Below are 144179 nucleotides of genomic sequence, written 5' to 3' on the forward strand. Positions count from 1 at the left end.
GGAAGGGTAATTAGCATATTGTACTTAGTCAATGAATATCAGATAAACTGCTTAGGAGTCACAAACTTGTTCTTAAATTGTTCAATCTGATGGCAGGTTTGTTTAAAATGAGTGTACTGGATCGTGTTATGTCTGGTTGGCAAAAGCTGAACATTGTTCCAAAACTATTTTCCCTGGACACCTCTGGGTAAGAGTTAGCCAAAAGTGCTTGATATTTGGCAGAAGTGAAACAGAAACCAATACTCTCTAAAGGTTGTCACAATCAGCCAAAGTGACAGAAAGAGGTGCCCAGCTTTTCCTCACTTTCCTCTGTTCCATATTCAGCTCATCTTCTTGCCTGCTGGCCAGGCTAACCAACAGAGGATTCAAGTCTGCCATTAAGGGCTTGGCTGGCGCCCTGCAGCAGTGCTGCCTATATACAAGGACCAGCTTCCCGAGGTGACAATTTCAGTAGGTTTTTGTGGGAGGCCTTGCAATTGTCCCCTTATGTGCATACATATAATCGAGCAAATGTTTCCAATAAATTTTGTGAATTCCTCCATTCCAAATTTACAAGTCACAAGATCTGGGAAGCATTCTCTGACCCTCAGGTCTGGATTAGAGACAGCTTTTATTTTCTCTGAGATTTCATGGGCCATAGACACTGGAAAGGTATAAGTCAGCCCTGGTTTGACTCACTTTCAGGAAAAGACAAGCTTCCCCAGAGGTGACAATTTCAATAGGTTTTTGTGGGAGGCCCTCTTCGCAGTATCTCTTGTGTCCAAAGATACTTGGCTTTTTAAATTTCTTTGCAAGCTCCAACTTGTTTTAGACATACTGGTTATTGGCTGTTTCTCCAATTCTTTTTCTCCCAATATTCAGCTCTTCCCTCTCCAAGTGTTTTTATATTTGTTGTCTAATTCTTGTAATAAATCCCTTATTTACATAAACTGTAAAATGGATCTGTTTATACACCCTGAACTCTGATAAGGCAGTAGAGTATTTAATTCCAAGGATGTACCACAAGATGTTAAACTACCCCCATACTGCAATATATTTAGTTGATTCTCACCTTTTTAATCTTAGCACTGTAATGAAGAATCTTGCTTATAAATATTCATTGACATTTCTGCATATTTTTTTAGTGGTGATCTTGATTTATTATATTTTTTTAGGTTATAAAATCCTTACTTTTTGTGTGCCTTATTCTTTTGTTGAGTATTTTTGAAAAAAGAAATTGGAAAAATTATGTTCTGTTTTTACATGTGTGCAATAAGATGTCATTGTGAACATTTTTCACCAGCTTTGGCTGAGGCTCAGTGGCTAGAGAACTAAACACTAGGTGGCAAGTATTCCTACAGTCCAATTGAGGTGCTAGACCACTGTTGTTTCACCTACTAAGAATGGAATAAAAATGATTTTGTCACATGTAGCACAATTGTAGTCTTAAAGATATAAAATATGTTTTTATACATTAATGAGGTGAGGAGGCCCAGCCTCAATAATTTTTTTTTTCTTGCTACAATTTTCCTCTGAGCCTCCTTGCTACCCGGAAGAACCATAGAAGTTTACAAGGTAGTAAAAGGATTCTTTCAATTCACCTCCAATCTAGTGAAAGAATCTTTCAGAAGGCTACATGGAACATTTTGTATTTATTACCTGGACTCTTTTAGGGGGAAAGGTGATGGGATCAAAAGCTAAAAATAATGGTTATTAGCCCACATCGAAAAGACTAAGATTACAAATTGGGGTCGAATTGGCCTCTAAAAGTAGAAAGAGTAAAGGTGGCTACGTGAGAAAGAAGCTATGCATGGCACAGGTAAGACCCATGACCCCATATGGGTCACTTTCTGGAAAGTCAGCCAGGAATTGTCTTTAAAAGAACTTTACCCAGGAGAGCCACTTAGAGGTGTGGCAAGGTTTCCAGTAGAAATGGTTATACTGAATAGATAAGTTATAGGATGCCCAAACTGAGGACTGGAATAAAAAGCAAGACAGAGAAAATCTAGCTCTCTCAAAAATTTCAGTTGGATGCTCCCTGTGAGAAAATTTGAGAAACATACAGAATTCACTAGAGAAAACATTCCCTTTCCAACCCACTATTTGCAGTAGGTACTGGTACCATATTACACATGAACTAATAAAATAAGGACTTTCTTAGTCCCTCATATAATCTCCTCTGTTCTGCTCACAGCTGTAAAATTAGAGAGGGTTAGAAACCAGTCTAGAGAATGGAGCAGAAATATGTGCAAAAGAGTTATCAACTATAAGAAAAAAAAATAAAGAGAAGAGGCTGATCAGACTCTTCTTACACAATTGACGGCTTCCTTGACTCAAGCTTGACCAAACAGAGGGAGATGAGAAGATACAACTTTAAAATATATTCAGAGTTTTCTTATTAAATTCTGTTGGGTACTGTAACAGCTAAGTTTTGACTCTTCATTTGGCTGAAATGATCAAAATAATTTTAAATGTATAAGAATAACCATAAAATTGGTCTGACCTGCAGTGGCGCAGTGGATAAAGCATCAACCTGGAACGCTGAGGTTGCCATTTCAAAACCCTGCACTTGTCTGTTCAAGGCATATATTGGAGTTGATGCTTTCTGCTCCTCCCCCCTTTCTCTCTCTCTCTCTCTCTCTCTCTCTCTCCTCTCTAAAATTAAAGAAAAAGAATAACCATAAAATTATATCAGACTGAGAATTCACTCAAAATACAAATTAAATAAATCCATAAATTTACAATTAAAATAAAAAATACTTTCTATTTGAGTCCTGTGGACTTCTGTACTTTCAACATAATGGTTACAGTTTATTTTAAATAAATAAATAAATGAATGAATAAAGTATCCAAACTGATGATCATCAGCTCCACATATGCAAGATCATCTTGCCCCTTAAATTATTTAAAATAATAAAATTCACCAAATGAAATAACAAAAAGAAGAGTTTCAAAGTCATACAAAAAATTTACTTTAACATAATTGCTTAATTTCATGTTTCTAAATATATAATAATGTTTTTTAAATTTATAAAATGTTTCAAAAGACTATGTATAATAATTTGTCATATAATTTCTCAGCCAAGAAATAAATCTTTACTTCTACCTATACACTTAATGGAAAATATAGAGTGTGAGCTATACTGTGCGAACATAATATAAATATGAAAAATGTTGTAAATGTATGTCTAAAAATAATGTGATCAATATTACTGTTTTGTAGTGACAAAGAGATATTTTACTCTTCTTTTAGGCAAAATTATATTCAATAACCATCAATGTAATGTGCCAAAAGGCATGCATTTCAAAATAAAAAACATTCATTTTTTGACAAACAAAATGACTCCCTATTATCTATAGGGAAATGCACTATATAAGAAGGGCATCATAAACTGAAAACAAACTGTGAATAAATGACATTATTGAACACCTAAAGAAGTAGAAAGAGTACTGGTCATAGAAGCTAATGGACTTAAGTTCTAGTTTACTTACTATTTGTTGGTCTTTGTTAAGTCATTTAATCTTTCTCTGTATGGCACCTTCTCAGGAAAACAAAAAGGAGTTAATATGTATTCAAAGACTGCTGTAGAGGTTTTAAAAATTCATTTACATAATATCTATTCTACTTTACTCCTGTTCAAATACTATTATTTATATACTTTACAGATTTAGGAAATAAAGTTTATATAAGCTTAGTATTTTTATTAAAAAATACAGAAAGTTAAATATAAGAATCCAGTTTTCTGACTATTCTGGTTATTCATCTCTGAAAAACAACCTTCATCACCACCTCCATCCCAAATTCAATAGCGTCAAAGAACAATTGCTTTGCTAATTCCCATAATAGAGTGTATTAACTAGCATCAGCTGTTTCACGTAGTGTCAGTGCTTCAACCCAGTGATGGACATTTGGGCTGGAGTATTAAAAATGGCTGTCTTATGTGACAGAATTAATGCTGTCTATTGAATGACCATTTAGCTTGGTCTGTGAAACAATATCTACACCTTGTTTCTCCATCTGGGTTGGGCTTCTAATGACATGGTGCTTGATGTCTGTCCTAAAGGAAATACACAAAAGCAAGAGTTCCAAAAAGACTAAGAAGAACGTTATGAGGCCTTTTATAATTTAGCCTTGGGAGTCAAGAAGTGTTATTTTTACTGTATTTTATGTTTATCAAGGACCAACCTTGATTTAGTATGGAAGGGAACCACATAAAGGCACAAATATTGGGAGACTGGGGAGATCTTGCAGACTAGCTACCACATTGAATATTAAGCCACTGTATCAAAGTATTTTTGTTTAATAGTATCTGAACCAATTATTTATTTATTTTTGTATTTTTCTAAAGCTGGAAACGGGGAGAGACAGCCCAACAGACTCCCGCATGCGCCCGACCGGGATCCACCCGGCACGCCCACCAGGGGGCAACGCTTTGCCCACCAGGGGGCGTCACTCTGTTGCGACCAGAGCCACTCCAGCACCTGGGGCAGAGGCCAAGGAGCCATCCCCAGCACCCGGGCCATCTTTGCTCCAATGGAGCCTCACTGCGGGAGGCGTAGAGAGAGAGACAGAGAGGAAGTAGAGGGGGAGGGGTGGAGAAGCAGATGGGCACTTCTCCTGTGTGCCCTGGCCGGGAATCGAACCCAGGACTTCTGCACGCCAGGCCGATGCTCTACCACTGAGCCAACCGGCCAGGGCTGAACCAATTATTTCAAACTGTAGTTAATAAATATAAAATGGAAAATGATTAATGGCTCATTAAAGTAAAACAATTTATCTTTGTCTATATATTCCTAGAACACTCTACTCATATAACATTTTCATAGAAATCTAGAGTAAATGATCTGTTTACTCATCTATCTATCCCCCTGCTGAAAACTGCTTATACCTAAAATAGAGGGTAAGAACATAAATTTCAATATCACTTTTACTTATGTTGAAATTTGGACTTTATCATACTAGATGTATAACTTTGACATGGTAATGGTAATATTTTAGAACTTCAATATACTTGTTAGTAAAATACATTAATAGTACAAGATTATAAAGTAGCTATTTCTCTGTTGGTTATGAGGATTAAATAATATAGTGCTTTGGGAATGCTTAGTATGAAAGCTGAAAGGTAGTAAGTTGTTAAATATAAGGTTCTTACTTCTATTATAGCCAGAAAACAATTAAATGTATATAATTTTTATAAACTTAGGAGGAAGAAAAAGAAACTGTTTTCTCTCTGTGAAATGGAATTTGATTTCTATTTCAGGGCTCCATTCTATAAGGGTTAGTCTTATTTCAGTCAATGAAAGGAAATTTCAATGAACTTATGCCTTTCCCATCCTTCCATAAGGCAAGTATAAGAGCGCAGGGTGAACAAGGAAATCTCAAATAACCTACGGATATTAGAGAGCAGAGAAACATAAGCTGTATGTTCATACTAGGTTCTGAGAAAATTGGAAGAGGCCCCATTATTCTGACCCCTAACAGTGTTGCACTTGGACTGCAGATCCTTAAGTTTTACGAGTTACCTCATGATCTCAAATTGACTTGGAAACAACAAATATTTCTCAAATACTACAGAGGGGTAAGAAAATGTCTGAGAGAATAAACTGGATCAGGACTGGCCTTATGTTTAGGTTCAGGGATTGCAACAGTTTTCAGGCCTGAAGGACAGTATTCCAGCAGATGACAACAGGGTTGTTTGCTGAGACTCCAGGCCCTACTCTATCCATCCTTCACCACTCCTTGAACTTGTCAGAACCAACAGAATGGTCAGAAACACAACAAATTGATGATTACTATTGTTTTCCTCATTGCAATAAGATTCCAAAAATAATTTTCATTTAATTATGGAAAAATAACATTTTTCCCCATAGGAATTTCTTGCTTAGATTTGTATGAATTACATATGGAACTAAAACAAATGTAGTTCCATATATTTTCCCAAATTTTTAAAAACAGAAGTCATAGTTTGATATCAGATATGGAAACCCTATCACAGTTTACCACAAAATCAGTTTAAAAAGTCATCCTTGGCCTGATCTGTGGTGGCACAGTGGATAAAGCGTCAACCTGGAAACACTGAGGTTGCCGGTTCAAAACCCTGGCTTGCCTGGTCAAGGCACATATGGGAGTTGATGCTTCCTGCTTCCTGCTCCTCCCCCTTCTCTCTTTCTCTCTCTCTCTCTCTCTCTCTCTTTCTCTATCTTTATCTCTGTATCTCCCCCCTCCTCTCTAAAATGAATAAATTAAAAAAAATTAAAAATTAAAAATTAAAAAAAAAAAGTCATCCTTATTGTTAGAGAAGTTGGCTTATGCCTATGGTTGGGAATGTACAAAATTGAATGCTGTTAAATTATTTCCATGTGTAACTTTATTAAAATTTATGTTGTTTCAATCTTTCATTTTATTTTTGAGATGGACTGACTGAATTATCAGGAAATATAATAGAATGGTAGTGTTAGTCAGCATAAGTGGACAATACTTATGCACAGAATATCAAATTTCTTAAAGTCTATAGAGATTTGCCTGTCTGTTGCTCAAAAGGCCATTTTCAAGTATGAAGGACAACAATATTTACTTCTAATGAGTTTTCACTTGGCCTGCTATGACATGGGACTTTAGATCTCAAAACAATTGAACCGCTGTGACTTAATATATTATTTTCTCCTGTTTTTCAGGTAGCATAGTGTTGCATTTATATCGTGCCATGTCAAACTTTATAAATCAACCTCTAAGACAGAAGATAAACAGTCACATAACAAAAAAGGAATGTGTACAAATAGTTGAACTCAAAAGACACAGCTCACTGAGCAGCCTTCCCCAAAGCATCTATCTTAGCTCTTGTCAGTGACTTGCCCAGAACACGCTGCATTTTGCATCTTTCCTTTCACCAAACTCACCCAGGCTGATGACATGCAATCAAAACGTCAGAAACAAATCAATGAATGCCTTACATTCTAAGGTCTTTGTTGACTCGTCTGGTGATTGGTGACAATGGATCCAACACTTTAAGAAAAGTGTGGCATGGCCAGACCGCATGTGTTTTCAGTTTCAGTGCTCACTGAACAGGATCTAGAATGGTACTCTAAATTACTAGCAAGAGTATTTTGTTGAGATATTGTAGAAAACACCACCCTTTTAAGTCACTTTATAATTGGTTCTTAGGAAATGGCAGAGGGAAACGTGGATAGGCTCATGCAGATATAAAATCACGATGTGTACTTCTGCCTTGATGTAGAAACAACAGTGTAGCCAGCACACCTGGCCCACACTGGGAGGAGAGGGTGGCAGTGCAAGTGTACTGCCCCAGATGGACTCACGTGGATATTCAGCCACTGAAATGAAATAAAGTTCACTTGATTTAAATTTCAGGAATTCACAAAAGAAAATTATCTGGGATCCCTTCACATATTTGATATCAACTTCTTTATACCCTTTAATGATCAATGAATACTCTATACTTTAGAACTAGTTCCTGAGGAAAAGTCAGATGTATTTTTTATCTTAGTTCCTCTATAAGTGAGGAGTTCTTTTTTTTTTCCTTGTTTTTTATTCAGAATATTTTCTTTACTTTGATGTTCTATAGTTTAAAAATGATATGCTGAAGTATAGTTTGCTGGGGGGAATTGATCGTGCTCAGTGTTCTCTGAACTTTCTGGATCTTTGGTTTGGTGCCTGATATTAATTTGGAGAAATTCTCAGTCATTATTGTTTAAACTATTTCTTCTGGGGTTTTTTTCTCTTTTTTTTTTCTGACAATGTCCATGCACATATATTGTACCTTTTGTAATTGTCCATAGTCCTTGGTTACCATGTTCTGATTTTTTTTTCCAGTCTTAGTTTTCTTTGCTTTTCAGTTCTGAAGGATTTGAATTAGATATTTAATTTAGCAGTTTCTTCAAATTTTAACATACATGTAAACTGTTTAATAATTGTGTGTAGTTCATCCTAAATTACACATTCAAACTTTTCTAAGAATAAAAATCTCAAATAGATGGTCTTTGGTGAAAATTACAGTCAAAATTTAGGGTTTTCTTTTCCTTCTTTTTTTAATAGGAAGATCACAGGCAAGCTATAATTGGAACATATTGACCCTATCACCAGGCTTCATATTTTCTGCTTAAGGGTGTCATATTGTACAAGCACACAGTATATCACTCAGCCCTCTTAAATAAAACCCACCTTAGCTACTAAGAAAGTAATGAAAATTTGATAGTTATAATGAATTCTTGAATCCTGAGTGAGTTACTGAATGGATACCAGCTTTTCAATTACCTTCTTCTTGTAAGATGGTGCAGAGAGAGCTTTCACTTACTAAGCATGAATTATATTCTCAGTGCCTACAAAAAATTTTTCTATTTTAGTGTCAGAAAAACATGTTTCCAAGTTAATATTACCAAAGCTTTTGCCTTTTTAAGTTTCAATACAATGTAAAACATACATTTAATAAAACATACCTAAAATAAAATTTTAATCATAAAGAAAAACAGTTAATACAAAAAATATTATCATAGCAATTATGTGATTAAGGAAAAGTTGTATTCAAAGAATCACTACATTAAAATCTAAAGAGAACTGTTTTGTTACGTTATGTCTTTTACTGATGACTTTTTTTTCCATTACTGGGTATTATATCATGCTCATAACTTTGAGGATACTACTTTTTTTTGTCTCTATCCCTTTTTACTCTGAGTTATCAGGGTATGTGGTTTTCATATTAAGCACTTATTTTACAAAGTCAGGATTGCACAGTTAAAATAACTACATGGCATGGGCACGTATTTCGATTCAGGCGTTACTTTAGAAATCATCACTGAACCTAAAATCTCTTACCAAGTTCCTGCCACTTTTTTATCCTTGTCTGGAAACAATTCTCAATCTTAGTTCTTCATTTATTCATCCATTAACTTATTTAACAAATGTTTAATATACTAACATTAACAAATGTTTAGTATTGTATAAACCAAATGGATGGATGTTGGTGTAGCCTTATGAAGCATAAAATACAGTGATAAGTTCAGATGTTTATGAAGTAATTAAAATTTTTATGAGTAATATGAAGTATAAATGAAGAATATTATAGGACAATGTAACAGAGTCTAAGACTCAAGAAAGATAAGAAATGGTTATTTTCTTTTTTAAATATTATTTTTAAGATTTTGTTTATTTGTTTTGGAGAGAAGAGAGAGAAAGGGATAGGAGTAGGAAGCATCATCTTTCATATGTGCCTTGACTGAGCAAGCCTGGGGTTTCAAACTGGCGATCTCAGTGTTCCAGGTCGAAGCTTTATCTATGGCACCACTAGTTAGACAGAAATGGTTATTTTTTAGACCGACATTATAGTTAGATTTAAAACAAGTCGACAGAGAAGAGATTTGAAATATAATTTGGAAATAGAACTGACAAATTTAAATGGGCATTTAAGAATAGACACAGTGGGAGGAAAGATATGGATTAAGGTCTTTGCCACTTTGGCCAAAGAGCAAATATTTGTCCAATGTTATAAATCCATCTTTGTAGATGCAACGTCTGAGATGACTGAGGTGTGTCTGAAGTGGGTACTCAGAACTGAGATAACTATAAGATATTTGTATATTTGAGCCTAAAATATAAGAGAGATCCTGGACTGCAGATAGAATTTTGGAGTCTCCATTAATGGAAGTTGACACCATGAAACTGGGTGACTTCACTCAAGGAGAGTGTATAGAACAACACATTTGCAGAAAAAGGCAGCATACCAAGTGCACAAACTTAAGGCAGAGGAAGATGAGGATCACAGGAGGTATGAAAATGCAGAAGAGACAATGCACTCCTGGAAAACCAGAAAATAATGTGTTCTAGGAAGAGGAGATTGGTCTTCCTTGTCAAATGGCAAAATAAGAAATGAGATGAGGAGCAAGATATATCCATTAGAAATGGTAGTTAACAGAGAAAATATTGTTGACATAGGAGAGAGTAGTTAATAGCAACCAGATTAACCTTTTAAAGACACACATCATATTAATCATATGTTTGCTTTAAAAAGATAGTAGCTTCCTAAAATATTATCTTTTTACAATGACCTCTCTAAACTCATCCTAAACCACTGCCTTGTACTTAAAATGCTTCTCACTGATTTGTTCACATCCTTATGAAACAAGAAACTTTACACTGGACTAAGGTATTTGAAACTTCCTTTTTCCCATTTGAAAGAAAAGGTTTTCAACCTTTTCTTTATTCAGAGTTTGTCCCCTTACTGATTTTAAACAGCACTTTAATATGATATATCATAAGTACATTTTGTAGTAGAGGATCCAAGTGTATTTTATTGTCTGCATTATACTTTAGAAATGTAAACATATTCCACTGAGAGAAAAATGGGAATAAAGGGTGTTCTGCCAATTCACAAAAGCTCATTTACTAAGGGCAAAGCATTATCTTTTAAATATATAAATTAACCATTAAAGAGTCACCTTAAAAATTCTCAAAGAGTTTTCATCACAATCTTACCATAGGCTAAAAGGCCCTGATAATCTAGCTCCTTCTTATTTCTCCCAACTCACCTTGGACCACTTTTTCTCTTGCTTGCTCCAGCCCAGCCACAATGACCTCTTTCAGGTCCTAAAATACTCCAAGCTCTCTTCTCATTCTGTCTCTGAATTTAATGTTCCTCATTACTCCATTTTGGTCTGCAGGTCTTAGCTCAAGTGAACTTCCTCAAATGCTACTTTGATTGTTTTTCTTAGAGCTTGTCTTTACTTTTGTAATTATCTTCTTAATTACTGGTCACCTCACCCCACCAGAATAAACTTCTATGAAGACAAGGGTTTTGTTTTTATCATGGCTGTAGTCTGAATATATTTCTCAGTGTTAGCTTTACAACTTCTTTTTTCTTGAATTAATAAATTAATGAATGAATAAGATAAGTAACTAAGGGGTTGTGGCTTAAATGAAGGAACTTTTGTTGGTTTGTTTTTGTTTATAAAGTAAGAGATATTTGAGCTTTTACAATGCTGAACAGAGGCAATACACACACACACACACACACACACATACAAATCAAATATATAAAAGAGAGAAAGGACAATTGACAGAATAAAATCTCTGGAAAATTTAAAACACACTATTCTCTACTGTAACCTACACTTTCTATTTCATATAAGCTACTCATACTTGCTTTAAGATGATAATTTTTCAAGACCTGTGGCAACAATTTCAAGACAACAATTGCATTTTTGAAGTATACTATTCTTGGGAGGAAAAGAACTCAAGAAAAACCACTACTTGAAAATTAGGTCAATAAGAAAGACAATTTTAGAATCCTTCACTCATACTAATACACGTTATTCAGCATGAAGCAAATGGGACCAAGGTAATGCCACAGGAACTTCAGAGAAAATCATTTCTCCAATTTAGAAAAGCTAAAAGATGTAGGCATATTATTTCTTTTGTTGACTTTCTGTACCTCTCATATTAGAACACTTTCAACAGCCTCTTGACTATGCTGTAGCTAAACTGTATTTTTTTAAACGGTATTTTTAAAGAAACAAATGACCCCAAGATTTCAAGAAACACTCATTGACCTTACTCTATTTCATTAAGTGTGTTAAGCATTGGATAGGGTAGTTGAAAACATAAACTGTAAGTGTATATGTATTTGTGTGTGTGTGTGTGTGTGTGTGTGTGTGTGTGTGTGTTTTATGTATATAAAACACATATACTCTGATTAAGATTTTTTGTTGGGTTTTTTTAGTAAAGAAAAATATAAGGTTTAAGACACCATTTTAATTTTTTTCTAAATATTTAAAGGTTTAAAGTGTTTAAACTTTATAATTCTTAATAGGAAAACATTATCTGAATGAATACCCTAATGGCAAATCACTGTACAATGAATGTTACAGCTGCACTTGGGGCAGCGTAGTAGGGATTCTCCTCAAAGCAGCCTAGCTCTCTTCATGAGAAGGTCAGAGATACACTGCTGTGTGTTATTGCAACATCCATCAGGTGATCCAAGTTGCTTTTCCTTTAGCAAAGGCTCTTTCAGAAGGGGTTTATGCTTGACCTCCAAATTTGGCTGACAGTTCACTCATGAGATTCATAAACTTTGGGTTGCTCTGATATTTCGACATATTTGCCTGGTTCTGAGCCACATCGTGGAAGGCCGTCATAACTTCTGGATCATGCGTAGCTGCAGGAACCTCTGGATGACTAAGAATTTCATTGAGCCCAGGCATTCCTTCCATTTCTGGCATACCTCCAGGAAAATTACCAGGCATTCCCCCCCGGGAAGCCACCTGGAAAGGAGCCACACTGAGCTCCTGATTGTCATCTGGCCTCTTCTTCCCTCTAGGCTCTCTCATATTCTTCCATTCTGTCTTTGGTTTCTTGCTCTTCACATTTCTGCTCATACTTTCTTTGATGTTCTGCAATTTTCTGGGCCCTCAGTTGAACTTCTTTCAGCATTGCACTAGCATTGTTGTATCGGAACAGTGAGAAACAGACATCTTGCCACACACACAATCAAGAAGCCAAATTAAGAAATTAAGGAGTCTTCAATGCCGGGGCGAGACTGCATGGAGACCTAAGTAGTTCAAATCAATGCAGTACCGAACACAGTTTGGGGCTAGCTTTTAAAGACAAAATTACATATAGACTGAGGAATGAGGAAGAGAGGAAGCATATCAGTAAAACTAAGTAGTGAAACAAGCTTTTTTACAATGTTTATCTATAGGGTTAATTCAGGGAGAAACTTTCTGAGAACATCTGCAACTTTGCAAAGCTAGCTCAAGACCACAGCCTGGGAGACTAGCCTCAAGGCCAAGAAGAGGGAATCTTTTAGAAAAAGTAAATTCTGCTAAAAGTTTCTTTGTTTTAGTCAAAGTAAATTCTGCCAAAAATTATTTATGCTAAGAGCCTCTCTTTTCTATATTTCAGCATCATCATTATAATCCAATTTACACGCAAAGGCAATATCATGGCAGCTTCCTCCCAATGGCTCAGAAGCCTCTGTGCCTTCCCTCGCCACTTGTGCGGCTGTGCTGAGTCAGGATTTATTTCAATAATTCTGTCACAGTCTCGGATGGCAGCATTTGGCTTCTCTAATTTGATGAAGACACTGGCCTCTTGGCACAGAATGGCCAAGCGAGGATTCAGCTTGATAGCATCAGTGAAAAGTCAAAGGTTTTCTGTAGTTCACCATCATTTAGGGCAGTGGTCCCCAACCTTTTTTGACCCATGGACCAGTTTAATGTCAGAAAATATTTTCATGGACCAGCCTTTAGGGTGGGACGGATAAATGTATCATGTGACCGAGACAAGCATCAAGAGTGAGTCTTAGACGGATGTCAAGAGGAAATCTGGTCATTAAAAAAAAATAAAACATTGTTCAGACTTAACTATAAATAAAACGGAAATAACATAAGTTATTTATTCTTTCTCTGTGGACAGGTACCAAATGGCCCACGAACCGGTACCGGTCCGCGGCCCAGGGGTTGGGGATCACTGATTTAGGGCATCAAAAGCAGCCACTTTTTTTATCATTTGCCTGGTCCATCATATCTCCTCAGTTATCTCTACATTTTCATCTCCCATTTCTTGGGACATCAGTGTCTGGTTCTACCACACCCTCATTGTCAATTTCAAGATCACTTTTCTCACTTGACGGTCCTTCTGTCTTTATATCTTTCTTCGCCTTCTTACCATTTATTTTTTTTGCTCCTTGATATTATCTTCTGATTTAGTTTTATGAGTAGCAGGTGGTATATTACCTCCCATGCTCTCCACCCACTGCCTCAGGAAGCACATTTCCTTGGAGAGCAGAATGCTTGGATGCTGCTTACACATTTTCACGAACGCCCGAAGTTCGCTCACTTTGCGGGGATCCACGGTCGGGAAGTGGCGGAAAGTGGCAGGAGGCGGCAGGCGCAGCTAAGGTTGCGGCAGGAATCTACCCGGATTAAGTTTTATATAAGAAACATGGATGCAACAAAATAGAATATAAAATAGCCCTGATTTTCAGAAGGTAAAGCAAAAAACAGTTGATTTTATACTTAGATATTTGTAGTAACTTCTCAGATGGTTGCCTCAATTCACTTCTTCTTTTTACTCCATAAACCTAGAATTATTCCTCTAAAATATGTATCGAATCAAAGTAATAAGTTAATTTCTACCCTTCATCGGGTAAAGCACTTCACTGGACTACCAGGATCCATTTACTGTGCTTACCTCCTCTCCACCAAGGCTATTCTTGTTCTGGCTCTCTTCTTTTCCAACTTTATCCACCCCTCCTTCCAATTTGCATCTTATGTTCTAGGCATGCTAGGTAGACCCCTTACATTATTTGAAATAAACCATGCTTTCATACCTGTGAGACTTTTCATATATGTTCTCATTTTCTGAAAATTCTAGATTTTTTTTTTTCTTGTAACAAATGTGACTATCTCCAATGTGTTCCTAGATTAGTATCCCTACTTTCACCCTCACCCAGCACTTTAGCAGGTCTTCACCTTAGTGATCCTTATAGCACATGGAAAATTAAGCCCCTGAAATGATTACATTTTACCTTAATTGTTGGTAGGCTTCTCTGAAGAAGCATTCATTATGGTAGATTTTGGAGAAAAATAGACTTAGTTACAAAATGGTTCCACAAAGTACTAGGTATGAATTTTGGGGTAAATTATATGGTTTTTCTCCATTTATTTATCTGAACAGTGAGATTGAGAATCATGAAGTCATTAATTTGATGTGCTAATTTATCACAGAACATGTCATATAATAAGGCAAGTAATAAAAATTCAGTCTGGATTGTCCCTGTCTCTTTATTTCCCATTGATATGCAAAATCTTAGAAAACAGTGATTCTGCCATATGTTTCTCTGTACTCAAAAAGTTGACATAGCATTGGAACATGACAGTTCTCAATAAATGTTATCAGATGGTGAATTAATTGTAATTGCTCAAACCATGTGGTGAGGTATGGAAATTTTTTAGGATATTGTCATGACAGGCCTCAAAATGTATTGCTTTATTATACAGAACATTTAGTATCTCAAAGTAGATATTCCACATTTATTTTCTCTGCTTGTAAATAACTTTCCTTATGATTGATTCTGAAGACTTTGATAATACTATTTTTCCTCCCTGAGGACTCTTAAACAAGATTTAACAGCAAATAATTAGAGAAGATAAATATTTTAATTTTAGGGTATCTTTCTTCTAATGAGTATGCTGTAAACCAGGCATCCCCAAACTACGGCCCCGCGTTCCGCACGTGGGCCCCTGAGGCCATTTATCCGGCCCCCGCCACACTTCGGAAGAGGCACCTCTTTCATTGGTGGTCAATGAGAGGAGCACTGTATGTGGCAGCCCTCCCATGGTCTGAGGGACAGTGAACTGGCTCCCTGTGTAAAAAGTTTGAAAAATTATATATGTAATTTTAGAAATAGGTGGTTTCTTTGCATTGTCTTTGGGAAGTATATTGCTATATCCATTTTACAGACTACTTGAATCAATATTTTGTGTGTGTGTGTGTATGTGTGTGTCACATAGACAGAGAAAGGGACAGATAGGGACAGATAGACAGGAAGGGAGAGAGATGAGAAGCAGAAGCATCAATTCTTCGTTGCGGCACCTTAGTTGTTCACTGATTGCTTTCTCATATGTGCCTTGACTGGGAGACTACAGCAGACCAAGTAACCCCTTGCTCAAGCCAGCGCCCTTGGGCTCAAGCTGGTGAGCTTTGCTCAAACCAGATGAGCTCATGCTCAAGCTGGTGACCTCGGGTTTTTTAACCTGGGTTCCCCGTGCCCCAGTCTGACGCTCTATCCACTGCTCCACTACCTGGTCTGGCTTGAATCAATATTGTCAAAGTATCAATATGTAATGGAAAGCGCACCGGTATCAAGGAAAAAAGGTGTATTTCATTTTTTATAAAGATTTAGGCAATCTGTGTTCTACATACAAATTGGCTACCTTCTTGTTCAGTGACTTTAGGCAAGCCTCTAAGGCTTTTCCTAAATCACTATCCTCAGCAAAGTAATGAGACTAGCAACACTTCTTTTGGTTATCACATATCTTATTATTCGACCTAAATATTGTAAAAATAAATGCAGTTTGAATCTTTTAAAAAGTGTACAAATTTAAAGAACTGTAAATGCTAGTCCAAGTGTAGCAATTGAGAGGTACCAAAGCAGCTATTAGCAGAACTATTCTTACTAACAATGAAAGCAAGTTAGAAAAAGTCATTAACAACAATTTATATTATACTTTATTTTTTAAAGTGTATTTTATAACAGACTTGAGTATACTGTTTCTAAAAATGTGCATAGGCCATTGAATATTGTTTTTAAAAGTGATACGTGCCTTGGCCTAACTTGAGGTGGCGCAGTGGATAAAGCATCAACCCGGAATGCTGAGGTCGCTGGTTTGAAACACTGCACTTGTCTGGTCAAGGCACATATGGGAGTTCCTGCTTCTCTCTCTCTCTCTCTCTCTCTCTCTCTCTCTCTCTCCTCTCTAAAATGAATAAATAAAAAAGCAAAAAATGTTTAAAAAATGATACATGGCTCTATATTAAATTTAAATGAATAAGAAAGAAGTGCAGTTAAAAAGAGTGTCATTTAGCAGGTAAGGGATTGGTGTGCAGTTTTAAATGGTTATCAGTTCTTGCTTCTATTTTTGATACGTGTGCATTTGATATGTGTGAACATATTTATTCATTACAATAAATAAATAGGCAAAGGTGATCAGAATGAACAGGTTTAACATAATAAGAATTCGTTCATATTTTGTAGGCAGTGATGGAATAATGTTATCCCTGTGAAGGAAAATGTTAGAAATACTTTTTCTTGTGCTGGTATCTATTCACATGAAATAATAATTTACCTCATAGATATCCACTCAAGTTATATCCTATTTACAGTATAATTCTACACATTTTTAATTCCCATTGGAAAACATTATTAAGATTATTATTGTGATATGCCAACAATGTGTCTTTCATTTTACCAATATTTTTTGCCTTTCTTTGGACTTGCTATTTTTTATTAAGAATTTCAGTTCTCTTTTCTAGGCTTATTTTCTTTCTTTCTAAAATATAGTTTTTTGGGTTTTTAAAATAAAGTCTGTTTTTTATCAACTCTTTCAGTTTTGTTTATCTAAAATTTTCCTTATTCTTCCTTTCCTCTTTACTGATAATTTTACTGAGTACAGAATTTTTCATTAATAGGTATTATATTTTCTTTCCTAACATTGAAGAAATTGTTCCAGTATAAATATTATACCTATGTAAGCAATCAGTGTAATTATTACCCCAAACAAGTAATCTATCATTGATGGTTGTTTTTTATATCCTTTCTTTGTTTCTGATCTATAGTAGTTTCAGTGTTTTTCTATTGGTTGACATAGCAAAAATTCTCATACTGTAAATAAAACAATTTTATATTTTTCTTTTTATATATTTTTAATTTTTTAACTTTTTCATTGTATTTGACAAGAAAATTAGGCATGTGTTTACTCACAAATTATGTTAACTTTTTTACATAATCATAGATTCAAGAGAAATTGCATAAAACTGTATGTATGTATATGTGCAGGTAGGTTCTAGGTAACACTCGTACATTTCCTCAAATATTGTTTTATGTTTGATTGAAAAAGTTTTCTGATGATTTAAAAGTTTTATATTCTAGACCCTGGCTGGTTGGCTCAGTGGTAGAGCGTCAACCTGGCGTGCGGAAGTCCCGGGTTTGATTCCCGGCCAGGGCACACAGGAGAGGCGTCCATCTGCTTCTCCACCCCTCCCACTCTCCTTCCTCTCTGTCTCTCTCTTCCCCTCCCGCAGCCAAGGCTCCTTTGGAGCAAAAGATGGCCTGGGCGCTGGGGATGGCTCCTTGGCCTCTGCCCCAGGCACTAGAGTGGCTCTGGTCACGACAGAGCGACGCCCGGGAGGGGCAGAGCATCGCCCCCTGGTGGGCGTGTCGGGTGGATCCCGGTAGGCAGCATGCAGGAGTCTGTCTGACTGCCTCCCCGTTTCCAGCTTCAGGAAAAAAAAAAAAAAAAAAAGAAGTTTTATATTCTATTTTTATTTTTAGTTATTATACCTTAAATTTATGTTTCTTACACACTCTAAACTTATTTACCATCTCTTACTTTTTATAAGCAAAGTTATAACTTTCTAATAAATTACCATTTTCAAAATTCCTCTCCATTTTCTATGATACAATCTACACTTTCAATACCAATTTTTAAAACCTACATAGATACACAATTGTGTTTACTAGTTTAGCTGTCAAGAGTTAATTAGCTAACTTTTTGAATAATTTTCTATACAGTCTGTTCATCATTTCTTGTTTCTTTCTCCTTATTTGAGAGTTTATTTTCCCTACAAGTAATGTACATGCTTTCTAGATATTTCATTTTGAGTGTGGGGATGGTAATTTTCTTAGTCTTTGTGTGCTTGAAAATATATTGATTTTATTTTCACTTTTACACAGTAATTGATTTATACAGATAATTCTTTGTTGAGTTATTTCCACATACTGTCATGTTGAAGATATGACTTTAATATTTTTGTCATCTATTATTTTCAAATAAAAACTCTTAAAAGGCTTAGTTGATTACTTTTAAGTGAAATTTAAGGAATTCTATTGGTAAATATCATTATTCTTGAGCTTTATTTTAATGTAAAAAAGCATAAATTTTCTTTCTTTTTTTCTTCCTTCTTATCCCCTCCCTCCCTTCCTTCTTTTCTTCCTTCCTTCCTTCCTTTCTTCCTTTCTCCTCCCTCCCTCCCTCCTTCCCTCCCTCCCTCCTTCCCTCCCTTCCTCCCTTCCTCCTTTTATGCCTGCCTTCCTTCCTTCCTTCCTTCCTTCCTTCCTTCCTTCCTTCCTTCCTTCCTTCCTTCCTTCCTCCTCCCTCCCTCCCTCCCTCCCTCCCTCCCTCCCTCCCTCCTTTCCTCCCTTCCTCCTTTCATGCCTTCCTGCCTTCCTGCCTTCCTGACTTCCTTTCTCTTCTCCTTCTATGTATTCTATATTTTGTTTGTAATTTTCATTCAATGTGAGTACTGGGTCTTTATTCAATTATGAGAAATTCTTAGCCATTATTTCATTAACTATTTATTTTGTGTCTCTAAATTTTCTCATTTGGAACATCTGAGATTAAGATTGAAATTTTCAACCATTATTTATGTTTCATCACTTATCTTTAAAATATTTTTTATCTCATTATGCTCCCTTCAATGAGACTTCTTTTTTAAAAGTAATTTAAGGCTGAGTAGTATTTTAATGTATATATGTACCACATCTTTATCCAATCCTTTATCGAGGGGCAGTTTGGATGTTCAATGTCTTGGCCGCTGTGAATAATGCTGTGATGAACACAGGGGGTGATGCGTCTTTAGGTACCAATGTTTTCGAGTTTTGAGGGTAGATACCTAGTAAAGAGATCACAGAGACATATGGTAGTTCTATTCTTAATTTTTTGAGGACACACCATACTTTCTTCCATAATGGTTGTACCACTTTACATTCCCACCAGCAGTGAATGAGGGTTACTTTTTCTCCACAGCCTCTCCAACACTTGTTATTACCTATCTTGTTGATAATAGCCAGTTTAACAAGTGTGAGGTGGTATCTCATTGTAGTTTTAATTTGCGTTTCTCAAATAGCTAGTGAAGATGATCATCTTTTCATATATCTGTTGGCCATTTGTATGTCCTCCCCCCATTTTTTAATTGGATTGTTTGCTTGTTTGTCACTGAGTTTTGTAAGTTCTTTATATATTTTGTATATTAACCCCTTATCAGAGTTGTTGTTTGCAAATATCTTCTCCCGTTTAGTTGGCTGCCTATTTTTTAATGTCAGTTTCTTTCTTTTCTTTCTTTTTTTTTTTTTTTTGCTGTGTCAAAGCTTTTTATTTTGATATAGTACCATTCATTTATTTTTTCCGTTACTTCCTTTGCCTTTGTAAATGATGACATAGTGTCATTCACAACAATATGGATTGACCTTGAAAACATTATACTGAGTGGAATAAGTAAATCAGAAAAATCTAAGAACTGTATGATTTCACACATAAGTGGAATATAAAGCTAAGACTCATGGACAGGTACATGTACAGTAGTTAACAGGTGGAGGAGGATGTAGGGAGCAGTGGGGGAAAGGGTATAAAAAAGGGCAAATATAAGGTGATGGAAAATGATTTGAGTTTGGGTTATGGGTACAAAACATAATCTATGTTAAAATGCTATAGAAATGTTTGCCTGAAACCTATGTACTCTTTTTTTTTTTTTACAGAGACAGAGAGAGAGTCAGAGTGAGGGATAGACAGGGACAGACAGACAGGAATGGAGAGATGAGAAGCATCAATCATTAGATTTTCGTTGTGCATTGCAACACCTTAGTTGTTCATTGATTGCTTTCTCATATGTGCCTTGACTGCGGGCTTTCAGCAGACCGAGTAACCCCTTGCTTGAGCCAGCGACCTTGGGTCCAAACTGGTGAATTTTTTGCTCAAACCAGATGAGCCCACATTCAAGCTGGCAACGTCGGGGTCTCGAACCTGGGTCTTCCACATCCCAGTCCGATGCTCTATCCACTGCACCACCATCTGGTCAGGCAAACCTATGTACTCTTCTTGATCAATGTCACTCTGTTCAACTTAATTTCTAAATAAAAACAATTTAATTTTATTGGTGTGACACTAGTTAACATAATTATACAGTTTCAGATACCCAATTCAATGATACAACTCTGTACACCATATTGTGTGTTCAGCATCCCCCAATCAAGTCTGTGTCCATAACCATTTACCTTTCCACACTTTCCTCCACCTTGCCGTTTCCTCCGCAATCACTGAACTCTCATCTGTGTCTATGTCAATGAGGTATCTTTAGCACCATCCTCTAATTCAATAACTCTCTTGACTACTATACTCACGCTAACATTTATTCCAGCTTTTGAATTTATTAATTTGAAACTATGATTTGCTTTATATTTATAATTGCTATTTTGTTTCATAGATACCTATTTTATATAAATGCTTTAATCAATTAAGTAAAACATCTTTATACTCATTGACAAAATTTGTATAGTGTAAAATATAAAGATTTAAAGAAGTATCATTTGAAGTGTTTTTAAAAATGCATAGATTAAAATTTATACACACCCTTATCATGAAATGAAATGTTTCCATCATCTAATAGTGTTCTCTCATGTCTGATTTCACAGAGTTTATCAATGTTCTGATTTTTGTCACCAAATTTTGCCTGTTCTAGATTTTTATATAAATGGAGCCATTTATTTTGAATACTTTTCACTTAAAATAATGCTTTTGAGATTCATTTATTTTTGTACATATCACAATATATATTTCCTTTTCATTAATTAGTAACAATATAAAATTAAACATAGCATGGGTATGTTTAAAACCTTGCATTCACACTTATATTTTCAATCCTAATGCCACACAACTTTTAATTTAGCCTTCCTTTATTTCTTACTCATAAGAAATTGGCCCTTCCATCTTCAATATATTTACTTATTTGCTTAATCCTCCTATACAGAATTTTATTTTTGTCTTATAGACTTTTTCTTCAATATAACTGAACTCTTTCTAAACTAATTAATATCTTGTTGACGCCAAACAAAATTTCTTTGATATAAAACAAAAAAGATGAAGACCCTATAATTTATTTTTTGAAGATATCTATTATTTCTATTTTCTTTAATTGCATTCTTTGAATAATGTCAGTTTTTATGCACACACATATGATAGCTAAAATTCACCAAGGTAACTTTCTATATGTGCTATGAAATTTTAATCTGTATACTCATCTGCAGTGCATAAATATTTTTATTTTTTATTATTCTGCTTGGTTTTTATTTTCCTGCTCATATTTTTACATGTGATTGTTTTGTGTTTAATTTCTTTTTTTATAAAAAAAATACTTTTTTTTAAGAAAAATAAAACATGTAAGCATGGCTATCCTAAAAATAGAATTTGTAAATAAAATTTAACTCAAAAGATAATAAAAATGTTATAAAAACAATAATAATTAAATTGTCAAATTGGTATAAGTACTGCATAGATAGTCTCCAAATGTTTTGCTATGAAGTGTTTTACCTTTAGTATTATTTCATTATATCCACTTATTAACTTTTACACTTATTTCTTGTTTTGTAAGTTATGTTTTACATATGCATACAGGTAACTACTCATAATTTTAGACTCTATTTCTTTAATAAATTTTTTTTTTTTTTTTTTTTTTTTTACAGAGGCAGAGATAGACAGGGACAGACAGACAGGAACGGAGAGAGATGAGAAGCATCAATCATCAGTTTCCCATTGCGCGTTGCGACTTCTTAGTTGTTCATTGATTGCTTTCTCACATGTGCCTTGACCGCGGGCCTTCAGCAGACCGAGTAACCCCCTGCTGGAGCCAGCGACCTTGGGTCTAAGCTGGTGAGCTCTTTGCTCAAGCCAGATGAGCCCATGCTCAAGCTGGCGACCTAGGGGTCTCGAACCTGGGTCCTTCCGCATCCCAGTCCGACGCTTTATCCACTGCGCCACCACCTGGTCAGGCTAGACTCTATTTCTTTAAACACATGAAACATATAGTTGTGTTATGTGAGTATGGTTATTCCATTATCTGAAACTTTGTGTGTGCTTGGTTTTACACAATCTATAGCTCTTCTTTATTGACAATCCTGTTTATTCTGTTTTAATATTTTTTCTTTTTATATTCATATGCACAGTTATTATTCCTAGCAAGTACTCATAATACTAAGGTGGCTTGCTCGGGTGCTGACTGAAGCACATCTGAACCTGAAATGGCCAGCCTCTCCCTTATGGATACTAAATCTGACACTGAGGCCAGATCAACTTTAGAGACCTGTATTCCTCAATTAAAAGTTTCCACATGGGAAAACTTGGTGTTCTTTCTGTTTCACTATCTCAACACTACAATTTTATTCCTTTCAGAAGCTCTAAAAATATTGAACCTCAGAAATTCTGTCAATTTATTTATATACTTCATTAAAAAATCTTGTTGTTGTCTTCTCTAAGGGTAGTTGGTGTTCATCTGCTTTTCATTTATAACACTAAGAAAAGCCATCAAGTGATTTTTTCCAAAAATAAAAACATGTTCCAAAATAATTTGTTGTCTCCATCTCTAGAAAGAGAAATGTATTCATGTATTCAAAATTATGAAATGTTCAGTGGTAGCTAATCTCCAAATGAAAGTTTGGAAGAAGGTAAGTAATTAATATCATGTGCTACCTCACTGGACCTTCATTGCCGTACCAGGAATTATACATAATACATTCAGGAATGTAAACTAAACTCAAGAAAACAAAATGTTATAATAACAATAAAAATTGTAAACAATTTTTCAAAGAAGAGAGAGAACACTAAATTTTTTGTTGCTTTTCAATAAATGCTCAACTACATCACATTTTATACCAAATATGTATAAAATGCACCCACAAACAAATCTCTTCCTATATGTTATGGATAGGACATGGGTACCAAGAAAGCACTTAGCTGTTCTTCATGTTATACTTTCAGCCAAAAAAAGTTAAAGTTGAAAAAGAGGATTTTCAGTGTAGAGAAATAGAAGAAACCGAAGAAATAATTAAAACACTGATTACATAAACTTTATAACTCTGTCTACCAGTAATACTAAAAGGCAAATAAAAAATGTAAGTTATTTTAATATTAATAATGTGTTTACAATCTTAATATGTAAAGTGTTCATTAAAATTGGTATTTAAAAATCAGTAAAAAAGAAGAGAAACAGACATATCATTTTTGAAAAGCATTTATAAAAATGTTCAACATTACTAATAAATATACTTAAAATTTATTGCTAATTCATGCAATGCAAAATTTTATATGTATAACTTAATAAAATAATGTTTATTAAAACAATTATTTATGGAGCTCTTGCAACCTTCTGTATTAAATGAGATGTTTTATATTTTTAAAAAATCAAATATTTTTATGCATCAAACTTATGATATACATGTTATTTCTTATTTTAAGGAAGAATCTATGGAGACATCCAAGAGGACAGTAGAGTAGTAGTTAGAAGATACAGTTATATCCTCCCAGGAGCAAACAGGAATTACAACAAAATTATAAAACAATCATCCTGAAAAACCAACTGAAGATAAGCTGAAGAGAAGTTTTATAACCGAGAATTTACAGAAGAAGCCACATGGAGATGGCTTCAAATAGGTACCCACCATAGGAATACTTAAACATTTAAAATAAATCTAGATAGAGATCCATAGTAATATAGTCATAGGAAATTTAACACCCCATGGACATCAATTAATAGATCTTTCAGACAGAAAATCAACAAGGAAATGATGGTTTTAAATGACATACTACCATCAGCTGGATTTAATTGATATCTTCAGAGCATTTTATTCCAAGGCAGCAGAATATACATTCTTTTCAAGTACACGTGGAGCATATTCTAGAATAGATCACATCTTAGGATGTAAAACAATCTCAATAAATTTAAAAGATTAAAATCTTATCAAGCATTTTCTCTGAAAATAACAGTATGAAAGTAGAAATCAATCACAAGAAAAAAGTTGAAAAACACAGAAGGACATGATGCTACTAAACACTGAATGGGTGAACAATGAGATCAAGGAACAAATTTTAAAATACCTTGAAAAAATAAAAACAGGAACACAACAACTCAAAATCTATGAGACATAGGTAAAGCAGTGCTGAGGAGGAAATCTATAGCATTACAAGCCTATCTCAAGAAACAAGAAAATCTCAAGAAAAAACAATCTAACAATATACTTAAGAGAACCTGAAAAAGAACAACAATAACAAAAAAGCCCAAAGTGAATAAAGGAAGGAAATAATAAATATCAGAGCAGAAAAAATAAAAATGGAGTCCAAAATAAAAAAATAAAATAGAATCAGTGAAACCAATAGCTGGTTCTTTGATAAGATAAACAATATCGACAAACCTTAACCAGAATCATCAAAAGAGAGAGAGAGAAAGAGAGAACACAAATAAGTAGTATCAGAAATAAAGAGGGGTAACAAATGGCACCAAAGAAATACAAAGGATTGTGAGAAAATAGTAACAACTACATGTCAACAAATTGGACAATCAGGACAAAATGATAAATTTCTTGAAATATACAATCTTCTAAAACTGAATCAGGAAGAATCAGAAAATGTGAATGGACAACATTTAAGTAATAAAACTGAAGCAGTAATGAAAAAAAAACCCACCAAAAAACAAGTGTCCTGGACCAAATGGCTTCTCAAGTAAATTTTACCAAATATTCAAAGAAGAGCTAACACCTATTTTTGTTATACTATTTCAAAAAATTCAAGAGGTAGAAAAACTCCCAAACTCATTTTACAAAGTTAGAATCTTCCTAATTCCAAATAAAGATTTTACTTTATTCAAATAAAGATGCCATAAAGAAAGAAAATTATAAAACAATACTCTTAAAGAACATAGGTGTTAAAATCCTCAACAAAAAATTAGCAAACCACATCTAACAATACATTATAAAGATTATACACTATGATCAAGTGGGATTTAATCTGAAGATACAAAGTTGGTACAAATCTGCAAATCAATAAATGTGATAAACCACATAAACAAAATGAAGAATAAAAATCATATAATCATACCAACAGATGTAAAAAAGACATTTGAGAAAATACAGCACCCATTTATGATAAAAACTATCAGCAAAATGGATAAAGAGGGAACATACCTTACAGTAATAAGGTTTATGTATGACAAAACAAAAGCCAACAACATACTCACTGGGAAGAAACTACAATAATTTTACCACTCTTATTCAACATAGTACAGAAGATGTAGCCACAGCAATCAGACAAAAAAAAGAAATAAAAGACATCCAATTTATAAAGAAAGAAGTAAAACTTATATTTACAGATAATATGATACTGTATAAAGAAAACCCTAGAAGAAAACACAGACAATTAAATTTTGAACATTTCCTGTCTCAATATCTTTTCTAATATATCACTTTAGACAAAGAAAATAAATAAAAATAAAGTGGAACTACCTTAAACTAAAAAGCATTTTTACAGCAAAGAAAACTATCAACAAAATTAAGACAACCCACTAAATGGAAAAACATATTTGTTGATACATTTGATAAGGGACTAATATTCAAAATTTATAAAGAATTTATAAACTCAGCACAAAAAAATTCCAATTTAAGAAATAAGCAAAGGACCTGTATAGACTCTTCTTCAAAAAGGACGTACACTAGCTAATAGACATATGAAAAGATGTTCAACATCACTAATCATCATAGAAATGCAAATTTGAAGCACAATAAGATATCATCTCACACCTGTCAGAATGGCTATCATTAATAAATCAACAAACAATAAGTACTGGTGAGGGTGTGGAGAAAAGGGACCCCTTGTGCACACTTGGCTGAAATGCAGATTGGTGAAGCCATTGTGAAAAGCAGTATGGAGTTACCTCAAAAATATTAAAAATAGAACTGCCTTATGTCCCAGAGATTTCACATCTGAAAATTTATCTGAAGAAAACTGAACCACTAATTTGAAAGAATATACCCTCATATGTTCATTGTAGCGTTATACGGTAGCCAACATTTGGAAGCAAACCAAGTATCCTACAGTACATGAGTGGATATGGAAGTGTAGTATATTTACACAATGCAATATTACTCATTCATTAATAAAAATTTTTAAAAAGGAAACCTTACCCTTTGTGACAGCATGGATGGACCTAGAGTGCATTATGCTAAGTGAAAAATGCTAGTCAGAGAAAGAAAGATAAATATCATATGATTTCACTCATGTGTTGAATCTAAAGAACTAAAAACCAAAATAGGGTTAGAATCATATAAGAGAGAAGGTGACAGCTGTTGGTGGTGGGGATTGGGAAATTGGGTGTGATGGGGGTGGAGGGATTGAGTCCCCACAGAAAAAAAGAAGAACATTTATGGACACAGAAAACAGTATGGTGATTGCCACGGTAACAGGTGGAGGAGGGTATAGGAAATAAATGTTAATGGATAGAGACTTGATTGGGGTGATAAACACAATACACTGTTCAAATAATGTGGAATTGTGCACAATTCTTGAAACATGTTAATTTTGTTAACCAGTGTTACTTCAATAAACTTAATATAAAGGAAAAAAATATAAAAAAACAAAAAGTCAGATATAGGATAGCTGGGAAAAAAAATAGAAGATAAAGCTATGTAAAAATTTTCTGTCTTCCCATCTCCAAATCTAGTTAATTTTACATGACAGCAATAACCACTATACTAAACATTTTATAAGCAGTTACTAATTTTAAATTATCTAATAAGAAGATGAATACCTTTTTAAGATATGTGTTAGCTAGTGCAATAAAATAAACACAATCATTAATTGCTAGAGGATTTATATATTGATACAATTCTAAAAAACAAATATCCAATCCATATAAAAAGCCATAGAATAATGAAAACATATTTTTAAAAATTTTTTATGTCTTTTTTTTTTTTGAGAGAGAGAGAGAAAGAGAGAGAACATCGATTTGATGTTCCACTTATTCATGCTGTCATTGGTTGATTCTTATATGTGCCCTGACCTGAGATCAAACTTGCATACATGGCATGTCCCTACAACGCACCAACTAACTGAGGTACCCAGCCAGTGTTTTCCTTTTCCAGAAATCTGTCCCAAGACAAAATCTGATATGCAGACAAAGATATATGCAAAGTAGATATATTGCAGTACTATTTTCAATAAGAAAAAATTGGAAACAGAATAAACAAACTATATGGAAGTAAGTAAATCAATGATCAGATCTCTTGAAAATAAGAAACCATGCAAATGAAACCCTATTCTTAGAAAACAACCAGTACAAATTTGGGCAAACTGTATTCTGCCCAGCTTTGCATCATCCTGTTTGTAAAAATAAATATATTAAGAAAGGAATGGAAGAGAAAGGGTGTGACTGACTGGAAAAACATTTCAATTTAGGTCCAGTTTTCATAATCATTAGAAAACTCCAGAAGAAAATGTGATACTATTACAACAGTTTGCTATCTTCATGTATATAGTAACATTTGGCTATATTTTGTTAAGTGCTTCATATTATGTTTATGGGTTATATTTATTTCACTTATATTTTATTTCTACTTTTATATGTGTTAGAATATCCATATGCACACATAAAATTAAGCAATATAGATTATTTTTTATTCTTTATTACACTCCTGTATTTTTTAAAAATTTTACAATGATTGTGAATTACTTTTATGTTAAACATAAAGTGAACACATTTCTAAAGAGCATGACCACCTAATGCAAGTAGCTGTTTTGAGGGTTAAATAAAATAGTATAAATAATCTAGAAAAAAGCTTATTATATAACAGATATTTAATAAGTTAATTAATTTTATTAAATTAATTAGATTAGTAAGCACATTTTCTTGAAATACTTTTTCTACAGCTGTTTACTTTAAAAATAGCTGCTGGATATCAAATATTAGAAGTTATAGAGTCCTTTAAAATTTTATTGTTTTGTCATCATGTATCTTGTTTTTCAGGGAGAATGTGAGGACAAAGAATTAAACCTATAACAAAAGATCATCCAGTTGTTTATAAGGGCTTAATGTTTCAGATGCAGAGTTCTCAAGAGAGGTGAAATGGAAATATCATTTACTTCTGTAGAAAGGTATACCAGAATAGGATGGTGGGAATGGTAAGAGCAGACCTAGAAAACGTTCTTCCGCTAATTATAGTATACCTCTCCTCTGATCCTCTTGAAAATAGCTATACATCAGTGGGAAAAATTGATTTACAGTTCTTTGTACAGAAAATAACACCCTAATTAATAAATAATAATACAAGAATAAACTGTGTTTAATGTATTCACAGCTATAAACCTACTTTTGTCCATCCTTTTATTTATTTTTCTTTTCTTGTGAATCTGTATTTGGAGCCACACAGAAGTCTTTGCTATAAGAATTCAAATGAATGGGATGGAAAGTCATTTACCAAGTTTATTGGGACCACAAAGCACTAGAGCAGGGGTCAGGAACCTGTTTGGCTGAGAGAGCCATGAACGCCACATATTTTAAAATGTAGTTCCGTGAGAGCCATACAACGACCCATGTACGTTATGCACTATCTAATAAAAATTTGGTGTTGTCCCGGAGGGCAGCTGTGATTGGCTCCAGCCATATGCAGCCATGAACATGAGCGGTAGGAAATGAATGGATTGTAATACATGAGAATGTTTAATATTTTAACATTATTTTTTTTTATTAAAGATTTGTCTGCAAGCCAGATGCAGCCATCAAAAGAGCCACATCTGGCTCACGAGCCATAGGTTCCTGACCCCTGCACTAGAGCAAAGCTTAATTCGTGTAGATCATTCAGTAAAGCTTTTTTAATTTTTAAGGAAAATATTTTGTTTATTTGAACTTCTAGGTTTATGTTAATTTGATAGAGGTAAGTACTTAATTTAAAAAGGGTTCTGCAATATTATGTTTGTGATCCTCACTCTTGCTTAACAGATACTTTTCAAGTGCAGAGCATTCAGAGTGATAATATTTACTTTCCTTTAGCCTATCATAAACATACAGGGAGGTGGTGCAAAATATTTTAGCTTTCTCATCATGGTCATCTATCTTGCTGTTCACTCACAGCTAGCCTTGGATTGGCATCTTCTTTCTGCTCTCCCTCCTTTAATTTCCTAGATATCTCACCTGTTCCTATGTTCTTTCCTGGATTTCTTAGTCTGATTGACTAAATAAGCATCAGTCATTTCTCATTGCCAATTTTCAGATTCTTCAGAACAAAATAAAAAAGACTAACAAAGTCTACCACCTGCCCCATCTCTGAACCTCCACAAAATAAATTATGGCTAAGATATTTACTTTTTTAAATCCTTAACAAGCATTGAGAAGCAGAAGAAAGAAAAGAATGAAGTACATACAATACTCAATCCCACTGTACACATAATATCATGGCAAATCAAATAGTCATCCTACAATCCAAAACAAGAGTTCCACATTCAACTGTTTATGATTCATTAGATAAATACAAGGATGGGACTGTTCTATGTTATTGTATTGTTTTTTTAATGAAATAACCCACTCTATAAATTAGTAATTTCATTTTTTATAGAATAACTATATGTGACATACGACAACTAAATTCAATGAACCAAAGATCTAATAGGCAGTGAGATTCTGTGACTACCTATGAATGAATTTCAAATTTAGTTTCACCATTAGTTCTGTGTTATTTCAATTTTTGCTTCTCAATCTGAAAGTTGACATTGACTTATAATTAAGCCTGTCTGGACTTGCAGTCTGGGTGAATTTACAGGAACTTGGGCACTCTCCTGGTTCTGATTGTCAGCGTTGTGAGGAGAGATGGCATCAGCTTAATGAGCAGTACAATGAACTGCAAAACCACAATTAGGTCTCTCCCAATGGTTGGTGAACAATCATGTGTATGCCAACAGGCATTTTAAAACAGTTTGAGACTGCCAGTGGAAAGGTGGTAGAAACAAATTCAATATGCCTACTAAATGCAGGAATGCATGATTAGTCATGAGAAAACATTTTCGTAGGACACTGGAAAGAGATAGGAGAATATTAATTAGCTAGGATGTACAATATGAAAATTTTTAGTTGGCATTTTTAAATATACCTGCAATCCATATAACACACACACGCCTCTTATATGCATTGCTGTCCCGTCAAGAGTTGGAAAGCAGTTGTTGTTGCAATCCAGACAGAAGAGTGTATTCAAATGAGAAAGTGGTGATTTTAATTGCTGCAAACCCTAAGGGCAAGCTGTCCTCAGCAATATGAATTAGATGTTGTGGAACAAAGAGAACAACTTCTGTGTGGTCAGACCATCTGCACTACACTGATCTTGCCAAGAAACAAAAAAATCTGCAATTAACATTGCAAAAAAATACCAGCATCTTGGCCCCTCCATAGTCTTCTCGGCCATCATGGTTGAGGCAGCTTCCAAGCCAGTCTGGTGGCCAAAGCTAGCAAAATAAATGGATCTCAATCATTCATTCAGCTCTAAGTGCCTAAGTGTTCTTGAACAGGGTTGCTTCCAAATAACTTCACAGAAAAAAAAAGATAAGCATATTCTGGATGGGATTAATGCTACCTTGAGCTCTCTCACTCCCAAAGTGCTTACTTGCTTTAAAATATGTATTAATTTTCAACTGCTGATGTAATATTTAATGGCTTAAAACAACACACATTTATTACCTTGCAGTTCTGGAGGTCAGAAGTCTAAAATTGATTTCATGTGCTAAATTCCAGGTGTCAGCAAAGCAATGTTCCTTTGAAAGGCTCTAAGGGATGCATTTCCTTGCCTTTTCTAGCAGCTCAAGGTCAACTGCAGTCTTTGCCTAATGGTCACTTTGTCCATCTTCAAAGAGCATCAGTCCAACCTGTCCTTCTATAGTTACAGCTCCCTAATTGTGACCTTCCTGCCTTCCCTTATAAGGTTCCTTCTGAGTATGTTGGACTTACCAAGGTTATGCAGATTAATCTTCTCATCACAAGATTCTTAAATCACTTTTGCCATAAGCAACATATTCCTGGGTTCCAGTAATTAATTTGTGAACACTTTTGGCGAGGGGAGTGAGAAGGGGGACAGACACTTAATTTAACTGCCATAAGCTATATGTTAATAGTCTTATGTATGTACAGAGGTATCTACAGAGAAGGGAGAATACAGCTTCACAGATGCCAGAAAAGACAGGCAATAAAGAAGAGGCAAATGAAAGGACTCAATGCACTTATAATAATGATGTGCACAAAATACCTCAAAATATCTGTAGTTGTCTTCTGGATATGGAATGGATGTGACTAAGCTATTATAAGTGACATATGTACTTTACAACACCCTTCATTTGTGGATTAAGATAGACATGTGTTTCAAATTCAAACTCTTCAGCAGGTCCACTTTCTTTCTTTTTTAAAAATTATTATTAATCAATTAATTAATTAATTTTTTTAGAGAGAAGAGACAGAGAAAGAAACAGAGAGAGAGAAAGAGAAGGGTGAAGAAGCAGGAAGCATCAACTTCCATATGTGTCTTGACCAGGGAAGCCCAGGGTTTTGAACTGCCAACCTTGGCATTCCAGGTTGACACTTTATCCCCTGGGCCACCACAGGTCAGGCAGCAGGTCCTCTTTCGTAGCAAGAACAATCTACAGCCATGGAGAGAACCTGGCTGAAGTGAGGCTGCAGTGCACACCCTTGAACTTATGAGTTTCACAGTAGTCAGTCATACTAATAAGCCACAGTATGCAAAAAGTGAATATAAAGTTAAAATATTTAGAATTATATTTGTTTCTACCTAATATATATTTAATAAAGGGGCAAAGAAAGTCATGTACTAGTACAAAGCTGCAAAGTACTAACAAGGGAACCCCCATTCAGTCCTTACCAAGCCAGTCCCAGTTTCATAAACCCATCCAGTTTCCAGAACATATGTCTCATTCACATTGCTCAGCTTTTGCCTTGAACCACCCTCTTACTCAGAATTCTCTCTCTCTCTCTCTCCCACTCTCCCTCTCTTTTTGGTTTTCTATTCTGACTTGCATTTCAATTCTCACCTCAATGCCACTCTCAGAACTTTACTTAGATCCTCTCAAAGTAACATTAACTGTTCCCACTTCTGAACTCATATAGTACTTTAAATGGTACCAGATGTTACACATTTTTGTGCTTTTCACAGCAATTCAAGTACTTTGTACATTCCTAATCAATAAATGTTACTGAATTCGATTGGATTTCATAACAATACTTACCTTGAAATAATGTGTCGGTTATTACAAGAAGTTTCCTATATAGGATAACAAGAAAAGCAACAGAATTGATTAACAGTTGAACAGTAACTCTAAAACATCCAGTGGGTAAGTTACAAAAACAGATTCCAGAGCTCTACCATCAGAGTACAAGTAAGTAGGACTAAGGTAGACCCCAGGGAGTTTCACTTTAATAATAACTTTGAAATATACTGATCCAGGAGGTCCTGGATTACATTTGGCAATAAAAAGTAAATTATAATGTACATAAATAGATGTATTTTTATAGTACTATCTTTTCTTTAAGAGATAAGTAAGATCTGCTTTTTGTAAATATTTTGTTTGATGAATGGAGTCCTCCCTGGGAGAAGGGTGAGATAAAAGGTGGGTTGACAGAAAGCTCAGACTTGTTACTAATATCACCTGGAAAGAAAAATTAGTGGCTAAACCTGTAATATCCTGTCTTTTACAGAAGCCATAAAGGTCAGCTTAATGTCTTACCTATCTCTACACAGAACTGTTCAAGACAAATAAAATTAATTGCTAGACTATGAATATTTTAAAGTAGGAATAGAAAAAATAGAAGCTAAAGTGAATGTCTAGTCTAAATACTTTATTCTAACTAATTTAAATTTACTTCAAATGTAATACAAGTCTAGTCTCTATCTCCTGGACCAGCAAGGTTTTACTGTACTCGATGATAATTATTTATTATTTTTATTATTATTATTGTTTTTATTCTCAATTAGCCTTGGTCTAGTTTCTTAAGTACAATTATAAGTTCAGCTTTTTGTGAACCATGATAGTTCCTGATTCAGCAGTAGGACCCATAATAAGAATATATTCCTGAGACAGAAGTAAATTGTAATTTTAAGAAAAAATAATTTTAGAGATGAAGTTTAAATTGCAAATATTCTTATATGTGATGAATATCCTACTCATATATTGTGTGGCTTTCAGCTCTCATGATACATTATATTCACACATATACACACACAAGTATGTGCATATTTAGCTCATCTTGTCTTTTATATACATTTTGGCTTATTAGTGTATATGGTCTCATAACATTTTATGGTTTCTTCATTTTTGTCTTCCAGAAGATATCTCCTTCCATAGTTGTCCACAATTTACTCTATCTAAATTTAATGTTTAAACTTTTGTTGCATTGGTGCACTCAACATTTATCTCTCTCTGCTCACATGAGTATTTATTATCAAAACAGTATATCCTCACTAATTGCAAAAATAGAGTTATTTCCTGCCAACTTGATAATTTTTAAAGCTAATAAAACAGTCATAGTACTTTTGTCATTTCTTGACAAACAGGTTGTTCAGTAGTTACCTCTTCAAATGGTATAATTTTTGCTATATTTCTTTTAAGCAATTTGCCAGAATTATAAAAGTAATTATTTTCTAACTCATCCCACATCTTTTATCATAGATCTATAATAGACTGAAAAATAACAAAAATAACAGAAATATATGGCCATGTTTCTAATTATCTTATATATGATAATATTATTGATCTAATTTTCCACCTCTTTCTATTTTAATATTACTGAGTATAACAATAGTAAACAAATCAAGTAATTAGTAATTGTAAGTCTATATGTATGAGGGGCAGGATAGAATTTTTGTTTGTTTGTTTGTTTGTTTAAGTGAGAGGAGGGAAGATATTAAAGCAGATTCCTACATGTGCCTTGACCTGGATCCACCTGGCAATTCTCTTCTGAAGCCAATGCTCAAGTACCAAACTATTCTCAGTGCCTGGGCTCATGCTTGAACCAATTGAGTCACTGGCTGTGGAAAGGGAAGTGAGAAAGAAAGGGAAGAGGGAGGAAATGAAAAGCAAATGGTCTCTTCTCCTGGAGCCCTAACTGAGATTCAAACCTGGGATGTCCTTAAGCCGGGCTGATGCTTTATCCACTAAGCCACCATCCAGGATGAGGTGAGAAATTAAAGAATGAGACGTATTTCTTTATTACCTTAAATTATTTTCATCTAAGAAGCTAAATCTAACATGAACACCATTAGTGCAACATAACGTATAGTGTGTGATATGTCATTAAGAGATTTTAAGTGCTTTATAACAAAAAAAAGAATGATAAAAAGATGGCCTAAAAAATGAAGAGTCTTTTTTGAAGGCAGCATTGGTAGTAGTGGAAGTCTTAAGTCTATCAATAAGAGCAAATAGAGGGGCGTGTGACTTCTGTTTAACTATGGAGTCCATTTTGACATGTGAAGGAAAATCATTTTTGATAATAATTCATAAATTGGGTTAATAAAAGTTATTGGTGAAGTTCGAGTTTTAAGTTCAGAATTAAGTAAATATTCTATAGGAATTTTAGACAAATTAAAAGTTTTGAATGGGGAATGGTATGATAATTCTGATAAAATTATGAATGAGGACAGAAAAAAGGAAGAAACTAAGGAACAACTGAGGTACTGCTTCTTCTGGTTAAGATGAAGTGTCAGGGACCAGATTTGTTCTTCCACACAGAAGCAAGTAAATTTAAACAAAACACATTTTGAAGAAATAGCACCAAAGGCATTAAAATCAGGCAACAAAGATAAATGTCTTCAAAAGAATAAGCTACTGTCATGTGATTGGGCCTATGAGAGAGACACATGTCCAGAAATGGCAGAGGCTTCTAGAAGATGAGTGGAACTGGGCTCACAGCCAGTCACAAAATTGGGGCCTCCATACTACAGCAGCAAGAAACTGAATTTGTCAATAACCACATGAATTTGTAAGAAAAACCTGAACTCCAGAGCAAAATATAGCTCAATCAAGATTGGACATGTGAGATCTCAAAAGGGAACCCCGTCAAGCAGTGACTGGCCAGCTAACACACAAAAATTTTGACATAATGAAAGAATGAGATTTTAAAAATCACTAACTTTGTGGTAATGTGTTATGCAGCAACAAAAACTAATATGTTAAGTATGAAATTAAGAGTTGAAAGGATCAAACAGTTGGCAAATAATTTTACAGTATTTATAAACAAATTTCAAAGATATTTATAGACATAAAATACACTGCACACCCAACAAAATAAAATTTTTAATGTCCAACAACAACAAAAAAAAGGAGCATTCAAAGGAGCAAGAAAATAAAAATTATGGAAGCTCCTAAAAAAATTAAGAGAATAGAGTTACCATATGATCCACCAACCTCTCTTCTGGATATCTACCCCCCAAAATTGAAATCATTTATTTGCAAAGATATATGTGCCTCCATGTTATTACATTATTATTCATGGTGATGAAGACATAAAAATGATCAATATGTTCTTTGATAGATGATTAAATAAAGAAGATGTGGTACATATATACAATGGAATTACTACTCAGAAAAAAAAATGTATGAAACACTGCCTTTTGTGATTAATGAGTAGATCTTGAGAATATGATGCTTATCGAAGTAATTCAGATAGAAAGAGTCAAAAACCATATGATTTCACTCAAATATGGGATATAAAACTGAAAGCAAGAAATAAACGAACAAGAAAAAACCAAAAACTCATAGACAGTGACAACAGTTTGTTGGTTTCCAGACAGAAGAGAGGTGGTGGAGTAGTTAAGGGTAAAAGGAACTAAACATATTGTGAAGAGAGATTTGACTTTGGGTGGTGGGAACACAATGCCATATACAGATGATGTATCATAAAATTTTACACTTGAAACTTATATAATTTTATTAAGAAATGTCACCCTAATAAATTTAATTTAAAAAATTAAAAGAAAAAATATAAATCACAATGAGAAAAATGATATGACTTAAAAATAGCAGATTATAGAATTAGTAGACAAATATGTTAAAATATTAAACATTTTAAAACATATTATAATTAAGTTATTATCTGTATTTTTTATATTCAGGAAATTAGAAGATATAAAAGAGATACAAACTTAACTTAATAGTGATAAAAAAAGTACAATATATGACTTTAAAAATATACTACATGGAATTAATGATGTATTAGACATTGACAAAGAATAATGTACTTGTGCATTTACCAAAAGAGACAAATTAAAGAGAGAACTAAAACATAATAAAAAGAATATCAGTGACCTATAGAACAATTTCAAAGAGAAGCTAAACAGATGGGTTAATGAAATCCCCCAAAAAGATAAAAAAAAATTTTGAAAAAATAATTGCCAAAATTTTTTCAAATTTCATGGAAACTGTAAATTCACAAATACAATAATCTTAATAGAGCCCAACTTAAGTAACATTTAAAAATGCACTGACCCATTATCATGAAATTGCTTAAGACCAGTGATTTAAAAAAATCTTTAAAAGGGCTAGAGAAAAAATATGCCTTATTTATAAAAAAAAATGATGACAGTGGCAGATGTCTTGTGAGAAACAATGTATGCAAGAAGACATTATTACCACATTTTAAAGTACTGAAATAAATATATTAAACTTGTATTTTTATGTAGTTAAGCTATGTTTCAAAAGACAAAACTGTAATAAATGTTTCATCACACATAAAAAAATGAAAGAATTAGTCACTAGTAGAAAAGTACTATAATCAAATGTTTAAAAAGTCCTTTAGTCAACAATAATAATAACAGATGAAAACCTGGTCTTACTCCAAAAATGAAGGAATGAGAATTGAAAATGATAAAGACATAATAAAAATGGTATAAATATAAATATGTTCTTATTATTTTACTATTTTGTAAAAGATAATGTTGAAAGTAAAAAAATAACAATTTTTGGTTTGGTAAATAATATATATAGAAGTAAGATGTTTATTAACAATAACATAAGTGCCAAGGAGGAAAATTGGAAGTATATTTTTATTAGGTCTATACATATAAGTTGCATACTATAAGTTGTGTCATTATCACTTGAAGGTACATTGTGATGAGTTTTCTGTGTATCTTTTTAAACTGTAAAGAAATCAATACGAAATAAAAAGAATTACAGATAGCACAAGAAAAAATAAAGTACAATAATAAGAATTATCTAGTCAAAAGTAAGAAAAAAAGTAGGTTATAAAAACACAAATTAGGTAGGAAAATAGAAAATAAATAGCAAAATGATGACACATTTAATAGACATTTATCAATGATTACTAACAGTGATTACATAAAAAATGTCAATACCCCAATTAAACTGCAAAGATTGTCAAACTAGACAAAGAAATAAAAACCAACTATATGTTTCCTATGAGTCCCTTTTAAAGTATAAAAAACACATATGGTAAAAGTAAAAGGATGGGAAAATATATACCATGCTGACATTACTCAAGAAAAAGCAGATGAAGTTATATTAATATCGGTAAAAACAGATTTCAGCAAAAGAATGTTACCAGGCAAAATAAGGGCTATTTTATTATGATAAAGGGGCCAATTTATCAGGAGGAAATAATTATAAATACTAATGGACCTAACAATAAAGTTTCAGAATACACAAAATAGTGGGTAAAAAGTAACACCACAAAAAGATATTATTACAAACATATTAATATGCGAAAAATGAAAAGACTGTACACACCAAGTGCTGGAAAGGATACAGAACAACCTGAAATGTAGAAATGTAAAATGGTAAGATTATTTTGAAAACAGATGGGAATAAAATTTAAATATATATCTAAAGAAATGATATATGCAACAGTATGGATGAATCTATAGTGACAGAAAGCAAGTACATGATTAATTATCTGTAAAAGAAGGAGGTATGAGAAAGAAGAATTTCAATGGGTCATGAGAACATATTTGAAGGTGATTGACATGTGTATTAATTTAACTGTGCTGATGGACTCATGCATGCATAATATATTGAAACTTACCAAGTCACATAATTTAAACATGTGCAGTCTGTTGTATGTCACCTCATAAAGCTTTAATTTTTCACAATCAACAGTTCAAATAGTATAGAAATGTTTACCTAAAACCTACGTAATCAATGTCACACCATTAAATTTAATATTCTAAATAAAAAAATAAAATAAAAAATTTCAAAACATCTGTATAACATTTTAAACTTTAATGTCAAGAAGAATGCCAAAAACCCTCAATTTTTGTTATTATTTATTTTGTATTCATTTTTAAAATGGGAAACCTCTTTGCTTTAATAAATTTTATCTATAGCCTACTGGAATTTACAATGATAACTTCAAGATTAGCTTGGGGATTATCATTTTAAATAATTTTTCAAGGGATTTTATCATCTTTTTAATAATAAAACTTTACACATGTAATAATAATTATTTTAAAACTGCTTTACAAACATTTTCAGACATAATTCAACTATAAGATGGAGCAAAGAATATTGAAATAAACATTATTATGTCATTAAATTGTTTTTGTGGACTGAATATTTGTGTCTCCCCAAAATTTCTACCTTTGAACTTTGAGATGGCGTCTGGAGATGGGCACTAGGGAGATAATTAGGTCATTAAGGTAAAAAACAGATTATGGGATTAGTGCCTTTACAAAAGAGGCCCCAGAAGGCTTCCTTGTCTGATTCTACCATGTAAAAATAGAGAAAAAATAGCCATCTATTGACTAGGAAATGGATCTTTGACCACACAGAATCTGCCAGCATCTTGATCTGGGACTTCTTAGCCTCCAGAATTGTAAGAAACCAGTTTCTGTTGTTTAAAAGCCACCTTGTCTATGGTACTCTGTTATAGCAGTCTAAATGGATTGACTAGGATACATATATAGTATATACCTGGGCTGCTGTTAAATATTTTCATTTTTCTACCAATGTGCTCTACACAAGGTAAGCATTGCTAGAAAAACAAAGAATCTCTCCTAAAATTGACATTGCAAAGGATAATTGAAATCTGAGGACAAACTGCTGAAATTGGTTAAGTATGTATAATGTAAACCTGTCAAAATAAAAATAAAAACATGGTGGCAATCTCTTACAAAACTAAGCATTTATGTACCATGTAACCTTTATGTTTAATCACACAGTTCATCCTGTTATCATCATTTATTATTGCAATTCAGTAGTCTTTTCTATCTCCAGTCATGCCTCTCTCATCCATCATTGACACCACCATTCTGACTCATAGAAATAATTATGTCACTTACCTGCTCTGTGTTCTCTAACCACTCCACTCCCAAGTCTGTTTCATTGGTTCTAAATTTTCACATTTTATTTTTATGCCACCAACTTGCTTAAAGAGAACCATCGTTAGGATTAGAGTATAACTAAGGCTTTCTAAAAGTCATAATAGAAAACCAGTTTTTCTATTTGCATGTGTAGAATCAAAATCATATGGGTAATTCTTCAACCAACAATGAAGAATGCCATCAAGTCAGCCTTTTGTCAAAGCATTTCCAACAAAATTGATCCAGTGCTTATCAAAAGCTCAGGTGAGAATCTAGGAGCTGAGAGGGATATGTTAGTAACTCTATCTTTGGATTAAGTTAAATCACATATACAATGTATTTTGTGGACATCTGTATAGTTCTCTTAAGAAATGCTCTGACTGAACTTTAACTTGAAGTTATGGTCTTATCTTTTTATTTTTTAAATGAGGAGCAATTTATATTATATTCATAAAGGGCAGTATATTATATGTAATCTGTTTATACATCAAAAAACATATACCGAGAGAAGACCTGTATTATTGCAGCTTGTATATGTGATCATGTGGTCAATATTTCTCTAAGTAGATTCTTGGGGAAACAATGTCTTGTGTGTGTGTGTGTGTGTGTGTGTGTGTGTGTGTGTGTGTGTGTGTTTTATTGATTTTACAGAGAAAGAATGAGAGAGAGAGAGAGAAACATTGATTGGATTCTTGTATCTGCCCTGACCAAGAATTAAACCCACCACTTTGGCATGTTGGGACTAACTGAGTTATTAGACTAGGGTTATTTTTTTTATAATTTTTTAAAAACTTATTTATTGATATTAGAGAGAGAAGGAAAAGGAGAGAAAGACAGAGAGAAAGAAATCGATTTGTTGTTCCGATTATTTGTGCATTTATTGGTTGACTGTTGTATGTACCCTGACCAGGGATCAAACCTACAACCTTGGCCTATCAGGATGACACTCTCACCAACTGAGTTACATAGCCATGGTTCAGGAAACAATGTATTAAGACAAACCTTTTAAACCCAGAATATAGTTTAGATATTATGTTCATTTATAGAATATTCAATTTTGAAAACAAATTAAGCCAATTTATAATGACTATTTATATATTTTTTCTAGCTGTATTTCTTTTCCCTCCTAAATAGTTAAGCAATTTAATTGTTTCTTATTTGTTTTGTTACTCTTAGTTGACAATATTTAACTAATTTATTTTTAAATGTTTTAAAATAAATTAGATCTTTTTTTTGAGAACAGGGGTCGGGAAACTTTTTGGCTGAGAGTGCCATGAATGCCTCATATTTCAAAATGTAATTTCATGAGAGCCATACAACAACCCGTGTACGTTAGGCATTATCCAATAAAAATTTGGTGTTGTCCCGGAGAACAGCTGTGATTGGCTCCAGCCACTGCAACCATGAACATGAGCAGTAGGAAATGAATGAATTGTAACACATGAGAATGTTTTATATTTTTAATGTTATTATTTTTTTTATTAAAGATTTGTCTGTGAGCCAGATGCAGCCATCAAAAGAGCCACATCTGGCTCACAAGCCATAGGTTCCTGACCCCTGCTTTAGAATACTGTCAAAATTTTAAGAATAACAATACAAATACAAAATGAATACAAATACAAAACTCTGCTTTCTCCAAATAAACTTCAAACTTTCAAAACTAAAATTATTTTCATTAACAGATAACATTTTCTTCTTAACTTACTAATATTTATTAATGTCTTTAACATTATTTTTAAAATCTAAGAACATCTTCTTTGTTTTCAATATTTAATCAAGCATTATCCTTTCCTATTGTCTTCATGAAAATCTTTCACCTGTACCTTTCTCAATTTTAACATTCAGCACTTTGCTTATGTTCAATTATTTGTGTCTTCTACAAGAATTTCAGAACTAATCTCCATTATCTTCAGTGATAGACTCCATTCTTAATTTTTTCTATTTATATTATATATATATATATATACTGATTCAAAACCTATACTGTTAAGGTCCATTTTAGCTATTGAATTTGATTTTTCAATCCTCTTCTAACAAAACTTTTGGCTTAACCTGGCCAGTTACTGGCAAAACAGAACATTTTAATGCAGTCTTTTCAAATTTAGAAACATTTGTTGATGGTTCCTTAAGACATTTTAATTCAATGACATTTTTCTGGGGTGGGAAATAAGTCGGGGGACAAAGCAAGTGTCAAGGATTGGGGAGAAGAGACAAGAAGACATGAAGAGTGTTGTGCACAAATATTAATTGAATATTTTGTCTGGTAATCATTTTTATATTACAGCATCTTTTCAGGGGTAGAAAAAAATATGACAGTTAAACAAATGATTGCATTAAAATGACTTTGTCAATATAGCTATGTTAAGGGTCTTATCCCATTTCCTCTTTTTTTTACCCATATCTCCCGTGCTTTTTCTCAACAGTAAGCCTTATGTTATTGTTCTGATATTGTACCATCTTTTCCCAATCTTTACTTCAAACTGAACTATACTTAAACTATTGGCAAAATAATATCAGGGTTAGATAATAGAGGGGAAATAGATCATGACTGACTTTATGACTGTTTTTTTAAATGCATTATTAAATGACTGAAATGGTTATAGCAAACTGTATCATCATCATATTTTCATGCAATCATACAATTGTCAACAAATATGAGTTGAGCACCTACTGCCTGAAGTCTTTTGGTTCATAAACAGCTTCTTTTTTTTTTTTTTTTTTTTTTTTTACAGGACACAAACAATAGAATTTGGTAAATTGACCAAAGTAGTCATAGGTTAAAAAATAATAAACTTACATATTAATAAGGTCAAAATGATTTTCATATTATAAAATGGTCATTACATATTGTTTCCTAGAATAATAGCTTAACTTTACTATAAAAAAATAAGCTTGTTCTGTCTGTTTCTTTACTCAGCAATTTTTATATAAAACAAATAAGCATAAAATTTCATCTTAGTTTATTTCTAAACATGTGTTTGGTTGTCCAGCACAATTTTGTGCAATAGAGAAATCATCATTCCTCCAGCCATCATAGGGTCTTTCAGGCTTTATAATCATATTGACAGCAAGCATCTCCTTGTTAGCAGTCAGTTTATTGACAGTGAAGCAAAACAAAACCTGAATCTTCAAGTCAGACATACTGAGCTCTATCTCCAGTTCTTCAATTCACTGACTATATGGCGCCCAGCAGATTAGTTGCCCACAATTCTATCTGTAAAATATAAATACTTACGTATCCTGTTATTCTATGTATCTGAGTAATGTATAGCTATACAAATACATTAAACATAGATAATATATCAATAAAATACATATAAAGTTGCTGCAAGGATTGAATAAAATAAGCATGTAAGATGATTATCAGAGTTCCAGGGACATATTAAAATTAAAACAAGTGCAGTTATTACTATACCTTATTTTTAAATTCTTCTAGTTTAATGTTACCTTATATGCTTCCAGTTGTTTAATGTTATGGTATTTCTTCAGCACTACAAGAACATATTATACTTAACTTGAGGTTACAAGTTCTTTATACTTTTTATTCTTTTCATATTTATGCATTCATTATTAACTTTGACTTATTTAATATTTAAAAATAAAATTGGTAATATCATTAATAAAGACTACCAGAAATATATTCATATTCTCATAGAATGTGATACTGTGTTTTTAAAAGATTGATCAAGTTATTGGTATGAATTAGAAGAGATGAATAAATTTGCATTTTTAAAAAATTGAGATGTTGACATTTTCAGTCATTACTTTAAATACAGAATTAGATTAGATCAATTAGGAAAACAACTCATAAAATGAAACCATCACTTCTTTTTTTCTTTTTTTTTTTTGTATTTTTCTGAAGTTGGAAACGGGGAGGCAGTCAGATGGACTCCCGCATGCGCCCAACCAGGATCCACCCAGCATGCCCACCAGGGGGCGATGCTCTGCCCATCTGGGGCCTTGCTCTGTTGCACCAGAGCTATTCTAGCACCTGAGGCAGAGGCCATGGAGCCATCCTCAGTGCCCCGGCCAACTTTGCTCCAATGGAGCCTTGGCTGCAGGAGGGGAAGAGAGAGACAGAGAGGAAGGAGGGGGGGGGTGGAGAAGCAGATGGGCGCTTCTCCTGTGTGCCCTGGCCAGGAATCAAACCCGGGACTCCTGAACGCCACGCCGACCCTCTACCACTGAGCCAATTGGCCAGGGCCTGAAACGATCACTTCTAAGCTTGACTTGGTGATATTGAAGAAAATATACATTGGAGAGGCAATAAGGGTTATTTCTATTTTATCCATTCAGTATACTTCTAAAAATAAAACAAAAAAAAATATTGCAAAGCTTTGGTTGTAATTAAACAATAATTTTTAAAGGTTAAAGACCTAATATAGTTTTGATTGTAATTAAACAATACTTTTTAAAGGTTAAAGACCTAATACAGTACAGGACTATTATTTGCACTTAAGTTGTGTGTTGTGTTTATAGACAGATAATAAAAGAAAGTTACTAGTTGCTCTGATTTTCAGATTTTAAATATTTTCTCACTTTATCTAGATGTATTCTCAAAAATATCTTTAAAATTACATTTCAAAAGTGTATTTTCTAATAATTTAGTGCCAGTATTAAGAAAAAACAGAAAAAAAGACAGTAGAATCAATGCCTAAAACAACAGTTTAGTTTTCATTCATTAAGCTTGAAAAAAACTCACAAAATATGTATGCATTAAAACTGCATAAATAAGACAGTAATCCTAACTTTAATTCTGACATAAACTGTTAAGAACAAACCATGTGTTATGTTCATAAATATATTAAATACACACAAATCAGTCTCACTGATGTAGGAAGATTTCTAAAGTATAGTTTTTAGATCATGAATAGAGTGCTTATCAGAATTTTAAAATAAACCCTCAAATTTTAGAAATATGCATATTTTGCAATATCTTTAGTATTCTAGTGTGAGTAAGCAACAAACAACCGGTTTGCTATGTGCTCTTTATATTTGAAAGGCCACCTGCTAGCTTATTCCCATTTTCCCCTCAATGGGTTATCAGATGAATATAAATTAGTACAGTTAGGAGATTTTCAGTAAGAGCTGCATTTCCTACTACACTGTGAAATGGGTCAGATGGCAGCACTTAACTTTGATACTACCATTCAGATCCCAAGTCATGAAGTGCAACTTACAAACCATTGCCCCCCCCCCCCACACACACACACAGACAAGTGATATTACACACGGGGTAGGCAGCACAGAGATTGAACGTCAATCATTTCAGTTCAAAGGCAACCAGTCCACACTGTTAGGAATTTTGAAAACAAAACATGTGTTCCCTATTTCCTTTAATACCCAATTAGCAGCAAGTCAATTGCAAAATCTGCTTTTCAGGGCAAAACATGTCTTTCTCAAAGGTAACGAACAGATGTGAAAAGAGCTGGTCAAGGAGACCATACTGCATGCTGCTGCTTTAGTTAACACAAATCACTCTTAACAAGAATGAAAAATATGCAGATAATCTATTTTGATAGTTGTGTCAACTTCAAAGTTTAACAAAGATGAATTAAGCTATCTCTCCTGAAAATTTGTATCAACTATTGCATCAACTTATAAGAACCTTTTAAAGTTAAATATATATAATTATATAAAAATTTCTCAAATGTCATAAAATTTTGTGCATTTTCTTAGTGCCTATTGGTTTTTTCCCCACAAGTTGCTTTGGATGTAAAATATTAAAATCACATCTAACAAGTGATTCTAAATTTAAAGTGCAGAAAATAACAAACATTGGCAAAGATATGAAGAAATAGAAACGCTGATAAATCTCATGGGGAAATAAATGATCACAACCACTTAGGACTGTGATGGTGAAATTTTTTATAAAACCGCCCACTTTTGCAGTGCTGGTCAACTTGGTCCCTCCCACCCACTAGTGGGCAGTCCAGCTTTCATGGTGGATGGTAGCGGAGCAACAAATGGCGCCGCAATTGGCCCACCATGAAAGCTGGAATGCCCACTAGTGGGCGGGAGGAACCAGGTTGACCAGCACTGCAAAAGTGGGCGGTTTTTATAAAAAGGTTCACCATCACGAACTTATGACAATGCTTTATTGCTATCCTGTAAAGTTGAAGATGCACAAGATGCACAGTCACTACAGCTTAGATAACCCACTCTTCTGTATGGATGGCATGGAAATGTGCATACCTAAGCAACAGGACATGTACAAAACTCTTTCAGATCAGGAATGTTAATAAAGTCTAAAACTTTTTTAAAAATCTCAAAGTGTATCAGCAATATAATAAAAGCATTTTTCCGTATTCATTTAGCAGATATATTCATATACCACAACCATGAAAACATGTTAACTATTGCTACTTATAACAACATAGGTGAATCTTAAAAACTGACATGAAATATATATTTAAATATATATATATATTTAATGATTACCTTAATACAAATTTTACAAATGCAAAATTTATTTTTATCTACAGCTACCTCTTATTCTAGAATAATCTAGATTAGTCTTCTCACAGTTACAAATCACAAAATTGACAACTACATAAAGTTATTGATTCCAGGTATTGGGTGGCAAGCCACCAGACATATAACACTTTGTGTTATTTCACAAGGTGAGCCCCACAATTGCCCATCTGTGAATCTAGGTATAATTGTCAAGTCTGGTGCGAAGTTCAATTACAACAGTGGTTCTATGAGTTTAGGAATCCGAGATCAATGTTAAGAGAAGTTCAAATTTCTGGAAGATACAGAGAAGATCACTAGAGAAGAAGATGCTTCACATAAAAGAAGACAGGAATGTAATTTGGGGTTTCCTATGAATTCTTTGTTGAGATTTGGGCTACGCTTACCAGAAGGCCTAATACAAATGCTTAATAAAATAGCTGCCAACTGTTTAAAAAGAAACAGAGATACCAAAGGGCAGGAGTGCTGGAAGATGCTGAAAGCACAACCCAACGAGTGTGGAGAGAGATCATTAACCCCCGTTAGCAACACTCCTTGATTCAGTTTAAGACACTAGGAAAGCTTCAACCTGAGATTAACACTGGCAACTTGGAGAAAAGATACAATGAACCCATCATAAAACAATTTAAAACTAAGTCCAGGCAAGATCCTAAGGAGAGAAAAAATTTCATCTTTGGGCCAGGTTAAGTTATAAAAACATATGAAATACCTTATATATTCCAAAGATCAGCCCTAATAGAGTCTAAAACCAAGTCTATCTAAATAGAAAATGATTAAAAAGTAATTGACTTGCCTATGATAATAAAATTCAATAACCTTAAAAAAAGATAGAATCAAAATTCTTGCAGTGGTCCCCAACCCCTGGGCCGCCAGTTGGTACTGGTCCGCAGAGAAAGAATAAATAACTTACATTATTTCCATTTCATTTATATTTAAGTCTGAACAATGTTTTATTTTTTTTTTAATGTCTAGATTCCCTCTGTTACATCCGTCTAAGACTCACTCTTAATGCTTGTCTCGGTCACGTGATACATTTATCCGTCCCACCCTAAAGGCCAGTCCGTTAAAATATTTTCTGACATTAAACCAGTCCGTGGCCCAAAAAAGTTTGGGGACCACTGCTTTACAGCATATCAACAATAGCCATATGTGACAAAAAGTTATTAGACATCAAAATATTACATAACAATTCAGGAAAATATCACATACAGAATAAGAATAAAATTAATAGCAATGAATCTCTAGATACTCCAGATGTTGAACTGAGAAGCCAAAACTTTAAATCAACAAAACACATATTCAAATTACAATAAATTAAATAAAATATTGTCTTGAAGGTTAACAGATAACAGAATCTCAGCAGAAAATGGAAACTATAAAACATATATAATGGAAATTCTAAAACTTAAATGTAAAATGATTAAAGTGAAATTTGATTAAAAAGTTTACCAGCAGAGCCTGACCAGGCAGTGGCACAGTGGATAAAGTGTCAGACTGGGACGTGGAGAACACAGGTTCAAAACTCAAGGTCGCCAGCTTGAGCGAGGACTCATCTGGTTTGAGCAAGGCTCACCAACTTGAGCCCAAGGTCACTGGCTTGAGCAAGGGGTCACTCAGTAGCCCCCCAGCCAAGGCACAAATGAGAAAGCAATTAGTGAACAATAAAAGTGCCGTAACAAAGAATTGATGCTTCTCATCTCTCTCCCTCCCTGTCTGTCTGTCCCTATCTGCACCTCTCTCTGTCTCTCTCTTTCTCTGTCACAAAAATAAAAAAAAGTTTACCAGCAGAGTGTAGATAACAGCAAAAATAGTCAGTGAAGTATAATAGGCAGAGTATTCATAATAATATAATCTGGATAACAGAAAAAGATTATGAATAGAGATTCAGGGTTTTGTGGAAGAATATCAAACAATCTAACAGCTGTAACAGCTCAGGAACAAAAGAGTGAGTTTAGTGCCATAAAAATAATTAAAATTTATAATTTTTTTTTTCAAATTTGATGAAGAATAGTGATTTATAAATTGGTGAAGTGTAGAGAACCTAAAGAAAAAAAATCTTTGGGAAACAATGACAAAATTAGGTATACCCATGCCTTCTACTACTGACCTTTAAGCTTTCTACATTTCCAAGCAAGTTTCTTAATATTTTTATGTGATTTGGAATTTTTCCTGTACCCTGATATATGAGTTGGAGAATAAGATGAAAATCATCTGGCATGAAAAGTGAAGATCCAAAGCTATTTACTTTGATCAATAACAACAAATACCATATAACTCGTTTTGTTTTGTGTAGTGCAAAGGATCAATTAAGTGGAAAGGAAAGCTTATGAAATCTAAACAGAAGATAATTACTGGTACTAGGTAATACAGAGAGAAACTAGTTTTTTGTATGGAATTGCCTACAGTTCAGCTGAAGAGAGAAGGCATACCTTGAGGCAGGGGTCCCCAAACTACGACCCGCGGGCCGCATGCGGCCCCCTGAGGCCATTTATCTGGCCCCTGCCGCACTTCTGGAAGGGGCACCTCTTTCATTGGTGGTCAGTGAGAGGAGCATAGTTCCCATTGAAATACTGAACAGTTTGTTGATTTAAATTTACTTGTTTTTTATTTTAAATATTGTATTTGTTTCTGTTTTGTTTTTTTACTTTAAAATAAGATATGTGCAGTGTGCATAGGGATTTGTTCATAGGTTTTTTTAGAGTCCGGCCCTCCAACAGTCTGAGGCACAGTGAACTGGCCCCCTGAGTAAAAAGTTTGGGGACCCCTGCCTTGAGGTATGTTGTAGAAGTCTTCAAAAATTGCTTTGGAATGATAGAGTATGAAGAAGAAAAAAGGGAAAAGAGGAAAGAAAAAATGCATCTGTAACAAAGTATGTATTTATCTTCTTTATTCTTCCTCTTAGGGTACAAGTAGGTAAAGTGTGATAATAATTTGATGGAGAGCAATCAAAGAGGCTTTTAAAAAGATGATTTTTATATCTATGTCAGGGATCAGCTAAATCCAGTGCATCACCAGTTTTTATGAAGTGTTACTTAATAGAGCCACACTCTCGTTTGCATATTGTCTGTGGCTGCTTTCTTATTCAGGCTCACCTACCTCATGATAGAAGGTAGTGCTGTCTGTTACTGAGGGTCTATAAGGCAGAAGTTGGGAGTTATAAGACGAGGCTGGCAGGAAAAGCCCACTGAGGAGACATAGCTCAGATGGTATTCTCTTCCCTGGTCCTGGTTTTGATCTTAAGTGTCCAGCTGAGAGTCCATGCAACAGATTCTTATCTTTGTGTTTACCTACTTAGCAACTGCTTTCTCATGAGAATTTATAATAAATTTCACCTTCTCAAGGAAGCCTGAAAAAGTGGGTTAAGTGCCTATATTATAGTGAATGGGCTAATGCTATATACTGTTTACAAATGAACTCAAAAATTGTATAAAAAATATTTTTAAGAAAACCTTGACTTGTTTATAGCTGAATTGAAGTCATAACAGAGACTGCATTGCCCACAAAGCCTAGAACATTTTCTATTTGTTCCTTTTTAGAAAGTGTTCGCCCACTATTGCTGTAAGGTCTTAAACATTAAAGAGACATTGAATAAGAAAAAGAAGAATGTCTGCAACTAAACAAAGGAAAGAAAATGGGAAAATCTTATTGTTTATGGAATAAAAACAGTTGGCATTAAAAAACAATAAAAATGATTTTGAAAAAAATAGAAGAAAGACAAAGAATAAGTGATAGAGAATGCTGCAATTTAGAAAACGCGAGACCCAGTTTTAAAAAACTACAGTTAGGGTTAGGGTTACGGTTAGAAGGAACTATCTGCTTCTTTTCCCCTCCCTCTTCCCCTTCTCTCTCTTTTCTCTTCTCACAGCCAGTGTCTCCATTGGTGTGAGCATCAGCTTCAGGCACTAAAAATAGCTTAGTAGATTTGAGCATCAGCTCTAGACAGGGTTGCCAAGTTGATAGGCCTAGTGAACCCTAGTAGTAAAAGAGATTTCCTAGTGACAGACAAAAGTGAACTAGTAAGCACAATAACATTAATATTCTAAATTATTTTTTAATCTATGATTAAAACCTGATGATGTTTCCAATTTTTTTTAACAATAATACTTCTATTTCAATTTGAAACAAAATCATTTGCTAATCCATGTGTGGAAGACCTGAAAAGAATTGAAGGGGGTCACATTAAAATCAAGCTTTTAAATATATGTTTATGGTTTTGTATATTCTGTTACTTTGTCATAGTTGTTTGTACATTTATTGTCATTGCAAAATAGATTTATTAGAAATAAAATTTTATCTATTCTACCACAGAGTATGTTCTCCTAAATTGGTAAACCCTTCATTAATTAAGAAAAACTTAAGAAGGAGGAAAGTAAATCTTAAATTAAGTTTCTTATATTTTTAATACAAAAATCTTAATATTGCATAGCCTGACAAATGATCATATCCAGAATTCTGATTCCATGGCATTTTTATTTGTGAGAGATAGGTAAAAATTGGAAGAATCAATTTTATTGAGTATTTGGGAGATAAAAATCTTAACATTTAGAATTGAATAATAGAACCAAGTTATTCATATATTTTCTCAATCTATAGTTGAATTTTTAGTGTTTGAACACAGAATATTAGATCTCAGTATTCTTTCTGACAGGAAGAGATCAAATAGAAAGTCTATTTTCTAGAGCCTGGTTAGATGGCTCAACAGATAGAGCATCACCTGGTGAGCAAACATCCTGGGTCCCATCCCTTGTCAGAGCACAAATGAGAAGGAACTATCTGCTTCTTTTCCCCTCTCTCTCCCCCTTCTCTCTCTTTTCTCTTCTCACAGCCAGTGTCTCCATTGGTGTGAGCATCAGCCTTAGGCACTAAAAATAGCTTGGTAGATATGAGCATCAGCTCTAGACAGGGTTGCCAAGTTGATACCAGTTGGGGTGCATGCAAGAATGTCTTTCTATCTCCCTCTCTCACTTAAAAAAATAGTCTACCTTCTGCTAATGAATTTTTCCTAAAATCTTGATTTTTTAAAAAAAATCTTAGAGTTGAGTTTTTTCCTTAAATGCCAAATTGAGGGTTTGAACTAAATACTAGTTTCAAGGAGCATTTGTCAGTAAGCAAATTCTTCTGCTAAATTCAGTTAAATATATGACTGACATGGGAACTATAATAAAGTTTTTGATGACATTCATGGCAAATAAAAATCAAAACTAGGAAACGCCTTGTAAATTGGTGGCATGTATTCAAAATGTTATGCATGTTTGCTTATCCTTTGTAAGCAGTGATTGACCTGAGAAAAGTACTCTTACCACTAAAAACCAAGTGATACATTTCAGTTTTACTATTGTAGTTTCTCAGTAGTTATAACACATTTTGGCATAAGAAAATCAAGTTCATATATATTTCTGGAGATCCAAAAATCAACTTAAATGTCATTTGCAACATGCTTTTCTGAGGCAAGAGCCAATATGTTTCTAGATCATATATTTTAAAGTAGCATGCTATGAAGTGTTGAATATAAGTTCGATAGTATCAATGAACACAAAAAGAGCATTTAAGATGCTAAAGCTCTTTCTTTCCTTTTCTCCCTATAGACTTGGATAAGCAAAATTTGGTTATGTTAACCTTTCCTTTTTAAGTCATCATTCACCTTTTAATGATGTTTATATTCCCCTAAATTTCCTCTAGTGAATAGATGTTTTTCCTTTGTGTTGACATAACCTTTAATACAGTCTCACTTCTGTGTATAGTCTACAATAACCATCCTGTTCTTTGAATAAAATATTCTTCTGGAATCTGCAAAGTTTATTGGGAGTTACCTGTTTTTAATGTTCAGCAAAAGGGCATATACATACTTATTATATAGTCAGTCTATAAGAGTTCTGAAATATAAGTAAAGAAATTAACGTTATTAGGTCTCGGCTATATTTTCTTGGCTTCCCTCAGCACGAGTTTCAATATTAGAGCAATAGCTGTGTGGAGACAATGAGCTGAGCTCCTCCAACCTCAGTCACTTCACTTTACCACTACCATAACCTTCCCCACCACCATCATCATCATTCCCATGGTTATCTCACCCCCATCACTCTCACCACCTCACTCTCCCCGCACAGCACATAATGCATCAGGCTTTCCAGAAAGAATACTTCTCATTTCTATAATCAGGTAAATTAGCTTTATAGTTAGTAATTACTTTCTAAAGAGACTAAGAAAAATAAAATTCTTTCAATGCTGGGGGAAATTATACATTGGCCATATGGTATTTAGAGAAAAATAATAAAATAAATCGAAGAAGCAACTGAAACTGGCTAACATAGTATCTTGAAAAGGTTATTTAATTTTATTATATCTAAGCATTTTTCTAAAATATCTAAGTCTATAAATAAGTATTAGGTTAAAACCATTTGCGACATAAATTCATTTCAAAATAAATTCTACTGGGGTTTCTATAAGAAATGACTTGTAACAATGATTAGTTTAGGGCTAGATTTTGATTCTATGACTAAATTGATAAAAAATGACTCCAAAGAGAAGATCAATGTTTCAAATTGAAGAGAAAGGATTTCTTTCCTTTTCCATTTTTTTTTTTTGGCTACTAATGTTGAAAGTTATCCTTATAAAGGAGAGAAATGATGCCATTACATTAGATATCTCTCTGACATACTATTCCAACTAAAGATCCTGGCTGTCTTATACAGTGGCACAATACTACAGATTTTCTGTATAATTAAAGGATGAAATCTTGTCATTTGCAACAACATGGGTGAACCTTAAAAGTATTATGCTAACTGAAATAAGTTAGAGAAAAACAAACACTGTCTGACTTCTCTTATATTTAGAATCTAAAAATAAACAAATAAAAACAGAACAAAACTCATAGATACAGAGAACAGTTTGGTGGTTTCCAAAGGGGATCAGGGAGGAGAGTCGAAAAATTCAAGAGGAGCAAATTTCAGTTATGAAATAAATAAGACATGGAATGTAATGTACACAAATACATACATATTAGAAATATAACGTACAAAATGATGGCTACAGTTAACATGTTGTATGATATATGAGAGAGTAGCTCATAAGAGTTCTCATTAAAAAGATAATCTCTTTTTTCTTTTTATTTTATTGTATTTATAGGAGATGATAGATATTAACTAAATCAATGTTGTTATCATTTCACAATATATATAAATTAAACCATCATGTTGTACACTTTAAATTTATGCAGCAATCTATGCCAATTATTTCTCAATAAAACTGAAAAAAGGAAACTACAATACCATGAAAACAAGAATTGAAAATCTATGCTTTTTTCATAATATGCTAGGATATTTTAATGAAGTGCCTCGGAGCTATATGCAAACAAATGTAACACTGTATCAGTGGAAAAATAAATTATTGTCTTTTTTTTGTAGTATAGAGACAAAGTCCTTGCAAAAAAAAGATGTTATTTTTCAAGTTTTGGAATTCAAAATTCCAGGAGAGAATTTTTTTTAAAAATCTAGAATTATTATTGTTAAGCTTCAATCCAATAAAAAAATGTAGTATTATCTTTAAAAAAATCTTAACATATGACTCAGCAATCACATAACTAGTATTTGCTCAGGAGAAAAAAGTATATATATATATATATATATATATCTCCCCACATAAAATCTAATTGTGATATTTATAGCAGTTTAATTTATTACTGCCAAAAAACTAGAAATAGTTAACACATTTATTTGCTGGTAAATGGATAAATTAATTGTGCTATATATAGATATAATGAGATACTCCTTAACAATATCAATGTGTTAATACATTCAACAATATGGCTTCATCTCAAAAGCATTATGCTAAGTGAAAGAAACCATACACAAATGGCTAAATACTATGATTCCATTTATGAGAATCTGAAAAAGGCAAAAGTATATGTTGCTTTAAGATCTGATTTTGAAATTACATTTTAAATATCAAGAGACAGATTTCTACATTTTTAAGTAAACATTGGTAAAAGTCAGTGCAGTTTTCTTTCTCTATAGAATACTCTAAAACACATAGAAGTATTAATAACATAAAGGTAATGATATGCCCCAAACCAGACGAAGCTAAATATTACAATTCCAAATAATTACCAAATGATTTTCTAATTTTGAGACACTAAAATAACCAAGCATAAACATCAAACATACCTCATTATCAGTTATTATAAGTTGAAATGAGGGAATATATATCAATGTACCATGCTGAGAACATAAAAGTCAAGTTATCTCTGAATTTTTTATATTCTTCAAAGGTCAAAACTACTGCATCATAAAAATTGTAATGTCATAAAGCTTATAAGTTATATGATTTATATTCAAGATCTGTACATATATTATTGGAAACCTTAAATTGCTGAAATGTAAATTGCCAAAATCAGATCCTGTTAGTTGTGATCTTGACACTAGCCTGCATATTATAAAAACATAATCAGTTATCACTGATAGTAATATAAAGTTACTTATATACTTAGTTGTGTATGACCCCACAATTGAAAGAAAATTAAACTCATTGTTTATTGATATGTAAGAGAAGAGATGAAATGAACTATCAGGAGATAAATAAATAAGAAATCATAGACACAAACAATGATATGGTGGCTGCCAGAGGGAAGGTGGGTTTCTGAAGGGTGAAGGGGTCAAATATATATATTATGACGAAAGATGATTTGACTTTAGGTGGTGGGCACACAGTGCAACATACACATGTATCATAAATATATACACCTGAGGCCTACATAATCTTATTAACCAATATTATCCCAATAAATGCAGTAAAAAAAAAAAGTAATATTTTAGCTGTAAAAAAAAAAAGATTTATTTTAAATATTTGGTTTTACTGAGGACATAATCTTTCTTTGAAATGTATTAGTCAAGGTGGTCTGGCCAAAAATGTAGATTTGTTTAAAAAATATAATGGAACTTTACTTAACAGTATTTATTTTAAGCAAAGTCATTGAGAAATTCCTACTTTAATGGTCTTTTATCCATGCTGCCTATGGAGAGATTAGCTTCAATAGCAATGGTAATAACTACTATTTACTGAGGATCTACTACGTGCCAGAGTTACTCCATAGGATATCCTTTCATTCTCATAACATCCCTAGAAGACAGAGATTTTCAAATTTTTTCATATCATGGCACACATAAACTAATTACTAAAATTCTACAGCACGCCAAAAATATAGTTTTTGCCTATATGACAAATTTTAATTTATTCACATTGAATGGCTATTGTTATGTTAGCTATTGTCTTCATTTTTTTATTTGACAATCTAAGGGAAAAGAAGTCAGTGTCCCTGACTATTTAGTCAGGTATTTCATGTTTTAAAATTTTTATAGGGGTGATAAATAGTAATGGACAAAGATTTGGTGTGGGGAGAGATGGTGAACACACGATATGGTGTACAGAAATATGGTGTAGAATTAGGCACCTGAAACCTGTAATATTAGGTTAACCAGCATTAACCCCCCCCCAATCTTGCAGAACACCAGTTGAAAATTGCTGCTATGTTATATACTATTACTTCAATTTAATCAATAAAACTAATAGCTGACATTCATTAAAAGTCCTGTACTTTTACACAAATTAAATCCATTAGTGCCTACCAGAAACAGTGGGTCCCTCAGAGCAGAAATAGGAATTGTTGGTTGTTACTAAGAAGTAGACTTTATTCCCATTTTATGAATAAGGAAATCAAAACACAGGGATATGTTAAGTAATCTGCCCAGTATAACACAGCTAGTGTGTGTTAAGCCATGCAATCTCATTCCACTGTTGCTATTTAATCACTACTCTGCCTGATGTTCTAAGCAAGAAGCAAATTCTTCAATGTCACCCAAGGGAAGAAACTATCCAAATTTGACTCCTAAACCAAAAAATTTTCACTACTCTTATTTCCTCATATATACATTTCATCATGATCAGTGAACATTCACTTCAACACATCTATGTCAGAATATTTAGTAGATTGGATAAAACAATGTAGTACATTTAGTATGTTTAATCCTGAAGTTTTCAAAATTGACCATATTATAAAATACAAATGTATACCTATCCATTGCATTTATTATCATACAGCAATATGCAAACAAAAGTATAACATTATTGACAAACATTTAAGATTTTAAAAGATTTGTTGACATTCTGAATAATATAAAATACCATAATATTATCTCACTACATGATTATATGGTTACAAGAGTCCTAAATGGCTAAAGCCCATAGTTCTCTCCTAACAGATACAATGTCATTGGCTTAAATATCAGCTTTTTACACTCTCAACTGGATTACATTTGTTTGTTTTTTTAAAATGAATTGTTATTGGTTTACATTTATTTGTGTATTTTCTGATGTTAAAATACAGATCATTGTTAGATTTGGCTGGAACCTGGCATCTATTTTTTTTATTAAATTTTTAAATTTATGTGTTAAGATGGATTTAAGTGATTGATATTTTGTCAAAGAACAAAATGTTGTGACATGCTGTTTGTCTAGAGCTGTCCGATACACTTCAGGTAACATATGTACAGGTGCTTTACTTATTAAGTGTTTTACTTAATAAGTACTTATTTATTAAGTATTGATGCTTTCTGTTTAAAATATGGTTTTTTTCCATTGCTTACACCTCTTCCTTCAATAGACTTCTTTTCAAAATATCAAAGGAAGCATGTGCCTATCTTTGTATATAGTTAATCTTTTTTTTCTTTTGAATGATTGCATATGACATGTATTCCTACTTACACATATAACCTCTTTTTTAAATGGTAGATAATATTAACTTCAAATAAAATGTGATATACACAAATATTGTTTAAAAATTTAACAAAAACAATTATTTTCAATAAATTCATAGAATTATAGTGACAGAGGAATTGAGAGGCCATGGGTTCCAATCATCCAACTTAAACTTGCATCTCCTGAGCTATATCCCTGAACAATGGCTCTTTAGGTTTCCTTTAAAGTCTCAATACAGATAATACTTTCTACTTTCATTCCTCTCTGGCTATGATTTCCATTACACTGAACTTAGTTGCCTTAGTTCTCACTTTTAAAATTCTATATATTATATATCATATATATGGAAAATATATTTAATATAAAATTATAAACATAAAAATAGCACTTTTTTAGATTTTATTTATTTAATTTAGAGAGGAGAGGAGAGAGAGGAAAGGGGGAGGAGTAGAACACGTCAGCTCCTATATGAGCCTTGACCAGGCAAGCTCGAGATTTTGAACAGGAGACCTCAGCATTGCTTTATCCACTGTGCCAGCACAAATCAGGCAACAATCACTTTGTATAATAAATTTTAGCTCTATTATTAATCATTTGAAAAAAGCGATATTGTTCCTAATAAAAAAATAATGATATTTGCTAATATCCAGATATTTCACTAACTCCCCAGTGTTCTATAGTAAAACTCAACAACCCAAGAGAATTGAAGTCATTTATAATGAGTCAGTTTTACTGTTTTGTCCTTACATTCCACGTTTTGTTTCTTTGAGAGAGGGGAAAACTCCACTCAAGCTGATTTGAATAAAAGTAATTACATGACTCTCATAATGTCAAAAATAGGCAAATCATCTGATTTACAAGTTCAAATCAGGACCTGTTTTTATTAGTCTATATTCTCATATGTTTGCCTTATTCTCAGAATCCACGTGAAAAGTCCTCATCAAACAGGTAGAGGTTTTTTGTTTTGTTTTGTTTTTCCTTTTTGTTCCACCAAATAAATCAGAAATTCAAATAAATCAGAAGAGAAAACATCTCTTCTTAAAATAACCCTGTTAACCTTGATTTTGAGAGTGCTGTCCATGTTCATTCAGCAGTAGCTAGAAAAATATGATGCTGTGAATAATCTACATCTTTCAATACTGCCTGGAACAATCTAAAACAATTGATAAATGATCATTATTTGTATGATCAACCAACCACTGTTTCTACGCTACCCCTGGAATGGGAAACAAATAAATTAACAAACCAATTACCATAGAGGAGGTTGGGGGAACTGTTACTGACCAAAGTGACACAGAAAGAATTGTAGCCTCAAACTTCAGAGCTACCATACCACCTCCACATTCAGAGAAGTTTTCATTGACTCTCACCAGCAGTGTTCTTATGTGTCCAATATGGAGATGTTTTTATGGATGAAGAGACTTAATATTTTTCTCATTTTTTCACAAAGTTAATTTAATATATCTTTAATTTTGACTATTGTGATTGTCCCAATGCATACTACTGCTACTAGGTTTATTTTCTTTTTCAATCTATATTCTCTTATTCTGTTTCAATTTTGGTGATTGCTATTGATCTGTCTTCAAGCTTAACAAACTTAGAGTCCAATCTACTGTGAAGGCCACCCAATGAAAAACTTATGATTTCCAAGGTATTGTAATTTTAAGTTCCAGAAATCCCTTTTAGTTCTTTATTGGTATATGAAATTATGACTAAAATTCTTAATTTTTGATTTATCCTTTTCTGAATTTGCTTTAAGGTATTTACAATTGTTCTAAAGTACTTGACTGCTTATTCCAATAACTAGCTTAGTTGTGATTGTCCTTCAGTCGACAGTGTTGTCTAATGAGCATGGATAAGGTTTTCATACTTCTTTGAATTTCAAAGCTTTTTGATATAATTTAGGTATTGTATAAAGGAACCATGCAGATTGAAGTGATTTTTTTTCTACAAAATAAGCTTTATCCTCTCTCTGGCAATTAAGATTTATATATTGATTATTTAGCAATTTGGTTAAAATTACTCACTAGTTCCAAAAGCATATCTATAGTTTTTGTTGTTGTTGTTTTTAATATAGAAAATTAAATAATGTGCAGGAATTTATTCAAATTTTTACATTTTTTATGTCTTTACATTGTCCTACTACTTCATTGACATTAATTCACAAAATTTTATAAAAGAAAGCGTAATAACCAGAAAACACTTGTATTCTTGATGTTAAAGGAAATTGTTTCACTTTTTTATCACTAACAATATATCTGCTAAGATGATTCTTGTTTTGGGGGGTTTTGGTTTCTTTGTTTGCTATTGTTCTTATTGTAGCTTCCCTTATTCATTATATATATATGATATATATTATATATGATATATATATGATATATATGATATATATATTTACTGAACAGAATTTGTATATTATAAAATCCTTTTACTGAATTTGCTTATGTAATAACATGATTTTCCCTCTAATCTAGCTATTTTTAATCTTTTTATTTTATGCACACTTAAAATAATTACAAAAATTCTGTAGCACACCAAAAATTATATCATATTTTTTGCTGACCTGACAAAAATAATAGATTTAATTTTTTTTTTTTTTGTATTTTTCTGAAGCTGGAAACGGGGAGAGACAGTCAGACAGACCTGCATGCGCCCCACCGGGATCCACCCGGCACGCCCACCAGGGGGCGATGCTCTGCCCATGGGTGTCGCTCTATTGCGACCAGAGCCACTCTAGCGCCTGGGGCATAGGCCAAGGAGCCATCCCCAGCACCCGGGCCATCTTTGCTCCAATGGAGCCTCGGCTGTGGGAGGGGAAGAGAGAGACAGAGAGGAAGGAGAGGGGGAGGGGTGGAGAAGCAGATGGGCGCTTCTCCTGTGTGCCCTGGTCGGGAATCGAACCCGGGACTTCCGCAGGCCAGGCCAATGCTCTACCACTGAGCCAACCAGCCAGGGCCTAGATTTAATTTTGATTCCCTCATACTAGATGGCTAGTATATATTTTTTGTCCCAAATTCATCTATAATTTTTAAATAAAACATTTTTTCTAAATACTGTTGTGTTTTTTTTTTACTTAAATGTATTCTAGTACTAAAGAATGTGGGTTGTGCAACAAATTCTTCATTATTTTGGGATATATTTAAGAGCCAATGTATGGCCTATTTTTATAAATTTTTAAATGATTTTGAAAAGAGGTTATTCAACTGCTGTATGCAAATTTAGATGCACGTATAAAATTGTGCATCAAACAATTTTTATTATATGGTAATTTTTAGTTTGTTTCCTCACAATGTGAAAAATGGAGTAACACGACGACATTTTTTTCCTTAGTGATTGTATATTAAATTTCATAATGACTCATTTTGAGTTATTGTTTCATCAACAGCTAAAAGTTATCTTAATAAATATCACGAGAATATCCGTTTACTTTTTTTATTCTTTTGCTACTTTCATGTCCCAAAAAGTTTATCCAATACAGAGATATCTGTTGGGAACCTCTAAAATTTACTTTCATAAAAATTATACTTATTTGATTTAAATGCATTCAGTGAATCAGGTATCATTAAGATAAATGATGCCAGTAAATAAGATGATGATAGCTTCTAGGTTTGATATCATCTACCTAACTAAACTTCCTTAGTTAATACTTGAGGTATCCTTTAGTACAAACAACTGATTTGTATTAAACATCATGGTACTATCTGAGTGCATCTAGTTAAAACTTGACTTATTCTTTAGCAGATTTTCTTTCTCCTTCCTAGAGCCATATCTCATCAAGGTCTAAGTACTCTACACTCAGAAAGTGATATATTAAGTTTTGAAACACTTATGTTGCTAAGAATTTGTAGTTTTCTAAACCTATTAATAAGAAGAGCATGAGCATATATTTTATTAAATCTGTTTTGCAGTTAAAGTTTTAATTAAGCTATATCATAAAATATGCATGGAAACTTGCCAGCTTTTCCACAACCAACCCCCCCAAAAAAGGAAAGAGAAAGAAAGAAAGATTGAAAGAAAGAAAAAAATGGATAATAATGTGAGTTCCAATTTTACTCAATAGCTGATTTGAAACTGAAATTTTAGGAATGCTTTATTTCCTCACTTTTTCTCAAAAATAAAGCAACTTTATTGTATCTGAAAATGTTAGAAAATGCCCTAACGAGTTCTGAACATCATAGAGCCTTAAAACTTTAGTGCTTCTATATAGAATGAGATGGCTTAAAGGAATAACCTGTTATGTCTTCATGTCTCCCTATTTTACATAATAAGGCTTCCAGAGATCTAAATTTATGTAATATATATATTTATAAAAATATATTTATTCAAAATATATTCAGAGACTCCATATCTAATGATTTAAATATTTCCAAAGAACAAATATTGCAGTATATACTGTCTATTTAAATGGGTTTTTTCATTCTATGAATGAGATCATTCTTCACTGAATAAGATCATGTTTATAGTGGGCCCCTAAATAAGTTTTATTAATTTGGAGGTTCATAATTTTTTTTATAATCAGCAAGACTACTCAAAGAACATGAAAGTTCATCCACATTACAAAAATAGCAATGAACTCTTCTAATCAATTTGGTATTTACACAGTTTAAAAGGGAGAAAGGGGTTAGAGTAGGAAGCATCAACTCCCATATGTGCCTGGACCAGGCAAGCCAAGGGTTTCAAACCAGCAACCTCAGCATTCCAAGTAGACGCTTTATCCACTGTGCTACCACAAGTCAGGCCAAAGTAAAGTCTTAACAAATATTTATTATGCTTATTTATTTCCTTGTATAACTTGTTAAAATATTTCTTTTAATATAAAGAAATACAGCATTGGTGTCTGGAAACAGAATAATTTTACAGTGTACAAAAGGCATTTAACACCATTGTATCACTGCTTGCAGAAAGAATGCTGAATATTGTCATGCCATATGTTATATAGAAGTGTTAATTATGTGCAAACAGCAAAAGCATATTATCATGCATCTCTGTGGGATTCATATTTTAGTTCACTTAGCTTTTTACCAAACCTGTTAGTGTTGCCAACTGAGCAACAGATAATGGCAGACTATTAAAATATTCTCAAAAGATTGTTTTGTTTCAGAAATACTGCACATCAGTGCGTAGTTATTCTAGCTTGAACTTCCTCTTTGTACATATATATGTTTAAACCAAGGCTGAATACCTGCCAAGCCAGCACTGACCTCTTAATAGGGTAGATATTAAGAATTTTTTGTGGTTTGTACTTTGTAACAAAGTAACATATAACTTCCAGAAGCTCCCATCCAATGCATACATTCATAGCTCTTAGTTCACCTTCTTCTTTTGTGTCAGTGACATTTAGATGAAAAAAAGTATATAGTTCCAGCTCTAAGCTTTGCTCTTTTAATGCTTGCAGATTTTAATATATAGTTTTTTTTTTCATGACACCTACTCACACACGAAGGTGATGTTATTATGACACATAAGAAACAAAAAAAAAAAATGAGTGTGAGAATGGAACATTGAATATCTTTAGGGTGAAATGCATATATTGTTGAATTTTTATAATAAAAACACTCACTTTTGAAAAAAATAAAAATTATTTTTAAATAGATATGGTGTTCTATTTTAATATTTCCCCCAAGGTTTGATAATTTTCTATACTCTATGCAATGTAATCTTAAAAGGCAAAAGCAGAGTCTTATCAACCACATTCCTCCATTTATAATATAATGCTTAGATTCTTGTATTTTAAATGTCAGTAATGGTTCATTTATCAAAATGTGTGCAGGAAAATGTTTTTAGTTCTTTAATCATAAATTATATATTTGATTAATTTTGTAAAATAGCTATAATAGCAATGCAGATATGACAAGCAAGTATCCAAATGTGCACATTTTATAGAATTCTCAAACAAACGAAAGGTCTGTATTTATGACAGTTAAGCCAGGAAGATTCATTGGTATGTGAATAAGATACTCCATAGTAGTATGTAGATTTTCTTTTTAAAATATGACATGTAGTTACTTAGAATTTATGAATATATAAATGTAAGTGCATTATGTGCTGCTGAGTTTGTTTATGATTTATTTGACCAAAACCACTAGAAATGTTCAATCTCAAGAATGATACTGGCTGAAATAAAAGATTTCTATGTTTTGCTTTGATTTTCACTTGAAGAAAAGGAGATTTAGGGATTTGTATTTCTTTTGTTTTTCAGATTTTTGATGGAAAAGAAGGAAGTCGAAGGTAACAAATCCCTGATTGTCTGATTGTCAAAAAAAAAAATGTTAGCACTAAGCTCTTGTACTCCTGCTTCTAAGAATAGAAAATATGAGGGACTAAATTTGAATTATTTGTATACTTCAAAACAAAAAGTCAAAATGTTTTGTGCCTTAGCTGTTTCCATGACTCTCATCTGGTCACTTTTAAAATATGCTCTACATTTAGCTGCACTAGTCTAATTCTAGCTAATTCTAGGAAAGTTTGAATGCTAAATAATGCCAACTTGCACTCTTCCATAAAATAAATCCATTTTTATTTTTTAAGAAACTTATTTCTGTTATTATTTGTCTCTATAACAGTCCTACTTGTTTAGTTATTTTAAAGTATTATATGTACAGCTAATTTTTCATTAATTCATCCATGAATTTGGAGCATACTGTATGTATAAAGATAAAAAATATTTATGAAGTAATAAAAACTATCAGAAAAGGCTAACTAGTTTCATTTATTCTCATAATTCATATAAAATTATCTATGATGACTTATTTAGACCCCTAAATGTAATATATCATAAATGGCTCTCCATTACCTATTACATTTAAACAGATAAAACTTGGCTCTAAATCCAAGGCCACACATTTACTTACCTGGAACTTCTATTTTCATTTTCCCTACTCCTATACACATAACCTATATTCAATCAAAAGTGGATTAAAAATGTATAAATTTATCTCCCAAGTCCAATGCAGAGAATGATATATATAGTGATAAATATTAAACACATAAGGAAATTGTATAGTGGATGAAGTAAATCTTGGTGTAGCAGAACCAATTGTTTTTTTTTATTTTTCTAAAAGAATTTCCAACACAACTGGAAAAATTTTTATGTAGAAACTTCCACTTGGCCTTAGAATAATTGTTGCTTTAATCTAAACCTTCTTTTTACATTCTCTCCCAAAATTTATACTTTTCAAAGAGATTTTCAAATAAAATCACATAATTCACACTTTCCCTATTCCAAGGAGAAAGACATGTGAACCTTAAAATATTTATAAATGGAAAAATAAACACAAAACACTAACATATATGTCAATAGACATACATGTTATACAGACATGTGTGTTATACAGATACTTCATGAATACAAGGCCTGCAATAGAGGGGATGTAGAAAAAATCATGTAATGAAAAAGAATATCATGGAACTAACGAAAGACACAGCTAATGCACTGATAAGCCTCCTGAAATGAAAAATTTATCACAAAGTGCTGAATACTGAATACAGACCTGAAACTTGATAACAGGCAACATTGACTACAAGGAAGATAATCAAATGTGAAAGATTAAACAGATGTCTCAAAGAGGCAACATATTTGGGGAGGAAAAAAAAAAAGAAGGCATCATTTTCAGCTGACAAGAAAGTGCATTAAACTTACTACCAAGAAAAGAAAATTATCACATAGCACTACAAACAAAATTAAATACAATTTTAAAAAATGACAAAATAAGGGAAAAATCCTGAATTAGGTATTTTAAATGAAAAATGGGAATTAATAAAAATTATAATTAAGATTTCCTTAAACTAAGGTAGACAATATTGATAAAGAATAATACCATCTTAGTAATGAGAAATAAAATGCAGGATATCCAAACCAGAATATATTTAAATTAAATTTATTAAAGATCATTGGAAAAAATGTAAATATCAAAAAAATAAAATAAAGTTAAAAGACAGAAAAAATAATTGAGTAATTCAGGCAAAGAAAATGAAATAGACATTTAATTAAAGTAATTAAAGAAGAGAAAACAAAACACTAGAAATAATATTTAAGCTATAATTTAAAGAGATTTTTTAAAACGAGAAAATATCTACGTATTAAAACAGTGGTGGTCAACCTGGTCCCTACCGCCCAATAGCGGGCATTCCAGCTTTCATGGTGGGCGGTAGCGGAGCAACCAAAGTATAAATAAAAAGATAGATTTAACTATAGTAAGTTGTTTTATAAAGATTTATTCTGCCAAATTTAGTGAAAATTTGACATAAAATACTTGGTAAGTAATTATTATTATATGCTTTAACTTGCTGTAACTCTGCTTTATAAATTTTATAAAGTAAAGTTACTTCCCTACTTTATAAATCACCATTTCTGTGGAAACAGTGGATTGTTAGAAAATTTTACTACTAACAGAGATACAAAAGTGGGCGGTAGATATAAAAAGGTTGACTACCCCTGCATTAAAAGGATCTCATCATGTATCTGAAATAACCCAAAATAATCAATTACAACTTATATATTATAATCAATTTAAACTTTAAAAACAGAGATATTTTTTTTCAGATACTTTAGGAATAAAAGATAAAATTTTATAAAAGTGCAAATATAAGGTTAGAATAATAATTTTTTACTTTTTTTTTCCTCTTGACATTATTTTATTAATATTTATTCACAGTGATACACATAGTCCATCATTTTCACTACAAGACATATGTACTGAAGAATATTTCCTGAAAAATCTGTTGAAGAATAAACTTTATGCAACTAAGAGATGTCTGAGGTAAACTTTAATAAAAATTTTTTTTTTTTTTCTTTTTTCTGAAGCTGGAAACAGGGCGAGACAGTCAGACAGACTCCCGCATGCGCCCGACCGGGATCCACCCGGCACGCCCACCAGGGGCTGTGCTCTGCCCCCCAGGGGGCGATGCTCTGCCCATTCTGGGCGTCGCCATATTGTGACCAGAGCCACTCCAGCGCCCGAGGCAGAGGCCACAGAGCCATGCCCAGCGCCCGGGCCATCTTTGCTCCAATGGAGCCTTGGCTGCGGGAGGGGAAGAGAGAGACAGAGAGGAAAGCACGGCGGAGGGGTGGAGAAGCAAATGGGCGCTTCTCCTATGTGCCCTGGCCGGGAATTGAACCCGGGTCCTCTGCACGCTAGGCCGACGCTCTACCGCTGAGCCAACCGGCCAGGGCAATAAAAATTTTTGAGGGAACATTGAACATATTTAACTGTTGATGAATTGTGGATTAAATAAATGTTGGAACATAGCTGAAATAGTAAAGTGTAAGTAGAATAATAAAATAGAAAGAATAAAAACTAAAAAAGGAAGAGAAGGAAGGACAAAATATGATAAATTTATTGATATGTAAAAGATATGTAAAAAGCTAAGAAAGAACGTAGGTTAGGATACCCAAAATGCAAAGGTAACCAAAGTTACAAAAATACAAGCTTTTCTTAATATTAAATGGTAACCAAATTTCTATGTACTGATAAAAAAAATGATTTCCTTCTAAGACGCTAAGTGAGGGAGGGAAGCAATGTAAAGAAGAATACTACATATATACACACCCATGTATTCTAACTTTTCTGAATAAACTTAAAGAAAACCAGGAAATGTATCTGTCCACTTAATTTTGCGAAGAGAAACCCAGGAAGAATAACCATAAAGGTTATCAAACCTGTTTGTCTACAAAGAGTCTGGATAGGAGTACGGATAAAGGAAGTAGAAAGAAGCTACACTTTACTGAATATGTATTTTTGTAGAGATTTAACTTTATAAACAAATGCCCTACATAATTAAAATATAACACTGAATTTTAAAAGATGGAAAAAAACTAAAATAGAACATAAACAGGAACTTATGAATACAGTTGTATTTCCTATGAATAATATAACCATGTTGAAGAAAACATATGTTAATTCATGTAACTTTTGGTGAGAGATAGACTTCTTACCTGCAGGCTAAAGAAAAAAACATGCTAAAAATCTTCAATTTTACTAACATGTGTGTATCTTTTAGCATTATTGGTACAATTCTAAGACTATATTATGTACAGTGTAAGATTATAGAAATAAACATATTACTTGATGTTGTTGAAAGACATGGTTTTTAAAATGGAGAAAAAAATGTGGATACAAGAGAAAATGGTGAATGTCAAAAAAGAAATTTATTGGTGGGTATAAAGAAAAGAAATTAGTAGTAGAAAGGGATGAATTCCAAATACCAAGCTCTGTCCTTTAAAAATTCTAGAGTTGATGTATGCTATTGGTATTAAAGGTAATAGAAAAACCTTCCCGTGCTAGAATTCTAACCAATAAATGAAAAGCAAGTGTTAGACTTATTATATTGCAACTTTAAAAATCTCAAAATTGGTACAGCCACTAAGGAAAACAGTATGGAGTCTTCTCAAAATATTAAGAATTACCATATGATCAAGTAATTCCTCTTCTGGGTGTCTACCTGAAAAATTTTAAAACATTTATTTGCAGATTTATTCATTCTTATGTTCACTGCAACATCATTCATAGACATAGAAACAACCAAAGTGTCCTTAAATAGAGGATTGGATTAAAAAGATGTTGCTACAAAGATACTAGGAAATGCTGTTCAGCCATAAGAAAAGATAAAATGTTGCACTTGCTACACCATGGGTGGATCTTGAGAGTATCATGCTAAGTGAAATAAGTCAGACAGAAAAAGTTAAGAACCATATGATTCTTATCTCATATATGGGATATAAAACTGAAACCAGCAAATAAACATACAAGAAAAACAAACAAAAGCTTAGACACAGACATCAGTGTGGTGGTTACCAGAGGAAAGGGAAGTGAGGCTAGGAAAGTGTAAAGGGAGTCAAATACACATTGACAAAAAAAGGTTTGGTTTGCATGGTGGGCACACATTGCAATATATAAATGATGTATAAAAGAATTGTACACCTAAAAATTATGTAATTTTATTAACCAATGTCACCCCAATAAATTTTTTTAATATATTTAATTTTAAAAAAGGACTGTAAAATAGACTCAGGAAAGAAATATTTTTAATATATATAAAACTAGACATTAAATATTTATGAGAAACAAATATTTACTTTCTTCTTCCATAAGTTGGACCATTTTAAATAACTAATATAAGTGAAATCGTGCAGTATTTGTCCTTCTGAGGCTGATGTTTCAGTTACCATGTTTTTCAGATTTATCTATGATTTTGAAAATAATAAGATTTAATTCTTTGTTTAGATGAACTGTATTCCACAATACATATCTATGACATATTCTTTATCTTTTCATCTGTCAATGGACATTTGGATTATTTTCTTTTTTTTTAATTTCTTTATTTACTCATTTTAGAGAGGAGAGAGAGAGTGTGTGTGTGTATGTGTGTGTGTGTGTGTGTGTGTGTGTGTGTGTGTGAGAGAGAGAGAGAGAGAGAGAGAGAGAGAGAGAGAGAGAGAGAGAGAGAAAGGGGGGATGAGCAGTAAGCATAAACTCCCATATGTGCCTTGACCAGATAAGTGCAGGGTTTCGAACTGGTGACCTCCGTGTTCCAGGTCGACGCTTTATCCACTCCACCACCACAGGTCAGGCTGGGTTATTTTCTTATCTCTGCAATTGTGATTAATGTTGCAATGCACATGTGAATACAGCATTCTCAAGTTAGTGATATCATTTTTTTTGGAAATATACTCAGAAGTGGAATTGCTGGATCACATTTTGGAAATAAAATGCTAGTTCTATTTCCCGTTTTTCAGAAACCCTTCATATTGTGTCCATGAAGACGATATTAGTTTACATTCCCACAACAGTATACAAAGGATCTCTTTACAGCGTTGTCAACACTTGCTATCCCTTCTCTTTTTGATAACAGATGTTCTAACGGTTGTGGAGTGATGTTTTGTAGGGTTTTATTTTGTATTTTCCCTGCTTATTAGTAATGTCAATCATTTATTCATATGCTTCTTGGCCATTTGTATGTCTTCTTTGCAAAATTGTCTATTTAATTTCTCTGCTCATTTTTTTTAAATTGAATTGTTGATTTTTGCTATTGAGTTGCATGTTTTTTAATATATTTTAGATATTAATTCTTTATCAGATATATGATTTATGCACATTTTTTCCCATTCCATAGATTGCCTTTACATTTTGCTATGGTTTCCATTGCTGTATGGATGATTTTTATTTTGATGTAGTTCTGCTTTTCTTATTTTTGCTCTTGTTACTTTCATTTTTGGAATCAAATTTTATACACACACACACACACACACACACATCAAGACAAATGAAAAGGAACTTAGCCTCTATGTTTTATGGTTTTAGGTCTTATGTTCAATGCTTTAATCCATTTTAAATTGATTTTTCTGTAGGGTATAAGATATTTGTCCAGTTTTATTCTTTCCATTTGGCTGTCCAGATATCTCAATATAATTTATTGAAGAAACTATCTTTTTTTTTTGCTGAATAATTTTGAATCTTTTGCCATAAATTATATGTCCATATATGCATATGCATATGCATATATTGCCTTTATTATGTTGAGTTATCCTTTTTTTTCATACCCGATATGTTGAGTTGTTTTAATCATGAAAGAATGTTACATTATGTCAAATGTATTTTCTGCATTTATTGAGATCATAATATGATTTTTATCTTTCATTTTATTAATGTGATGTATCCCATTTATGGATTTGCATGTGGTGAGTCATCCTGGTACCACAAAGATAAATTTGGCTTAATCACAGTATATAATTCTCTTATTATACTGATGAATTTAGTTTGCTATTGTTTTTTGAGAATTTTTTCATCTGTATTCATCAATTATACTGGTCTGTAGTTTTCTTGCAGTGTCTTTATCTGGCCTTGAAGAGATTGTTGTGAAGAGTAATTTTGCCCTTAAAAAATAAATGTTTACATTTTTCTCCTCTTCTAATTTTTGGAAGAGTTTGAGAAAGATTTGCAAAACATCTGGTTGAAATAGCCATGGTAACATTTGGTCCTGTGCTTTTATTCTTGGAAGGTTTTTAATTTTGATTCAATCTTCTTTCTCAATATTGGTTTGTTTATATTTTCTAAACTTTAATGATTCAGTTTTAGTGAGATGTATCTTTCTAGAAATTTATTTCCCTAGATTTTCCAATTTGTTAGCAAATAATTGTTCATAAACTATTCTTGTGTATTTTTGTGGTTTCAATTGTAATAATGCCTCCTTTTTCATTTCTGGTTTTATTTATTTGATTCTGATCTCTTTTTTTTCTTAGTTTAGCTAAAAGTTTGTCCACTTTGTCTACCTTTTCAAAAAAACAACTTTTAATTTCATTGATCTTTTCTATTATTTTTTGGTCTCTATTTCATTAATTTCTCTCTGATTTTTATTTTTTTCTTCTACTTTTAACTTTGGGCTTAATTTTTTTCCTCCTTTATGTAGTAAACTAAGGTATAGATGTATGGTGTTTGAGAGCTTTTTATTTTCTTAAGATACACATTTATTGCTATAAACTTTTGTCTTTTGTTGATTTTATATTGAATTTATTGGGTAACACTGGTTTACAGTTATCAGGTGCCCAATTCTACAACACATCCTATTCTAGAGCATCGTTTGTCATCTTGACAAGTCAAGGTACATTTGCACAATGGAATAGTACATGGACATAAAAAGGAAGGAAATCTTACTGTTTGCAACAGCGTGGATTGACCTGGAGATAATTATGCTAAGTGAAATAAGCCAGCCAGAGAAAGACAAGTGCCATATGATTTCATTCATATGTGGAATCTAATGAAGAAAATGAACTAAGAAGCAAAATAAAGAGAGATTCATACATAGAGAGCAGGCTGACAGTTGTTGTGTAGGGTCTGGATGAGGAGGTAGAGGAATAGAGCAAAAAAGGATAAAAAAAAACCCTCATGGACACAGACAACAGTCTGGGGATTACTTAGGGGGTAGGTGGAATGGAATTGGGTATAGAGAGGATAAATGGTTATAAACTCCCCTTTTAAAACTGCTTTATTGGCATTCTATAAGTTTTGCTATGCTGTTCTTTTATTTTTTTCTTGTTTTAAGATTTTTTATTTCCCTTTTGATTTCAACTTTTCATCCATATTTGTTTCAAGAGTGTGTTGTTCAATTTTCATGTATTTATGAGTTTCCTAAATTTTTATTTTTGTTATTTTGAGTTTCATACCTCTGTGGTCAGAAAGACACTTGGCATGATTTTAATCCTCTTCAATTTTCTAAGACTTGTTTTATGGTCTATGGTATAATCTATCCTTGAGAATATTTTATGTCTGCCTGAGATGGATGTGTATGCTACTGCTATTAGAGAGGTTGTTTTATAAGTGCTAAGGTCTATTTGTTCTAAAATATGGTTTAAGTACAATGTTACCATTTTGATTTTCTGTCTGGATGATCTACCATTTTGAAAATGAGGTATTGATGTCTTCTGCTATTATTGCTTATATATGTTTTTAATATATGTAGGTGCTCTGATATTGTGTGAGTATATTTTTATGATTATTAAAACTTCTTGATGAATAGCCCCCTTTTTCATTATAAAACAACCTTCTTTTCTCTTGTTATTGTGTTTGGCTTAAGCTCTCTTTGTATATGTATATATACCCCTGCCTTGTTTCGGTTTTCACTTACATGGATTATCTTTTTTCATCTCTTTAAACCCATGTGTTCTGAAAGCTGGAGTGAGTCTTATAAGTAGCACATAGCTGGGTATATATTTCTTTAATTTATGCAGCCACTCTATGCCTTTTGATTGGAGAATTCAATCTGTTTATATGTAAAGTAATTATTGATACTTACTAATGCCATCTTAATTACTTTCTGGTTTATTTTTAATTCTGTTTTTCTTTCCTTCCTCTTGACTGCCCAACTTTGTGAAAGGATATGCTTCTATAATGGTATGCTTTGATTCTCCCTTCTTAAACTTTGTGAATCCACTATAGGTGTTTGTTCTTTCCTTACCATAAGACTTACATAAATCATCTTATAATATAACATTCTATTTTACACTGATAACAATTTAACTTTGATCATATACTAAAATTCTACCCTTTTATTTCCTCTTTTATCTTTTTAACCTCACTAATTATTCCTTTTAATATTCTATATTCATTAACTAATTATTGTAGCTATACTTACTTTTAGTACTTTTTTTAACTTTACACTATAGTTAAGTGGTTAACACACTACTATATTACAAGTCATAGAGATTATTGTTCAGATCTTGACTTATCTGATTGCTATTTGTTTTAATTTGAGCCAAAAGTCAATTATTATTTTTATGAGCGTCTTAAATGTAGATTTAAAATTTAGAATTAGAATTTTTCTACACCGGGTTCAAATATATTAATCAGAAGAGATAACTAAGGAAACCAGGAACCACTTATTGCTTACTATTTATATTTAGTTTATTTTAATAATTAGAGCAAATAAACAACTAAGCTAGCTCATCTCAAAGAGTGGTCCCTCAAACATCAATACCATTACATATCTTATCACAATCCACTGGTGTCAACATTTATTAGTTCCAATTAAATGTGGAAATCTTGCCTCCATATATATCCCTTAACCATTTCCCATTTATAATGTAGCTGTCTTAAATATTTTCTATACATACTTGGAAAACCATATTAGAGAGTGTTTACATTTCTGTTTTAATTGCCAATTATCATCAAGTTTATAACCTTGAGCAGAAGACAGTCTACTATATTTATGTATATGCTTGCCCTTTGCATTAGTCTTCTTAGCTGATAGACCAAGATTTTTTCCTTTCTTTTCTTTTCTGTTTAAAATTTTTTTTTTGTTATTCTTTTATATTAGGAATTGCTGAGAACAAACTCTTATTTTTCTTCCATCTGAGAATGTATTGATTCCTTTTTCTCTCTTGGACTATATTTTAGTAGATATAGAATTCTAAATTGACAGGTCTTTTCTTTAAGCACTTTAAAAAAAAGGTTGTGTCATTCTTTCTGCCTTTTTGGTTTCTAATGAGAATTCAATTGTATTTTGATTTCTTTTGTTTTTTCCTCTAGGAAATGCTTCATTTCCCTGTGAGTGCTTTCAACATGTTTCTTTGTAGCTTTTAGAGATGTAATAACAATGTGCCTTTGCATGTATTTCCTAGGATTTTCTTCCTTGGGACTCAATTAACTTCTTGAATATAGGTCATGTTTGTTGCTAAAGTTAAAAATTTTCAACCATTTTTCTACCCCACCCTTCAACAACATTTACCCCCACCATTCTCTTTTTTGAGATTTTGAGGACAGCAGTGTTAAATCTTTTGCTATAGTCCCACATGTCCCAAACTTGGTTTATTTTGAGTTATTTTTCTCTGTGTCATTCAGAGAGTGTGTAATTTTAGTGTTGGAATCTGTTGATTGTCTTTGCACATTCAGGTTTAGATTTTCCTGGTTTGAGTATGATGAATATTTTTTTTTTATTGAAACTTGAAAACTTTGAGTATTACATTACAGGCTCTGGATCTTATTTGAATCTTCTGTTTCAGTCCACTCCTCTGACAACTCTGGCAGGAGAAATGTCAGAGCCTCATTACTGCTAGAAGACCATACTACCAATTAAGCTTTTTCTGACATAATCCTAACAGGGAGAAGGAGGAGTACCTCATTACTGCCACAAGGTTGTGGAAATGCAGACTTCCCAATTGGTTGTCATAGATACTGTATAAAGTGGTGGCCTCCTTATAACTTGATAGGGATTAACATTCTGGTTCCTGACTCAGCCTACTTAGACCCCGTGCCAGTTGGTGCTCAGGGTGCTTCCTTATAGTCTAGCAAAAATAAAGTCCTAGTTTCCTATATGACCTTTGCTGAGAAAGCTCTAAAGGAGCTGCAATTTTCTCTGGGGGGTATTTGGTTGGAGTAGCATCATTACTTCTTAAAACTTTTTCATCTTGCTAGGTGGCCTCTTTATTGGACCTTTTGTTAGCTAAGTAGATTTTTTTGGCTTTGTTATTATCTAGACTCTTTGACATTTCCAAGTTGCCTGTCTTTCCTGTATCTAGTCTAAGTATCTGAGGCAAAATGAAAATGCAAGAAATTAATTAACAATTTTTGCTTGTGTTCAGAGATCCCTACTCATTCTTCTCTCTACCTTTTTGAGTCTTATTTATGCTTGTTATATATATAATATCAAGAAGTTTTAGCCACATTCAACAGGAAGAATAGAGAAAAGTTGTTTACTACATCTTTTCAAAAGTCCAGTGTCCATGTTTTCAATCTGCCTTTATTCTGCCTCTCAGTAAATTTATGCACATAAAGTTCTTCTGCAATGTATGATAATATAAGAATTTTCTAAATCTCATTACCTACATCTGTAAAATTGGGATAATAATATTTATAGCCCAGAATTGCTTTGAATAGTTTATCACATGCATTAAATAAAGATTTTGGCACAGTTACAGGAATTTAATAAGTATTCAGTAAACTGTACCTGTACAAATGGAAACTGCAGCCTCAAAAGATTTCAGTAAAAAAAACTAGAAGATAGACTAAAGTGAAAACTAATGTCAAAAATAATAGAGAAATTAATATTAAACCAATAATAATGAGCCTTAATTTAGACTAGCAATTATGTTTCATTTTTTATAACTGTCTTATGTTTAATTTTAAGTATCATCTTATTAGGCAGATAACATTATCAGGTCAACAAAAACAAGAAAGCAACTAAGGAAAAGACAAGTAGCATTGCCTAGCTTTCAAAGAAGTCAAATGTGGATAGAAGTTGTAACTTTGTTCAAGCAATATACATTGCCCCCCAGAGAATGACCTTTACTAAATCTGTAATATCCTAAAATCTTCACAATGATATCTTTAAATTATACCATGTTAAGTGTATATTTATGGTTTTTAGAGTCACATGAACAAAATCATCTAGAGACTTCTGAATTCATCCAAATAACAGTATGAATATACAATCCATATCCTACGCAGTGTGATTAAATTAGTTCTTTATATCCAGTCAACAAAAATATAAAACAGGAAAAAAACTGAATTATTTTAAAGACAATAGAATAATAAATAATTGCTATATTGTTAAAATTAAACACTGACTTGAAAAATAGAAAAATAATCCCTTCTCTAAGACAAACTAAACAATGAGTGATCTTTCAAACCCCCCCCCAAAAAAAAGCTGTGGATTTATCACACTTTTAAATATTCAAGTTGAGGCATAAGGTACATAATGCTATAAGGCTACAGATTCCCTCCCACAATGATGATAAAGGAAAAATAACATAAGACCAGAAATACCTTCTACTCTAATTCTTCTCAGCTGTGGACCATATGATTCACACTGTTGGTGTTACCTCTATAACTACATAATAAAACTACCTATCGCAGTGTTTTAAACATGATTCCATTTGTTTGCTTGCTTATTTAAAATAATGAAGGAGTAAGTAAGAGAATGGAGATTTCAGAATGCATGCAATTCTACTAAAAATGGGTGTCCACTTAAGAGGAGTATTTCCCAAAGTGTGGACCTAGAAAATTTCTTAAAATGTCGATTCTAAGTCTAAACTTAAACCTGTTGAATCAGAAACTTTGGTAGTTGAGCCTCCAAATCAGTATTTTAACAAAGAACTCGTGTATGCTAAAATTTGAAAACCAGTGGTGTACAATACTAGTTTTCTGTTCTCAGTTTTTATCAGCTGATGATATTCATTTCTACATGTAATTCTAAAACCAATGCTATCAAAGAAAGGGATAGAATAGGTGTACCCTATAATACATTTTATTGAATCTCATTGACTGGACCTTGTTGGTGAACTTCACCTACCACCACCTTCCTCAATGTTTTGGTTTTGCCCTAGTAATAAGATATATCTTAACTTCCTCTATTACAATCAATTCTTCAGCTATACTTTGCTTCTTTCTTCAAAAACTGTTTTTTACTTGAATTCAGCATCCTTGACTGATACTCTGTTTGCTACTATGTCAAGACCCATCAAATCTAAGAAATTGGATGTATTTCTGCCTCTTTTTGATTACAGACTGTATACCAGTCACTGAGATTACAGAAATAAAATATTCAATTTTTATACGTTCATAGATTAAATAATCTAGAGTAAATGACAAAAATTGATGAAGTAATTTTAACAGTCAACTGTTATAAATAAAAAGTATAAAAATAGGAGAACGACTTAGGTGAATAACACATTCCAGATTGGAGGGATTACAGAAGAATATTATGATAAAGTGAATTTAAGTAGAATACTAGAGCATGATGAACATAAATTCTCTAAGTGCAGGAGAAAGAGGAAGAACATGTATGAATTTGTTAAGGAAGAAGGATAGGGTATTTAAGCATCAGAAAAAAAAGTATAGTTGGAAGAGACAGCATGGGGCTGAATTAGGGGAGGATGTGAAGTTGCAAAGTATCAGCCTGAGAGTTAAACACATAAGACCTTTCAAGCCAGATAAAGGGTATTGAGCTAAATTTAAAGGTAATAAAAATTGATAATGAGTGGTACGAGGACATTTGCCATTATGAAATATTGCTCACAACACTACAGAGAATAAATTTGAGGAGGATGAGAGTGAATGTCAGGATAGGAGCCAATAATCTACTTGGGTTAGGTGAAGGTAAAATGATGACTTGAACTAGAGTGATTATACTGGAGGTAGTGTCTCAAATGCATTTTAGTGATGGCTAGTTTTTGTCAGGGGGATTCAAGAATAAAACCTGATTTCTATAATGTGTAGTTTGATAATATCAGTACTGTATTATTACTTCAGGCTTTGCTGTTATACATTTATTTCTAGATGTATTTTTCAAATTGTTTTGTAATGTTTGAAATATATACTTCTACATTCTCAATATACTTCATTGAAGAAGGCACCAAGTCCTTGGCCAGTTGGCTCAGTGGACAGAGTGTTGGCCCAGTGAATAGATGTCTTGGATTTGATTCCTGGTCTAGGCACAAAAGAGAAGCAACCATCTGCTTCTCTCTTCCTCCTTCTCTTCCCACCTTCTCTTCGTCCACTCTCACAGCTAGTGGCTCAGTTGGTTTGAACGTTGACCCCTGATGTTGAGGGTAGCTCAGTTGGTCCCAGCATCAGCCTCAGGTGCTAAAAATGGTTTGGTTTATTTGAGCATTGGCCCCAGACAAGGGTTGCCAGGTAGATCCTGGTCGGGGCACATGCATTTGTCTGACTATCTCCTCTTCACTCACTTATAAATAAAAAATAAAAATAAAAGAGGCACAAACTTATAATAAAGACTTAAACTCTTACCAAATACCATTAGCATTAAAATTGGCATTTTTTAGAAACATAGATCTTCTCAACAGTAAATGATATTTAACTTGAATTTAAAAGCTTTAGTTCCATAAAGTATGAGTATATCGTGGCAAAACAATATGTTTATGTTTTAAATATTTCTCAATCATGAAAAAGAAAAGCATCTTGCAATTTGTGATAACATGAATGAACCTTAAAGATTTATGTTGAAATAAGTCAGACTTGAATAAACAACTACGTACTGTATGACATCACTTATATGTGGAATCTAAGAATGCTGAATATATTAAAACAGACAATAGGATATTGATTACAAAAAGCTGGTGTGGGAGAACTATAAATAAATTGCTTAAGTGTTTAAACTTGAAACTGATATATAAATAAATTCTAAAGAGCTAATGCATAGCATAGTAATTATAGTCAACAATGCTGTATTATTAACTGTAAAGTTTCAAAGGGAGTGGATCTTAATTGTTCCCACTAAAAAAAAAGAAATGAGAATTATGAGACATGATAGAAGTGCTAAATAAGCTATAGTACTCATTATATTATAATATATCAGTGTATCAAATCACCACCTTGTGAACCTTAAGCTAATATAATTTATGAAAATTACATTTCAATAAAAATAAAGTACAAATGTATCACCATGTGCATTATTGTAGAAAATCACTTGAAATAATAAACATTTTATCTAGAATTTTCAATTTTATGAAAACTTTGTTTTTAATTATACACCTTAATTTAAAATTTTGGGGGGGATACTTCTTTCAAAGTCTGTTTATATCATATTAGAAAATAACTGTTTCAGATTTGTTGACTATTTCTTTATACAATACACTCAGACATAACCTCAGTGGCTCTAGTTTATATTTTATAATTACACAGTAATTTAATTAAAACTTAATCGAGATCAAAAGGTACAGTTTGGACTACTAATTGTTTTATTTGACTAACTTCAACTCACATTAATTATCTTTACTTCTGCTTTATGTATGGCATTGCATAACTTTTGATGTTCATATACTTTTTGTATTCTACTCACAAAATAATCACCAACTTAATAGAAAACTCTTCCCTTACAACATGGATTTTGAGTATTAAACTGAAAAAATGAGTCATTGAAATTGTTTCATTTTTGAAGTGTAGAGAGCTGAAAAGAGCATTGCTCCCACACTTATAACCAAAAAATACATGCATACATTTTAGTTTAACATTTTTCTTGATTTCATTAGAGCACTTAGGTAACAGAGAAAATGAATAATCTCTAATGTGGAAAGAGACAGGCACTTGTAGTGAAAAAACAAGACTAGGACATTGTTCATTTAAGGTAGAAAACAAAGATCATAAAGAAACTACTAAGAAGTTTCAGCTAAAAGTGTTAATAAATTGTTAAAGTTGAGTGGGCTAGTTATAGTTTCCTATAACTAGGATTTTCTTTAAAAAAAATTCTTTAACAATTCAGAGGCACACAACGAAGAAAGGAGAGACTCTAGGGAAGCTTTTTGGGGGTGGTGCTGACAGGAGGAAGTATAAGAAACTCTTGAAACTTTACCCATGATCTCCTTTCTATCTTCCTTAAGGAATAGAGCTTTAATATGCAGTGGAAGAAAAGACCAACAAAAAAAACCAAACAGTACAAAAAACTCTCAAATGTGTAGACTGGGTGCACTGGTAGAAACCTATTGCAACTTGAGGATGGCAACAGGGAAATGAAAAACGTTTTAATTTTAAAGAAGGAGCAAGGATATATACCAGTATTTCCTCTGGAAGAGGACTTGAAACATTTGTAAAGGCCATATTCCTGAGACTGAGGCTTTCAGTACCTTCCTAAAAATGTGGCATACTCAATAAATGTCATGTCATCCTCACTCACTACTATCACAGTAAATATCACAAAAACAAAAGTGAAATATAGGAAGAGCTACAAGAGAATTCTCTCTGGGAAGCAGCATAAAAGATAGGTTCAAAACCATGTGAACAACAATTTTATCAAAGGAATTTGAAGCCTCTGGTGCACTGAAGATAACCATAGCAACAATAAACTACAAACACAACCAAACTCCCAAATGGGTGAAAACAAATCCTTACACTAAAGGCTTAGTAGAAAGAAAGATGTAGTCATCTACAAGTATAAAAATATTTTCCTCAGCATCTACTCTCTTAAATAGCATGTATAACCTTCAACAACAGCAAATAAAATTTTGAGGCATACAAAAAAAAGTCTAAAAAGATAAAGCAGTCATTAAAACATGATTAAAAATGATATAGCCTGACCTGTGATGGCACATTGTATAAAGTGTTGACCCAGAACACTGAGATCGCTGGTTTAAAACCCTGGGCTTGCCTAGTCAAGGCACATATGAGAATTGATGCTTCCTGCTCCTCCCCTTTCTTTCTCTCTCTCTCCCCACTCTCTAATATTAATAAATAAAATCTTAAAAAAATATGATATAGATGTTGGAACTACAAAGATATAAAATAATGATAATCACATTAAAGGTTTAAATAGAAAAGGTAGACAAATCCAGCAGATAGAGAAAACTATGAATAAAACCAAATGGAGATTAAATAGAACCATATACTATCATTGGTGAATTCTATAAAATATTTAAATAAGAAATATCAATTCTAAACTATCTCTTCTAGAATGGATATGAGGAGGGAACATTGCCAACTCATTTTATCAGATCAGATTCACCCTACTACCCAAACTGAATAAAGACATGAAATCTATAAAACAAAAACCCTCATACACAGAAATTGTCTAGAAAATACAATTCAGTGATATATTAAAAAGGAATAATAAATTATAATAAAGTGTATTTCAGCACAAGAAAGCAAGGCTGATTCCACATGAAAAAAACTGAGCCATGAATTATGGACTGAATTGGGTGTTCTGAAAATTCATAAACTGAAGTTATAATCCCTAATTTGATTATACTTGGAGATAGGGTCTTAAAGTAGTAATTAAGGTTAAATAAGGTCATAAATGTAGAATGTGATTCAATGTTCCTGGACTTCTTATAAGAAGAGAAAGAAACACCAAGGATGTGTGTTCACAGAAAGAAGGCTCTGGAGGACCACAGAAGAAGTTGGCTATCTGAAAACCTAAAAGAAAGAAGACTCAGGAGAAACCAGTCTTGCCCATATCTTGATCTTGAACTTCTAGCCTCTGGAACTGTGAAACAATAAAATTCTGTTGTTTTAGCTTGTGGTATTTTGTTACATCAGCATTAGTAAACTAATACTCCAGATAATTCACTATATTGGCAGACAGAATTTAAAAATAAAAGTTTATTACTATCTCAATAGAGACAGTAAATGCATTAGCAAAATTTATGTTATTCGTGATAAAAATAATAAAATTTTCAGAAGTCTAAAAATCAAAGAGATTTTTTTCAACCAAGTAAAGGGTAACTACATACCTACATGTCACATTATATTAAATAGCAATATATTGAATGATTTTCTTTTAAGTTAAAGATGTGATTTTTCCTTCCTCATATTCAACATCAAACTGTCAATGTAATAATTTAAGAATAAGAAAGATATACAGTTTAAAAATAAAGAAATAAAACTGTCTCTATCTGCAAAGGATATGCCTGCTTAAGTAGAGAAGTACCAAGAACTCGTCAACATAAACAAATAAATAAAACTTCTGTAATCAAGATTAGACTTTAGTAAGGTCAAAAGACAAAGTCATTATACAAAAATTGTATTTTTAGATTAAGCAATAAACACATGGAGCCACTTTTTAAGTCCATTTATAATAGCACAAAAAATGAAGAATTTAGATATATAAAAAATATATGTAATAAAATGCTGTGTTGAAAGTTAAAAGATACTAAAACAAACCAAAGGAAAACTAAATAAATGCAGATAAATACAATGTTCACGGTTTGGAAAACTTTGTATTATCGAGATTTTTATTTTTTTCACTTCAATCTATTTATTAAAAACAAATCTAAACATAATTCTAGCTAGTATTTTGGTAGCTATGGTGCTAATGTGTATATAGAGAGGCAAAGGAATTACAATAGCCAAAGTAATTCTAACAAAAAACAAATTTGGAGAACTCATATTATCTGATTTCAAAACTTAATATAAAGCTAAAGTAATTAAGACATTATGGTCTTGATAGAAGTCTAGACACATTGATCAATAGAACATAATTTAAAAACTGGAAATAGACTCATAAAAACATAGGCTCAACTTCCAGTTTCCTGCTACACATGTAAAAAGCTTGGATATCTCCACTTCATTCAAACACCAAATAAAAGCTAAATTGAGTGAAAAGAAACCACTCTCTTTGGATTTATAAAAGAGGGGAGAACACAGGCAAGATATATCCCAGAGTTTAGAGAGACAGAAAGGAGAATACTTTCTGTATTCATGGCTCACTGAATCAGTGACCCAACAGCTGAATCCACTACAGGAACTTGTGCTGAAGTTGAAAATAAGATACTACATCCAACATAATGAAAATGTGGAACCAAAGGAAAAGAAAAAGATGGAGTAAAATATTTAAAATATTGAAAAAAAATTCCCACCAACCTAGAAATCATTTACCTAAGAAATGATTCTTCAAAAGTGAAAAGGAGAAATAAAAACGTTTTCAAATAAACAAAAATTAAGTAAACCTGTTGTCAGCAGACTTGTCTTCCAAGGAATGTAAAAAAGATGTTCTTTGAAGGTAAGGAAAATAATACTGGTTAGAAATTTAGATCTACATTAAGAAAGGAAAAGCCTTTAGAAAGGAATAAAAAAATAAAATATTATATTTTATATTCTTAATTTCTCTAACATATACCAGTTTTTTCAAAATAATAATAGCAACAATGTGTTTAATTATACATGCTCATATGTACACTATACCTATGTATTATATATGTGATTATATATAAGTGAAATGAATGACAGAAATAATACAAGGAATGGGCAGAAGGAATCATCATTATTTTGTTATAAGGTACTCATACTGTTCATAAAGTGGTATTGTTTTATTTAGAAGTGGGCTAAGATTAGCTGAAAATTCATATTGCAAATTCTAGGGCAAACACTAAAAGAAAAAATTTTAATTGATATGCTGCTACAAATGAAGGGGGAAAAAGTAAACATACAATGCTCAGTTAAAACCATAACTGCAGAAAAATTAGAACCAAGTTATTTTATAGAGATCAACAAAATTATTATAAATTTTATATAGGGAGGAAAGAGATGTAAGATAATCAATACACTATTGAAGGAGAACAAATTTAGAGGACTGATACTACTGAACTTCAAGAATTACTGTAAAGACTCAATAATTGAGACAGTGTGTCAGTGGTGAAAGAATAGACAAACAGAACAATAAAACAGAATAGAGAGCCCAGAAATAGACAGACATAAAACAGTCAACTGATCTTGAACAAAGAATCAAAGGCTATACATTAGAGCAAAGATAGTTTCTTCAACAAATGTATTGGAATCACTGGATATCCACACACTTTTTAAAAAATGTATCTAGACACAGACCTTACACCTTTCACAAAAATTAACTCAAAAACGGATCACAGACCTAAATCTCAAATGAAAAACGTTAACATAAGCGAACACCTAGATGACTTGGGGTACGTACGGTGATAGCCTTTTCAGATACAGCACAATACACAAAATACATTAAAGAAATAATTAATAAGATGGACTTTATTAAAATTAAAACTTCTAGTCTGTGAAAGTCAATATTAAGAGTAACAGAAGACAAGCCAGAGACAAGACTGGAAAAAAACATTTGCAGAAGACATATCTGATAAAAGACTGCCATTCAAAATATACTAAAAAAAAACCAACTAAACAAAACAAAAAACCAAACTTCTTAAACTCAACAATAAGGAAACAAACTCTATTTAAAAAATGTTCCGATAAACTTACTATATATTTTACCAGAGATGAAATACATCGGTAAAATAACAATATAAAAAGATACTCTTGGTCCTAAGTAATAAGGGAAATGCAAATTAAAGGAACAATGAGATACCACTACAAAGCTATTAAAATGGCCAAAATCAGGAACATGGATAAACCAAATACTGTAGTAGCAAGGATGTGAAAGAACAGTAACTCTCATTGTCAGTAGGAATGCTGACAAAATGGCATAGCCACTTTGAAATACAATTTGGTAGTTACTTACAAAGCTAGACATAATTTTACCATGCCATGCAATATCTGTATTACTTGGTATTTTCTTGAAAATTTATGTTCATACAAAACACTGCACAAAGATGTACATGACAGAATTATTCACCATTGCCAAAACTTGGAAAGAAACCAAATGTTTTTCAGAAAATGAATGAATAAACTGTTGTACAAACAGATGATGAAATATTATTCTTCACTAAAATGAAATGTTATCAAGCCATAAAAGGCATGGAGGAAACTTAAATACATATTGCTAAGAGAAAGAAACAAATACAAAAAGGCTACATACTGTATAATTCCAACTCTATGACATTCTGGGGGAAAAAATTATGGAAACAGTTTAAAAATCAGTGTTTAGCCCTGGCTAGTTGGCTCAGTGGTAGAGCATTGGCCTGGCGTGCAGGAGTCCTGGATTCGATTTCCGGCCAGGGCACACAAGAGAAGCGCCCATCTGCTTCTCCACTCCTCCCCCTCTCCTTCCTCTCTGTCTCTCTCTTCCCCTCCTGCAGCCAAGGCTCCATTGGAGCAAAGTTGACCCAGGCGCTGACAATGGCTCTGGCCTCTGCCTGAGGCACTAGAATGGCTCTGGTTGCAACAGAGCGATGCCCCAGATGGGCAGAGCATCGCCCCCTGGTGGGCGTGCTGGGTGGATCCCAGTCGGGCTCATGCGGGAGTCTGTCTGACTGCCTCCCCGTTTCCAACTTCAGAAAAATACAAAAAAAAAAAAAATCAGTGTTTACCCAGGTTGGGGTGGGAAGAAATTAATAGGCAGAGAACAGAAAAAATTTAGGGCAATGAAAATACTCTGTATGAAATTATATTAATGCATATATATCATTAAACATTTATCCAAACCCATAGAAGACCGAGCCCTAAGGTAACCATGGACTTGAGGTGATTATGAGCTGCCAGTGTTGGCCAATCTTTGTAAAAATATGTAGCTTCTTGTAAGTGATGTTGATAATGGGGATGCTATCTATGTGAGGAGGCAAGGGGTATTAGGAAAATCTCTGTATGCTTTTCTTAACTTTTCTATAAACCTAAAACTGCTCTAAAAAATGAAGTCTTTTAAAGTAGAAATCAAAATAGGCAGCTGATTTTTATCAAACTACAAAAGCAATTTGGAGAAAGGATATGCTCTTTAACAAACGGTGTGAACCAACTAAATGTTCATATGCAAAATATGAACCTCAATCTATGCCTTAAAATGTATACAAATGTTCAGGGGAACATTTTATGAACTTGACACCAATGGCAAGAGAAGTGAAGGCAAAGATAAATGATTGGGACTACATCAGAATAAAAAGTTTTTGCTCAGCAAGAGAAACTGATATCAAAATAAACAGACAGCCAACTAAATGGGAAATGATATTTTCAAACAACAGCTCAGATAAGGGCCTAATATCCAAAATTTACAAAGAACTCATAAAACTCAACAACAAACAAACAAACAATCCAATAAAAAAATGGGAAGAGGACATGAACAGACACTTCTCCCAGGAAGAGATACAAATGGCCAACAGATATATGAAAAGATGCTCAGATTCATTAGTTATTAGAGAAATGCAAATCAAAACTACAATGAGATACCACCTCACCCCTGTTAGATTAGCTATTATCAACAAGACGGGTAATAGCAAATGTTGGAGAGGCTGTGGAGAAAAAGGAACCCTCATTCACTGTTGGTGGGACTGTAAAGTAGTACAACCATTATGGAGGAAAGTATGGTGGTTCCTCAAAAAACTGCAAATAGAACTACCTTATGACCCAGCAATCCCTCTACTGGGTATATACCCCACAACCTCAGAAACATTGATACGTGAAGACACATGTAGCCCATGTTCATTGCAGCACTGTTCACAGTGGCCAAGACATGGAAACAACCAAAAAGCCCTACAATAGAAGACTGGATAAAGAAGATGTGGCACATATACACTATGGAATACTACTCAGCCTTAAGAAATGATGACATCAGATCATTTACAGCAAAATGGTGGGAACTTGATAACATTATACGGAGTGAAATAAGTAAATCAGAAAAAAACAAGAACTATATGATTCCATACATTGGTGGAACATAAAAATGAGACTAAGAGACATGGACAAGAGTGTGGTGGTTACCAGGGGTGGGGGGAGGGAGGACATGGGAGGGAGGGAGGGAGAGATTTAGGGGGAGGAGGAGGGGCACAGAGAACTAGATAGAGGGTGGCGGAGGACAATCTGACTTTGGGTGAGGGGTATGCAACATAATTTAATGACAAAATAACCTAGACATGTTTTCTTTGAATATATGTACCCTGATTTATTAATGTCATCCCATTACCATTAATAAAAATTTATTTAAAAAAAAATGTATACAAATGTTAACTCAAAATAGATCGTTACCTTTCAATGTAAATGTAAAACTATACGGCTTCTATAAGGAAATACAGGAGAAAATCTGCATGACCTTATATTTAGAGATTAACTTTTAGATAAGACAGCAAAAGCACAATCCACAAAAGAAAACACTGAGATTGGCCTTTATTAAATTAAATATTTTGCTCTGAAAAAATAAAAGAGGAAAGAGAATAAAAATACAACTCACAGAATAGAAGAATACTTTTGCCAATCACCTATATTATCATATATAGAATACATATCAAGTTAAAAAAAAAACCCTCAACAATAAAATAAAATTGCTGAGGGAAAAATGGGCAAAATATCAGAAGAAACACTACTTCACAAACATAAATAGAAGTTAATAACATAAAAATGTTAAATATTACTAGTCATTAGAGAAATATAATTTGAAACCACAGTGATATACCACAACATATCTTCAGAATAAGAACATAAAATTAAAAAGAAAAAAACTATCAATATAAAAATCTGGGAAGAAGTCAGAGTATTAGGAATTCTTAGACATGCTGGTAGGAATGTAAAACAATATAGTCACTTTGGAAAATAGAATTATAGTTTCTTATAATGTTAAACATACACTCACCAAACAATTTAGCAATTCCACCCCTAGATAATTACCAGTTGAGTTAACATCTTTTCTTCATACAAGACATGAATATATAGGGGTTTTACTGCTAATGATGAAAGCCTGGGAATAACAAGATGTCCCTCAACAAGTAAATGAATAAATAAATAAACCATTGTATTATACATTCATAAAACTAATTATTACTCAGACCTAAGAGAAGGATCTATTGGTTCACATAACCATGTGAATTGGTCTTAAATGTATTTTGCTTCTTCAGTGAAGCTTCTTTCTTGAATGTTGTATTATGCCATTCTGGAAAAGGCAAAACAATGTGGTTAGATGCCTGATTAGTGGTTGCCAGAGGATTATGGGAGAGTGGCTGAGTTAAACGTGACCAACTCAGAGACGTTTTAGATCGAGATCCCCAAACATTTTACACAGGGAGCCAGTTCACTGTCCCTCAGACCGTTGGAGGGCCGGACTATAAAAAAAAAACTATGAACAAATCCCTATGCTCACTGCACATATCTTATTTTAAAGTAAAAAAAAACAAAACGGGAACAAATACAATATTTAAAATAAAGAACAAGTAAATTTAAATCAACAAACTGACCAGTATTTCAATGGGAACTATGCTCCTCTCACTGACCACCAATGAAAGAGGTGCCCTTTCCGGAAGTGCGGTGGGGGCTGGATAAATGCCCTCAAGGGGCTGCATGCGGCCCGTGGGCTGTAGTTTGGGGACGCCTGTTTTAGATGATGAAACTGTTCTGTATGATTCTTTAGCAATAGATACATAACTCTATTCACGTTCAAAAGAAGTAGAACAGAACAACACAAATAATAAACTTTCTGTAAATTATAAGGAAAATAAATCAGGGTATGAGTTACAGTATGGAATGTAAACTATGACAAGTGTATCTATTTCACATGTATCCATAGCTTTGTGAAATGGGGGTGGAAGAGCAGACCTAAGTGATTAGAAAACCGTGTTTTGACTAAAGGTAAAGACTAAAATATAAAGCTGTATAAAAATATTATACTCTAGTTGGTTAATTTGTTACAGTAGGGTTTCATTTAGAAATTATGAAATTAAGTTATATGTTTATGAGGGATGAACACGTAGATAACTAAACTGTGGATGATGAAAACTAGGTTTCTCACTGTTGAAGGAAGAAGTTACGTAAGTACCTATATATAATATATAATAAACAAAGTGGAAGGCATGACAGAACCCTGGCTGTGGTAATAGACTGAAGTGTGATGTATCAGTATAAACTTATTTATTTTAATATACATACAGATACATAAATATGAGTGCATATATACCTTATAATACAAACATATGTTTCATAGCTCTGTCTGCTGAGAGGCCTAGAAACTGTGCCACCTAACTGAAATGAATACCCTTAGTGCCAAGCCCTAGGATCCTGAATTATAATCTCCAATAAAATGAACAGGACTCTCTAGAGCGATGGTTGATTTTAGGGTTGTAAATGGGAAAATACAAGTCGAACTTAGCCTCTTGTATGCCACAAATAAGGAAGTGCCAGGGAAGGAGGAGCTGAGTACATTTCAAAAGGATGCAGCAGCCAACCTAACATGAAGCCCATGTCTAAAGCTGGAGTGTTTGATCAGCAAAAGAAATTATTATAATATACAGTTACAATTTTTTAAATAAAGTAAACATCCATGAGAGCATATGTATCTGTAGTAGTTCCTGCTTATCTATGGGGATATGTTTCAGAATCCCTAGTCGATGCCTGAAAAACAAATAGCATTGTGCCTGACCAGGCAATGATACAGTGGATAGAGCATCAAACTGGGATACTGAGGACCCAGGTTCAAAACTCCAAGGTCTCTGTCTTGAGCACAGGCTCATCTGGCTTGACCATGGGGTCATAGACATGAGCTCAAGGTCACTGGTTTGAGACCAAGGTCACTGGCTTGAGCAAGGGGTCACTCAGTCTGCTGTATTTCACCAGTCAAGGCACATATGAGAAAGCAATCAATGAATAACTAAGATGCCGCAATGAAGAATTGATGTTTCTCATCTGTCTCTCTTCCTGTCTGTCCCTATCTGTCCCTCTTTCTGTGCCTCTCTCTCTGTCTCTGTCAACAAAACAAACAAAGAGATAGTATTGAACCCTATATATACTATGTTTTTTCCTACATACATATCTATGACAAACTTTAATTTATAAATGAGGCACAGTAAGATTTAAAACAAAAACTATAAAAAATAAAACAATTATACACTGTTATAAAAGTTATGGAAATGGCTTTGGGGCTATTAAGTAAAATAAGGGTTATTTGAACACCAGCACTTTGATATTGCAACAGTCTATCAGGCGTCCCCAAACTACAGCCTGTGGGCCGCATGCGGCCCCCTGAGGCCAATTATCCGGCCCTCGCCGCACTTCCGGAAGGGGCACTTCTTTCATTGGTGGTCAGTGAGAGGAGCACTGTATGTGGCAGCCCTCCAACAGTCTGAGAGACAGTGAACTGGTCCCCTGTGTAAAAAGTCTGGGGAACCCTGGATCAGATAACTAGATAGCTTACTGAATAACATGCTGGTAATGTAAACAGTGTGAACACACTGGACAAAGGGATAATTCACATCCCAGACAGAACAGAGTAAGACGGAATTTCATTATGCTACTCAGAATGGCACATACTTTAAAATTTAGGAATTGTTCATTTCTGGATATTTTCTATTTAATATTTTCAACTGCAGTTGGCTGTGGGTAACAGAAACCATGGAGAGTAAAATAATGTATAATAAGGGACTACTGTAAAGAATTAATTGAATAAAAAGATAGGAAAAATGACAAAGCTTCTTTATAGATGAATTCCAAATATGTGTAGAAGAAATAAAGGAAATAAAAAAAATCACAATCAAAACACCATTGTGATAATGGCTGCAAACAGGATCCACTGATGAATAATATAATTAGCGAGCAGACTTCAAGAAAAAAAAAAAAGCAGGTGGTGGTGCAATGAATAGAGCATCGACCTAGGATGTTGATGACCCAGGTTTGAAACCCCGCGGTCACCAGCTTGAGTGCAGGATCACCGGCTTGAGCATGGGATCATAGACATGACCCATGGTCACTGGCTGAGCCCAAAAGGCACTGGCTTAAAGACCAAGGTTGCTGGCTTGAGCAAGGGGTCACATGCTCAGCTAGAGACCCCCTCCCCCGTCCCAGTCAAGGAACATATGAGAAAGCAATCAATGAACAACTAAGGTGCCATAACTATGAGTTGATGCTTCTTATGTCTTTCCCTTCCTGTCTGTCTGTCCTTGACTGTCTGTCTCCTTCACTAAAAAAAAGAAAGAAAGAAAGAAAAAAGAATAGTTTCATAATCTCAAAGAATCTCCTTGCAAATATTTCTTAATTACTATGGTTGTTTAACTTACATTCATAAACTCTTCGACAATTCTCACTCCAGACGGTGAAGCATAACTTGGGTGACATCACCTTAACCAGGTTATCAAGGTTAAAATGTCCAGCAATAAATTACATTGATATTACGTGCTGGCAATGAGTAGGGCATTTCCACTCTGCAGTAATCTCCTCTTTCATTTTTAACCCCAGTTTAATTATGAAAAAACATCAAACAAACCCAAACTGAGGACTTCTACAAAATAACAGAGCAGCATTCTTCAAAAATGTCAATGAGATGAAGGATAAGTATAGACTGAGAAACTTTCACAGATTTAAGGAAACAAAAGAAAAATGATAATAAAGTCAACCTGGTAAACTGCATTGTATGCTGGGACATAAAAAGGACACTAGTAAAAAAGAAAACTATTAAAATCTGAATGAAATACATACTTTAGATTAATATAATTTTGTGACACTATTCTCATAGTTTTGATAACTTTATCAGAGTTATGTGAGATGAAAGCCGTGGTATATAAGAAACCTCTGTACCATCTTCTATCTTTCAAAGCCTTCTATAAATCAAAAAGGATTTAAAAATAAAAAGTTAAAAAAATGTCATTGAGCCTTATATAGATTTCAAACATATGCCTAAGGCTGATTCATACTTTTGATATTGTTTTAAACCACCCTAGATTTATATATCTATCAAGACACATATGGGCTATTAATTTTTCTTCTATATTATATGCACTGATAGTATGCGATGACAAAGAGGGCCATTTGATAGCAGAATTCTGCCAACTGCTAATTCTGTTATTCTCTCTGAGCATATTTTTGTCTGGTTTTCTAAGCCTCTTGGCAGTAGTTTGTCTCATGTCTGTTAATGCTATATCAAGTGCAACTTTGAATGATTCTTCTCTAGTCTTTCATCTATATTTACTGACAAAACTCTTTTTTTTTCAACTAGAAAATATTTCCTGTATTTTGGAAAAAAGTAAAGGAATTTGAATGGCTTATCAAAAAATTACTATGCTTCATTTAAAAATACTGAGACAATATTTCATAAAAGACAATAAACTTCCGATTGGAACAAATTAATTACTGCTTCATTAAAAATATATGCTAAGATTTCTTCTTCTGTTATTTGTACACGAGAATTAAATTTTACAATTCATTTATTTATTACAAACAGATTTACATTGTATAAGTCTAAGTATAGTCCTATCCACTATGATTACAACTTGATTCTGATGTTCTAGTATTATAATTATATTGCTACTTTTACTCCATCAATGAGCCATTCTTAAGCCATGAGATATGTCATTGTGAATTGGTGATATTATCAGATTTTAGCTGCTATGTAACAAGTCATGACCAAATTAGAGGCTTTAAAAAAATACTCATTTACTATTTCACAGTATTTTGCTATTTCCATAGATCAGGAGTCTGACCAAGACTTGACTAGCCCTCTATTCAGGATCCCACAAAGCTTCAGTCTAGATATTACCTCAGCCATATTCTCATTTAGAGTCTTGGTTAGTGAATAATCTACTTCCAGGCTCACACAGGTTATTAACACAGTTTATTTTTCTGATACTGTCTGACTCAAGGCTCTAGTTTTCTACAGGCTGGTGGTTGCCTTTAGTTCCCAGAGGTCACCTACAGAGGTCACCCACAATTCCTAGAAAATTCTCCCAAAGCTTTGTCACATGGGATTCTCCAATATTGTTGATTTCTTTATCAAGTTTGCAAGGAGTTTCTATTTTTAGTTTGTCCAATCTAGAGTATTGTATACAGTCACATAATTGTAAGTGACATTCTACTACGTTTGCTATATTCTATGGGTTAGATTCAAGTCATAGGTTCTATCCACACTTAAGAGGATGTGATTACCTAAAGGCATAGACACCAAGAAGTATTGATCATTGGCAATCACCAAGGATATGTCTGCCACAGTGATGAAATGTAACAAATAATATCTTCACAAAATGAAAATTAAATAAGCTAAAATGCCAAAATACAAATCATGCCAAATTATGTTCTTTGAGAATGTCAATTGAATATTAGCTGAAAGATTCTTGTAAACTAAAGCCAATAATTAAGATGTTGAGATTATTAATAATATGATAATAATATATTTAAGTGTATAATTAAGTTAACATATCATATGTATCCAGGCAAATTTGGTTTTCTTTGAAACCATTAAAATTCTTATCAGTTGTTTAATAGATCATCTGAGACCACCCATATACAGCAGATTCTCCTTTAAGAAACAACCTCTGAAGTACAGATCTCTTATTAGACAATAGTCTATGTTATCTCATCAAGATAAAGAAATGGACTGGGGGTATTTTTTTACTCTAATTACAAAGTATGCTTTCATATTTTTTCTCTTCAATAAATTACTTCTTGGTTAACATTTCAGTTAATGTAAAAATTATAGAAAAAGTGTTGCAGTAAAAACATCCCATTGTCTGCTGGAGAAATAATTTATGTACAAGGCAAACGCATAACATTATTTGATGTATTACTATGATGGAGCTTTAGCTAAATTGTGAAAATGTGATGGGATGAGATTTTCTCTCTATTTAAAGCAGGCATTATTAAAGTGTTCCATTGCAACTATTTATGTAAAAGATGAGCAAGAAGTAATCCCAGACAGAAAAATAATTAATCAGTTATTTTGAAGTTGGATTGGGGTGTATCTTTTTAACTCAATTACTAAGAGCAAATATCATCTTAAGTACCATTGAAATAATAAGGATAGGAGTATTTTACACTGGTAGGTCTTTTCCTAAAGGCATACTGTTTTCTATGCTGACTGGCTCATTTCGAATACAGACATTCAGTCAACAGCAGTGCATTACATTGTCTATAGTTATTTTATTTTCCTAGTCTACAGAACCCAAGTATGCTATTAAACCACATAAGGAAATAGATATGAAAGTCATTAAAAGTATAAATGGAGTACTTCAAATATGGCACAATAATCAGAAAGTGATGTCTCTTGTTTTAGGCTCAGATGAAGCAAAAAGGAAGATGAAGATAGCCATAGGTTTAGGGAATGTTGCAGGGGCTTTATTGTAAATTTAAAACACATAGTTGTTGGGTTTTTTTTTTATCTGCCTTGAACAATTACTACTTCAGGTAGTGCAACTCTCACAAAACACTCTATTTCATTTCTTATAGCTTAACTTGTAAATAGTACAAAAGTGTATCTCTCTGAAATACCTATTTGGTTTATTTGCTGTGTATCCACAACATTATCAAGACTGATAACTTATTTAGATATGCTTAAATCACATCATAAAAAGACATTGTATATATTCACTTTCGCTTAAATTCAGTAGCTATATACAATAAATTTCATCTAGCTGTGACAGAAAATAAGAAAATTATATAATAATGCTATAGAATAGGTTTATAGGTAAATACATTCACAAAGATATAGTTCTCTCATTATTATGAAGAAGTTTTTCCTTAACTAACATTATCATGCGATTAAATTAGAGATCAGATAACTTTCTTATACAATATTTGCCCAATAGCTATGTAAAATCAAATGTTAATGGCATTATTCTATAGATATTCTATTCTACATCTAAAATGAACACAAAAATAAATATAAAATGTAAAACAAAAATTTATCAATTGAAAATATAAACAGAAAAGGCAAAATAAAAAGAAGAAAACATGTAATGGCAATAGAGAAACAACAAATACATAAAAATGCAACTTTATATTTTTAATAAACATTTTAGATGGGTTTTGTTAAGGTACCAATGTTCTAAAATAGGGAGTCTGGATTGTATAATCATCTCCATTAATATACATTGCCACTGCAGGCTGGAGATCCCATTCATTTATTTATTTTTTTCTCCTAAAAATTTTAGCATTATTTTATTCAAACAAATTAAAGCATTAGCTCAACAACTAAAGCTACATCTGGCTAATTAACTCTATGGCAGAATAAAGTGGTAATAATGCAGTGAATGGACTTGAAAGTGATCAATTAGCCTCTGAAAAATGGATTCTAGTAATATTAGATACCATTTTTGTGATTGACAAGCAAGATGTAGTAAATATTGGTTGAAACATTATAACGGGATAGAAGCAACTATATACTATTTTAGTGTTATCAATGCTCCAGTTGAGTCAGATCTGTTTTGGACACTACTTATTTTATATAATTTATTAAATTGTCTAAAAGCTGGTGTTATAGTTATGACATAAAGCTCTTTAATAGCTTTATTTGCCTTGGATCTTCAGAAGCTGGACAAGGGTAGGATCAGTGTTATGTAGACAAGAAACAAACACACTTGGAAACAATAATTTTCTTTAATTTTAGAACATGTAAGTCAAAATTCACAATAAATATTAACAAGTTAAATTTGGCCATTTTTAAAATCTTATATCCTTTCCTTGGCAAATTAAACTGAGATGAGTAAATACATCCCTGAACATCACACACCTTTTATCCCTTTTTGTAGCTTTCAACTTCTCATTTTCATACAAAATTATTTTCCAATTTTTAACAAGACTTGATTTTAATAAGGTTTATTTTTAATATTCTTTTGAGGAACAATATGTGTTAAATCTGTCATTTTTAATTTGTTTTTTCTAGGTTTGGTTTATCCATAGGTAATAGAAATAACCACACTTCCCAATCTTAGCAGCATGATTCTCAGATAAGACTTTAGAAGCAAGATAGGCCCTGGCTAGTTGGCTTAGTGGTAGAGTGTCGGCTTGTGTGTGGATGTCCTAGGTTAGATTCCAGTCAGAACATGCAGGAAAAGTGACCATTTGCTTCCCCACTCACCCCTCCCCCTTCTCTCTTTCTCTCTCACTTGCTCTCTCTCTCTTCCCCTCTTGCAGCCGTGGCTCAATTGGTTTGAGTGCATTGGCTCTGATGCTGAGGTTGGTTCCATGGAGCCTCAGCCTCAGGTGATAAAAATAGCTTGGTTCCTAGCATGACCTGTGGGTGAAGCACAGAGCGCATTCCTAGCAGCTGTGGCTGATGCAATGCTGTGAGAATACTCCAGCTCCCAGAACCCTCCTCAGCATACCCAGGAAGGGAGCTTGCCTGCTATAAGGAAGTGACTTAGTGCCAACCACACGGTTCCCTGATCTTTTCAGTCATTGACTTTGAGGAACACACTGTAACACCCTATAGGCTGAACCCATGTATATAAGCTAGCTTATTTCCTGAATAAAGTGGATCTGCGTCACTGGACCTGGTCCCCGGAGTTGTGTCTTTGTGTCTCCATCATCCTTACCCACAGCAGGACTTGTCCACAACTGGCACCCAATGTTGGGCAGGGACCTAAATAGCATGCAAGGGACGGGTGAGTGACCCTCTGCAATGGGAAACCTTCTCCCCCACTCTCGAGCCCTGCAGGCTCGAGCCTATTGCAGAGTAGGCGAGTTAAAGTTAGTGAAAAGGATCTTTGTACTTACTGGGAGATCCTCTCTAGTTTCCATCGTTGTCTCCGGGACGTGCCTCTCTGGGACCCAGATACTTGGGCCTGAGCTTTCCGGCATGTCCATTCTGCCGAAGTGCATGGGGGACAAACCTTCCCTCTTGGCCTCATTCCTGCCCTGCTAGTGATACATGCCTGCCTGACCAGTGCCAAAAATGTTACAGGCTACCTCTCTCTCTGAGGAGCCCCCACCTCCCTATTCATCTCTCTCCACTGAGGAAGAAAGTAGTTTAACCTCAGAGTTTGACAAAATTGTGGCTGAGCACGCAGAAACGAAACTAACCGAATTGCTAACTGCACCATCAGCTCTGCTACCGGAAAAAGCAGAAGTTGCTATTTCCACATTCCCTGCTGGGGCTCAGTGTCCCACCCCAGCCTCTCAGACTCCATTTTCTACCCCAACTTTAACTCCAACATGTGTTCCTGCTGCAGACTCACGGGCCAGCCTATACGCCCCTATGTGTGTTTTTTCTTTCTGTCTGTCCGTCTTGTCTATTTTTCTGTATCTCTCGCTCTCTCTCCCCACCCCCTCTGAAATGACGCTGGAGTGACCCAGAAACAGCACAGTGGCGAGGATCACACCCTCTTCTAATGCAAGAGAGAGGTTATGCTTGTGTTTTTTAGCCAGTTTGGATCTCAGGAACCCCCCAACCTGCTTGACAAGGTTTCTTGGGCTCCCACTAAATGGTTCAGTCTTCACCCGACCAAAGCCACAGCCCTGACCTTCTCCACACCGACTATGCCTGAGGGAAGGAGGTCCTCAGTGCTCCAGAAGAAGACCTCTTAGCTGGCGTGCATGCCCCATCACCTGGGGGGATGTGGAGGTTTTGGTGGGGCAGGCCCAGAGAATTACCCCTGATGGGCCCCCAGGCCTTGGTGGCTCTGTTCTTGCTTATATGTGCTATAGTAACCACTGACTCCCAGATGCAGATGGTGGCAGCCCTGGGCTCGAGCCTGGCAGCACAAGTTGGAGTTTTTAGTTCATCTTTGGAGGATGAGGAGAACTGGGCCGGAGTTGCAATCCGCAGTTTCCAGATGATGAGAGCCCAGCAGCAAGGAGTACTTGCTATGTCCCTAGTAGGTTTGCAATTTGGGGACATAGGGGTGAATGCCATCATGCTCTCCAGACAGATATGGAAATGCTGACTGCCATTGCCACGTGCTCCTCCTTGGGACAGTGTAAGACCTGCCAGGACAGCAGGATTGAGGGGGGTGGATGACACCCCATGTGTGTGGACTGATTTCCTGGACTAAGACCGAAGTGAGCATTGGCTCCTTTGCTGGTTGGATTTTGGACAATGTGAAATACCCTGAAGGGGGTTGGGGGCAGCTTTGCTGGAGGCCTTGCTCTGGGAAGGTTTTCCCATGGCTAGAAAGAAGGCCAAGGACATTTTGTGCTTTTGGCAAAGTGCTTAGAGTCTGGTGAAATGTACTTTTGTAATTGTTGAAATTGTATGATTTGTCATGTTTTTGTAATTTGTGTAATGTGCCTTGCAACCATATGCAGTACGCAGCCCATGGCAAGCCATCGTTCCATGTTTGGACACTGGGATCTTTGTTGGAAGGGGTATGCATGGACTTACATCCATTTTTTACAATCAAAATGGAACTGTGTTTAACGGCACCTAGAAGCTCTATGTAACACAGTGGGAGGGAAATGACATCCCGACCCCTAGGAGGAATCCTCTGTTTAAGACCCTCGCTCTATTTCCTAACTAGTCAAACATTACAGAAGCTTGCCTCATTGTTTAATCCAGCAAATCTATTAGTATATAGTGTAATAGGTATTATAGTTGTTTTAGTTGTACTAGGGTTCTATTGCATAATGTATAGCATTCAGTCATTCATCAAGTCCAGTTGGCCTTAATTAAAGGAGAAGGGGGAGATGTAGGTGGAACGCAGAGCGCATTCCTTGCAGCTGTGACTGATGCAATGCTGTGAGAATACTCCAACTCCCAGAACACTCCTCAGCACACCCAGGAAGGGAACTCGCCCTCTATAAGGAAGTGACTTAGTGCCAACCACACAGTTCCCTGATCTTTTCAGCCATTGGTTTTGAGGAACACGCTGTACCACCCTATAGGCTGAACCCACGTATATAAGCTAGCTTACTTCCTGGATAAAGTGGATCTGCGTCACTGAACCTGGTCCCCGGAGTCGGGTCTTTGCGTCTCCGTCATCCTCACCCCTGGCAGGACTTGTCCACAATGACCCCAGATTGACAGAGAATTGACCCCAGACAGAGTTTGTCTGGTGGATCCCGGTTGAGATGCATGTGGGAGTCTATCTCCCCTCCTCTTACAAGAAAAGAAGGAGGCAATAAAAGAAGCAAAGGTGAGGCCCTGGCCGGCTGGCTCAGTGGTAGAGCATCAGCCTGGCGTGCGGGAGTCCCGGGTTTGATTCCCAGCCAGGGCACACAAGAGAAGCACCCATCTGCTTCTCCACCCCTCCCCCTCTCCTTCCTCTCTGTCTCTCTCTTCCCCTCCAGCAGCCAAGGTTCCATTGGAGCAAAGTTTGCCCGGGCACAGAGGATGGCTCTGTGGCCTCTGCCTCAGGTGCTAAAATGGCTCTGATTGTGGCAGAGTGATGCCCCAGATGGGCAGAGCATCACCCCCTGGTGGGCGTGCCGGGTGGATCACGGTGGGGCGCATGCGGGAGTCTCTCTGACTGCCTCCCCATTTCCAGCTTCAGAAAAATACAAAAAAAAAAAAAAGAAGCAAAGGTGAGTAATATATGTTATGCTACTTTCTCAAACAGATGTTAAGTTATGCAGTTTGAAAATTAAGAGCTTATTTTCCAGTTCCCAAAATTAAAAATTAAAAAAAATATTCTCCATTTTAAAGCTTTTCATTAAATTATTTATCTGTCCTTGGATAATTTGCAAATCACATTCCTGTAGACTTTTAGTAGAGAAATTATTTAGCAAACTTTAGGTTGGGAATGTTGCTAGATGCTATATATGTACTTCAGATATGCACTTTTCATTTCATCAAGATGAATTCTGTTCACTAAAGAAGATAGTAAATATATTGTGTTTTAAATACTAAGATTGAGATAAGCATAAGATATATGGAGCAAACAGGAAAATCTATCACATCTTTTAGGGCAAGCAGAGTCAGAAAAACAATTTCTGGGTGAGTCACTGTTTGAGATTCATTGTTATTATCAAAGAAAAATAATGCATTGAGTATGAGCTGCAATCTTCTTTCTTTGTAAAAAAAAAAAAATCACCGAATTAAAAAATGATATAGAAAGTTTAGTTAACACAGATCCCTTCTCAGATGTGGCCACAAAAACTGAGAAATCTGAGCTTAGAAAACTTAGAACCCTGGCTGGTTGGCTCAGTTGTAGAGTGTCTGCCCTATGTGTGGATGTCCTGGGTTCAATTCCTGGTCATGGAACACAGGAGAAGTGACCATCTGCTTCCCCACCCCTTCCCCTTTCCCTGCTCTATCTCTCTCTTCCCCTCTGCAGCTATGGCTTTGTTGAAGCAAGTTGGCCATGGATGCTGAGGATGGCTCTATGGCATGCTTCAGGTACTAAAAATGTCTTGGTTGCCAAGCAACAGAGCAACTGTTTCAGATGACTATGGGGCAGAGCATTGCCCCATAGGGGGCTTTCCAGCTGTATCCCAGTCAGGGTTCATGCAGGAGTCTCTCTCTCTGCCTCCCTGTTTCTCACTTAAGAAAAAGAAAAAGAAAAGAAAACTTAAAAATTTCAAGAAGGAACTTAAATACATACCCAAACAGGAATGGAAAAGGTTTGAAGACAAATTGGAGTTGAGAATATTAAGCATCATTTTTTTGTGTGTGTATTTTTCCAAAGCTGGAAATGGGGAGGCAGTCAGACAGACTCCCTCATGAGCCCGACCGGGATCCACCTGGCATGCCCACCAGAGGGCAAAGGCATCATTTTTTTCTCTCTCTCATTGCCTTGCATTGTCCAAGCTCTAGGGATACAATTTGAAAAGTAGCTGCAATTGGCTAAAGATAAAAGGCATCTTTTCTGTTAAATGTGAGCGTTCACCTCATATTTTTCAGGTTGGACCAGATCAAATGGTTGTGGTATTACGAAGTATTTGTGAGTAGCTACATAAATCCAAAGCACTGGTACCTTCCCCCAACCCCCAATACAATAGGTATTCTCACTGCCTGATACTGGAGTAACAGCAAAAGAGACAATAGGCAAATCAGAGTAGATGCATGGGTAGGTTGTAAAGAGTGGTCAAAATACACCAGTAGGTGCAGAGCTGCTAACAGTGTCCACCCATTTCTGGTGGCCCAAATCATGTAGCCACAGCACCTGTGAAAGTTGACACTCTCTGTTTGACTACAATGCCTGAAATTTTTAAAAAATAAGCAAAGTTATGCTGGAGTATGGGTGAGGGAGTTTATTCTAACATAAATAATCAGTGGTGTAGTTTAGAATAACAGTATTAGTAGCAATCTTGGAATAGAAAAAGATATTCTTGTCATCCACCAAGTCAACTAGAAGAATACAGTCCATATTTTGTGTCTAGCCCAGAGATGGCTCCTATTATTATGAAAGAATAGCAGAAAGTCAATAATACACAAAATTGAAAATAAAAAATATGGTTCATCTAATTGATATATCTAATGGAAATTTTTTGAGAGAGGAATAAGATATAATACATTAAAAATTAAAATAAAATACAAAGGAAAGTCTTAACAAACCAGTAATTACAATTATATGTAGAGTAACTTTGATGATTAAAAGATAAATGTTCTCAAATTGAGTTTAAGAATAAAAACAGAATCTAGCCATATGTTGTTTTTTAAAAAAAAAACATTGAAGACAAAGAATCACAAAAAGAAAGAAAGCAGAAGGATGAAAATTATAGCAGATAAATATGAATTGAAAGAACAGGAATGTAAATGTGAATTATTGAAAATAATTTTAAAATGCATACTCAAAAAAGACTGTCTAAAAAAACAAGCTTTTAGCAAACTAATTAAGAAAAAGAGGACAAAGTAGAAAATTCAGAATAAAAACATAAAACATCATAGACAACAGAAATTTTTAACAGTATAACACAATGTTATAAACAAATAGTGTTATAAACAAAATATTAAAATTTTGACATATTTGGAAAAGCATAAAATGCTAAAATGTGTTATTACTCAGAAAAATATGATAATTAAGGGGAAAAGCATGAATAAATGCAGAAAAATCTCAATTTTATCATGGGCTAGTTTCGTGGAAGAAATAGCTATATTGGAAGAAAATAGGGAACCTTAAAAAGTTTTAGAACAGTGAAATAAAATAATCAAACCTAAAATTTAGAAAGATTAACAAGCTGTACATTTTAAACTGACCAGCTGTTTCAGTTTGCCAGACAGGGAGTTCCTGGGCCTCATGCTAAACCAGGAAAGTCGATGGTGAACTGGGTCAAGTTGGTCATCTGCTGTGATATTGAGAAAAAAAAGACAAAAGCTGATTGTGGAAAAAATGATAAAAGAAGGTCAGATGCCACAATCCTAGAGGAATATCCAGAATTTACACAGCTGATGGGGATGAGCTAAAAAGCATATTTTGGACTATAAAGCACAGTCTCCAACCTACAGATGTAAGGAGAGCAAAACAAATAATGTTATCAAGTATCATTATCTAATTAATGCACCAAAGTCCAGAGCATGGAGGTATACCAGGTGAAAGTCAATCATTCCCCAAAATAAAGAGACAACATTCCAATTTTACCGAAGAGAGTTCTTTCCACTCTTCTGTTTCTTCATGGGCATTTTCTTTCTCCTTCCATTTATAGAGTATAATTGCCATTAAGTATAAAATTATATAGAATTATAAAGCAAGGCTGTGTAGTATTTGAACTTGTAATGTGAAGACAATGTTTTATGATAGAGTAAGTATTGGGAGCTTTGCATATAGGAGACTGTATGGATTCAATCTTTCACTATATAGTACTGCCCACATAGCTGGAGGGGATATTTTCAAAAATCCTCCAGAAAAACACCTGAAACTGTGGGCAATACCAAACCCTATATATACACTTTTTTCTATATATACATACCTATGATAAAGTTTAATTTATGTTAGACACAGTAAAAGATGAATAATAACTAATAATAGAGTAGAATAATTATAATATTAATATATAGTAATAGAGGCTATGTGAATGGCTGCAGGGTTATTATTAAGTAAAACAGAGGTTACTTGAACAGAAGCACTGCAATATCATGACAGTCTATCTGATAACTGAGGCTGCTATTGAGTGACTAATGGGCAATGGTGTACATGTGCACACTCTGGCCAAAAAGATGTCATGTCCTAGTCGGGACAGAGTAGGATGGCACAAAATTTCATCACCTACTCAGAATGACCTACAATTTAAAACTCATGAATTGTTTATTTCTGGAATTATGTATTTCATATATCAAACCATGGTTGACCACAGGTATTGAAGCCATGGAAAGTGAAACTGCAGATAAGGTGGTGTTGTGATACCTTCTTGATGAGACAGAGAATGTGAGAAATTAGCCCAGAACCACCAGACACATAGCAAAAGCATGACCTGAGTGTCTGCAAATCATGGCAAAGGCTCTGCATAATCAAGTTGGCTTTCATACTTTAAGTGGGAGGAGGTAGCAGATGAAGTGAACAATGACAGATGCATCAAGGACCCAATATGTAAATACTAGACCTATAAATAGCTTTCTCTATTTGTGGATAAATAAAGAAAAGATTGTGTCTATGAAGGAAAATTATCACAGCGAAAGAGATAAAAGAATATTACCAGGAAGTCTGAGTATAAAAGCATATTTCTAAAAACAATATTTTATTTAAAAAGTGAAATTATGAGACAGCAGTTAATCATGTTGGGTGGGGGCAAAGGAGAAATTTGATAGTATAGGTTCTCCAAAAGGGCCTACATAGAAATGAAGACAAACCAGTATTGAGATAAACATGCAAAAGAAGAGTATAGAAAAGTAGGAAATTATTCAAGTATTTAATATGCAATAGCAAAATTTAATACATATGTATTTTAATATAATATGTATTTTACATAAAAGAGGTAGAATAGGATTAGGAAGAAAACCAGACTCTATGATCAGGAAACATGATAGTCTCTATCTAAATGAAAGGATAACAAAAAGAAAACAGTAAAGAAGAAACTATAATATTTTTTAAAGAGGGATAAATAAGATCAGTGAATATAAATCCAATCTAAAAATGATAGTTCCAGAAGGAAAAAAATAGAAGAGATTCAAAATTAATTATCTATAAATATAATAATGATGATGAAGTAAAGAAGGAATAAGAAGATTAGAATAGGAAGTATAGAAACAACACCCATACACCAAGATAAATTCTAAGTATAGGCAAAATTGTTTCATAGAGCTTGAGTTGGAGACCTAAAAACTCTAAGTTCTTTCCAGTGCCTTTGACAATGGGTATTAATTATAGTGGAAAAACAATCTCAAGTCTTAAATTTGGCTTTATTTAATTTCTGCTATTGCCTACTTATAATTCTATCCAAGTACCATTGCATAACACTATTACAGGTTGATAGACGTGTTAGTTGAAAATATATGTGCAGCCTGACCAGGTGGTGGCACAACGGATAGAGCATCAGACTGGGACACGGAGGACGTAGGTTAGAAACCTAGATGTCGTGAGCTTGAGCACGGACTCATCTAGTGTGAGCAAGGCTCACCAGCTTGAGCCTAACATCACTGGTTCAAGCAAGGGATCACTCGCTCTGCTGTAGCCCACCGGTCAAGACACATATGAGAAAGCAATCAATGAACCACTAAGGTGCTGCAACAAAGAATTGATGCTTCTCATCTCTCTCCCTTCCTGTATGTCTGTCCTTATCTGTCCCTCTCTCTGTCTCTGTCACCAAATAAAATAAAATAGAAAATATGTGTGCAGTTTTCCAGTTTTCATAAACATTTTATAGCTACCCAAATCTAAATTTTAGCATTAGGAAGTTTTCTTCTAAAAGATATATTACAATAAATATGACACATGAAATTCAATCTATACAAAAGTAGTACAATAGAAATGACTCTTCTGCTATCCCAGATTCTCGGTTGTAGAATGCAAAAATAAATAATTTCAATAATTTGATGATTGTCAATACAGACCTGTCTCACGCATAGATATGCATAAGTATCCTCTTTAATAAACATTCAGCAACACACCATTGACATTACTCTGTACCTTGTTTCATTTTTTTTTCACTTAATCACACATATCCTAGTGCAATGAGATCTGATTTTTACCCTACGGGCTACACTATTTCATTACATAGGTATATAATCATTTACATAATTAGTACCTATTGAGGGGCTTCTGAATTGTTTCCAGATAGTTGTTATTCTGCATAAACCTGCTGTTTCCATTTCTCTGCATATATCTTCCTCTACATATGCAAATATACATGTAGGAAAGATTTTTAGCAGAATGATTGTTACAAGGTTTTCTTTTTCTCTTTGATTTTTTTGTTGTGTTATTCACTTAAAATTCTGAAAGCAGTTATAAAAAATGAAGTAAGATAAATATTGTATATAAAAATATGTCTATCTATTTAATTACACTTATATCTATATAATTTTTATTACTTGTCTTTATGTAACTCCTCTACATTCTGGTCTAGGACAGAATGTTTCCACCATCCTCCCCTTTGGTAAACCATTGCTTTTGGTAAACCATATGACTGATTGATCCCAGGAATGGTTTCTTTTTAGAGAGTCCTTTAAAGCAGTTACTTCTTCCTGAAACACACAGCTGTCTATTTTATTGTTGGCTTACCTCAGAACCTAGCCTCACTTTTTAATTTTGGCTGTGAAATGGAGTTTTGTTCATTTTTATTCTCCATGACATTATTCTTTTCTAAATAAGGAGAGAGTAGGAATAAACCTTTCATGGTTCTTCAATATGATCACATCTGTTTTAATATAAAAAATATTGTATTCTTTCTCAATTGTCAGCTATTATTCAGATTTTTTACCTTTGTCATATATTTGATGTTCATTCCTTAGACACCTAAAAGTGAATCAGTTTCTAGAGTGATTTAGAAGATAAAAATCCTAGTTTTTGTTCTTCTAGTGATTTTCTTTATGTTTTTGAAGTGAATGTGTCTAATGCATACATATATCAAATCATAATATTTTACACCTTAAATATTTTACTATTGTATTTGTCAGTTATACCTTAATTAAACTGAAAAAGTTAAAGTGAGTCTTTCCAATTCAAAGATAGCTCTAGTTACCAAATTAAAAAAACAAAATAATAACTTTTGATCATGTTCATGTGGAATAAAGAATTTGATATACTCTTCACTGGCTTTTCTTTCTCATAATTCTCATTTTTTAAAAATCATAAATCCAAATTATTCTTATACATATTTTAAAACCATAACAAGTACGAGAGATTTGAAATATTTCTTTATTTAGCTTTTTCATTGAATGTATTTATGTGCTAAATGTCAAGTATTAAACAATACTTGAACAAAAACTATCCAAACGAAAGCAACCAGCTAACTGCAACTTGACTGTGCAGGCAATTGGGTGATGGGGACTGCTGTGAACACAGAGTGGGTGAGGTTGGGGAAGGTGGCCACAAATATCCAGATACTAGAGCAACTGGAGCACTTTGTGTCCCAGGAGTCACACAGTGGTAAATACAACCTCAAAGAAGGAAAAGGAAAAGAAGACACATCTTTTTCAGTGACATAATTTTTACTAAAATAAAAGAGACTTTTTAATAATAAATTCATTCAGAGATTATCTAAATGCCCAGAAGCACCTTGAGTTAGGTTTTATCTCCTAAAAATTAAAAAAAAAAAAAAGATATACTTAGCATTAGTTCTTGGTGCCTGCTAAAAATTCTTTGCATGTATAAATTAATGAGAGACATGTCAACCTTTTAGCAACAGAGTTCAGGTTGTCACTCCAAATCCTTTAGCTCTTCTACCATAGTAATTAAGTTTTAGTGGGACATATGGCCACCCAGATATTCCTAAACTCTCTTGTAATTCAGTATGGTCTAATGACTAATCTCTCTCCAATGAAATAAATGAAGAAATACTAAAAAAAACTGACACCTCACATGCTTAAAAGAAAACACTTTGCACTGGGCTTCATTTTTCTCCTTGCCTACAGTCTGGAGCACAGACATAGTATCAACATACTGCAACCAAGCAGATGTAGACAATTCCCTAGGAGATGATGAGACAAAGGAAGTAAGGAACCAGGATATCTGAATTTTTTCTGAAACCAAATATTTAAAATGAGAAATAAATTTCAATTGTATTACAACCATCAATTTTGGGGGTTCTTTTTGCAGAATTTAGTCATAATCCTATATAATAAACCTTTATCTAAATCAAGTTGTGAATGCCTGAGGTAATAGTGGCTTGAGCAAAGTCAGAGGTAAAATCAGAAGTCACTTTCAGCTACTCCAATTACTTTCCCCTATAGTCCTTCTCAATATTCTTTTCTTGAGTGTATTTTAACCCAGATATTTTCATGACTCTGATATCTTTGGAGTATCCACTTCCATACTAGTAGTACTCTTCAACAATGTTCCTAAGAAAATGTATGAAATGGTACATTGCTTAAATTATAAAGATTATTCTGGAAAAAGAATGCCTGGAAGCTTTATATGGATTTCTGCTTTTAAGTCTTGACACTCGTTATGTTGTTTGTTTGTTTTTTAAGTGTAGATGCATTCACATCTCAGAGCCACAAAAGCTGAGTTAAACTAATGTGTAAAAGTGCCTACCTATAGTAGACACTTAGGGAATCTCCATAATCTAGTTACTATTTTTCTCTACTCCCAATCTTCTGCTCAAAAATTTAATCCAAATATTTAAAAAATAAATAAATTAAAACCATTATCTCTATTCTATTTATTAAAGAGGGAAAAAAGAGTAAAATAACTCATATGTTTAACAATACGTGATCTAAGTCAAAAAGTGAAACAGTAACTATGGATACAGTATGAATTAATATTCAAAATAACAAAGGATTCACTGCAATTGAGTCAGAATATTTATTCAACAATTTCAGTCTTGGATTTGTGTATTCAAAAATTTATGTTCTCCTAGCAACTAGAATTCATCCCTTACATGCAGATAGTGTGTGTTGTGTGTACACATATAAATATATGTACCTATCACATACATATATGCCTTTTAGTAATTTAATTCATTAATAATGCTTAAATTATACTTAAATAATTCTTAAATAAAATCAGTTACTTGCTAACATGGTAATGATAATGATAATACAATATAGTGAATGGAGAAAGACTATATGAGCAGAGTAAAATTCAAAAATTTAATTTTAATTTTATTATCTATTTTATAGATAAAGCACATAAACAAATTGCAAGTTGTAAATAGTTTAAGCATGAGAAATAAGAGTCTCCCTCATGTTATAGCACCTCTTGTTTTTTCTTTTTTCTTTTCTTTCCTTTTTTTTCTTTATTTTTTTGCCATCTTTCCCATTAATCTCTTTTAAGTTACTACTCCAAATAAACTCTTGTAAGCTGGAAAACTTTCAACTCTTAATATTAGAAAGAAGCATTTTACATTACATGTGTGTCTTCTTATTAGCCATTTTCACTGCTTAAAATTTCCCATTCCAATCTATTTAGAAATCCTTTCAGCCCAGCTTGTATGTCTACTTCACCACTGAGCTATCTTTCTAGGACCAGTCTGGTGTTTCTTCTTCAAATCTGTCTTACAATATTTAAATATCAAAAATAGGTTTGAAATGTTGAGTGTCAGACAGTATGCCAATTATTTGGCACATGACATTGCTATGTTTTAGGAAGTCTGCTGATGAAAAGATTGAGTCAAAAAGCCCAATATCACAAACCTAGTAAGTGGTGGAACCAGAATTTTAGATGAGACCTGTTTGAATTATTTTTAATACAGAATACAATTTACTTGAGAAAAATATCTAAAAAATCTAGACTAGAGGAGGGATAATTAGCTTAAAATTGCAAATGGTAACCAATCCAGAATTTTCTCATAACTCTCCCTGTCAATGGCATGAAATAACTTGAAATATGTACTTTGACTAAGTTTAGATTTATAACAGTGAAGAGTATAGCAGTAAAAAGTCTACCATCCTGAGACTATTTTTATTATTGGGGAAATAGTAAATAAATAAGATAATTTCAAAAAATGATAATAATGAGAAAATGAAAAAAAAATTAACATGACAGGAAGTAATGGAGACTTTGGATTTCCTATATTAAACCTGAGAAGTCTCTCTGACACCTAAATGATTAGTAAGATCCAGCCATGAAATCATCTGAAAGAAGGACTTTGCAAGCAGAGGGCTCAGCAAATATAAGTGCCCTAAGAAAAGAGCAAAGTTGGATGGTTTGAGAAACAAGCAGGTATTCAAAGCCCTTCACAAATATTATGTTACTTTTTTTTTTTTTTTGTATTTTTCTGAAGCTGGAAACCGGGAGGCAGTCAGACAAACTCCCGCATGCACTCGACCGGGATCCACCTGGCATGCCTACCAGGGGGTGATGCTCTGCCCATCTGGGGCATTGCTCTGTTGAAACCAGAGCCATTCTAGCACCCGAGGCAGAGGCCATAGAGCCATCCTCAGCACCCAGGCCAACTTTGCTCCAATGGAGCCTTGGCTGCGGGAGGGGAAGAGAGACAGAGAGGAAGGAGAGGGGGAGGGGTGGAGAAGCAGATGGGCACTTCTCCTGTGTGCCCTGGCCGGGAATCAAACCTGGGACTCCTGCACGCCAGGCCGACGCTCTACCACTGAGCCAACCGGCCAGGGCCTATTATGTTACATTTTGTGTAGCTTAAGAACAAGCTAATATGACATGAGATCTGAGAGGAAGACTGAGGCTAGGTTACACGGGACATAGCAAGGGCCTTAGATTCTACCCTAAACTCAGTAAGATGCCTCTTGAAGGCTTTAAGCAGAAGGTGTCATGAAAATATGTCTGCTTTTTCTTCCTCTTTTTTTTTTTAAGATTCTGAAAAATAGATAAAGAGTATAGTGCAAGATAAGGGGCAAAATAAGCATAGGTAGACCAGTGAGGATGCTACTACCATAGTCCAGATAAGAAGTGATGGTAGCTAGGACCAAAAGGAGGTTAGAGAAAAACTCATGGATTTGGTACCCTATTGGAGAGTTAATATCAATAACACTGCCAATGGATTGAATGTGGCAGAAAAAATAGAGAAGAATTTAGGAGGACTCATAGTCATACAGATTAGAGTCAAATAAGCTTGAATGAAAATTTGAGCTATGCTGTGAATTAGTCCTCTCTAAACTTCATTTTCTTCATCTGCAAATTGAGACAGTACCCACTTTCAGATATTAAATGGATTTAGTTAAATGATTCTGAAATCATTAACATTGTGCCAAGTACATAGTAAACATTTAATAAAGGTAGCTATTAGTATTAATACTATGTTTAGTCCATACTGAAAGCACCAATTAAATTGAGATTTTTTTTTGCTAGAATTATGACTGCCTCAAATTAGTTTCACTGTCTTAATTCTATTAAAAAATTAACTTTTACCAGTAACTCAATACCATTCATCAAATATTGAGTGATCACTTAGTGTTGTTCACATAAGAAACGTCCAAACCTGTACAGAATTTTTATAGGAATTTATTTGAGTGCAAATTTAGATAATTGTCAGGGAACAAGATCTAAAGAAAAAAAGTTTTGCGGCATCTTCCATGCATTTTAGATTGTGCATGAAGGTTGGAGAAGGTAAGCAAGGATTGGATTGCAAGGAGGTGAAGCCCACTTTTTAGAGGGAAGGTTCTGAAAAGGAACATTTCAAAGGTGTGTTAGCCTAGATCAGGGGTCCCCAAACTACGGACCGTGGGCCGCATGGGGCCCCCTGAGGCCATTTATCCAGCCCCCACCGCACTTCCGGAAGGGGCACCTCTTTCATTGGTGATCAGTGAGAGGTACTAGAGTACTGTATGTGGTGGCGAAGCAAAATGTGGCATCGCTCATGTACAGTACCACTTCTGGTGATGTGGGTCGCATCTGTCACGGCTCTGGAAGCACGTCATATCACTTGTTACGGCTAGCCGTGACAAATATGGAACCGGACATTGACCATCTCATTAGGGAAAACCAGATCCATAGTTCCCATGGAAATACTGGTCAGTTTGTTGATTTAAATTTACTTGTTCTTTATTTTAAATATTGTATTTGTTCTCGTTTTGTTTTTTTACTTTAAAATAAGATATGTGCAGTGTGCATAGGGATTTGTTCATAGTTTTTTTTTTTTTTATAGTCCAGCCCTCCAACGGTCTGAGGGACAGTGACTGGCCCCCTGTGTAAAAAGTTTGGGGACCACTGGCCTAGATGCCAAGAGCAACAATGGACAGGGGTTGCTTAAAGCGAAGAGTAGCCTTTTACTAAGGAAGTTACATGCCTGGTGCATGACTACCCACCATGACCTGCCCCGGTTTGGAATTTGTGATCAAATTACCCTATGAGGTTACTTTTCAAAACAATCTTTTTTTTTAAATCCACTGTACAAACAAAAAATGTGAAAGTCTCAAGAAAATTAAAAATAAACTGGAAACAGTCCCTATATCAGAGATCTCAAAAAATTAAGCAGGAGAAACACACTGGTTAAAATAATTTTAACATGAAATAAATACAACAATGTACTGTAGTTTTATACACACCATTATGGCAGCATATATAAGAGTTTTTATTTCTGTATAAAAAGAGAAATGTTAGAGAGAGCTATAGGGAAGAATTTTCCTGGATCATCCTATAGAAAAGGAGATAAAAAGTAGAAGGAAAAGCATCACCAAAGACAGTGGAGGAAAAGTGCTGGGTGTTGCCAAAATTGACAGTAATCTCACCTAAGAAGTGTAGAGGGCTGAGGAGAGGAGCAGGCATGAGAAAGGACTTAGGAAACACAGGGACCCCACTCTGTCAGTGTTTGCTCAACTCTGACAAAGGCTGAGGCAAGATTTGTGAAGGGCTTTGATGACCATATTTTGGAGTTAAGAGTTATTCTAGGCAACACGGTGTCATAAGTATCAGAGACTTTTAAGCATGATAAAACTTATGTTTTAAAATTATTACCTTTTTAGCTTCTGAAACGTAAATCAGAATAAAAGCTGCTAGAGATGTAAAATTAGTTCAGAATCCATATTTTTCCTCTTTTTATTTTGATGGAGGTAGAAATAGTATGCACTTGATAATTATTAAAATACGGAATTTTTGTTATGCTTCTCCCCACCCCCATATTCAGTCATAAGGCTAAGTAAATAAAGGTCAAGAAAACAAGTCAGGGATATATCCCAAACTTACAGCCTCTACTTCTCAATTCAATACTTTATGCAGCTAAATAATGTGGAAATATGTCTGGAGGCTGCCTGATAGAGGGACGGTTCCATTTTTATATGTAAAAATCACCTTTATATGCAAAAAGTAAATAAATAAATTTTAAGGGCCGTGCCTCTTTAATCAATCTGCACTGCTAGAGCTGGGCTCTATAGCTATTAAAAGGCTTCTACTTCCTGAGACTTCCTGTGCCATGCAGCTTAGTCATGCATCCTTGAGCACATGGAGGCATGAATAAACTTTAAAAGAGAAAGAGGAATATGCCTTCACTGGTTTTGTAAACACAGCAGCTGATGTGTTTGCCCTGAAGGGAGAGATCTGCCACTTTGTAAGTTAAGCCTGAATGAATCGCAAACCTTCTAGACAGATACTCAGGAAGCACTTCTGCAAAGTTTTTAAAATAAAATCATTACCCTCCTTCCAGATCACAGGATGTAGGGCAGCTGGTTACCTGGGAGGAAAAGCTAAAAGGTTCAAATAGAAACGTTGTGCACTTTCACAATCATCTGCGTCTGTGGAAGTAGCTTCATACAAAGGCCTGTTTTTAAAATGAGAAATTTGAATGAAAGGAAAGTGCCTTGTTCTAGGTCAAACAGTTATTAAGTGGAAGACCGGAAACAGCAACTCTGGTCTGGTGATGGCACAGGAAGTAGATTTTTCTACCACGCCTCTCTACATATAATGAAACCAAGGGCGGGTGGTAAGGCACGTTCTCACCCTGCGATCTGATCTTGTGGCTCAAAGTCGGCCTTACTGTGCATTTCCCTTCTTCCGTTCCTCTGTGCCTGGCGAAATGCATTCTGTGCAACTATAAACTCATTTTCCTAGCAATTCGTCTATTCATTCATTTACTCAGTAAACATCTATTATGCGTTTGTGAGCTAAGTGCTGTGACAAAATCCCCAAAAGTTCACAATCGAGAAACAGAAAAGAGAAAGATATTAAAAATATAACTGGAGAGTACAAAAAATTTAATTTTTTTAAAGAAAATAACAGATGAAATGCAATGAGTAACACATTACTTCCCTTGATTAGATAGATAGATAGATGATAGGTAGGTAGGTAGATAGATTAGATAGAGATGATAGATAGATAGATAGATAGATAGATAGATAGATAGATAGATAGATAGATAGATAGATGATAGACCGATCGACCCTGGCTAGATTGGTTTGTTGGAGCAACGTCTTGGAGCACGGAGGTTGCATGTTTGGTTCACCAGTCAGAGCACATATAGAGCAGTTCGATGTTCTTGTCTCTCTTTCCCTGCTTCTCTTTGTCTCAAAAAAAAAAAAAACCCAAACAAACAAAAAACAAAAAAAACAAAGCAAAACAAACAAACAAACAAAAAAACAACTAGATATTGACACTTATCATATTCAGAATCACTTCCTAATCCTGACATAGAGAAACAAGATATAGACTTTGTAATGAGATGTGGACATTTCCCCCACCTGCTGGTCTGCCAAAGTTCAAGATGCTCAGAATTTGAATCAGTAAGTTATTAGAACACAGAAACGGCAACACTATTTGACCAGAGTAGATCCCAATTAAAATCAAAGAAATTCACTAACAGGATTTACTTATTTAGAATAACTTTAGATTAATTTAGATTAGACCCTTTGGACAATGATGACGAAAAAGGTGGACTCAGTGAGCCCTTCGGTTATCAGTACTTTGTCTTCAACACTCCTCCCTAGTGTCTTTAAAGAAGCTCTCAAGAACTGCAATAGACATGACAAAGGATCTTTAAAATGAATCTGTTCTAGAAGTCCTGCCCTCTCCAGAGACAGGAAATAGCAATGTGTCTATACTTTTCCTCAAACTGCACAAAGACACAAAATACAGTAAAATAAACTAATTGAATTAAAAAAAATTCACTTGCCTCCAAAAAAGAGAATAATTAAGTATCATTTCAAATTGTATACAAAGAATTTGCTCTGGCCAGATATAAAACTTTGAAGTTATGAATAACCTACAGTTTACCTGTGAACAAGACTTTAGAACAGCACAAGTGTCTCTAGTTGTTTTCAATACTTTTTTCTTCTGACTTTTTTCATGTGAGATGAAGTCAACAAAGAATGGTTTATAAGCAAAATATATATGTATATATATATATATATATTTGTGTTTAGTGTAACATTTAGGTTTATGTATTATATCATAAAAGAATTCAAAAATATCATTAAAATGCTTTTTTTCTGAAAACCCTCAATGTTTCTTTTTTATTTTAGTGTAGGCTATCTTCAAAGCCTGCAAAGTTTTAAAACCTCTATCCTTAGATTTAAATAACAAGAGTAAGATGCTTTATACTGCATTTAAAATTAATCTGTGGTCACTGATATTAAACACAATGTGGTGATGATCTCTTCTCCAGTTTTAAGATGAGATTTATTCAAGGCTGCTGATGAGTGTGTCTCTGAGCAGCAGGGGACTGAGGCTCCCCTGAGTGATGAAATCTAATGAAGTGCACAGGGTCTGAGCCTAGCGACTGGACATCAGACATAGACTAACAGACACAAATCAAATAGCACTGTCTGAGATTTCTTTTTTTTTTAAATGTTAAGGTCAAGGTTGCATCATTACCTTTTCACTGTTTCTAATTCATCAGGCAAGAGCTCTCTTTGAAGCTGCACTTCCACGGCCCTGCTCATGCCTGTCTTGTCTGATGAACCCATTAGCTTAATTACTCACTGTCTGCCTTAGCACTTTGTAGACCTTAATACTATCAGATACATTTCACAAAACTGGGCTCACATCAGAATCATCTGAGATCCTTGTTAAAAATGAAGATTATCTCAGACCCGTTGTCTGAGGATGGAGCTGAGAAATCTTTATTTTTAAACCAGTACCATCAAGTGATATTTTTCCAGACTAAAGTTGGATAAGAACCATTGACTGAAAACATGAAAACTCATTAGTCCAGAACTTCGCATCATGCTTTCAGCTTCAAATATGAACCAATAATATTTTAATGAACTCTCAGCTTATGAATGAATTTTTTTATTTCCCTTTTTAAGATGCAGAAATGGTTTAACTATGGTAAGTACAAAGTGAGGTAGACCTAAGTTTAATGTGTCTCAGTCTCTTTAGTTATAGAAGAAAGAAATCAAGGGTACCTTATTTGATTTTATTATTCTCTCTCTATTGAGGATGTAGACACCATGAAAGGAGGGTCCTAGACGATCTATATTACTCTATATCCTCAGCACCTTGGACAGAATCAGCACATAGTAATTGTTCAGAAATATATTATGAGTTTGTTATTGACAGGGTTCAGAATAAGTCTCCCCGGTATGTGTCACTTTGACATGCAAATTATTTTAAGTTAAATATAGTTAAAGCCCAAAAGACTCAGGAAGAAGTCTGTTTTTATCTCCCCCTTAACTGCAGTAAAATAATTTAAATAGAGAGGTGTACCTAAAAGAAAGCTAGTACTGAAGATAACATTTTATATCAGAAAGACTTCGCTACAAGATGTAACCAACATTTTTCTCAAACATTTGCTCCTGACCTCTTTCTGTGCATTGTCTTACTTTCTTTTCAGCCCTCTGGCCCCTACCCTATTTTCCTTAGATAAAGAAGTCATATAAGCTTCAATTCCCTGACTATATTAGAGCTTCACATCTTTGAGGGTTCCCTATATACAAATTAAAATGTTTTTCTCCTGTTAATGTTTCTTATGTCAGTTTAATTATAAGCCTACCAAAGAACCTAGGAAGAAAAAGGAAAAAGTTTTCCCCTGAAGAGTTTAGAAGTTAATTCAAAGAAATGCATACATGAAATTTTAATGGAACTTGCAAACTAGTCTCAGGTGTTGTTTTTCTTTTCATCATCACCATTATTGTAATTATGACAATGTTCAAAATAAAAGGAATTAGTAATAATAGACAGGTGACCCTGGTTTTCTTAAGAAATAAAATAAGAAATCAAATTTTCTTCAAGAATGCACGTCAGTTAGCAAGGTAGAATGGTGATTCTGATTCAGAGAGGAAATCTGCCACAGAATTCTATAATAGAAATTATAAGTTAGACTCCAACTTCTCTTAGAGTTATGAATGCTTATAAAAGCACACACAGAGATGAGAAATTCTTTCTTTTATAAATAGTTGAAGTTTGGAACTTTGTTGAAAGAAAAACAAAATGGTACCAACTAGTTGTTTTTTAATGGTTTAATATATTTTTAAAGAGGAAAACAAATACATATTTATATTTTCCCAGATAAATGAATTTGAACAATTGAAATAACCATGTACCTGTGCTGCTAAGAATTCTCGAATAGAGCCTAGAGGTGGTCCTGAAAAATAAATGTTTCCAAGTTACCAGAAGGTCCACCTAGTCTACTGCCATAGGAAACATCAGTTAACTTATGCACTTCTAGTAGGTTTCTGTCCAAACATCATCTAATTAGAGAAAATAAATCTGGCTTCCTTACATGAAATAATAACTCACCTTTTATTCTTTTTATTGCTTACTATTCTTAATTTTTCTACATATCATCAGTCACCATCCAGGATACTATCCTCTCCTTTTCTTTGATTGTTTGTCTCTTCACACAACATAAAATAAACAGAAGACTACAGTCAGTGGGTCACATAAACCACAAGTAGACTCTTGGTTCAGAGATTAGACAAGGTTATAAAAAAGGAAAAATTGGGGGCCTAAAATAGGCTTGGACATTGAGGGGTCAGGACTAGCCTTTGGCAGGAATAGATTTATTGATGTGGCTGTCTCACACGAGATGCTAATAGGCATTGAGAGCCACATGAAAAGAATCTGTTTCAATGTCTAACCTAGCAACCTAGCAACCTAGCAGTTTCTAAAGTGTGTTTTATAAAATGTTTATGTGTGTGTGTGTGTGTGTGTGTGTGTGTGTGTGTGTGTGTGTGTGTGTGTGTGTATAAAATCAGGAACTATTCCTTCAAACCATATCATTTTTTTCAGGATTGTATTGGGTATTCACATCCTAAAATCTGTGAGAAATGTTGGAGCAAAGAAACTTCCTTATTCAATTATCCTTTGTTTCCCACATTTATTTTATCAAAAACTTTATCTTTTTTCCCACATCACGTACATTAACAAAGAGTTTGAAATAAACAACTAAGGGGAATTAAAAATAAAGCAGGTTTAGTCATGCAGGAAAGGTATTAAACTTTTTGGTAAATTTCAATGAAAAACATTCAATAGTAGACAATTAATATGAACCTGACCTTCATCTTAAAATGAGCCAGAGACATTTTGATACATTCCATGTTTCAGGTCTGAGCCTACAACACAGCAGTCAAGATCAGATAGAACAAGAAAGAATATTAAGGCTCCCTAAACTCAAATTTACCAACTGTGTCAAGAGGAGAGAACATTTATCACAGAGGGCCCAATCTATTTAATTTTTTCCCCTCCATCCATGTCAAAATTGTTTCTTAGAAGCCTTCTCTATGCCTTCTTAGCTCACAACACACACACACACATGCACACAAACACACACACACACACACACCTCCCTATCTACAATACACACACATGTGTACATAAATGTTCATTATAAAGCTCATACAATATAATAAATATAATATATATAATATATACAAATAAAATAAAAATTTTAATTTGAGTTATATAACACACACCACATTGTTCCTTGCATCATGGAGTTCACAAAGAATATAGTTATCCAATTTTAACTTGAAATATTCTACACGCATTTCAAATTTTATCTTGGCTACTACTCTTTCCAAAATCTCTTCTTACCTTACTTCAAAATAAGTTAAGCAGTAATTTATCTAGTTTCCAAAGCATCCTAAAACATTTCTTCTCTTGGAATCTTTATTGTATTATATCAAATATGATTAAGCATCTTATGGATCTGAAGATTTCTCAGAGGGCAAGACCTTAGTTTTACATTCCCAGGACTAAGCACACTGTCCAACATATACTATACAGGGTTGGGCAAAAGCAAATTTACAGTGGTTTATATGGAAAAATAATACAATGATTAATAAATAATAAAACAAAAATAAATCTTTTGTTTCATGTACTCACAACTGTAAACCTCTTTTTGCCCCATGCTGCATTCCTGGTATTACATGTAGAATTCACAACTACCTGAGCCTGTGTGCACAGTTAAATAATTACTCAATGTAGACAATATTGTCTTACACCTAAGACAAGAAAAATAAGTAAAAATATAATACATCAATGTACTAATTATAACTCTGAGTGTCTGGGGGAGACCTTTCTTAAACCCACATTTGACTGATACTATTAAATAAAGTGAACATCTGATCAATTATGCTTAAAAACATTGTAGGGTACTGAATCTCTCTCAAAATTTTATTTCATGGTAAAATATCCATAATATTTTAATCAAATAATTTAATTTTAGAATGAATTAAGTATTCCTTTGAGCAAACATTAAGGAAAAATATGTAAAAATGAAAATTTGACTCCTCATATTGCTTTTTATTATTTTGAACACAATATTGCAGTCAAGGATGCTTGTTATTACCAAATAGTTCGGATATTTGCTAATGGTTTACATTTGATTTGAAACTACCTTTTAGCAGTATGTATTCTTCTTACCTTAAGATATCTATTCTCTCTGATTTTTTTCTCAGTTAAAATAATCACAGGCAAATAAGAACACCCTTCTGAAAAATGAGATCATAGGATCATGGCAGCTGTCATTTGGATTATGAATTTCTCACAAAGTAATTTTATTTTTCATTATTGTCACACTTCAAATACCTATTTGACTGTATCTCCCAATGGAACTGATTGAACTGTTGTAAGGCTAAAAATGTCTACATGCATTGCTTAGGCTAGTTTTTATCCACACATATTATTTTTAGCCTCAGCTAATATTTTCTGGGAGCATCTTGTCTAATATTCCATCTAGTTTCCTACAATCACCTAAAGTCTTTACTCTCAGAGTCAACTTAGTATAAAGAGCAAACTTTACCAACTTAATATCTACTTCCTCTTCCAAATCATTAATAAACATAGCATATAACCATCTGCATTTCTAATCCATTGTTGTTAAATAGCCTGAAGCTGATCTATTTTTTAGAGTTGCTTCAACTGCCCTTCATACTATTGTTAACTATGATTCTAAGTGTAAACAGTCTCATCTTTAAGTCCATTGTTCATCACTAGTTGTGAGATAATAACTCACCCACCTTCCTAAAGGAACTGCACACCACTGTGGAAGAAATGTATCATTTCCTAATCCTGGTGAAAACTGCTATCATCAGCTACTCAGTGTTACACATCACAAAATTAACAGAATGTTCCCATTCTCCTTTCTAGGTACCAAGCAACAATATATTCATGGCTCTAGGAACAGAAAATGAATTCTTCCTACAATCTTTCCAATTTCTTGCTAAAGTAGGTAATTCTTCAATAATTAAGCTCATTCTTTATTATTCTTAATGTAAAATGATTTTGTACCTTATTGTTACTTTATATAAAACCTTTATTTTTCAACCATATTGAACATTAACCACATATTATCAGTATCCTTTCTTCTCCTTAAGATAAAGAACACATAAAATCAAAGGAAATTTTCAAAATGGGTACATCTTATATAATCACAAATCAAGTTATGTTTTCCAAGATGGTAATCACAAGGTTAAAAAATAAACCACGGGAGGATATTTTTAAAGCATTCATGTAATGCCCTTTGTTTTATTTTTGAGCAATATGTAGAAATGCATAAAGTCAAAGGACCCAACCTTGAAACTACTCCCCTAATTGTCTGTGACTTTGGAAGCCCAGTTAACACTTAAATTTGGTTTCTTCATCTATAATATGAATGCTGGTGATTGATCTAATTACCTTGGCAGACCATTGTAACACTCAAATCAGGTAATATATGAAGAAACTTTATAAGATATAAAAGAGAAAACAAAAATGATGTATCATTATCAGTCTGCCTGGGAAATGGATAACACCAAAAAAAATTGAAAATTAAAAGCAATATCATGATTTTTTAAGAAAGCATGTGAAAGCATTTATATTTTTTCTTTCCCTGAATGGAAAAAGATAATATTAAAAACCAAGCCTGGCATGTTTAAGTTGAAGTATTATTTAAAATGTGAGGACAGAAATCTATACTTCTGTTTAATGGAAATAAAGTCAAGTAATAAAAAATGAGGCAGGCAAGTAATTTTTCCACAAGATAGAATCAAATTATTTTTTTACTAATAGGATTGTTTGTAATGGTGGTCATCAACTAAAAAGGGTAACAGAGTCAAAAACTAAACTAGAAATTTGAGGAGGAGTCCTTAAAAAAGTAATCTGGAAGTGTTGTCTTTTTATGTTTCTGTCTTCAAGGCAGTCAGAGAAATAGAAAGTTTAATTACAAATAATATCAATAAACTCTGGTAAGAGAAAACAGTCCAATGCCTCAGTTGTGAGGCTGAATGAATTGTTTCAAGGAGGACTGCAGTGAACTGGGTTTCTGAAAGCTGACCACAGACATTAACAAGGATTGACACATGTAAGAAGGGACAGAGCCTGTTGAAGGACAGTCAAGCTATTCTGATAAATCTGTTATTCTCTTCTCTATTTCTTCCCTTCCCCTAATTCACTTAGTATGTCAGCAATAAAAGAACTATAGTCTAGTTAAATCTTTCTAGTAAACTGAACCTGAAGCCTTAGCCAAAGCCATAAAGTAAGATTGTATTACTTGATCTATAAAATGGGAATGTCAGAGTCTGCCAAGTTTTAGTTATATTTTCTAAAAATACTTCTTTAAAGTGTTCTTCATGGATGTGCTAAAGCCCCTTTGAGCCTGTTTGCCCCTTTGTGAAATAGAATGAAAAAAATACCTTACAATGCTTTAGGCACACAATGCCTTGTAGATATCAGGGTAAGTGCCTGTGTCTTCATTACTTTTCATTTTGATATATATCAGGGGTCCCCAAACTTTTTACACAGGGGGCCAGTTCACTGTCCCTCAGACTGTTGGAGGGCCAGACTATAAAAAAAACTATGAACAAATCCCTATGCACACTGCACATATCTTATTTTAAAGTAAAAAACAAAACAGGAACAAATACAATATTTAAAATAAAGAACAAGTAAATTTAAATCAACAAACTGACCAGTATTTCAATGGGAACTATGCTCCTCTCACTGACCACCAATGAAAGAGGTGCCTCTTCTGGAAGTGCGGTGGGGGCCGAATAAATGGCCTAAGGGGGCCGCATGTGGCCCGCGGGCCGTAGTTTGGGGACCCCCGGTATGCCATAAGTTTTGCCTGTTCTCTCTTCTTGTCTCCGTAGGATGAGAAAACCTCAAGAACGCATTTGGGATTCTTAATTCTTTGTGTTAGAGGTGTAACACATTTGTCACTCAGGTTGCTCTGTTGAATGATAAATTTTGATTTTTTTTTCTCATTTCTCTTACTTTTTTTTCCCTCTAAATTTGAGAGTGTTTAGCTAGTGTGGAAAAAAGAAAAATAATTTCTATTTTAATGGAACTTAAATTGTTTCTACTATATTACCTTTATCATTTTCTCTCTAATAATAGAAGTACCATTAGTCTAATTGCCATATAAATAGAAGACATTGCTTTTGATTTTACATATTTCCAGGCATATATGGAAAGATAAAAGAATATGTGATTTTATAAATATATATTATTTACTTTTCAGATCTATTGATTTTAACAATATTTAATATTGAATATGGATGATTATTGTATCTCCTAGCTATTTAGAATGTCATAATTATCCTCTGATAGATTGTGAAATAATACCAATTTCTTCTTTTAAGCCACTTTGTAGAGCTGTGGGTTTTATTTCATGCAGTGTATATGCCTGTGGGACTGCATGTCAATCAAACTCTCTCTTCCTCAAGGCTGGCACTTCCCCCTACCCTTGATTCCCCAACAGCTCTTAGAATGGTTAATATGAAGTATAAAATGAGATGCTGCTTCTCTACTTTAAATTCTTACGACCTATACTTTACCATAAATATTCCTTTTTCTCTGGCATCTTTGATACTGTTTCCCAAGTTCATTGTGCTTTTGACCTTATGGCAAAGGAGCAAATTAAACATGAAAAAAATAAAAGCACTGCCTAATCTGACTTAAGTGCAGAGGTCCATTTAATTCTACTACTCTTCCCAAGTAGTTCCCAGGGCCCATACTGAATGAATATAATTTTGTAGCTATTAGTTCTCTAAAGGATTCAAAAGAAGTCATGAGAAAATATATATGTGGCCAAAAAAGAGCCTTTTAATGCATTTTGCAATTTATGCAAATCTTACACCTACTATAGCTCACCATTTAGGAAATTACCTTAAACCATTTTCCATTCCTACTATTAACCTAGCTTGACAGATGTCCACTAACTTCCCTACAGTTAAGGCATATAAAATCTCCATTTATCCCACCAGCTAGATTTTATTTCACTCAAAAGACTCCTGCCACTTCCAATGGCCCTCGGCCTTCACACGGAGCCTTCTCATTTTTGTTTTAGTGAAAACTATTCCAAGTCAAAAGCATTTGCCTCAGAATCCCCTCCCCCACGCCTTACTGAAAACAAAGCTAAAACATATTTTTTTTCTCTTTTTATTTAAAAAAATTTTTAAAGGGCTGTTCAGTTTGGGAGTAGATTGATACAAATCACTTCTGACATGCAAGCATCCCAGCATCCCTGAGTGATGCATGTGCTGTTACCTGCTGGCATCTTTCTCTACCTGCTTAAGTTTACCTGTCAGCTTTGAAAGAGGCAATAGCTGATTTTCCCATGCAAGCTCATCTGCAAGCAAAGGCTCAGAGAGAAACTTTTGGAGCTGTTTTGAGAATTTTCCCATGATTCCCTGTTACAAACAGGGAACTGTTATATACAAAACAGAAACTACTGTATTCTTGTTTGCGCAACAACAGACCCAGTTTCTGTTCTGTCACCCAAAAAGGCCTGTGTGTTAGGGGGGATCGGAGGTGTGGGTGCACATGCACTTTATTTTGCTTTTTGATCCTAAGACTATAATTATAAACCTTGATTCAATTATGCTGAAATGACATTATTTTATATATTTTTTCCTCCATGTTTATCTTTCACTTAGTGAAAGGGGTTGAATTTGAACTAGGAGATTAGAGACAGCCTTTCATATAATAAATATTTTAAATATTTATTAAGGTCTGAAAGGTAAATATGATAACAGCTCTGTGTTAAAGTTAGTTCATAAAGTATCTTGAAAAGGAGGTAGTTATTTTAGGTTTCAGAGAAAGAAGACAACTGCTCTTTATAAGATGTATGTAAGGTATTTTTCCCCGCCGAGAAGGAAGGAAGAGGGCTCGGAGCCACCAAGTGTGGAATAACAATAAGCTTTATTGAGTACAGAGTGCGCATCCCGCCCGGCGAGGTTCCCTGGCCCTGAGGTAAGATGGAGGCCACGTAAGTCGCACGGATTAAACCACGTGGGAGATATTTAAAGGGGTCCCTCTAGGGAAGTCGAACTAACATGACATGGTAAAATCCCACTGGCTGGTAGACTGTCGCTTTCTTCCAAACGGTTCCTGTGAAGCCTCTTTTGGTGTGCTTGGTTGTGGGCAGTCCTAGCCAGAGTTCGTGAGTCTGAGTTCCCCACGTGACCATCCCCCATTATCCACCAAACTTACAATGTATAATACATAATTTGTATTTCTCTGCGTTCAAGAAAAGATGACATTCACACACTTCATGTGCATTTAGTCAAAAGTTATTATTTGTCTCTACCTATTGTGCAATGTAAGGATAACATTGCAAATTAAACTGTTTGATTCTAAAACTTTATTTTTTTTCCCCTTGGAAAAAAGAAATCATGCACATTTTTAATGATGTTCAACTGAAGTGTTAGTTATTGCAGATTCTTTGCCTCCCTGGAATAAGAAAATCATCCTCAAACTGAAAACTTATCTTATATCTGCAATATAACATATAAGGTCTAGGGCTTGCCTGGTTAAGGCACATATGGGAGTTGATGCTTCCAGCTCCTCCCCCCCTTCTCTCTCTCTCTGTCTCTCCCTCTCCTCTCTAAAAAAAAAAAAAAAAAAAAAAAAAAAAAAAAAAAAAAAAAAAAAAAAAGAATAAATAACATAAGGTCTACCGGAAAGTTCTGTCTGTTTCTATCACAACAAGTTTTGACACGTAAGCACCTGTTTATTTGGCGCATGTGTGCCTCTCTATTTTAATCACTTAATGAATACATACTGACATAGCAAATTAACTAAAACAAAGTTGATTCACCTTAGTCTTATGTGTGAAGCGATAGTGTACCCATGGCTACTGATAAAGTTCATTTACACCACTGTAATTTTTATAAATTTCAACAAGGAAGAAATGCTACAGAAGCATGTCTGTCACATCCACCATATTCCCCAGACTTAGCACCCTCCAACTATCACTTGTTTTTGTCCTTTCAAAATTTTTTGAAGGGCAAAAGTTCAAAAATGAAGAAGATATCAAACAAGCACTGGTTCAATTTTTCGCATTAAAAGATAAAACATTTTTCAAAAATGGGATATACAAATTGCCCTCATGCTGGCAAGAAATCATTAATAATAATGACAATTATATTATTTAATAAAGTTTATTGACAGGAAGAAAAATTGTTTTTTGTTTTATTCCAAAAATGGACAGAACTTTCTGGTAGACCTTATACTGTTAAAAAGTGTGGCTTCAATGTCAGTATATTATGAAAAAAAATAAAATCTGTAATTATTTTTTTAGTTTTTGAGATATAAAATGCACAGTTTATATCTGGGGTAACCCCAGATTTATTTTTATCTTTAATTACAAGATTTGTGGATTTAAGAATGAGGAAGTCATAAAATAATTATATGTTATAGTGATGATCCTCTTCACAGTATATCAGTTGTATAAAATACACTGCTCACAAAAATTAGGGGATATTTCAAAATAATTATGAAGTGATAAAAAAAGAAGCATTTGAATTTTTTTATTAAACAAGAACATCAGAAAAGCAAATAACAAGTCAAAGACAGTTGTTTGATTATGCAAATGAGATGCAAAACCAACTTTTATTTCATTGATGAAAATGCACTATACAAAAGGCTGAAAACACTAGCGTATCTGCACATTCCCTGATCCCTTAATTTTTGTGAGCAGTATAATTAATTCATTTGCCCCCTTATAAATAACACCCAGCAGTTAGAGAGGCATAGTTACTACTATTCATTCTCAGGACCGTGTCCCTTCCAGTTGATGGCGTGGGCACATGATGAGGGAGAGGTTGGTTCACCATTCCTTCATCTTTGCTGCATCTCTGATATGACTTTCACTCAACAAAGATATTGAATAATCAAAGCTGTTTCTGAACTGACAGGAGAGCCCAACATCAATGAAGTTTCCATTATGGATGTGGTTTTTCTATGTCTGCTCTGTATCTGTTGTTACTTTTTAATCATCACTCCCACCAGGCATTGTTTGCCTATTGAAACAGTAGCTAAATGAGTTGAGAATGCTGTCAAGTTTACATCAGCAGTGGGTACTGCAGACATTACCAACTCATTAAAACAAGGCATTCAAAGAAATAAGAAAACTTTTCCTCTCATTCTCAGAGATCACTATCGAACAATGATTGTGCATGGTTCAAAAGGTAGAGATGCAAACTACATCTCCACAGTGTACCAACTTATTATTTTTATACAACATTCATAAATGTTTAAGAAAGTATCTTATATTTTATTCTTTGTTTCATTACAGATATTGTAGTATATGTCTCAAAGAGTAAATGTCTTTATATCAACTAATAGTATACAATATTGATTCCTAAGAAAGATTATTGTAATCAAATCATCATATTTTTTTATCTATTTTACACATACAGTCAATTACAGTTAAAACAAAGATAGAAAACCTAGACAATTGTACATTTATCAAAGAAAAGTTGAGTTTGGCACCAAGTTACCTTCTGCATGCCTAAAGTAATCACTGGAGCCAGCTGTAGAATGACTTTGACATATTCAGTAACTCACCTTCTATCCAAAATTGACTACCTCCAAAACAATCTAAAAAATAAGTGTCTCTCTATTGGCATTCGACAGCTCTGTTTCCACACTGGCAACCCACTACACTCTCAGGCATGTTTAGAATAAAAATAATCATAATAAAACTTGTATTTAGAATGATTATAAAATGATTTTAGATAAAGACAGTGTCCAATTAAGAATTCTCCAATCAGATGATAATTATAATAATGTTCCTTTTAGTATTATATATTTTTACATTATATTAAACTTAGTGGTACTGTTCCAAAATAAACAACTACTTACCTTTTGCCTCCCCTTTTTTTAGTTGAGAAGAGGGAAGATAGTGAGACAGACTCCTGACAGACTCCCAGACTCCCGCATGTGCCTGACTGGGATCAATCTGGCAACCCCATCTTAGACCAATGCTAGAGTACTGAGCTGTTTTTAGCACCTGAGGTTGACTGTTTCGACCAGCTGAGCTGTTCTCAGCACCTGGGGCCATGCTCAAACCAATGAGCCACTAGTTGTGGGAAGGGAAGAGGGACAAAGGGGGGAAGGAGGAGAAACAGATGGTTGCTTCTCCTGTGTGCCCTGACTGGTAATTGAACCTGGGACATCCATACACTGGGCCAAATCTCTATCAACTAAGCCATTGGCCAGGGCAACTATCTACCTTTTAAAAATACTATAACAATAAGACTAAAATGATTTATCTTGACAGATGTTTTAATTAACTATAAATACTTTACTTAATAACCTTTCTAATTTTTGTTTCCTCAGACATTAATTATTAGAAAAAATAATTGTTTATAATCAAACATTCTATTTAGCTTATATCTTATCCTTTTTTTCTTCCTGGTTAAGAGTAAAACAGAAAATACATTATTATTTGAAAATATAGATATTTTCTGAATATTAGTTATCCTTTTAACCTTGTAACAAAAGAAGGCATAGGCCCTGGCCAGTTGGCTCAGTGGTAGAGCGTCGGCCTGGCGTGTGGAAGTCCTGGGTTCGATTCCCGGCCAGGGCACACAGGAGTGGTGCCCATCTGCTTCTCCACCCCTCCCCCTCTCCTTCCTCTCTGTCTCTCTCTTCCCCTCCCGCAGCCGAGGCTCCATTGGAGCAAAAGATGGCCTGGGCGCTGGGGATGGCTCCTTGGTCTCTGCCCCAGGCACTAGAGTGGCTCTGGTTGCGACATAGCGACGCCCGGAGGGGCAGAGCATCGCCCCCTGGTGGGCGTGCCAGGTGGATCCCAGTTGGGCGCATGCGGGAGTCTGTCTGACTGCCTCTCCGTTTCCAGCTTCAGAAAAATACAAAAAGTAAAAATAAAAATAAATAAATAAATAAATAAAAAAGGCATAACTTTCTAGATAATATTCTGATTTAACTCAAATAGGTTAATCCCTCACTAATGGCAAATATTTCTGAACAAAGTTATTTTTTATTGTAGTACAGTTATAATACAGTCACAACTAATAACCTAATAAACAAGAGAAAAAATAAATACCAGCCTCACAACCTCCCAAACTCACCAAATTCAATTTATTTTCTTATGAAATGTTGATTTATTGCCTTTGAAATAGCAAGCCTTCTTATAGCTTTTAGGTAACAAAAAAGTGCCTGACTGTGGTGGCGCAGTGGATAAAGCGTCGACCTGGAAATGCTGAGGTTGCCAGTTCGAAACTCTGGGCTTGCCTGGTCAAGGCACATATGGGAGTTGATGCTTCCAGCTCCTCCCCCCTTCTCTCTCTCTGTCTCTCTCTCTCTCTGTCTCTCCCTCTCCTCTCTAAAATGAACAAATAAAAAAAAATTTTAAAAAAGTGAATATCTTTTAAAATAATCTATATCAATATTTTAACAAATCCACCAAAATATTTTATTTATTATTTATTTATTTAAGTGAGAGGGAGATAGAGAGACAGACAGCCTCATGTGCCTCTAACCGAGATCCACCTGGCAAGCTCCATCTATGCCGATGCTCAAATCAGCTGAGCTATCCTCAGTGCCTGGGGCCAATCAAGCCACTGGCTGTGAGAGAGGAAGAGAATGAGAAGGGGGAGAGGGTGAGGAAAAGATGATCACTTCTCATATGTGCCTTGACTGTGGAAAGAACCAGGATGTCTACACGCCGGGCCAATACTCTATCCATTGAGCCAACTGGCCAGAACTAAAAAATTCACCAAAATATTTACATACAAGAAATACCTTTACCTTTCTCAGAATATTATCAATCTTTTTCATTTAGTTACTGTTCTTATATTATATTATAGCTTTCTTTTCTGAGAGATGACATGCAGAATGAATAAAAAGTCTAAGGTTTACTCTTTGATAGTCCTGAGTTTGATTGTATCATAAGCTTTGTGAAAAATTACTTAATCTTTCTGTACCTCAGTTATTAATTTGTAAAATAAAGTCCATGATAATAGAATTTCCTTCTTTAGATTGCAGTGTGGATTTAATTTTTTTTTTAAATAGCATATCATTGAACAAATGGTGAGACCTCAGTAAATGTTTTTCTTCTTTCTTTTTGGCTTTTTCTTTTTTTACCCTGCCCCCTATCTCTAGTGAGATCTCAGTAAATGTAATCTATTATGTGTTTAAAAAAATGACTCTTTCAAAAATGAACCCGACCCTAAGAAGACAATATGAATATGCCACAATTGAAGAAAATTAAAATTTGTGTTGGAAGCCTAGAAGACAATTACAAATCAGAAGATCTAATATTGTTTTGAAGATTTATTCAATTCATAAGATTAAAAAAAGAGCATGAATATTTATATGTCCAAGTTCTGACATGCTTGTGAAAATGTAGCCCTTTTACTCTAAGAGTATATTTAAACTTTTGTTTATTTACAGAGCCGTGGGTTTTAATGGTGCTGCTTCAGTCCCATGCTGCCAGGAACAGAAAAATGGGTTAAGAAGGTGATGGTTCATGTGTCGAAGCCGAAGCACTCAAGTGGAAAGCACATGTTGAAAAGCATCTTGAAGTGGAGTGTCACTTTTCCAAAGCATTTTTTATTATTAAAAGATTATACATCATGATGATTCAAAGTGAAAGAAAGTTAGCAAAATACAGTTGAAAGATCATTGACTTCAGAGCTAAAGAGGCTGGATTTGATTACTGCCATTATTACCTAAAAATGCTGCAATACTACAAGGCAAGTTAATAAACCTGTGAGACTGCTATTCATCTGTAAAATAATAAATACTCTAAGAGCTGTTGTAATCTGCATATAAGTAATATATGTGAAGCTTTCAATACAGTGTGTAAAACATCAACACATAGATTCTGCACTTTCTAAGACAGTGATGTGACCGGGTTTAGCTGAGGTGAATACATTAACATAATAATGTGGTACTCACAAATATAAAGAGAAAATGAAGATTAAATTTGAGTTATAAGGACCATAGCTAAGGTAAGATTAATAACTGTAAACAAAAGATTTTGTTTTTTATATTTTCAGAATAAAGTGTTCAAAATGAAAGTAATTTCCTCCTTTCTTATATGAATATAAAAATGTATATATATATATGACATTTTGTATTGTTATTGGAAAACAGGAAGTAAGGAACATGCTACTTAAAGATTTTACTATTTTGGAAAACATGAACATTTTAGAACTTCATGGTTTGGATCAGTAGAAAGACTGTTGCAAGCCCTCATGTGCCATGATATATTTGTAACATTTGACATTATTAACAATTTCCATAAATTATCTTTTTACATTTTAATTCCTCCTCTAATTACCCTTACAAAATTTGAAACTCTTTATCATCCTAACTACCTGACTCCTCTTCTTCTTCACCTAGCATACAGAACACTGAGAAAAAATAAATAAGTAAACCAACTGAGAGGATTCATATACCTATAGGATTGTGGACACCAACTTCAAATGAGACCTGGTCATGATCATCATACCTGTTAACGTGACTCTGTACGGCATCCTTCTTCAATTTCAGTCAAAGCATTCCAAATTTTCTCCAGTCTCATAAAGACACTTACATCACAATGTCACTCTCAGAAGATGCCTTTAACTTTTACTTCAGAGAAAAAGTTTACTTTTCTATCATCAGGAATAACAAGAATTCATCAATTTTTTTTTGCTACTCCAAGTATATATCTACGTCAAAAAGTATACTATTTTTGTAGTAAATTTGGAAATTAGAAAGTGTGAGTTTCCCAACTTTGTAAAATTTTTTCAAGATTTTGCTTTTCAGGTTTCTTTAAAATCCTTATAAATTTTTTACATAGCTTTTTCATTGCTTCCAAGAAGTGTAATTAGGAATATAATAAATACATTAAATCTAGATTGGGATTACTGTCAATGCAACAAGATTAATTCTTCCAATCCATGAACATGCAATATATATTTCATTTATTTTAATTTTCTCTAATATTTTCTGCAATGTTTTGCATGATTTTTAGTGTACAAATCTGTATCTCTTTAATAAATTCCAAACATTAAAAAAAAGTATACTATTTTTTCTTCTAATTTTTTTTTAATATAATTTTATTTTTTTAATGGGGTGACATCAATAAATCAGGATACATATATTCAAAGATAACAAGTCCAGGTTATCTTGTCGTTCAATTATGTTGCATACCCACCACCCAAAGTCAGATTGTCCTCTGTCACCTTCTATCTTGTTTTCTTTGTGCCCCTCCCCACCCCCTATCCCTCTCCCATTCCCCCCTCCCCCCCGTAACCACCACACTCTTGTAAATGTCTCTTAGTTTCACTATTATGTCCCACCTACGTATGGAATAATACAGTTCCTGTTTTTTTCTGATTTACTTATTTCGCTTCGTATCATGTTATCAAGATCCCACCATTTTGCTGTAAATGTTCCGATGTCATCATTTCTTATGGCTGAGTAGTATTCCATAGTGTATATGTGCCACATCTTCTTTATCCAGTCATCTATTGATGGGCTTTTTGGTTGTTTCCATGTCCTGGCCACTGTGAACAATGCTGCAATAAACATGGGGCTGCATGTGTCTTTATGTATCAATGTTTCTGAGTTTTTGGGATATATACCCAGTAGAAGGATTGCTGGGTCATAAGGTAGTTCTATTTTCAGTTTTTTGAGGAACCACCATACTTTCTTCCATAATGGTTGTACTACTTTACATTCCCACCAACAGTGTATGAGGGTTCCTTTTTCTCCACAGCCTCTCCAACATTTGCTGTTACCTGACTTGCTAATAACAGCTAATCGAACAGGTGTGAGGTGGTATCTCATTGCCGTTTTGATTTGCATTTCTCTAATAGCTAAAGAAGATGAGCATCTTTTCATATATCTGTTGGCCATTTGTATTTCTTCCTGGGAGAAGTGTCTATTCATATCCTCTTCCCATTTTTTTATTGGATTGTTTGTTTGTTTGTTGTTGAGTTTTATGAGTTCTTTGTATATTTTGGATATTAGGCCCTTATCTGAGCTGTCGTTTGAAAAAATCATTTCCCATTTAGTTGGCTTTCTGTTTATTTTGTTATCAGTTTCTCTTGCTGAGCAAAAACTTCTTAGTCTGATGTAGTCCCATTCATTAATTTTTGCCTTCACTTCTCTTGCCATTGGAGTCAAATTCATAAAATGCTCTTTAAAACCCAGGTCCCTGAGTTGAGTACCTATATCTTCTTCTATGTACTTAATTGTTTCAGGTCTTATGTTTAGATCTATGATCCATTTTGAGTTAATTTTTGTACAGGGGGAGAGACTGTAGTCCAGTTTCATTCTTTTCCATGTGGCTTTCCAGTTTTCCCAGCACCATTTATTGAAGAGGCTTTCTTTTCTCCATTGTGTGTTGTTGGCCCCTTTATCAAAAATTATTTGACTATATATATGTGGTTTTATTTCTGGACTTTCTATTCTGTTCCAATGGTCTGAGTGTCTATTTTTCTGCCAATACCATGCTGTTTTGATTGTCGTGGCCCTATAATAGAGTTTGAAGTCAGGTATTGAAATGCCCCCAGCTTCATTCTTTTTCTTTAGGATTGCTTTGGCTATTCGGGGTTTTTTATAGTTCCATATAAATCTGATGATTTTTTGCTCTATTTCTTTAAAAAATGTCATTGGAAGTTTGATGGGAATTGCATTAAATTTGTATATTGCTTTGGGTAATATAGCCATCTTGATTATATTTATTCTTCCTAGCCAAGAACAAGGTATATTCTTCCATCTCATTATATCTTTTTCGATTTCCCTTAACAATGGTTTATAGTTTTCATTATATAAGTCCTTTACATTCTTTGTTATGTTTATTCCTAAGTATTTTATTTTTTTTGTTGCAATCGTGAAGGGGATTGTTCTTTTGAGTTCCTTCTCAGTTGTTTCATTGTTGGCATATAGAAAGGCTATTGACTTCTGTATGTTAATTTTGTATCCTGCGACCTTACTGTATTGGCTTATTGTTTCTAGTAGTCTTTTTGTGGATTCTTTGGGGTTTTCGATGTATAGTATCATATCATCTGCAAAAAGTGATACCTTTACTTCTTCTTTTCCGATATGGATGCCTTTTATATCTTTGTCTTGTCTGATTGCTCTGGCTAGAACCTCTAGTACCACATTAAATAAGAGTGGAGAGAGTGGACAACCCTGTCTTGTTCCTGATTTAAGGGGGAAAGCCTTCAGTTTAGTGCCATTTAATATGATGTTAGCTGATGGTTTATCATATATGACCTTTATCATGTTGAGATATTTTCCTTCTATACCCATTTTGTTGAGAGTCTTAAACATAAAATTGTGTTGTATTTTATCGAAAGCCTTTTCTGCGTCTATTGATAAGATCATGTGGTTTTTGTTCTTTGTTTTGTTGATATGGTGTATTACATTAACCGTTTTACGTATGTTGAACCATCCTTGAGATTCTGGGATGAATCCCACTTGATCATGATGTATTATTTTTTTAATATGTTGTTGTATTCGATTTGCTAGTATTTTGTTTAGTATTTTAGCATCTGTATTCATTAGAGATATTGGTCTGTAGTTTTCTTTTTTTGTGCCATCCTTGCCTGGTTTTGGTATGAGGGTTATGTTGGCTTCATAAAATGTGTTTGGAAGTATTGCTTCTTCTTCAATTTTTTGGAAGACTTTGAGTAGAATAGGAACCAAGTCTTCTTTGAATGTTTGATAAAATTCGCTGGTATAGCCGTCAGGGCCTGGACTTTTATTTTTGGGGAGGTTTTTAATGGTTTTTTCTATTTCTTCTCTACTGATAGGTCTGTTTAGGCTTTCTGCTTCTTCTTGATTCAGTCTAGGAAGGTTGTATTTTTCTAGGAATTTATCCATTTCTTCTAGGTTGTTGAATTTAGTGGCATAAAGTTTTTCATAGTATTCTACAATAATTCTTTGTATATCTACAGTGTCCGTGGTGATTTCTCCTCTTTCATTTTGGATTTTGTTTATATGAGTTCTTTCTCTTTTTTCCTTGGTAAGTCTTGCCAAGGGTTTGTCAATTTTGTTGATCTTTTCAAAGAACAAGCTCCTTGTTCTATTAATTTTTTCTATAGTTTTTCTGTTCTCTAATTCATTTATTTCTGCTCTGATTTTTATTATCTCCTTTCTTCGGCTGGTTTTGGGTTGTCTTTGTTCTTCTTTTTCTAGTTCCTTAAGGTGGGAAGTTAAGTGGTTCACTTGGGCTCTCTCTTGTTTGTTCATATATGCCTGAAGTGATATGAACTTCCCTCTTATCACTGCTTTTGCTGCATCCCATAGATTCTGATATGTCGTATTGTCATTTTCATTAGTCTGTATATATCTTTTGATCTCTGCACTTATTTCTTCTTTGACCCATTCATTTTTTAAAAGTATGTTGTTTAGTTTCCACATTTTTGTGGGATTTTTTTCCTCTTTTTTGCAGTTGAATTCTAGTTTCAAGGCTTTATGATCAGAAAATATGCTTGGTACAACTTCAATTTTTCTGAATTTGCTGATGTTGTTTTTGTGGCCCAACATATGGTCAATTCTTGAGAATGATCCATGTACACTGGAGAAAAATGTATACTCAGTCACTTTGGGATGAAATGTCCTGTAGATGTCTATCATATCCAGGTGCTCTAGTGTTTTGTTTAAGGCCACTATGTCTTTGTTGATTCTCTGTTTGGATGACCGATCTAGAGCCGTCAGCGGTGTATTGAGGTCTCCAAGTATGATTGTGTTTTTGTCAGTTTTTGTTTTAAGATCAATAAGTAGCTGTCTTATATATTTTGGTGCTCCTTGGTTTGGTGCATATATATTAAGAATTGTTATGTCTTCTTGATTCAGTGTCCCCTTAGCCATTATGAAATGGCCATTTTTGTCTCTGAGTACTTTTCCTGTCTTGTAGTCAGCATTATCCGATATGAGTATTGCTACACCTGCTTTTTTTTGGATGTTATTTGCTTGGAGTATTGTTTTCCAACCTTTCACTTTGAATTTGTTTTTATCCTTGTTACTTAGATGAGTTTCCTGTAGGCAGCATACAGTTGGATTTTCTTTTTTAATCCATTCTGCTACTCTGTGCCTTTTTATTGGTGAGTTTAATCCGTTTACATTTAGTGTAATTATTGATACTTGTGGGTTCCCTATTGCCATTTTATATCTTGCTTTCTGTTAATTTTGTGTCTTGTTTGATCCTTCTCTTTTGTTTTTCTATCTTTTGTTTTTATTTGGTTGTATTCCATACATCTTTCCACTGTTGCTATCTTTTTTATCTCATGTGCTTCTGTGGTGGTTTTTTCAATGGTGGTTACCTTTGAATAATGAAAAGGGTCCCTACCCTGTTCATTGTAGCAAACTATTTTGTGAGTACTTTTGCACTCCATCGTCCTTTGCTACTGTTAATCTCCATCTTCTCCCCCTCTTTCTTTTTGTTGTTGTCACAGTTTAAATTTGGTTTTATTGTGTTCTTCTTGGAGCTTTTACTTGTGGCTCTGTTTTTTTTTGTTCTTTGTATCTGATTGGAGAACCCCCTTTAGTAATTCCTGGAGTGGGGGTTTTCTGATGATAAATTCCCTCATCTTTTCTGTATCTGTGAATGTTTTTATTTCTCCTTCATATTTGAAGGATAGCTTTGATGGGTATAGTATTCGTGGCTGAAAGTTCCTCTCTTTCAGGACTTTAAATATTGGGGTCCATTCTCTTCTAGCTTGTAGAGTTTCTGCTGAGAAATCTGATGATAATCTAATGGGCCTTCCTTTATATGTTGTATTCTTCTTTTCCCTGGCTGCCTTGAGAATTTTTTCTTTGCTGTTGGTTTGTGTCAATTTCATTATGATATGCCTTGGAGTAGGTTTGTTGGGGTTAAGAAAACTTGGAGTTCTGTTTGCTTCTTGAACTTGAGGCTTTAGTTCTTACCACAGGCTTGGGAAGTTCTCATCTATTATTTGTTTGAGTATGTTCTCCATTCCATTTTCTCTCTCTTCTCCCTCTGATATACCTATTATTCTTATGTTATTCTTTTTGATGGAGTCAGATAATTCTTGTAGGGCTATCTCATTTTTTTAAATTTTTGAGTCTCTTTCTTCTTCTCTCTGTTGTGCCTCAAGTTGCTTGTCTTCTATTTCACTAATCCTCTCTTCTATCTGACCTGTTCTATTAGCTAAGCTTGTTACTTCGTTTTTCAGCTCGTGAATTGAGTTTTTCATCTCTGTTTGATTTGTTTTTATAGTTTCAATTTCCTTGGACATATATTCTTTGTGTTCATTGAGTTGTTTTCTGAGCTCCCTAAATTGCCTTTCTGTGTTTTCTTGTATATCTCGGAGGATTTTTAGGATTTCTATCTTGAAGTCTCTGTCATTTAGCTCCAAGTTTTCCAATATATTAAATTTTTTCTTCATAGATTTTTCCTCATCTAGCTGTGTTACCTCTCTTTCTTTTGTATCCATGATATTCGATTTTCTCTTCCTTAATGGCATCTGAGGGTGGTTTTGTTGATAGTATTAATGAGATTTAATAAAGAATAAAAAGTTTAAAAAAATAATAAAAAAAATCGAAAAAAGTTGTTTTTTTAAAAAAAATTAATAATGAAATAAAGAAAAATAAAATAAAATAAAAATTTAAAAAAAAAAAAAAAGGAAATTATTCCCCCCCTCCTTTTTTCCTCTCCTCTCCTCTCCCCTCTTTCTTGATAAAATCTTGTGGTGGACTGTGAATTATAACAAACAATGCCTGTGATGGAGGGCCTGAATTGGGGAAAAGTAATAAAGGGGCAAACAAAAAAAAAAAAAAAAAAAGAAAAAAGAAGAAAAAAAAAAAGAGCGTATGGACCCACAAAAAGCAAATAAGGAAAAAATTTGTGTCAAGAATAAAATGATTTGCTTTTAGGTGTTGGTTGTCTAAGAGTTATGATGAGAGGATTAAGAGGAAAACGGAAAAATGGGGGGACAAATTAAAAAATTACTATTGTATTTAGTGGAACAAGAACTAGATAATATGGAGAGCCAGGGATGGGAGCACTGCTAGTAAGTTAAAAAGGTGAAGTAAAAACCCCCCAGAATGCCACAAACATAAGTTTGAGTCCCAGATAAGATAATTTGTTTCTTATTGAGGTTTGAGTGAGAGGAGATGTAAAGGAGAAAGGAAGAAACTAATATAGAGGGAGAAAAGAAAGAGAGAGAGAGAAAAAAAAAGAGGGAACCACTAAAAGAAGAAAAAAGAAAGGAGAGAGAGAGAGAGAGAGTTAAGGGTTTTGGAGTGCAACCCTCATAGAGAGAAAGGAAGAGAAGAGAAAAGATAATGGGAGATGTAACACTTATGGGTAGTGTAGTTCAAGGAGAGGAGAGAGTAAGACCGGTAGAGAGTTAATCGGCCAAATTGGAGGAGGAAAAAAAAAGTATCAAGAATGAAGATAAGAGAAACAAACGAACAAATATAATAAAATGGGATAGGTTATAAAGTCTGCAGATTATTCTTGATTTTGAGAGGTTATCTTCTTGCTTTTTCTTTTCTCTCCCTCTTCCTGGTCGGTGACTCTGTACCCCGGGTTTTGCCCCTTTGCCACGCTCAGGTGGAGGTTTGCAGTTGATAAGTCTCTATGGCAATGTCATGTATTGTGCTTTAGTCTCGTTGGCAGTCTAGGCTATTAGCATTTATAGGCTCCGACAGTGAGAGAGTCCGTGTTCCTAGAGCCTTTCTCCTAGTCTTTCCTTCCTCAATTAGTAGCCTGATAATCCAGCTATGGGTTGCTGCTGCCTCTGCCTGGATAGTAAGAGGCTCAAAGAGCTGGCAACTCCCCACTCTATTTCCACTCAGCACAGGGCTCTGGGTAAGGCTCAGTCAGTCAGAGCTGCTAGCATAATCAGGCAGGCTTTCCGGCCATTCAAAGACCTCTGGCTCTGCCACTCTGTCCGGTAACACAAGCGGGTGCCCACTTCCGGGGCGCTTGGAGGAAACTCTCACTCACTGGCTGCACGCGCAGACCAGGATATCCGGCCAGCAGTCTCACGCTCTGAGTGAAACCCCCAACCGCAGGGAAAAGTTGCAGCGTTGGAATTGAGTCTCGCTCCGTCCCCGTGCTCGGCTTTTGCAAGGCGCTGGGGCGGCCCGAGATTCCGCTTTGGCCCCCACAAAGGCCCCTGACTCTGCTCCTCTGTGCGATAACACGGGCGCGCACTGCCGAGGCACTCGGAGGAATCGCTCACTCCTTATCTGCGCGCGCAAACCAGGATATGAGGCCGGCCGCTTTCCCTCTGAGTGAAACACCCTCCGGCAAGGAAAATCTCCACCGTTGGAATTAGTTCTCACTCCCTCCCGTGCGTGGCTTTCCCAGGGCGCTGGGGCTGCCCAGAGACTCTGCCCTCAGCCCACAGAAAGGCCTCTGACCCTGCCTCTCCGTGAGGCAACACGGGCACTGACTCCCGGGGCCTAGGAAGAAATCTCTCGCCCACTAACTGCGCACCAGCCAGGAGACCGGGTAAAATGGCCGCGCCGCTTGTCTTTCTTTGTTTGGGTTTGGCGCGAGTGTTAGCTTGTATTGCCCGTGTTGCCACAGGATCAGATTTTCCTCGGCTTGTATCTCCGTGCCACAGCCTGGTTCGGCCGTTTGTTTTGCGGCCTGGATGTATTCACCCCCTTTGCCCGCCTCAGTTTCTATATTCACAGTTACCAGAGAAAGCCGCCCTGTTTAGGTTAGTGAGGAAGGCGGAGCATTTCTTACTCCCTATTTCCTTCGGGGTTTGGTTATATATTTAGCCAATTTTTCACTCATTCATACCTTTGGGTGTATTGCGAAGCATCTGGAAGCTCCAAGTATAGGTTTTTCTGTTTCTGGTTGAAGATCTTGTTGAGTTTTGGGGGAGATTTATCGGTATCGCTTCCTACCCTGCCATTACTCTGACGTCATCTCTTTTCTTCTAATTTTATTAAAAGACATCTTACTCTTTGCTCTAGATATACTTCTTCAGAGACCTGTCTTCTTATTTCCTTAAATTCTTTCTCTCTGCTCATTCTTGAGACTATAAATATTCTTAAGAATCTTTGATCTTAAAATTAACAACAATAAAAGAAATCAGCCCTGGCCGGTTGGCTCAGCGGTAGAGCATCGGCCTGGCGTGCGGGGGACCCCGGTTCGATTCCCGACCAGGGCACATAGGAGAAGCGCCCATTTGCTTCTCCCCCCCCCTTCCTTCCTCTCTGTCTCTCTCTTCCCCTCCCGCAGCCAAGGCTCCATTGGAGCAAAGATGGCCCGGGCTCTGGGGATGGCTCCTTGGCCTCTTCCCCAGGCGCTAGAGTGGCTCTGGTAGCGCCCCGGAGGGGCAGAGCATCGCCCCCTGGTGGGCAGAGCGTCACCCCTGGTGGGCGTGCCGGGTGGATTCCGGTCAGGCGCATGTGGGAGTCTGTCTGACTGTCTCTCCCCGTTTCCAGCTTCAGAAAAATAAAAAAAAAAAAAAAAAAAAAGAAATCAGTAAATAACCTTACCTAATTAATAGTGAAATGAGATGAGAAAGGAATCTGTTGTATTGTTACCCCTTTTGTTACCATTCACTTAGTCCTCAACTCACTGTAATTTGGATGCTTTTGTCCATTCATCACTGAAACTGCTATGGCTGAGGTTAAAAGTAAAGTAATATAATAAATGAAAATTATAGTGAACACTTTTAAGTTCTTACCATATTTGATTCTATGTAGTATTGACATTAACCATTTTTTTTATTTTTACAACTTTTGCCTCACTTCATTACCTTACTTATGTTTTCTATGTCTTCCTTTGTTTAACTTCTAAAATTAGTCCCTTGCAAGATTTTATTCTTGGTCCTTTTCTTAAAGTCTATGACTTTGAGAAAATCATACATTCTGGTGACATTTAAATCTTTATTACTAAATTAGGTCTTTCTTTACCTTGCCATTCTCTGAAAATTTTTATTAAACTGTCTTACAATTATATGAAATGCAACAAGTTCTAAATGGAACTCAATATATCAGTATCAAAATTTAACTCTTGCTTATACACATTAATTTCAATAAATGACACTAGGTAGATATTCAAGTTTGGGTGTAAACTCATTTTATCATGCTCCAGATTTAATTCCTCAAATCTTCTCTATTTGCATTCCAAGATATTTTTACTTCCATTATCCCAATGATCCCATTCTTACTCTGGCCTCCACTATAGTTTGTTAGAACTGCTGTACCATCTTAAAAATGACTACCTATTTCTGCACATCTTTCATCTGTACCATTGCCAATGGTTTTCTGCCCAGAAACTCTTCTCTAGATTTGAATGTAAGACTAAAAGGAGCAAATCAGAAAGGCCTCAACAAATCTGTTCTCTGTAGCCAAAGTACTCTAGCCAAGAATGAATAATGGGTAGCCTAGCCAGACAGAGACATTTTAGATAATATTACTCTAGTCTAGCCAAATAACAGCAACAATTGTGGTTCCACACAACCCTTTTTAGTAAAAGGCAAGTGGAGAACTTAAACTTCCACTTTTATGAGGCTCTAACAAAGTGATCCAACATCCCCACTGGGATGATTTCCCAGAATAACAGGTAGCAAGCCAGAATTTTCTTTCTTGACAACCAGTAATAAACTCCTCCCCACTAAGGAATAAGTAGAGATGTAAGATGTCACTATAACCTTATCAGAATGTTTGAAATTTAAAAAGAAAATGTAACAGACAGTGATACTAACCATTATACTAACAAAGAGCTATTAAATAAAGTCAAAAGCTTCTGCATAGCAAAAATAAATGAACAAAAATTACATCAACAGATCAAGTGTGTAACTAAGCAAATGGTCCCTGTTCTCTTGCTTACTGTCAGGTTTTAGTTTATGCAAGACAATCTCAGTCCCTTTCCACAAGGCCCACTTCAACTTCCAAGTGCACAAAGAGAACCTTCTTCCTTTAAAATTCCCTTCATGCTTTAAATCTCTGACTTACTCTTCTATCACCAGGTAGAAAAAACTTTGCTTTTAAAAAGCATATGTTCTTCAATCAAGCCCACTAAGTTAATCTCCATATCTTAAAATCAACTGCTTTGACGCTTTAATTACATCTTTAGTATACCTGCAGAGAGGTACATAGGTTAGTCTTTGACTAACTGAGAGAATGGCTGGTGCCCCATGGTTTTAGAACCTTGAGATCCACCTTAGAACTCTGTATACCATATACAGGACCAAGTCGATTACAAACAGTTATTTGTTGGATTCAACAAGCCAGTGGAATGGCCAAGAATAGCTTGTTTTGAGCCAGATTGTACAATTGAAACAATAACTCAAACTAAGAGAGAAAAAGATACTTGAACTTCCCAGCAGATAGCTAGTTCAGGCAATTATGCTAAAATTTAGAAATTATGTCATTTCTAAATTTAATGTCCCTGAGATTGGCAGTGAAAGTCATTGGTGCTTTAAACCCTACCCTGGACCACAGGAGCTTAGATACGAAAGTCGCACAGTTACTCTCCTTTCCCTGACAACTCAACTGACTGAATATGGTACCACTACTGGTGTACAGTACTGAAGTTTGCCCTTTACTTTTTATATCCCTCCGGAGAGGAAAACAAAATCAATTTGTCTTTATTATAGGGAATTAATGAGATAGACAAACTGTAGCACAAATATGAACAGTTGGCGCATGTACAATCCAGGTGAAGATGATTTTTTCTAACATACTCTGCTGAGAAAACTGCTTACATTGCATTGAATGCCATCTAAACACAACTGACTAAAGATAAATAAACTTTGATGGAAGACATAATCTAAGAAACTACACCAGGTGTTACCCTTACAAGCTATCTGAACTATAACCCAAGAACATTAAAGGCAAACTGTTAACAATAACTCAGGAGGTTCAACACCTGATTAGTCACTTTGAACACTAGAGAGAGCACTATTACTTTCAGAAATATTAAAACAACCTGTATACCAATTTGATAAACTGATGATGAGATGTAAGTGCAAGTCCTTATAACAACAGACCTTGAAAACAGTATAGACAATAGTAAGTTAAGTGTAGTCCTGTAATCCTCTATATTCCTTTTTATACTGCATTTAGAGGTAACTACAACAGCATGAAAAATCATTTCTCTCCCAGATAATTGCAATAGCTTTCTAAATTGTCACCCTGCTTTGCCTTTACTTTCTTACAACTTATTCTCTATTCAGCAACCAGTGTGTCTTTTAAGAATGTAAGTCAGATAGATAATCTCATGTTTCTGCTCAACCTCCTCACCCCCAACTTTCCATCTCACTGAATAAAATGCAAGATTCTTACACAGAGCTCTCATCACCTGGGACCAAATCAAGCATCTAATCTTATTTTCTGCATTTTTCCCCTGGCTTGTTGTGCTTTGGTCACAAAGAAAATGAGCCAGGTAAACTGCAGGTTAGGATTTCTATGCAGACTCTTGCCCCCTCCTGGGATTTTTTTATTCCTTATAAACCAAAGCCTTACAACCTTACTTCTCCAGGTTTTTTTTTTCTCAAATACCACATTTTCCATGAAGGATTTTACTCTATTTAAAATAGCAATAGCACATTTCCTTCCAATATCTGTCCTCTTTCCTTGCCTTATTTTTTCCTTAGCACTGACAAGTTGTATTCCGGGTCCATTCCAATTTTGAGGTCTATCTCATCCTTTAGAACAGTGTTTCCCAATCTTTTTTGTGCCATGCCCCACCTTAACCTTTCTAAAATTTTTTCCCCCCTATGTAACATACATAATTTTTAACATTAAAAAATTGATTTGTTCACTTAATAGACATAAATGATAGGTTCTAGGAAGAAATCACTATGAAATTGTTAACAAAACACAATAAGTAAAATTTCAAAACATATAATGAAAAACAGAAATTTAAATTCCAAATAATTTTAATACAGATTTTTTTATATTAATTTATTATTTTAATTTAGTGTGATCCTTGTGCTTGATGCTTGCTGCACAGAGATTTTATATTAGGTTCCAATTTGGTTAGCTTTAGTCTCAAGTCTCCATGTTGTGTTATATCCAGCCGATTTCTTTTTTTACCAGTAAATCATTTACAGCACTAAATCCACATTCAGCTTAAAAATGAAGATGGAAACGGTAGCAATAGTTTTCTTGCACATTTGGTTGAATTTGGGTATTTGATTTCTGTTTCTTCACAAAGCCATGCCATCGCTCCTTTGATATTAAATAAAACTTTCTTTTATTTTTTTTTACAGGGACAGAGAGAGTCAGAGAGAGGGATAGACAGATAGGAACGAAGAGAGATGAGAAACATCAATCATCAGTTTTTCCTTGCGACACCTTAGTTGTTCATTGATTGCTTTCTCATATGTGCCTTGACCGCGGGCCTTCAGCAGACCGAGTAACCCCTTGCTCAAGCCAGCGATCTTGGGTCCAACCAAGCTGGTGAGCTTTTTGCTCAAACCAGATGAGCCCACGCTCAAGCTGGCAACCTTGGGGTCTCGAACCTGGGTCTTTCTGCATCCCAGTCTGTTGCTCTATCCACTGCGCCACCGCCTGGTCAGGCTTAAATAAAACTTTAACTGACTCATCATTTTGCAATTCTGCGAGTTCTTCTTGATACTGCATATTTGATATATCAGACAAATCCACTAACATTGGCTGCATCATCCATGTTGGGAAATCAATTTGTTTTAAATCAGGAAATCTTTCTTTTAAATCAGCCGATAGAATAGTCAAATGATTGACAATAACAATTAAAGCGGTATCAGTTACTTCACATTTTTGGAGCCAATGAAACTGTTTAAAGTTTTTGTTGTTAATATGTTTCTGATATAACTCAACATTGGTAATGAAACCAAATATCTTTGCTTTTGCATTGACAAGAGTTTTATTTGTTTCTTGAAGTTGCTTATTTAATATATTTAGTTTTTCAAATATATCGGCTAAATAACTCACAAATGCTTTACCATCTATTGTTAACAGATACTTCATTTCAGGTTTGTCGCTTAAAAAATCACTAAGAGTATCAAACAGTTCCATAAATCTTTTCAAACAGTTTCCTTTAGATAGCCATCTGACTTCAGTATGAAGTAAAAGTCTCACATGGTCTTCATTTTGTTCTTCACAAAATAGCTTGAAAAGACGCTCACATTTGGCACTAGCTTTAATAACATTAACACACTTTATTACTGCATGTAATACTTCATTCAGAACAGGCGAGATGTTTTTAGCTACCAAGTTTTCCCTATGAATAACACAATGCACAAGAATCATTTCTGGATTCGCATCTTTCATCAATTTTAAGCAGCCATTTTTCTTGCCCATCATATTGGGAGCACCATCTGCAGCACAAGATGTTCTATTTTTCATTGGTATATCATTGACATCTAAGTAGTTTTTAAGCTTATTATATATATCTTTGGAGGTAGTGGTGCTTTCTAATCTTTTACAGAACAACATTTCTTCAGCAAAATGTCCTTTATCAATATATCTTACGTAAGTTATCAATACTGCCTCACTGTCTCTCAAAGTTGATTCATCCATTTGCAAGGAGAATTTTCTTGTTTTCAGCTTTTCAATAAGTTGTTTTTCAATATCCTCACTCATTTCGTCTATTCTTCTGCTAACAGTATTGTCACTGAGTGGCATAGCTTTTACATCTTTGTCATCTTTTTTAAGAACCGTTTTAAGAAATGCTGATATTGACGGTTTTATTAAATTCTCTCCTATAGTGTGATTTTCTCCAGTTTTAGCGATGAATAAAGAAATTTGATAACTAGCCTCAAGAACACGATTATTAGTTGAAGTATGAGCAGTAAATAGAGACTTTAATGTTGTTCTTTTTTCAAAATTTTTCTTTAAAGTTTTAAAGTAACTCAAATCTGAATTAATATGAACAGTATGTTTCGCCTTCAAATGTGCCTCAAGATGACCTCATTTCACTGATTCGTTGGTCAAGCATTGCTGGCATAAAAGACAAAAAGGAATCCGCTCATCGTGAACAGTGGGTATGAACCCAAATTTTAAATATTCCTCTGAATATTGACGAGTTTTTTTCTTGCTTGCACCACTCATTTTACTATGGGCTATAAGAAATAAAAATAAGATCAATTAAAAACTAATATTAAAATATGTGTTAAAATATATTCAATGTGACATAGAGTAAACGTATACTAAAAATTCATATTTATTTAAATGTATATAACACATTTACTACACTACCACCACAAATCAAAAGGTATCTATATTTTTTTCCACTTGACAAAATTTTCTGGAAAGTTATGCTTCTAAAATTAAAATTGTCGTGCATGCACTATTATAGCCCCAATAATATTTATAAAATATTAGTGCTTTCTAGCCCCAATGCAAGAAGTACTTAATAAAGACTTTAATATTGATAAAAATAAAATCAAATACTTACCAATTATATCTATACAATATATATATATATGTATATTTATTAAATCAACGAGCTTTTACAACAGTTTTAACTGACACTTATTTCAAATTAACACCAACTGAATGATGTGAAACACTACAGAAGTTGTGATGGGCCAATTAGGTGAGAATAACTGCGTTGTTTAGCCAGTTTTTAAAACGTCCGGGGTTCCCCGTGGCAGACGGCACACTCCGGGGTGAACCAGGACGAAGTTTACTTGACGACGCCAATCACCCAGTTGATATTTTGGTCTTGTCAAAGGAAATTATACTTAATAATTATTTACCAAAATTATTTAAGAATTGCATTTTTTGTTAAATTTGGCACCGATATCTAGCATTGCTTTTAAATGGCCCGGGGTGAAAGAGTTAAAGTCGTGTTGAGTCCATTTTCAAATTGCCCCCCTTAATTATAGAATTGCCCCCCTGTGGGGCATGGGCTCCACATTGGGAAACACCGCTTTAGAATATAAGCACTCCAAGGGCAGAAAGTTTTCCCTGTTTTATGCACTACTGAATTTTCAGTGATCACAGCGATCCCTGAAACATAGTCAGTACTTATTAACTATTTGTTGCATGAACTTAATAAACAAGAGTTAATAAACAAGAGGTAGCATCTCAAATCAAAAAGGATGAAATGAAATTGATATATCACTAGAGCCATTTTCAGAAAAATA

General features: G+C 34.1%; 1 pseudogene; it reads right to left on the reverse strand.

Moving 5' to 3' along the window:
• Window positions 1-12001: 12001 nt before the first annotated feature.
• LOC136398336 (hsc70-interacting protein-like) lies at window positions 12002-95428 on the reverse strand (annotated as a pseudogene).
• Window positions 95429-144179: the final 48751 nt, after the last annotated feature.

Source organism: Saccopteryx leptura, chromosome 3 (genome assembly GCF_036850995.1).
Source record: "Saccopteryx leptura isolate mSacLep1 chromosome 3, mSacLep1_pri_phased_curated, whole genome shotgun sequence".
Classification (NCBI taxonomy): Eukaryota; Metazoa; Chordata; class Mammalia; order Chiroptera; family Emballonuridae; genus Saccopteryx; species Saccopteryx leptura.